Source organism: Sarcophilus harrisii, chromosome 3 (genome assembly GCF_902635505.1).
Source record: "Sarcophilus harrisii chromosome 3, mSarHar1.11, whole genome shotgun sequence".
In the NCBI taxonomy this organism is placed as follows: domain Eukaryota; kingdom Metazoa; phylum Chordata; class Mammalia; order Dasyuromorphia; family Dasyuridae; genus Sarcophilus; species Sarcophilus harrisii.
In genome coordinates, this window is record NC_045428.1 from 159,434,765 (window position 1) to 159,578,943 (window position 144,179).

Genomic DNA, 144,179 nt, shown 5'->3' on the forward strand with positions numbered 1-144,179 from the left:
ATATTATGCTTTATATCTGAAAATGTTATGCTAATTTAACATTTTCAATTATTAGTGTTGCAATAAGTAGTATGTGTTACTGCTTTTTTGTTCTTTTTGACTCAATGAGAATTATTATCTGTATTTGTTGGGGGGTGGGGTGGAGGTGTTGAAGTAAGTTTGCCTTTTAGTACATATCTACCTTAACTATTTTCAGAATTTATTTTCTATCCTCTGTCTCTTAAAGTGTGAGTCTTAACACTAGACTGAATCATAGAACACTTCTTCCAGATTGCCAGAGTATATAATGCATTCTTTCGTACTTTACTAGCTAATCTTTATGAAAAAAGATTATAGTTTTTAAAATGATGCTGATGATGAAGATCATTGCCCAAGAAACCTTGTTATTGACAAAGATTTGCATATGAATGGTGACTTTTCCAATACAGCTTTATAAAAGCCTTCCTAGTTTACTCAGAAACAGGTTTAAAAAAGCTAACATTTACATTTTTAGACTTCCACTTAAAGCATAAAATTTTACCACCCCCACAGATTTGGCCCCTTGGGACTATTGAGTGTAATTCAAATTCCACTGGAGAGAAACTGAGATTCACATGGAGTAAAAGTTGACATTTTATGCTTGTAAATGTCAGGTGAGCCTGAAGAATGGGATATCAAGACATTTACTTCTATGACACTGGAGCATACTCTGTGGCATTTTTGGAATCCCTCATAAAATCTGAGCTTCCTTTATCAGTCTTTTTAAAATAGAATCCGGAAATGCTCAGGGGAATGTGATAATTGAACGATTCCACCTTATTGCTTATTTTCATTTTACTGACATTGACACAACCTTAAAAAGGACAATGGGACTTTCATTTACCCATTAACTTTTGGGTATTGGGTAATGAAAGGGGAGAAGGTTATCTAAATATAAATTCTATACAGGTTTAATCTTCTTTGGCAGTAATGGAAATTCCATCAAGATGCTCAGTCCAATAGCTCTGCTTTCTAGTATCTACTATAATTCCAAAAACTAGAAGAGTGACAAAATTTGATAACTAACTGAATCCATAATAATATACTGTGAGGTTTATAAATGAAATCTTTCAAGGTCAAGAAATTCAGAAACTTTGAGCAACAATAGCACGTCTACCATTTCTAAGCAGTGTAATAAGTCATGAAATACCCTTGAAACCTTGAATAGTGAGATGTTACATGTTTAGTTACAAGATAGACTGGCATACCAGGATATGAGGGAAAGTAAGAAAAATTACCTTTTACAATTTTATTCTGTGTTAGTTTTCGCAGAGGATATAGTAACACATCTCTCAGTTTACTGCCTATACAACCTCAAGCTCTGTTATTTCTAATGTACTTTATTTCTGAACTTTTCTAAATAGTTACCAGAATCTTACACAGTCACTACTTTGGTGGAAAGGTAGACTATCCAACCCTGGTGAATTATTCTGCCATACTTTTTTTTTTTTTTTTAATGCAAATCTCTGTATTTCTACAACAGTTTTAATTTCTCATGAATTAACTAGTACAAAATGATACAGAAGTTATATGTGACTCCAAAATAAGAAAATTGCACAATTAGAGCTCAATGAAAATATAATAGGCTTTATCCAAATTAGCAAGCTATTCAATTTACAATTAGTTAACAATCATTTACTGAGCACTTATTGTGCTACTGAGCTAAGTAAATTTGAAAGTCTTTAATTAGAAGCTAGGTGAATCATTTAAAGTAGATAGATTGGGTTTATGCTCTGAGTTAGGGTTGGATTTGAAGACCTCTGAAATCTTTTCCAACTCAGAGGGTTCAGTTATTCTAAATTGGAAAATCAATTCATTTTCTTAAATAATCCAGCAGAGACTTAATATAAAGGGGGCTATGATTACAGGAGCAGTATTGTCACACTTCAAAAATAACACCTTATATAATGAGTTATCAAGCTCTGTTGGTGCCACATCTCTTGAATCGGTAATTAATTCAAGTTGATAAACTATTCTTTTCATACTGCACAATCCTAACACTCTCCATCATCACCATTCTCCTCCTTTCTGCCTACTATTATCATAGCCTCCTAACAGGCATTTCAGTCTCAAACTCCACTAATTTTGTGTTCACATTATAATTGAATCAAGTACAGAATCTGCAGAAGTGTAGTCTCATATGTACCAATCAGCATTTCCAAAACCAGAGTTCATTATTTTTCTTCAAGGTATACCTGGTTTTCATTGATTGACCAATTTCATTGACTGACCAATAGGTCCTAGCCCAAGTCTTATTTGGTCATTGTTTGAATTTTGATGATTCAGATAGCAATCATTTTCATTTTGGCCAGAAACTCTCTGAGATTGATGTTTTGTTTTTTGTTTTTTTGTTATTGTTGTTGTTGTTTGTTTGTTTGTTTTTTTACTAAATAAAAAGGTCATACTTTGCTTCATTTTTACTAATCTTAACATTCAGTGGGCATTGCCTCACACAAACTTAGCTTTGGGAAAGACTAGCTTAAAATGACCAAGGCTTATTGGATTTAGCATATATTTCTACCATTTTAACATATATTGAATTACTTTCCCTCTATATACTGTGCATGTGGGACCACAGAAACAATTTTCTATTGAGTGTAGATGACTCTTTGCCACTTAGTATCACTCTGCTTTAATTACAATACAGGTTGTCACTGACTTCTGACTTCTCAGCCTTCCTGGGAGAGGTGGAAGAAAGGAAAAGACAATTGGAACACAAGGTTTTGCAATGGTTAATGATGAAAAATCATCCATGCATGTTTTAAAAATAAAAAGCTTTAATAAAAAATGATGAAGGCTTTCCACTGTATCTGGGGCCATCTCCAAGTCATCTTGATCTATATTGTTTTTTCTTACATTTTTTCTACTTAATATTTTTTTAATTTCACATGATGATAGTTTTCACCATTCATTTTTTATTAGATTTTGAGTTGCAATTTTTTCTTCTTCCCTTCTTTTGCTGCTCCTCGCCAAGAGAACAAGCACTCTGATATAGATTATACATACACAATTGTGGTAAAGATATTTCTTCTTTGCTTATGTTGTGTGTTATGAAAGAAGAATTAGAACAAAAAGTAAAACTATGAGAAAGAAGAAACAAAAACAAAAGTGAAAATAATACACTACAATCTGCATTCAGACTTCATTTTTTTTTTTGTGGGAGAATTTGGGATATGAAAAATATTTTCCATCATTATAGAGAGCCACAGATAATGGGGAAAATCTAGGTGAGGTATAAGACCCTTCAGTCCAGAGGGAACCTGCTGACAAAATCTGATTTGGCTCCCCATCTCCCCCAAGGGCTCTCAGGAAGGCTGAGAAGTCAGAAGTCAGTGACAACCTGTGTTGTAATTAAAGCAGAGTGAAACCAAGTGGCAAAGAGTCATCTACACTCAATAGAAAATTGTTTCTGTGGTTCCACATGCACAGTATATAGTTAGCGTATGCACAGTGTTGCTATAGTTATATAAGAGTATTAGGGTATACAAGGCTGAGAGAATTTAGAATAAATGGACTCCATGTTTTGACCATCCACATGAGTGTCATCTCACCATTCCTCTTCTAAGATCAAGGACTTAGGCTGGTACTGAGATCCTCCAGAGATCTAGTGTGGACACAACACATCACAATTCTTTTGGAGTGGTCTTGTATCTTTTTTTTTTTTTTTCCTGAGAAGAGCTAATTCTATCCCAGCTGATCATTGCACAATGATACTGTTACAATGGAAAATGTTCTCCTGGTTCTGCTCACCTCATTCAGCATCAGTTCATATAAGTCTTTCTAGGTTTTACTGAAATCCTTCTAGTCATCATTTCTTATACATTCCATTACATTCATATATCACAACTTATTCAATCATTCCCTAATTTTTGGTCATTTCCTCAATTTCCAATTCTTTGCTACCACAAAAGGAGATTCCATAAATAATTTTATACATGTGGGTCCTTTCATCTTTTTTATGATCTTTTTGGGAAAAAATATCTAGTAGTGGTATTGCAGGATCAAAGGACATGCACACTTTCATAGCCTTTTGGACATAGATTCAAATTGATTTCCAGAATGATTGGCTGAGCAATGCATTAATGTTCCAATTTCCCCATATCTTTAACATTTATTATTTTCCTTTCCTGTCTTATTAGCCAGGTGTGAGTTGATACCTCAGAGTTGTTTTAATTCACATTTCTTTATTCAATACTAATTTAGAAAAATTTTTATGTGATTATACATAGCTTTAATTTCTTCATCTAAAAACCACCTGTTCACATTCTTTGACCATTTATCAATTGAGGAATGACTTGTGTTCTTATAAATTTGACCTAGTTTTCTGTATGCTTGAGAAATGAAGCCTTTATCAGAAACACAGGTTGTAAAAATTATTTCTCAACTTTCTTTTTTTCTTCTAATCTTGGCTGCATTGGTTCTATTTGTGCAAACCCTTTAAAATTTAATGTCATCAAAATGGGCCACTTTTGAATTTCATAGTGTTTTCTATCTCTTGTTTGGTCATAAATTCTTCTCTTCACCATAAATCTTACAGTTAAATTATTCCTTATCTCCTAATTTATTTATGGTATCATCTAATTTATATTTTGCCATGGGACTCAGGCTGGAGAGGAGAGGGTGAAATTTGGTGACTTTGCACAGTTCTCCCTTGTTTAAATCCAATATACTTGAAAGTGATGATCTCTCCTTGCTGATGTTCTGCTTCTCTTTGACAATGAAAGACAAAGAACAATTATAAACATGTCAATTTAAATCAATTCTTCCCAGTGTTTTTCTGATACTATCCCTTTATCATTTCTTACAGCATAATAGTTTAAAAGAGGGAAAGAGGGTTGGGGGAGGCAAGAATAAGTAAAGCATAATCTGGGGTTATTAGGATGGCAGGAAATACAGATTTAGTAATTCTAACCGTAAATGTGAATGGGATGAACTCCCCCATAAAGAGGAGGCAGATAGCAGACTGGATCAAAAGTCAGAACCCTACAATATGTTGTTTACAAGAAACACATTTAAAGCAGGGGGATACATATAGAGTAAAGGTAAAAGGCTGGAGCAAAATCTATTATGCTTCAGGTGAAGTCAAAAAAGCAGGGGTAGCCATCCTTATCTCAGATCAAGCAAAAGTAAAAATTGATCTAATTAAAAGAGATAAGGAAGGAAACTACATCCTGCTAAAGGGTAGCATAAACAACGAAGCAATATCAATATTAAACATATATGCACCAAGTGGTATGGCACTCAACTTCCTAAAGGAGAAGTTAAGAGAGTTGCAAGAAGAAATAGACAACAAAACTGTAATAGTAGGAGATCTCAACCTTGCACTCTCAGAATTAGACAAATCAAACCACAAAACAAATAAGAAAGAAATTAAAGAAGTAAATAGAATATTAGAAAAATTAGGTATGTTGGATCTTTGGAGAAAATTGAATGGAGATAGAAAGGAATATACTTTCTTCTCAGCAGTTCATGGAACCTATTCAAAAATTGACCATATATTAGGACATAAAGACCTCAAAATTAAATGCAAGAAAGCAGAAATAGTAAATGCTTTCTTTTCAGATCATGATGCAATAAAAACTACATTCAACAAAAAGTTAGGGGGAAATAGACCAAAAAGTAATTGGAAACTAAACAATCTCATCTTTTTTTTTTTTAATTTAATAGCCTTTTATTTACAGGATATATACATGGGTAACTTTACAGCATTAACAATTGCCAAACCTCTTGTTCCAATTTTTCACCTCTTACCCCTCCACCCCCTCCCCTAGATGGCAGGATGACCAGTAGATGTTAAATATATTAAAATATAACTTAGATACACAATAAGTATACATGACCAAAACATTATTTTGCTGTACAAAAAGAATCAGACTCTGAATTATTGTACAATTAGCTTGTGAAGGAAATGAAAAATGCATGTGTGCATAAATATAGGGATTGGGAATTTAATGTAATGGTTTTTAGTCATCTCCCGGAGTTATTTTTCTGGGCATAGCTAGTTCAGTTCATTACTGCTCCATTAGAAATGATTTGGTTGATCTCGTTGCTGAGGATGGCCTGATCCATCAGAACTGGTCATCATCTAGTATTGTTGTTGAAGTATATAATGATCTCCTGGTCCTGCTCATTTCACTCAGCATCAGTTCGTGTAAGTCTCTCCAGGCCTTTCTAAAATCATCCTGTTGGTCATTTCTTACAGAACAGTAATATTCCATAATTTTCATATACCACAATTTATTCAGCCATTCAGGTTTGGCAATTGTTAATGCTGTAAAGTTACCCATGCATATATCCTGTAAATAAAAGGCTATTAAATAAAATAAATAAATAAATAAATAAAATTAAAAAAAAAAAAAAAGAAAGTGATGACCTCTCCTTGCTGATGTTCTGCTTCTCTTTGACAATGAAAGACAAAGAACAATTATAAACATGTCCAGAACATCTGCATTATTTAAAAAATCCTCAGTGGACCTGACCACCAATAATCTTATATCTCTCTTCCTTTCACGAACAAACTCATAGAAAAAGCTGTCTATAGTTGTTTGCTTCACACTTCATCACTTCCCACTCATTTCTCAATTCTTCACTGTCTGGCTTCCCACCAAACACTCGACTGAAAATTCTCTCTCCAAAATTATCAGTGATCTTGTGATTTCTTTTAAAAAATATTTTCAGTTCCAAATTTTCTTCCCTTTTAGCCTCTCCCCACTCATTAATAAAGCAAAAATATATATATATAGTACTCACAATACATGTGAAGCCATACTCTTATTCTACATTAGCCATGTTTTAAACAAATGACAAATTTTTTAAAAGGAAAAATATTTCATTCTGCACTCTGAGCCATCAGTTCTCTATCTGGAAGCATATAGTATTTTATATCAGTCATCATTTGAATTTGTGGTGGGTGAAAGATCAGTTACTGAAGATTTCAAAATTGATCTTTTATAATATTATTGTTACTTTTTAGATTGTTCTTCTCATTCTGATCATTTCAATTTAAATCAATTCTTCCCAGTGTTTTTCTGATACTATCCCTTTATCATTTCTTACAGCATAATAGTTTTCCATCACATTCATTTTATCACAACTTGTTAAAACGTTACTCAATTGATGGGTACTCCATCAATTTCCACCTCTTTGCCACCACTATACTATGTTTGATTTTATTGAGCTAACAATTAAAACAAAACAACAAAAAAAAAAACACAGGTACTCCATTAGCTAGCATCGTAGTAACCATCAGCTCTAACACATGGAAAAGCTTTAAATGCTGTACATAAATTCACTTACCTTGGCAGTATATTTTTTTGAGGAATTTCCATATTGATAATAGGGTTGACACCTGCATTGCTAGAGCTAGCTCAATATTTGAGAAGCTCTGATGATAAGTGTGGGAGAGAAGTATTAACTTCACTACTAAATTGAAGGTTTACAGAATCATTGTGCTTACTTTATTGCATGCTTGTGTAAACTGGACAGTATACTAGTGCTTTTTGAGGAAATTGAATCCCTTCCTTAAGAAGATTCTGAAGATAACTTAGCAGGATAAGATACCAGATATTGAGATCCTTTCTTGAACTGAATTGCCAACCACTCAAATGGTACTGCAGGGATGGCAACTCCTTTGGTCACATTGTTTGAATGCCAAATGTATACTTGCCAAAAAGACTATTTTATGGAGAACTCAGAGGAAATGCTCACATAATGGTCAGAAAGAACAATACAAGGTCACTCTCAAAGACTCTTTAAAGAACTTTAGAATAAATTGTGTAACATAGGAGACACTGGCACAGGAACAGCATGGCCTGCCCTCATCAGAGAAAGGCTATGTTCTAGGAGTAAAGCAGAATTGAATTAGCTCAGAAGAAACATAAAATGTGTAGTTAGAGAATCTACCCCAGATATTTTTGCAGAATGTAACTTTTCAAAGTTTTTTATTTTCAAAATATATGCACATTCACTCTTGCAAAATCTAGTTTTCTAAATTTCCCCTTTCTCCCCCACTCCCTTCCCTAGAAGACATATAATCCAATATATGTTAAAGATGCACAATTCTTCTATACATATTTCCACAATTATCATGCTGCACAAGGAAAATCAAATCAAAAAGGGGAAAGTGAGAAAGAAAGCAAAAACAAGTAAACAACAAAAAGTGAAAATACTTTGTGAACTGTATAATTTTGTTGTTTCTGTGTATAATTTTCTCTTGGTTCTACTCACTTCACTTAGCACCAGTTCATGTAAGTATCTTCAGGCCTTTCTGAAATAATCCTGCTAATAATTTTTATAGAACAATAATATTCTATAGCATTTATGTACCATAACTTATTCTACCATCTTCCAACTGATGGGCACCCACTCAGTTTCCAGTTCCTTGCCACTACAAAAAGAGTTACTATATTTTTGCACATGTGGGTCCTTTCCTTCTTTTTATGATCTCTTTGGGATTCAGGCCCAGTAGAGACATTGCAGAATCAAAGGATATGCACAGTCTTATAGCCCTTTGGGCATGGTTCAAAATTGTTCTCCAGAATGCTTCAATCAGTTCACAAATCCACTAACTATATTTTAGTGTCTCAGTTTCCCACATCCCCTCTAGCATTCATCATTTTCCTTTCCAGCCATGGTACCATGGTACTGAGAGGTATATAGTGGTACCTTAGAGTTATCTTAATTTGCATTTCTTTAATCAATTGTGATTTAGAGTACTTTTTCATATGACTAGAAATGGTTTTCATTTCTTCAGCTGAAAATTATCTGTTCATATCCTTTGACCATTTCTCAATTAGAGAATAGCTTATATTCTTACAAAATTGAGTCAATTCTCTATATATTTTAGAAATGAGGTCTTTATCAGAACCGTTGAATGAAAAATATTTTTCCCAGTTTTTTGCTTCCCTTCTAATTTTGCCTACATTGATTTTTGCTTATACAAATCTTTTTAATTTAATATAATCAAAATTATCCATTTTGCATTTCACAATGTCTTCTTGTTCTTTTTTCACCATAAATTTTTTCCTTCTCCTCCCTTCTCCTTAGACCTGAGAGGTAAAGTATCTCGTGTTCTCCTAATTTGCTTTTATGTCTAAATCATGAACTCATTTCAACCTTATCTTGGTATAGAGTGTTGGGTGTTAATCAGTACTTAGGTTCTGCCATTCTACTTTCCAATTTTCCCAGTACTTCTTGTCAAATAGTGAATTCTTATCCCAGAAGCTGGAGTCTTTGGGTTTATCAAACACTAGATTACTATAGTCACTGATTATTATTTCTTGTATACCTAACCTATTTCATTGATCTACTATTCTATTTCTTAGCCAGTATCAAATGGTTTTGATAACCACTACTTTATAATATAGTTTTTAGGTCTGGTACAATTAAGCCACCTTTGTTTGCAGTTTTTCATTAATTCCCTTGAAATTGTTGATCTTTTTATTTTTCTAGATGAATTTTGTTATTATTTTTTCTACCACTATAGAATAATTTCTTGGCAATTTGATTGATATGGCACTGAATAAATAGATTAATTTAGGTAGAATTGTCATTTTTATTATATTCTCTCAGCCTACCTATGAGCACTTATTATTCTTTCAGTTGTTTAGGTCTAACTTTATTTGTGCAGAAATTATATTGTAATTGTCTTCATATAGTTCCTGGCTTTGTCTTGGCAAATAGACTTGAAAGTGTATACTATCTATAGTTATTTTACATGGAATTTCTCTTTGAATCCCTTGCTGCTGGACTTGGCAACATTTAGACATGCTGAAGGTGGATCTATTTTGTATCCTGCAACTTTGCTAAAGTTTTTCCTTGTTTCTAGTAGCTTTTTTAGTTGATTCTCTAGTATTCTCGAAGTATGCCATCATATCATCTCCAAAGAATGATAATTTTGTTTCCCCATTACCTACTCTAATTCTTTTATTTTATTTTCCTTCTCTTATTGCTAAAGCTAATATATTTAATACAATATTGAATAATAATGGTGATAGTGAGCAACCTTGTTTTGCTTCCCTTATCTTATTGGGAATGCTTCTAGTTTATCCCTATTCCATATATTTACTGATGGTTTTAGATAGATACTACTTATCATTTTAAGGAAAACTTTATTTATTCCTATGCTCTGTGGTGTTTTTAATAGGAGTAGGTATTCCATTTTTTTCAAATGCTTTTTCTACATCTATTAATTTAATAATGTGATTTCTGTTAGTTTCATTATTGATATAGGAAATTATGTTAATAGTTTTCCTGATATTGAGCCAGCCTTGCATTCCTGGTATAAATCCTTCTTGGTCATTTTATATTATCATGGTGATAATTTTCTCTAATATCTTTGCTAATATTTTATTTAAGATTTTTGCATTATTAATATTCAATTTACCCTAATGAATTATGGTAATTGGTCTATAATTTTCTTTCTCTGTTTAGTACCTTCCTGATTTAGGTATCAATATCATACCATAAAAGGAATTTTGTAAGACTCCTTCCCCTATTTTTTCAAATAGTTTGTGTAGTTTTATAATTAATTGTTCTTTATATGATTGGTAGAATTCATTTGTAAATCCACGTGGTTCTGGAGATATTCTGGAGAATAATAGTTTATTCAATTTCTTTTTCCCCTAAAATGGGAATATTTAAGTAATTTCTTTCCTCCTCTATTAATCTAGGTAATCTATATGTTTGTAAGTATTTATTCATTTCAGTTAGGTGACCAGATTTGTTGGCATACAGTTGGGAAAAAATATCTCCTAATTATTGCTTTAATTTCTTCTTCATTGGTGCTAAATTGACCCTTTTCATTTTAGATTGTGGTAAATTGGTTTTCTTCTTTCTTTTTTCTGATAAAATTAACTAAAAATTTACCTTTTCTGTTTGTTTTTTTTTCATAAAATAACTCTTAGTTTTGTTCATTAGTTTTTTTTTTACTTTCTATTTTATTAATTTTCCCCTTTATTTTCAGAATTTCAAATTTTGCATTTAATTAATTGTTTTTAATTTGTTCTTTTTCTAGATTTTTTTAGTTGCATGCCCAAATCACTGATCTTCTCTTTCTCTATTTATTCATGTAAGCATCTAAAGATACAAATTTTCCCCCCAAGAACTGCTTTCATTGATCCCATAAATTTTGGTATCTTGTCTTATTATTTTCATTCTCTTGGATAAAATTATTGATTGTTTCTATGGTTTGTTATTTTATCCATTAATTCATTAGGATTAGATCATTTAGTTTCCAATTTACCTTTTGGTTTATTTTTCTATAACTTCATTACATGTAATTTTTATGGCATCATGATATGAAAAGGATGCGCTTATTATTTCTTCTTTACTTCATTTGATTGTGAGGTTTTTATGCCCTAATACATGCTCAATTTTTGTGTAGGTTCCATGCATCACTGAGGGAAAAAAAAAGTATATTCCTTTCTTCCCCATTCAATTTTCTGCACAAGTCTATGACACCTAACTTTTCTAAAATTCTATTTATCTCCTTAACTTCTTTTTTGCTTATTTTGCTTATTGTGATTTATCTAGTTCTGATAGAGCAAGACTGAGATTCCCCCACTAGTATGGTTTTGTATAATGTCCAGACTAGCTCTCTGGAGGGCCTCAGGATCAGTCACAGTCAGGATCAGTTAAAGTCTTTGGTCTTTAGGAGGAAAAGTGAAGCAGGCAGACAAGCTGCCACATGGCTCATCAAAAATGGATCCTGGACTATGGAGTCTGGAGCCTGAAGTCTTCCTTCCTGAGAATACTAAAGTGGAGAGACTCTGACCCTCTCCCTCAGCCATTCAAATCTTGCCTCTTATTATCTCACCACAATATATTCAGCAAGTGCTCATTGTAAGGAGAGCCATTACATCACCATATCATCTAAGTATATATATATATAGAACCATTATCTCACATTGAGTAAATAATTAGCCTTAAGTGCTCTGCTGTCTTTGATTCAAGTATACCTTTTCAGAGTTACAGCCCTCTACAGTTTTGCTGTCTTCTTGCAAATTCTTTAACTTGTATTCTTGATTCTGTAAGAATTTGGATGCTATATTAGGATTTTTGAAGCAAATAAGTTTAAAATTGATATTACTTCATTATCTATGATACCCTTTAACAAGATGTAGTTTCCTTACTTACAGCTTTTAATTAGATCTGTTTTTGCTTTTGCTTGATCTGAGATCAGGATCATTACCCCTGCTATTTTTTTTTTTACTTAACTGAAGCATAATAGATACTATTTCAGTATCTTCATCAAAAATAATTGGAAAAAAAACCTATTTAATTCTATGCCCATCATTTTCCCTGAAAGATAATGTTCAGTTTTGTTGTATAGTTGATTCTTGGCTTCAGTCCAACCTCCTTTGCCCCCTGGAATATCATATTCTAGGCCTTTCAACCTTTTAAAGTGGAAGTTGCTTGATCCTGGATAATCCTGATAGTGGATCCTTGATTTTTGAATTTTTTTTTTCCTGGGTGCTTGCAGTATTTCACCTTGATCTGATAACTCTGGAATTTAGCTACAATATTACTTAGAGTTTTAATTTTGGGGTCTCTATCAGGAGCTGATCAATGGATTCTTTCAATAGCTATTTTACCCTCTGGTTCTAGCTATCAGAGCAGTTTTCTTTGATGATTTATTGAAAGATGTTGTCTAGATTCTTTTTTTCATTGTGGTTTTCAGAGAATCCAGCAATTCTTAGATTGTCTCTCCTGGATATATTTTTAGGTCAGTTTTTTTTTTTTTTTCAATGAGGTATTTTATAATTCTTCTACTTTTTTTCATTTTTTTTGCTTTTGTTGACTGATTTTTGATATTTCATTGAGTCATTCACTTCCATTTGCTCAATTCTAATTTTTAGTGAATTATTTTATTCAGTTAGTTGTTTATTTTTACCTCTTTTAGCATTTGTCCAATTGAAATTTTAAATAAATTGCTTAATTCATTGGATTTTTTTCCATTTCATCAATTCTCTTCTTTAAAGAGTTACTCTCTTTTTCCATTTCATTAAATCTATTTTTTAAGAACTAGTTTTCTTCAGTATATTTTTCCCCATTTCACCAATTGTATTTTTAAGAAGTTGTTTTCTTCAGACAATGTCCATGTTTCCTTTTCTAAATTCTCCTGCAAAGCTCTCATTTCCTTTTCCATTTTTCTTCTAGTTCTTTAAAGATCCTTTTTGAATTCTTCCAAGAGAGCCTTTCAGTTGGAGATAAATTCATATTCCTCTTTGAGGCTTCATCTCGAGAAATTTTGCCTTTAGTGTCCTCAGGGTTTGTGGTCTATTCTTCCCTATCTCCACAATAGCTATCTATAGTCAGAGTTCTTTTTGCTTTTTTGCTCATTCTTAAAGGTTGAGGTCTGTTCCTAGGGTAAAGGGAAGGTTGTCCAAGTTCTTCTACAGGAGCACAGGGGTTTTACACATTCCTGGGGCCAGCAGTGTTACAGACTCTCTCTCTCTGAGCTGGATGGGTATGGCCAAATCCACTTGTTATACTGTAGTTCAGGGACTTACTATTTGCCTTCTGTAGTTGCGATGAAGGTTTCACAGCTAGTGAACTGATTCGGTGGCTTCTGAACCAGGACAGATTAGGCAACACTGCTGTATTTTGGCTAAGAGTCTTCCACTAAATTCTCTACATTGGGACCTCTTTGCCCTGTGCTTCCCTGTGCTATTCTTTTATTTCTTTGTTTCTTTGTTCGTTCATTTATTTATTTATTTTAGCTTTTTATTTACAAGACATGGGTAATTTTTCAGCATTGACCCTTGCAAAACCTTCTGTTCCAACTCTTCCCCTCCTTCCCTCCACTCTCTCCCCTAGATGACAGGTAGCCCAATACATGTTAAATATGTTAAATGTATATGTTAAATACAATATATGTATATATATTTATACAGTTATCTTGCTGCACAAGAAAATTTGGATTTAGAAATGAGGTAAAAATAACCTGAGAATGAAAAGAAAATTGCAAGCAGGAAATAATAGAAAGAGTGGAAATGCTATGTTGTGGTCCACACTCATTTCCCATATTTCTTTCACTGGATATAACTGGTTCTCTTCATTACCAAACAATTGAAACTGATTTGGTTCATCTCATTTTTGAAGAGAGCAACATCCATCAGAACTGATCACCATATAGTATTGTTGTTGAAGTGTATAATGATCTCCTGGTTCTGCTCATTTCATTTAGAATCAGTTCATGTAAATGTAAGTCTCTCCAGGCCTTTCTGAAATCATCCTGCTGTTCATTTCTTACAGAACAATAATATTCCATAACATTCATATACCACAATTTATTCGAGGCTGCCATCTTTGAAAAAACAAATTATATCCATTAAGTAGCTTGAATTTTATCAATAAATGTTCTTAATTCTTATTATTTTGGTATTATTAGAACAAAATTATAAAAGACTTTAAATGTCAGGCTAAAAAGTTTGTATTTATTTTAGAGGGTGTTAATAGAGATCTATTGATATTTCATTAGCAGAAAACTATCACATGGTGTAGTATAATTCTAAAATTAGATTGAGAAGACAACACTTCAGATTCTGCTACTGATTACCTGTATGACTTTATGCAGATGTTTTCTCATCTCTAAATGAGATGAATGTCCTCATCTATTAAACAAGAGACATATAATAGTCCTCTAAGGTTTCTTTCAGCTCTTTATCAAGGATCCTATTTTATCATTATCTGTTAAGGGACAAATCAATTCTTGAGAGCCTCCACAGCTATGGATCATAGCATCTGAAGGAGTTGCAGGACAGCCTTTGCTGACACAGGTGTTGTGAACTGGGAATGAAATAAATTGGAGGCAAAGGGAAGAGGAGAGAGGTCAGACAATGCAAAGGCCTCTCAGTCAGAGAGGTCAGAGAACAGCAAAACTGCTTCTCAGTCTCCTTGTATCATCCTCTCACATAAGGAGGATATTCATTCTGCATGGCTGGGTTGGCTCTCCAGCAGAAATGTCTTTCTACTTAGTTAAAAAATTAATTCAATAAGCATTTAAATGAGTGTTATATCCCATGCACTATGGGTAGCTGGTGATAGGAGATGGAAATCCAAGGATAGAAATAAAATAATCCTTGATTTCAAAGAGATTTTATTATTTTTTGATAGAAGGAACACAAATGTAGTTAAATTAAAAGATACAAAATAGATAAAAAGAAAAGGCAATGTAAATTTGGTGTAAGGATGTATAGCATTGAGAACTAGGGCAGGGAAGACTGAAAAAGGCTTTATGGAAAAGGTTCCATTTTAGAAAAACCTTAATGGAAGGCAGGAATTCCAGTTCTACATATGGCAGTCAGCCATATGTAATGTATGTACAAGAAATATCCAGCCAACACCTAACACCCTATATCAAGATAAAGTTGAGATTAGTTCATGACTTAGACATAATGGGTGATACTATAAGCAAATTAGGAGAACAAGGGATAGTCTACCTCTCAGATCTGTGAAGAAGGAAGAAATTTCTGGCCAGTAAAGAACTAGAGAACATTATGAAATGTAAAATGAATAATTTTGAATATATTAAATTAAAAGGTTTTTGTACAAACAAAATCAATGCAGCCAGATTAGAAGGGAAGCAAAAAACTAGGAAAAAATTTTTACATCCAAGGGTTATGATGGTTATGATAAAAGCATAATTTCTAAAATAGATAGAGAAATGACTCAAATTTGTAAGAAAACAAGCCATTCTCCAATTGATAAGTGTTCAAGGGCATGAACAGAATTTTCAGATGAAGACATTAAAACCATTAGGTACCACTACCATTACACACCTCTCAAATTGACTAAGATGACAGGAAAAGAAAATAAATGTTGGAGGGCATGTGGGAAAATTAGGACACTAATAGTTTGTTGGTGAATTTGTAATCTGATCCAAGCATTCTGGACAGCAATTTCAAACTATGCCCAAAGAGCCATCAAATTGTGTGCATAATCTTTGATCCAGCACTGTCTCTACTAGGTCTGTATCTCAAAGATATCATAAAAAAGGGGATATGCAAAATGTTTTTAGCAGCCCTTTTTATAGTGGCAAAGAACTGGAAATTGAGTAATTAACTATCAGTTGGAGAATGGTTGAATAAGTTATGCTATATTAATGTTATAGAATATTATTTTTCTATAAGTAATGATTAGCAGGATGATTTCTTTTTTTTTTTTATTTTATTAAATAACTTTTTATTGACAGAACCCATGCCAGGGTAATTTTTTACAACATTATCCCTTGCACTCACTTCTGTTCCGATTTTTCCCCTCCTTCCCTCCACCCTCTCTCCAAGATGGCAAGCAGTCCTATACATGTTAAATAGATTACAGTAGATCTTGGACACAATATATGTGTGCAGAACTGAACAGTTTTCTTGTTGCTCAGGGAGAATTGGATTTAGAAGGTATAAATAACCTGGGAAGAAGAACAAAAATGCAAGCAGTTTACATTCATTTCCTAGTGTTCTTTCTTTGGGTGTAGCTGCTTCTGTCCATCCTTGATCAATTGAAACTAAGTTAGATCTTGTCTTTGTTGAAGAAATCCACACTTCAGAATACATCCTCATACAGTATCGTTTTGGGTATATAATGATTTCCTGGTTCTCTCATTGCTCAGCATCAGTTCATGTAAGTCTCCCAATCCTCTCTGTATTCTCCTGCTGGTGATTTCTTACAGAATAATAATATTCCATAACATTCATATACCACAATTTATTCAACCATTCTCCATTGAGGGCATCCATTCATTTCCAACTTTGCCACAAAACCAGGGCTCCACAAACATTTTGGCACATAGAGGGTCCCTTTCCCTTTTTAGTATCTTTTGGGGTTAAAGTAGAACACTGCTGGATCAAAGGTATGCAAGTTTGATAACGGGCATAGTTCCAAATTGCTCCAGAATGGCTGGATGTATTCACAATTCCACCAACAATGTATCAGTGTCCCTGTTTTTCCCTCCCCTCAACATTCCTTTATGTTTTACCTTCATTCTAGCCAATCGCAGGTGTGAGTGTATCTCAAGGTTGTCTTAATTTGCATTTCTCTGATCAATGTATTTGGAACCTCCATATGGTAGTAATAGTTTTTTCATCATCTGAAAATTGTCTTTCATATCCGACCATTTATCAATTAAGAATGGCGATTTCTTATAAATTAGAGTCAATTCTCTATATATTTTAAAATGGTCCTTTATCAGAACCTTTATGTAAAAAATGTTTTTCCCAGTTTATTGTTTCCCTTCTAATCCCTGCATTAGTTTTTGCTTTCAAAAACTTTCAATTTGATATAATCAAAATTTTCAATTTTTGTAGTCAATAGTATCTCTAGTTCTTCTTTGGTCTAAATTCCCCTCTTCCACAGGTCTGAGAGGTAAACTATCCTATTCTTCAATTTATTTTATCTCATTCTTTTGCCTAGATCATGCCCTTTTTGCCTTATCTTGGTGTACGTGTAAGTGTGGGTCAATCCTAGTTTCTGCCATACTAATTTCCAATTTTTCCCAGCAATTTTGTCAAATAATGCTTATCCCAAAAACTGGGGTCTTTGGGTTTGTCAAACACTAGATAATTAAAGTTTTGGCTTTTTGTCCTTTGAAACCTAACCCTATTCAATGATCAACTAGTCTATTTTTGAATACCAGATGTTTTGTAACTGCTGTTTAATATAATTTTAGACCTTAAGCTAAAACCTTCATTTGATTTTTTTCATTAATTCCCTTAAATTTTTTGCCTTTTATTTTTTCCATATGAATTTTTTTTTTTATTTTAATTAGTTTTGGGAAGTCTGATTGGTATAGTCTAAATAAATGATTAGTTTAGGTAATTTCATTTTTATTATATTTTTTCAATCCAAACATTTAATATTTTTCAGTTGGTTAGATCAGACAATTTGTGTGGAAAGTGTTTTGTAGTTTTCTCATGTTTTTTTTTCCCTTGGCAGATGATTCCTAAATATTTTATTCTATCATTATTACTTTAAATGGGATTTCTTTTGTAATTCGCTTTATTTTTTAGTATTATAAAATCGTGACTTATGTGGGTTTATTTTATAACTAGCAACTTTCTATAATTGTGGATAATTTCTAATAACTTTTATAGAATCTTTGGGGTTCTCTAAGTATACCATCATATCACCAAAAGAGTGATAATTTGGTTTCCTCATTGCCTATTCTTATTCCTTTAATATTTTCTCAGTTCTTATTGCCAAAGCTAGCATTTCTAATACAATATTAAATGTAAAGTGAAGGGCAATCTTTTTCCCCGTCTTATTCGGAATGGTTTTGATTTGTCCCCATTCTATGTTTACTGCTGGTTTAAATAGATGCTACTGATTATTTTAAAGAAAAGTCCATTTATTCCACTTAAGTTTTTTTAATAGGAATGGATGTTGGATTTTTCAAACTTTTTCTGCATCTATTGGGATGATCATTGGTTTTTGTTCCTGTGTTATTAATATGGCCAAAATTTTGCTGTGTTTTCCTAATATTAAAAATTTTCCATTAAATCCTACTTGATCATGGTGGGATTTATCCTGGGATGATTTTTCTGTAGTCTTTTGCTAATATTTTATTTAAGATTTTAGCATCAATATTCATTAGGGAAATTTTATAGTTTTCTTTCTCTGTTTTCACCTACCTGGTTTTATGTATCAGTACCATGTCTGTGTCATAGGAATTTGGTAGGATCCCTTTCTTTTTTCAAATAGTTTATAAAGCATTGGAACTAATTGTTCTTTGAATTTTTGGGGAGAATTCACATATAAATCCATTGGTCCTGGGGATTTTTTGGGGATTGATTAATACTTTTCTATTTCCTGAAATGGGATATTTAAGCAATTACTTCCTCCTCTGATAATCTGGGAAGCCTATATTTTTGGGTAGTCATTCATTTCCTTAGGTTATCAAATTTATTGGCATAAAGTTGGGCAAAGTAATCCTTATTATTTCTTTAATTTCCTCTTCATTGGTTAAGTTCTCCCTTTTCATTTTTAAGACTACTAATTTGATTTACCTCTCCCTTTTTCTTCAGATTTAAAGGGTTTATCAATTTTATTGGTTTTCATAAAACCAACTCTTAATTTTATTTATTAGTTAATGTTTTTTTAGTTTCAATTTTTTTTCCCTTTTAATTTAAATTTCAAGTTTATAATTGATTGGGGGTTTTAATTTGATTTTTTTCTAACATTAAGTTGCAAGCCCAATTCATTGACCTTCTCTTTCTCTATTTTTGTTCAAGTAAGCCTGTAAGGATATAACGTTTCCCCTTATTACCACTTTGGCTGCATCCAAAATTTTGGTTGATGTCTCCCTTGTCATTTCTTGGTAAATTATTAATTGTGTCTATAATTTTGTTTTCCCCAAATCATTCTTTAAGATGGATTATTTAGTTTCCAATTCTTTTGATTTCTTTACACCCCCTTTTTGTTGAATGTTTTTATTGCATTGTGATCTGAACAAAAGCATTTACTATTTCTGCCTTCCCATTTTTTTGAGTCTTTATGTCCTAATATATGGTCGATTTTTTTTGTAGATTCCATGAGCTGCTGAGGAAGAAAAGTATACTCCTTTCTGTCACCATTCAGTTTTCTCCAGGATCTATCATACCTAGTCTTTCAATATTCTATTTACCTCTTAAATTTCTTTCTTATTTGTTTTATGTTTGTTTATCTAGATCTGAGGGGTCAAGATTGAGGTTCCCGCTATTATAGTTTTGCCTTTTTTTTCTCTTTTAACTTCCCTTTGGAAGTTAGATGTTATACTTGGTGCATATATTTTAATCATTTGCTTCATTGTCTATTATTTTGAAGATATAGTTTCCTTCCTTATCTCTTTTAATTAGATCAATTTTGCTTTTTCGTCAGATAAGGATGCTATCCCTTTTTGACTTCACCTGACATAATAGATTCTCTCCCACCTTTCTCTGTGTATCCCTGCTTTAAATGTGTTTCTTGTAAACAACATATTGTAGGGTTCTGACTTTTTGATCAGTCTGCTATTTGCCTCCTCTTTTGGGGGAGGTTTCCCATTCAAACAGTTAAGATTACTAATTCTGTATTTCCTGCCATCCTAATATCCCCAGATTATGCTTTTCTTTTTCTTCCCTCCTTCCCACTTCCTTAGTATTAAACAGATCCCACTTGCGTCACCCAGCTCTTTCTCTTTGTTCCTTCCCTCCTCCCTTTGAATCCCTTCCCTTTCTTGTACCCTTCCCTTATTACTCTTTTCCTTTTCCTTTTCCTCTCCCTTTTAATGGGGTGGGAGATTTCTTAAAACAAATGTGTCAATTATTTCTTCTTTGAGCCAACTCTGATGAGGTAGATTGCCCTTTCTCCCCTCTCTAAGTTCCCTCAGATTTGATGGTTTCCCTTTACCTCATCATGCAGAAGTTTTTCTTTTTATCTCCCCTTTCCTTTTCTGACACTATCCCCTTTCCATTTCTACTTCCCTTTTCATGCTATATCAGTAAAATTAAATTATACATTGGATTTTTATGTATATAAAGAAATACAGTTCTAAAGGTTCCTTTACCTTTCTCCTTGTCTTGAGTCCTGGTGTTGGAGATCAAATTTTTTTTAAGTCTGTTTTTCTTTGAAACAGTGGAATTTTCTGTTTCATTAAATGTCCATTTCTTCCATGGGAAAAAATCCTCAAAGCAGCTGGGTAGTTTATTCTTGGCTGCATTCCAAGTTCTTTTGCCTTGAATACAAATTCAGGCCCCTTGATCCTTTAATGTTAGGCCGCCGATCTTGTGTGACCCTTTTTGGCACCTTGGTATTTGAATTTTTCCTGGATGCTTGAAATTTTTTCTTTAATCTGAAAATTCTGAAGTTTGGCTTAATATTCCTCGGTCTTTATTTTAGGGTCTTTTAGAAAGGTGTTGATGGATTCTTTCCCGTCTTTTAACCTTCGGTTCTATTACCCAGTTTCTTTAATAACTTAAAAAGTATTATCTTTTTTCATCATTTTTTTCATAGTCCGTGATCCTTGGTTTTCTCTCCTTGATCTATTTTCCAGGTCCGTTGTTTTTTCAAGTAAATATTTGACATTTTTTTCCAATCTTTCAGTTTTTTGGTTTTGTTTGACTGATTCTTCCTGTCTCAATGGTCAGTCATTTCTATTTTTCAGTTTTGATTTTTAGTTTTATTTTCTTCTTAGCTTTTTTACTTCTTTTTTTATATGTCCGATTGAGTTTTAAATGGGTCATTTTGCTCTTGGAATTTTCCATTTCACTAATTTTTTTTTTTTTTTAGTGGTTTTTTCTTTCCCAATTAAAATACTTTTCCCCACTTTTGGGGTTTTTTTTTCTGTTCACATTTCAGGAGTTGTTTTCTTTTTCCACTTTTCAAAATTTTTCTTTAGCAGTTATATTCTTTCACTCTCTTGCAAGCTTCTCTTTCCTTTCCCCGTTTTCTTCTAGTTCTCTTTTGGTTTTAATAGTCTCTTCTAGGAGGCCTTTTTATTGGGACCAACAATTGTCTGGAGACTGTCTGCTGTTAGTCTCTTCAGGGTTGAAAAGCTGTTCTCTTTCTGAGTAGAAACTATCAATTGTCCTTTTGATTTTCTTACTCATTTTGTTAAAGCCTGTAGCATCTGCCTTCAGGGCCAGGAAGTTACCAGCTTCCTCTGCAGAGCAGTGAGCAATGTATGGACGGGTAGCTGTCCTGCTAGCGGGCTGCAAAAATCAGCGAGGTACTGGAGTGCTCTGGGAAAGAGTTTCCCACCTGGAAGTAACTCAGGCCTGCAGGGCAGAGCTGGGAAAGTGCCCTGCAAAGAACCCCTGCTGTGTGGGATAATGACTGCCCTGGGGCTAGACGCTGAGCAGTGAGAGTTTCACTAGCCCAAGCCAAATCCCGCCCTGGGGCTGTGGGTTTTAGCAGTTGAGCAGTGAATGGATTTTCAGGGACCGGAAGTGTCTCTGCTCTGGGAAGCACAGTCCTGTTGGGGAAGTTCTATTGCCCCAGGCCGAGCCCCCCACTGTGCTGATTAGAGGCTGCCCAGGCTGTGCCCCTCTGCCATGTGGGTTTGTAACTGCCCCCGCAAAAGCCCCGAATTGCAGTTTGTGGCTGCAGGGCTGCGTTTCAGTCTCCTGAGTCACTTCCGGGTTTGAGTAGCTACAGCCAGTGTTAGGTTCTGGCGTTTTTTAGAGTACCCTCTGTTCTGGGCTTTAATTTCTCTGCCAGTTTACTGCTTTGTAATCAAGGCAGAGCAGTTAGCCTATCGCAGAGTGGTCTCTATAACTTCTCTAGCCACAGAGATCACCCCCGCCCCTGGACTGCTCAGGGCACTAGCCTCTCCATGCCTATGCTGGTCTGTTACTGGCCCCTCAGGACATACCTTTCCTGGCGAACTTCCAGATTGACTTCAGCAGGTAAGTTGTATGCTTCTGATCTTCATGAATTTAAGCAGTGAAGAGCTATTTCTGAGGGTGGATAAAATAATTGGTTATGAGGGGAATGAGAGGAGTTTAGAAAGTCGAGTGTGCCTTCTCCACCATCTTGGCTCCGCCCTAGCAGGATGATTTCTGAAAGACCTGGAGAGACTTACATGAACTAATGCTAAGTGAAGTGAATAGAACCAAGAGAATCTTGTACACATCATGAACAAAATTACTTGATGATGAACTCTGATGGATATAGCTCTTTTCAATAATGAAGTGATTCAGGCCAATTCCAACTGTCTTGTGATGGAAAGAGCCATCTGCATACAGAAAGATGACTGTGGGAACTGAATGTGGATCACAACATAGTATTTTCACCTTTTTTGTTGTTTGCTTGATTTATTTTTATCATTTTCCCCTTTTGATCTGATTTTTCTTATGTATTATGCTAAATATGGAAATATGTACAGAAGAATTGAACACGATCAACATATATTGGATTACTTGCTGTTTAGAGGAGAAGGATGGGGAGAGAAAAGAAAAATTTGGAACACAAGGTTTTGCAAGGGTAAATGTTGAAAACAATTTTTGTATGTATTTTGAAAATAAAAAGCTAATATTAAAAAAAAAAAAAACGGTAGCTCTCATTGTGAGAATGATTGTAGCCTATTCCATTTTCAAACCATTTTAATTGTTAGAAAGTAGTTCTTTATCCTAAGCTAAAGTCTATTATACTGTAATTCATCAATTAGATTAAATTTTAGTAGTCCTTATAAGAGTTGCAATGGGCCTGCAAAAAAAGAGTATTTTCTTATATGACAGCCTTTAAGTACTTGAAGGACAGATTTTCTGTTTTCCTTAAGTCTTTTGTTACAGACTAAATATTTTTAGTTTCATCAGGGGATACATTGTAAAACATAGCTTTAATTCCTCTTACTATCCTGTCTACCTTCCTATGGATGAGGTAGGTTTAGTTTATCAAATCCAGAACTGAATAATGTAATTCTATAACTATTGGGACTTTTTGTTAATAATTGCAATGTTTTTTCTAGTTAATGTCTCTGAATTGTATTGTTTAATTATGTTCCTACTCAGCACCTGTTTTCTTGGCAAAGCACAAAATAAATGAACACAAAATCCTTCTTCTGAGTAGTCTTTTGGCACAGAACTAGCAATTTTTTTGCTACCTCCTCATAGGGGTCTGTAAGCAGGTAAATAACCCTCCCTCTTTCCCCCAATTTTTGCAAAAGCTTAGTATTAAAATATTTTCTAGGGCAAAGTGATTTTCTTTACAAAAGCAAACCCTAGACTCTCTAAATGATAAATACTATAGAAATATAATAGAGCAAAAGGATTAGACAATTCTATATTTTCATAGTATTGTAGTGCCAGATAAAATGATACCTAAGATTACTATGTTGTTTTGAGGATAAGTGACCAGTGGAAGCTAGGGAGAATTCATGTTAACTTGAATTTATTTAATGTCTTTATTTATGCCTTGGGAGAAAAGGACAAATATCAGTAATACAGCAATTATTTTTGAAGCAATTCCAATTTGGAAAGGGTTGTAAATACCACAAAGAATAAGAATGTAATATTAAAAAGAAAGCAAGGGAAACTAAAAATAAACCCAGGAAATAACATAAAATTCAACCTGGATATTTCAGGCTAATATATCTAGGCAACAGTAATCCAGATCACAGTCTGTCAGCAGGGAGAAAATACATAGAAAGAAGTGAGAGTTAATGCTGAAAAAGTTCTCCCAGATTGCAAATTAGATATGAGTTTGCAATTGGATATTAGAAAGAGACTAAGATGATTGGAGCTATTGGTACCAAATCAGTGTATCCTAAGGTGATAATCCTTCTATGTCATACTAAAGGAGCTAGAGAATTCTGAATAGAGAGAATGAGCCGTGGTTATCCCAGACCTCAATACCAAAATAGCAATGTGATAAGGGAATTCAGAAAAAAACTGAGTATTGAAAGGGTACACATACACACACACACGCACATACACACACATATATTCACAGAGTCAAATTTCATAGGAGATGTAGTTATAGAACTATGTGTATATATGTGTGTGTTGTATATGTATGTATATATGCATGTGTGTATATACATATATACACACATACACTATCTATCTCTATGGAATTTAAGAAAAACTGAGTATTGAGAGGAGGTAGGAATATACATATATCTCTACATATAGCAGAATTTCATAGTCGATATAGATAGAGGACTATATATATGTATACATACATACATACATGCATATCTATATGTATGTGTGTGAATATGTAGTATTTGTGTAGATAAAGTATAATTTCATAGTAGATTTACAAAAGAACTATGTTTATATGTGTGTATCTAGAACTAAACATATATATATATATATACATATACACATGAGTGTATATTGTGTTTATACATATCTGCATACAAACTCAAGAACAAGGTTAATAAATGGAAATCATGTACCCAGGTAGAAACAGCATAGAGCTCTTGAGGGAATGTTATTCCAAGACCTCCTGAGCTTAAAAATATGTGAATCATTTAATTTAATCATTTAAATGATACAGTCATGGCAGAAATAATTTCAGTTTCCATTACAGATTCCTATCTATTGGAAGAATTAACAAAGGAAGGATATGGCTTATAATTCAAGGAAGGTAGAAGAAGAAATTGAAACTGGAAAATTATATCATATTGAGAAAAAATATATAGTGTAGGAAAATGATTTAAACTTTCTTGTTTATGTCATCAAAAACAAACAGAAAAAGAAGATGAAAATAGAGTCATATGGATCCATTCCCTTCTGGTTTTTCTTTTTTAAAGTCAGTGGGAGCTCTCTGGCTGGGAGACAGATGGCCTTTATGACTTGTATTGCAACAAAGGTCCTAAATTCCCTATCCAACTATAACAAGAATAATTCCCTTTTTAATTTTAACAACACCTGCCATCTAATGATGTTGAGTGCCAAAACTACTTCATAAATATGTAATACTTTCATTAGATATTATTTGAATTATGTTGCATTCTTGCAAATGGAGAATAAAGACATGGAGATTATGTGACTTATCAAAGATGAAAGTCAAGTCAGAGAAGACAGTTTTTTTCTTGATGCCCTCTTCTCTACAGACCAGATTGCATTTCAGGGTTGAATCAATTTTCATGGACTTTCATATGAATAACTAAGTACTTCAAAAAATTTTTCTATCTTTGTGCTTTGCATACTGTTCATAAAGATAATACAGTTCATTCTTCTGACTCCAAATTATTATAGATTTAAGCAAAAGAGGTATCACAGAGTTATATTATGCCTATAATTAAATTATAAAACCTTAACTATGTATAGGGTGGGGTGAAGAAGGAAAAGAAAGGAGACAATTTAAATGGCATAAGTCCAACATTTCATATCATCATTATCATCAGCATCTGATGAGAAAATAACCTGGTGCTTAGCACTCTGCCTTGCATATAGTAAGAATTTAATAAGTGCTTGTTGACTGTTGACTGGTTCAAAATAAATTTGATAAAAGAAATCAAGAACCTTTGCACTATAGGGTCTTATCCTTCTGCTTCAAACTGTCAATTATCTCCTACCCTCTGCCTCCTCCTCTGCATTTTCCTGACCAAGAAACTGCAACCATCTGGAAGAATCTATCTTTGATAGCCCATCTTCTGGATGGAAATTACTGGATAAGGTAAGGGAGCTGGGTTTTTTCCTCTGTGACCCTTTCCATTTAGCCTTTCATTGATTCTTATTGTGAGAAGCAGTAGAGAGCTGTCCTCTGTATCATGACTCTCCATCTTTCCTCCCCAACACAATTTGCCTTGAATATGGAAATTTTAGTTATGGATCTGCACTGAGATAACTGAAGTCCAAACCAATACTTTAATATTCTAATACTGTCCTTTCAATTTTTAACAACCTAAAGCTGAACCCGCATGGTGACAAAGCATAAATGTACTCAGAAGAAAATTCAGTCAATTCAGAAAAGTGAAAATCCATCTGTATGGATAAAACAGATTAATGGACTGAAATTTTTACTATTTAATATAGTTTTTTGGTTTTGTGAAATCTAGGAATGAGAAATATGTTGCAACCAGACAGCCAATTTGCATAACTTCAGAAAGATAGTTCCTCTTCTTCATCCCTTTCTTCATTTCCTTCAGTAAGTCATAGGGTTGTATGAGTTGGAAGAAATTTCAGAGGACATCATTTTATAGATCAGGGAAATTGAGACTCATAGGGAATAAATATCTTGCCCCAAATCATGGAACACAAACAAGTCTGAGGGAGACTTTGAACCCAGATTTTCCTGACTCCAAAGGAACTATAAAAATTATATGAATATTATCTTCTATTTCCACTTTTCTTCACCATGTAGAATAAATTTTCATTCATAGATTTACTTCATGGGTCCTTGCTGTTTTATCCTGACATAGATTATTTTTTGAAATTAAATATCATTCTAAAAGAACATGGTATCTATCTTTACATTATTGTTCATTAAGTCAACATTATGATGTATTTTTTCCATATAAATAATTCACAAAATCTTCCATGACTGAAAGCTTAAAGGGAAATTAGTGATACCTACCTACACAGTATTTACAAGAACATATAAACAATTATATCTAGAGCTGCCCACCAGGTTTTTGTACCCATCTTTTTTAGGAATGCTGATGGCAGAAATGTTCACATATGAACATGTTTCTTAATATTCACTAATTCCTCCTTATATTTTTAGAAATAAATTTAGTAGTAATTTTTATTTTTTTAAATGGACATATATTTATATTTGGGAATATACCTAGTGCCCAGTAGCTTAGCCAGATAATGTCTATAAGTCATTAAAATTGGTGATTGCTTCAGATTTTCTTGCCTTCCATCTCATTGTACAGAATTATGAACATTCCATTTGTCTCCTCCCACAAAGATACCTCCTACCAGAAAAATACAAATCATATATTAGTCATTCTTATTGAACCTATCATCATCAGTAGAAGAAACTTCACTTATATTAGATGCAAATGGGAGGGTTGATTCTAACTTTTCAACTTCTTTAATTCTTCTTTATTGTTTTTTTTTTAAATATTTATCCATGAATTTGTAGTTTTTTAGTTTACCAAACAGTCCCTGATCTTCTATTCCTCCCTCCTCTCCTTCCCTTCCTCTTTGTCTATCTGGTCCTTCCTGTCTCTGTCTGTCTGTCTCTCGTTCTCTCTCTAATATTATTATTGCAGAATAGGAAGTGCTTACCCTATTGTTCCTTAATTGACTTTCTAATCCCTGTGCCTTTATGACTGAGCCCTTCGATTTCATTCCAGGCTTGAAAGTTCATTTGCAAAATTTGCAGCTGCAGCACCCTTTGACAGATGAATCCCAAGAGTAATACTATCCCTCCCAAATTCAAATTACTGTCACAAAAGGAGACATTTCAAGAGATAAGAAGCTAATAGAATACACATACATCTTAGACATGTTTTAGTGTTTACATTGTTCCAGCATTTATCTTTCTTTTTACCCTGATCAGCAAGAAATCCATTCGGAGTTATCAAAAAAATGTAAATCTTAGCTATTAACTATTCTTATTAAATAGCCAGCATTAACTGGTTGATGATTCCCCCACAACTCATCTCAGTATTATTATAAAGTAACATCTCCATGCCTTACATTGTGCTTCTCAATTTGAGACCAATTCTCCAATACTGATATAATAAAAAATCATTGCTATTATGTACACTGAGGAGGTGGTAGAGATTATAGTTCATAGGCTTATAGATTTTGATCCAGAAAGGTCCTAAGAGGCAGACTATTATAATGGATTGGGCCTTGGACTTGGAGTTAGAAAAACAATTAGATTCAAATCCTTCTTCAGACACTTATTTGCTAGGAAATCCTAAATAAGTAATTTAACCCCCCACTTTTGCCATAGTGTCTTCAGCTATAAAACAAAGAAATTGGGCTTAATGGCCATTAAAATAAAACCCCTTCCAACTCTTGGATTTAGTTCAAGAGTCAGCAAATTATAACCCATGGACAAAATCCAAGCCAAGGCCCATTTTTACATGGTTGGTGAGCTAAGAATGACTTTTCCATTTTAAAATATAACTACTCAATTCCCTCACCTTATAGATAAGGGAGCTGAAGCCTATGGAGGTGAGATTCAAAACCCCATGGTGACACAGATAGGAAAATATTCCATTTGATAGGAGATTACTTTTTATTGAAGCTCTTGATTATCTGTACAGATTATTCCGCATTTAATCAAGTGATGAGTATATGGGCAAAGTCCTACTAGTTACACTTTCGAGGCAGTTATGTCCATAAATTTGTGTTCCAATTCTCTTGACTGAGCATGAATGTCAGGAATGTAGAATTATACTTCACTCCCCCAATCACATATGCCGCTCTGGGCATAAACTGGGACCATAGATTATCCCCATTTGGCATCTCTAGTATGGCTTGTATCTAGATTCTGGAACAGAACAAGCACAAAGCAAGATTCAAATAGCTGAAAGAACACACACACAGTCATGCGTGTGGGCACACACACGACATAGGCCCCATGTAATTGTGCTTTTATCTCCCTTTCTTAGAGAATTAGTGTCTAATATGAAGGTTGTATGTGGGAAAATTGGAAAAATGCTTTCTAATTTTCCTAGCCAGTCCCTAGAATAAAATAGCTTTTAACCTAACTTCTTGTCTTTCTGAATTGTGACCCCAGAATTCTTACCTTGATGAGCTAATTTTCAATACACTGGTTCCTAGCTAAGTGAGTTACCGTGCTGCCCTACTCTTGATAATGATAGAGACTACTCACATTTATGTAGTACTTCAAAGTTTATAAAGAACTTTCTCTACAACAATCCTGTGCAATAGGTACTTTAGGTGTCATGATTCCCATTCTGTTAAGAAACTGAAGCCCAGAGAATTAAGTTCCCCCATATCACCCAACACTAGTTGTCAGAACTGAAGTTTAATACCCTCCACACCAATTCTAAACCCAGGGCTCTTTTCAACACATAAGTTAGAGATGGATGTGAAAACAAACAAGTTATGTCTCCTAGAAACCTTAGGTCAGAGGTTCTTAATTTTAAACTTTATTTTTAAAAATTACAACTATTTCAATGTAATTAGTTTCCTTGTAATTTCATTTTATTCATTTCAAAACATTTTTCTAAGAAGAACCATAGGCATCACCAGACAGCTAAAATTTTAGGGTCCATGATACACAGAATCTAACTTTTGACTTTCTTTCACTCTGGGTTTTTCTTAGAGAGATAGGAGGGAGAAACTGTTTGCTTCGAGTTAGATCTAGAAGGAAGCTTATTGTAGTTGTTGTCATTTCAATTGCATCCAATTCTTTGTGACTCCATTTGGGATTTCCCCAGCAAAGATAGTGGAGTGATTTGCCATTTCCTCTCCAACTTATTTTATAGATAAGGAAATAGACACAAATACAATTAAGTGACTTAGCCAAGATAACACAACTAATATGTAACTGAGGCCAGATTCATGAAGATGAGTTTTCCAGATTCCAAATGCAGTGCTTTATCCACTACATCATCTACTTCAGAGGCCATGTGTTCTCAAAACTCATTTTACAGATGAGGAAATGGAGGCCCCGATATGGTAAGTTAATTGCCCAAGATAATGGAGGCAGGTCTAGGATTTAACCCAATTATACTGATTCCAAATTAATTGCTTTTCTTAGTGGACACTAGTCTAACTTGTTGCTCAAATATTTTATTTCTTTCTCCATGTCTCTAGGACACAGACATAAGGAAGTCGAAGAGTAAATCTTCCAGATGGAGAAAAGACATCTCTGGAAAAAAATGATCAACCAATCTCTTCCTATTCCTATATCAGAAGTAATGCCAGTTATGCTGCCACTACTGCTCTTTTCACTTCTAAATTCCACCTTACAATAATCTAATACATAATGGAAGTGCTCTAAACTGATTAAAATACAAAATATTAGTGTGGTTCTCACCTGCTCACAGAGTACATAGAAGGTCATAATCACTTTCTGAAGAGACAGAGTTTTGTTTTTTCTTGGCCACAGACCAGACAAAGCGCTCGCTCGCTCTCTCTCTCTCTCTTTCTCTCTCTCTTTCTCTGTATGATGATGATGATGATGGCATAAGATGTGATATACTTCTACTGAATTACCTAAGATGAAACTTTCTGAGGAGTCAGACAAATTCTATGTGTATAGATATCACCTTTGCAAACCTTTGACTCTCTGAACTTCTCACCCAACTACCTTTGAAGACAAAGAAAGGAGCAAAAAGATGACTGTTATGACAGGAGGAGGGGAGTTTAGTGACCAAGGAGAACTATCTTAAACCATCCCAAGAGAATTACACTGCTGACATATCCCATATACTATACTGAGTCTGCAGGACTGATGATAAGAAACAGCTTGACTGCTAAGCTAGGAAATTTTTAGAAAATGACTGTCATTTCTCTGTAACCAGGAAAAGAATACTACCATGACAACACAGGAATAAATGGGATTTCCAGAATAGAGGATTTTCCTCTTTCTTTCTCTGTCTCTCTGAAGGTACCCTAATTAGCTTTCCAGAGATAGTAGCTGAAAGGGTCTTGGTAGAACTCATCAGAATAGCAAATGGACTTTTTGTTAAATAGAGAGAGAGCTTATAGATCAACCATGTATCCAGAGAGAAGAGTAAAAACTCTTCTTGCCTTACCAATATCAAGATGAATTTAATGGAAAGAAATTAGTTTTTCCAAGAGTTTTGCCATTTATGAACAACCATCATTAATGATATAAGAACAAAAAATTTTAAATTGGTTCTCTTGTGAAATAAATCCCACTTTTTAAAAAGCTCCAAGCAGTATTGCTACTAAACTCATTAGCAGTCACATCTATTATATTTTTGAAATGCCAATTTAAACAACTATTTATTTAAAAAAATCTTAAAAATAGCTTTTAAGAATACAACATATCATTTTAGATGAACACAATTTAATAAGCATATTCTCTGAATAACTCATTATAGTATGCTCCCATAGTTAAACTATAAATTAAGCAGCTCCTACCAAACTTGTTGGCTTAAAGACTAAAAGAGATCTCAAAATTAATTCAGAAGTCACAGGAAGGGATTTGTATGATATCCTTCTAATTCAACAAATTACATTCAAAGTGACTTAGCAGAGAAAGTTCTGCATTTATATGTGAGACTCACTATTGAAAACTTATAATAAGCACAGGATTCTAAAGCAGAAGACAATTTCTACTCCTGGTTTTGCCACTATTAAGACAAATTGAACAAGTTACCTCATCTCTCTGGGCCTCAGTTTCCTTATTTATACAATGACTAGGTTGGGTAGATGAATCCTTAAATCACTTGCAATTTTGAAATTCTATTTTTCTGTAGCTAAATCCTCAGAATGATGTCATATATAACCAAGACTTATCAGAAAGATCAGTGGCAGGTGCTTAGCCAAACAAAAAAGGTCTGGTAAATACAATCAGAATCCCATAGATCAGCTGAGGTTGGGATGAGCACAAAGATCCAAATAACAGGATTTTGAACATAGAAGATAAGACAAATCAGCAAAACTAGAGATAGTAAATAAGGTTAAGCAATTTTGATCCTGGTTGAGAGATTATTTGTTCTCTGCTCTGTTTTTATATTTCCTTTTTTTTTTTTTTTTTTTTTTTAAGATTTAAATTTATGTTTTCTTTAATGAAAACCTTTCTAAGAATTAAACTACCATAAAGTACAATAGACTGTTTTCAGAAGGTGGTATGTTGTTCCTCTTCTACCTTACTGGAAATCTTTTTTTTTTTTTTTTTTTTTGGTTTTTATTTAATAGCCTTTTATTTACAGGATATATGCATGGGTAACTTTACAGCATTAACAATTGCCAAACCTCTTGTTCCAATTTTTTACCTCTTACCCCCCCCCACCCCCTCCCCTAGATGGCAGGATGATCAGTATATATATATATATATATATATATATATATATATATATATATATAAAATATATTAAAATATAAATATATATAATATATATTAAATATATTAAAATATAAATTAAATACATGATGATTGTTGGAGGGGATGTGGGAAAACTGGGACATTGATGCATTGTTGGTGGAGTTGTGAACGAATCCAACCATTTTGGAGAGTAGTTTGGAACTATGCTCAAAAAGTTATCAAACTGTGCATACCCTTTGATCCAGCAGTGTTACTACTGGGCTTATATCCCAAAGAGATTATAAAGAAGGAAAGGGACCTGTATGTGCACGAATGTTTGTGGCAGCCCTTTTGTAGTGGCTAAAAACTGGAAACTGAATGGATGTCCATCAGTTGGAGAATGGCTGAATAAATTGTGGTATATGAATATTATGGAATATTACTGTTCTGTAAGAAATGACCAACAGGATGATTTCAGAAAGGCCTGGAGAGACTTACACTAACTGATGCTGAGTGAAATGAGCAGGACCAGGAGATCATTATATACTTCAACAACAATACTAGATGATGACCAGTTCTGATGGACCAGGCCATCCTCAGCAACAAGATCAACCAAATCATTTCCAATGGAGCAGCAATGAACTGAACCAGCTATGCCCAGAAAAAGAACTCTGGGAGATGACTAAAAACCATTACATTGAATTCCCAATCCCTATATTTATGCACACCTGCATTTTTGATTTCCTTCACAAGCTAATTGTACAATATTTCAGAGTCTGATTCTTTTTGTACAGCAAAATAACATTTTGGTCATGTATACTTATTGTTTTTATATTTCCTGCTACATTTGTTTGGTCTGGTTTTGTGTTATTAGTTAGGCCTAGAAGGAGGACTAGAAATTTATGGAGAGAAGATGTGTGAAGTGAGGCTTTTTTTTTTCAGATCCTTGAAGAGATAGAAAGATGCTGGGATAAAGCTGCTTCTCCCAGAAGGAAGATGTATTGCTTTTTCCTATCATCATATGAATTTTTGAGAGTAGAGATTGTATTGTTTTGGTATGTGTATCCTCATAACTTTATCCATGTTGGGCACTTAATAATTGTTCTTTTCATCTACTTATTATTATCTACTAATTAGGAAATTGAGGCACAGGTAGGTTATTTGACTTGTTCATGGTCACATATGGATTTGAACCCATATAACTCCTGGTTTTTTGTTGGCTGTCCTTTCCACTATACTACATTGTCTTGTCTTTTACAATAACCAAATTTGTGTTTTACTGGGGGGGGGTGGGTAGAGTACTCAAACTCAAAGAGATCTTTGATTCCATTGTTACAGATTATAATCTATCCATGTTTGTTCAGCCTATACAACACTTATCTATAACTTCCTATGCGTTCACTGCAGGCAGTCTATCCAATTTGCTGAGGGCTTTCTTTGAGTTTTAATAAACTATACAATTAGTGGAACACACAACTTAAACATTAATTATCCTGAAATTATCTTCTCTAGTAACAAGTTGCTTGTTTGTTTTTCAGTCATAGATTTCTTATATCTCCTTTACAATTGCAAAAGATGTATCTGGTTTTGAAAGCATGGTAACAAAAAAAAGAGGTATAATTTTTATTTGAAACTATTTGTTATGACTAATTAATACAATGGTAGAACTCAAAATCTCTTCTCATGGTTCTACTCCACTCAGATGACTTGTTGAAAATTAGAATCTTCTATCTTTTAAAGCCCAGGCTTTAACAAAAGGAAACTTCCAACAATCGTTCAGTTTCAGAAAACTATCATGTTTTGAATGCATAGGTACTGAGAAGAATTAGTTTACATTCTTTTAATGTAGGTATAACAATGGAGAGGTGAGGAATACAGAAATGAAAGACACCAAATTTGATATGATACACACACACACACACATATACACATACACCATCCTCATATCTTCATGGAACTGTCTTCACAACAATGGCATTTTTGTGTACTTATTTCTTTTTAGGAATTCATGTGTAAAGAGGTTCAAAGACTTCATTTGAAAGAGTTTAGAATAATCCAGGGATCGGTGAAATATTAAAATATATTGCCAATGTACACTATTAAGAGACATTTAATCCCAGGATTATTGATGATTTTAGAATTTTGCTTTGTAACAGAATTTCTTTTTTCCCCCCTTTAAAATTTTTTTATGCTGAACATAAACTCTAAATAAGAGGAGCATTTCCATATACATAATAGTACAGATGAAGAGGATTATACACAAAATTGAACCTCCATTATGTATGGCTTGCATTTCTTTTTAAAGGTTAACAATTCAACATGTAACTTTAAAAACAGTCTTACGTATCTGTAATTCTTTCTGTTCTATGAATGTACAATGCTTTATTATCTTTTCTTTTTTGTAGAGGATGCAAAATGAGTAGACACCCATCAATTGGGGAATGACTGAATAAGTTATGGTATGTGAAAGTTCTATAAAACTATTATTGTTCTATAAAAATGATGAAACAAATTGATTTTAGAAAAACATGGAAAGATTTATATGAACTGAAGCTGAGTGAAACAAGCAGAATACAAAATACATTGTACACAGGAACAGAAAGATTGCATGATGATCAACTGTGATAAACTTGGTCCTTCTCAATAGTTCAGTGATTCAAGGCAATCCCAATAAACTTTGGATAAAAAATGTCATCCACAAATACAAAGACCTATGGAGACTGAATGTCAATCAAAACATGCTATGTTCACTTTCTTTTTTTCTTCTTCTTTTTTTTCATGCTTTTTCCCTTTTGTTCTGATTTTTCTCTCCCAAGATGATTCATATGGAAATATGTAAAAAGCAAATGTACATAGGTAACCAAAACAAAAAATGTTCTTTTATATATAACTAGGGAAAATAAAAATAAAAAATAAAAATTGTCTGCTTTTAAATCTTAATAAATAAAAGGATATATGTATTTCATGAAAATATAGCCTCAATAAACAGAACCTAAACGTTCTTTAATTAAAGGAAAATCAGATAAAGAAAAAGTAAAAGAATGAAAGGATTGACAAAGGCACCCCTAAGGAAATTGCTTTAATGCAAATGTCAATAGAAAATTTTGGAAAGCCGCCTGTGACACAGTTTTTCCCAGAGATATAAAATTGTTTTACCTTCCAGCTTTCCAGCAGAGCCTGAAAATTTAACTTCTAAAGTTAGTTTTTGGCACTGAAATGAAAATGCTGGCTGTGATATTGAGGGAACTAAATAAATACAAACTTCCTGGAGGTTTGCTTCAATGATGTGAGACTTCTATGTCTTCACTGCTAGATTTTTCTCCTGGGTGGCTTGCAAAATATAACTGGCCCACAGTTAGGGGTCAGGGTCATGGTCATGGAGAAGGAAGGGAGAACATTCATGAGATTTGCCAGGAATTGTTTATAACAGAGGAATTAGATCTGTTTCATTCTGATCCTTAAAAGTCCCTAGATTCACGGAACTGAATCATTACTTCTGAGGTCAGGGTTAGGGCTACATAGTGGTAGAAAACTATTCAGTAAACAAATAAATGTGGTTGCCAATACTAATTTGGCAGTACTCATCTTTTGTGGCTAAAGTTTTCCAAAGAGAAAAGCTAAAAAAGACCATTAGCTCTACTTGTCTTTGCTGGAGCAAAATCTTTTTTATTACATTCACTGGAATGAATATACCCATGGATTCCAAACAATTAATTCTTTTAAAATATCTAGACATTTTCCAAGAATTTCTATGAAATTTATTTTAACAAACAGCTTTGAAAATTAAAAAAGGCTAGAGATAGAATTCTTATTATTTGACAAATAATCATTTGCTAAATCAAAATTTAACTACTATTAATTGAATGTGGTTTTTTCTTTCCCTTTGAGAAATGTATAACTTCCTTAAACAATCAATTCTGAGGATCTAAGGCTCAGAGTAGCAATATAACTTCTGGTCCTAAGGAATAGGAACAGTTGAGGAATAGTATTGATAACAATCCTAAAGGATCAGGAGCTCTTACTGGCTAAGAACCAGAATTCAGAACAAGAAAACAAACAGAAACCATATCTCTCCCTAGATTACACTTTATTAAAAGTACCAAAAACTTCCAAACCCCCAGAACTAGTACTGAAAATAACAGTACAGAAAAAGGCTGAAATTAGGACAGTACCTACCCCAACTGTAATATGAAGTTCAAAGTGAAAAAGAAAATTATGCTGGAAAAATTAGTAAATAGCAACAAGAGAACTTAATAATAAAAATTTACTATGGTGACAGGAAAGATCAATACACAAACTCAGAGGAAGACTGATCTCAAAATAGCAACAAGCAAAGCCTCAAAGAGAAAATAAAATAAAGTCCAACAGAATTCCTAAAAGAGCTAAAAAAATTCAAAATCATATAAGAATAGTAGAGAAAAAAATTGGTAAAGAAATAAGAATGAGTGAGGAAGAAAAATATGAAAAAAAATTAGCAGCTTTGTAAAAGAGGAACAAAAATACTGAAAAAAATAGCCACCTTAAAAAAAGAAATGGTCAAATGGAAAAAGAAGTAGAAAAGCTCATTAAACAATATTTTAAAAATATAAATGGAATATCCACAATTATTTCTAAACATTAAGTTCTGAAAGGTGGAAACATTTCCCAGTATTTTCACTGCAATGATGTATGGTTAGTCTAAGACATTGGTATATATCCAGAATCTTTCTGAGTTGTATTAGGAACTAAGTAAAAAAGAATTTACAAGGAAAAAACTAAAATTTTGCTGTACTTTTTAAACTAATAATAATTATAGTAATAATATCACTTTCAAGAGTGATGATTAGAGAGAAAGCACAATAGTGGCCCATTATTCTTTTTAGAAACTTTAAATCTAACCATTTATTTCAATTTTATTTTTGTTTCTTTCATGAAATATGTATCCTAAGCATGACAATGAAATTGTTGCTTCCAAAGTTACAAACCTCAAGTGATAAGTCCACTGACCTTCAATATCAATAATATGGTAACTGAAGGTAATTATATCATAGGATTTTTTATGATCTCATCATTAATAGACCTAAAAACACTTAAGATTATAGATTTAGAATGAAAAAAGAAAAACAAAAGGTCATTTATCCAAATTTCCCATGTTAACAGAAGAGGAAACCGAAGTGAAGTGATTTACAAAAGTTCTCACAGGCAGTGTGTGTCAAAGCCATGATTTGAATCCAGTAGCTCTGATTTCAAATTCATTGTTTATTCTGTTCACAAAATAAAAATACTTAAAGCACTCATTATATTCCAGAAACTATTAGAGAGACATTTAATGACTAATAAATAATGATTCTCTCAAAAAAAAAAAAAAACCCTCACCATTTAGTAAAGAAAATAAGACATGTACATAAAATTACTGTTATTCACATGTCATGGATTTATAAGAACATAGGAATAAATGTATTATCTAGAGTAAAATAAAGTTGGGTATTAGTCTGGTGGGAAACAGAGAAAGGGCAAATAGGGTAGTCCATTGGGTAGAATAGTACAATGTTACAATGTAAAAGTAAATATTATGAACCTAGAAACTGGAAGTCACAATGTAATAAAACAAACAAGAACAAAACAAAAACCACCACTTTTCTCTCTGGGAGAATGAGAAAGAGAGGTGGAAAAACATGCAGCTGTGATAAAGCAGGACACTAAAACCATCCATAAGCTGACTCCATCTTATTGTTCTAGATAACTTATGTACTACTCTTTCATACTCTTATGTTCATCTAAACGAATATTTTGACATTTTTAACTGTATATGATACTTTCCTGATACCTATTTTATTTATTCTTTTTAGATTTCTTTAACTATTTATTTGCTTTTCTTTCTGTCTCTGTCTCTCTCTTTGTTTATCTCTGTCTCTCTATTGCTGTTTTTGTTTGCCTGTCTGTCTCTTTCTCTTTCTCTTCTCCCACTTCATCTTATCTTTTCACATAGCATCCTTGCTCTTTCCAGCTATTTGTCCACAATTGCCACTTGGACGTCCTCATGAGATAGTAGATTTAGAATTAAAAAGAACTTTAATATATCAACCTCAATTTGTTGTTTTATTTCTAAAATTTTCCTTTATTCCCAACTTTCATAAACATCATCCAAGACTGAAAATCTTGGATCCCTTAAGAAAAATTTCCCCCTCTATCTCATAGCCACATATAGCTAAATGCCAAAGCATATTGTTTCTACCGTGACAGTCTACTAATGCCAGTCAAATATCTTCTTTGTCACTATGCTTCCCTCTTCATTCACACTGCCACTACCCATATTTTTTCCTCAAATTAAACTAATTGATTGCAAATTTGACAGCTGACCTTTTTCTAATACAAGTCAAACCATGCTACACAACTTAAATACTTAATAGTCTTATGTTGACTATGAATAAAAATAGAAACTCTCATTTAAGGCCTCCCATAATTTGAAGCCAACTTACTTCTACAGCTTTATTTCAATGTACTCCTTTTTATGTATTCTGAGCACAAGGAAAACTGTATTATTATTGTTTCCAATTTCATCCTCTCTTCCCTTGACTCTATATTTATATAAAATACCCCCTAATTCTTCAGTTTGGTATTTGACACCTTTGATGATTTTTCTTCAACTTATCTTCTCAGATTTATTCCTGTTATTCTTTCTCATACAAAGCACTGAGATGCTTTGGTCAAACTGGACTATTCTTTCTTTTCCATATGTGTCATCCCATTTCTTGTTGCCATGTCAGCAACAGGCTGTTCACCATTCCTAGAATACCTTTCTTCTTTACCACTGCTTCTTGGAATCTCTGGCATTTTTCCAGGCTCAACTCAAGTGTCACTCACTTCCTACACAAGGACTTTCCTCATGCTGCCAGTTAATGATTGCCTCAACCACCAGACATTTTTGGCATTTACTTTGACTCTATTTTTATACTGCTACATATGCATTTATTCCTCTTTTCCCCAATAGGAAAGTTATAATCTTTTTGAGGGAAGTGAATGATTTCTTTTCTTTTCCTTTTTGGTATCTCTAGTAGACTTGCATACTACCCAACACATAACAGGTATTTAATACATGGTTCTTGAACTAATCCCAATTGAATGAAATATCATACCCCCCATTAGATTGTAAGGTAAAGGAAAAATAGCAGTCATTCATCTTAATATCTTCAATACTTAGTATCTTAAATACAATATTGATTGAGTTTTTATTGAATTTATCTGGTAGGAAATTGAAAGACTTTGAATGTTTCTGTACTCTGCCAATGGGGTGCTCAGAGGTATGAATTAAGGATTAATTTGACAGTAGTTTTTAGCATGGATATACATATATATATATATATATATATATATATATATATATATATATATCCTTCAGTAAGGAGACTGAAAAGGATGATACTGATTAAGAAATTATTTCAGGTGATAGGTAACATGCAGACAAACTGTAATGTAAATGCTATCTTCCCCAAATTTCATATTATAGGCTGTCATTTCTTATTCTTTGCTTTTCTTCTGATACAGGTATCTCAGAAACCTCTACAATTGAACTCTCCTTAACTACTCTTTCAGCCTTTTCTCTTTGACTAAAGATAGGATAAGTGGTGATACAAGTGAGGGACAGAGAAAGGAATGATTGTGTGTGTATGTTTGTGTGTCCACATGTGCATGAAAACTGGTAATATCAAAGCAGAAAGTTGAATATTACACAGGTCCTTTAATTTATTGCTATTGGTAATATTCATTAAGAGACAGCTATATTGCTCAGTAGATAGAATAGATAGAGTGGATTTAGGATCAGGAAGACCTGAGTTCAAATTCAGCCTCAGACATTTACTAGCTGTGTAACCTGGAGTCACAACTTCTATTTGCTTAATCCACTAGAAGAGGAAATGATAATCCACTTGAATATCTTTGCCAAGAAAACCCTAAATAGGGTCCTAAAGCATTTGTAAGTGACTTTCATTCATTGGCTTATTTTGGCACATGAATTCATGATAAGCTTTTTTAATCGTTATTCTTCCTTGGCATGGATTTGAGAATTTAGCACTTAATTTACTTTTCATGAAATTGAAAAGCTTTTGTATTAGCAAACAAAATGAAAATACAATAAAAGATAAATATCAATTAAAGTAAATAATATTTTTATCAATTATCTCTGATAAAAGTCTTACATCCTTTATGTGTTACATATATATATATGCATATACAAATAGTAGACATATATAAGAACAAAAGCCATTCCACAATAGAAAAAATGATAAAAGAATATGAATTAACCATTTTCAAAATAACTGAAAACTGTTAATAACTATAGAAGAATGCTCAAAATTACTAAAGAAAAAAAGGATACAAATCAAATTACTTTTTAATGCTCATCTCAAACCTAGCATATTGGCAAAAATTGCAAAAGATGGTAAAACTCCATGCTGGAAGGGATTTTGAAGTCCTGGATGTATAATAAGCTGTCAACTGCTCCACCCATTCTGGAAAGCAATTTGTAACTATGCTAAGAAAATTACTAAAATGTTTGTATCCTTTGACTCAGAGATCTCACTTCCATGCCCATGCTCCAAAGAGACCAATGACAAAAAGAAAGTCTCAATATTCACAAAATGTTTCTGGAAGCAATTTTGTTATGATAATTATATTGTAAAAAGTTTTATGAACTCTTGTGAAATCAAGTAAGCAGAAATAGAAAAAAAAACTTTATATATAATGACTTTAATATTATAAATGTCATGAAATGGCCCTCAAACAAGAAATATTTAAAAATCATCTCCCTTTATTTCTTCATAGAGGTAGGGAACAAAGACTATACCTTACTTTTTCTACAGTATTAAACTTTTCTTCCATGTGGGTTAACTTTTATTATTTTCCTCCTTTAAAAAAAAAATTCCCTTTTATTTGTGAGAGAACTCTGACAGTAGAAAGATGATTAAAATGGGAACCATAGGTTATATAAACACAAAGCATTTCAATGAAAATTATTTTGTACTTATCAAATTCAAATGAAATTTTGATATTACTGGAAAAAATCCCACTAGAAATAATATCTAATTAATACGTTTTAACATATGTCTTGATGCAATCCATATATACATATATATCACATATATGTATAATAAGTATTACATCATGAATAATATTCCTGTAAGTAACATTTGTGTCCAATTCCCCCTTTGACTTTTAAGCCATAATTAGTTTTATTCAAGAAGGAAGATAATAGATTTGGAGAGAGGCAGAATTATTGTAGGTTTAACTTTTTTTCTTAATTTTATATAAATTTTAATATATTTTATATAATTATTCTCATAATTATATAATACATTATAATATTGGTGTTATGCTTTTAATAGATAATATCTTTCCATGTGGATATCAAATATTTAGTTTGATAATATATTGCAGCATATAGGAAAATCACAAATATGAAACTGAAATGATTTTCTATAATCCATAAAGGGTATATAAATATTATGATGACTTTTTTCATTTAAGAAAGTTTATAATTCAGCAGAAGGGAAGAAACAAAGGGACAACTGGAGAAAAACAAAAATAACAACATGAAAAAGTTAAAAACATCAAAAGATGAAGCAAAAAATAGGCTATAATCAAAAAAAGATGAATGGTTAATGATAATAAAATTGAAAAAAAAAAAAAAGACAGATTCCACAGAACAAAAACAAATAATACAAAATACATGTGGAAAATTGATTTTCAGAATCAAACATTATTGGCATTCAAGAGGATTAAAAAAAATAAAAAAGCTATTTCATCCTATATGTGAAAAATAATTTTGATATCTCATTAGATCTCTGTCAGTCATTCAATATCCATTTATGAATATTATTATCAATAATAATAATGCTAATTAGCATTTAAATAGCCCTTTCTTTGTGTTAGGCATTGTGTTAAGTGCTTTACAAATATTACCTCATTTTTTGTCATCCTCACAACAACTCTTGGAGATAGGTACTGTTATCATCCCCATTTTATAATTGAGGTAACCAAAGCAAATGAAGATTGTGTAAAATAATAATAATAGTAGCTAAATAGTAGCTAACACACATAGAGTGATTGCTATGTTACAGGCAGTGTCGTAAGAATTTGTAATTATTATCTCATTTGATCCTTATGATAACTCTTTAACTTGGATGCTATTATTATTCCTATTTTATTGGTGAGGAAACTGAGGCAAATAAAAGTTTAAAAACTAGCCCAAAGTCACACAACTAACAAGTTTCTAAGAAGACTCAGGTCTTCTTGGTTCCAGGACTAGCTCTATCTACTGTAACACATGTCTATTTAATTTAAAAAAAATTACTATGTGCCAAAAATTATGCTAAGAAGTGGGAATAAAAATATAAGCAAAAATAAAATAAAATTATATGAGTGCCTCTTTTTTAATGTAGTCTGACACCAGTCCACATCTTTTCATTTTTTTTTTTGTTTCTTTTCTTCCATCCCTCCTCCATATAAGATCTGTCCAATATGAAATTGTTCATCCTGTTTTTTGTTCAATCTTGTTCTAGGATTTTTTTTTTTTTTTTACAGTTTGTTGGTACCAGTGAAAGGCTTAGACTGTCCATTTCTGATGACTTCTTAACAAATCATTACATTGGTAATGAATTATCCTTCATACACCTAGAACCTTTTGACATATCTTTTTGCTCCTTAGATAACATATTTTTGTTGTTGTTTATAAATTTTTGAAAAAATATAAGCTATAAAAGCTTTTTATAAAATATATAAATATGTAACTGATCTGTTTGGAGAGGTCACTGTTATTTGGATCTTTTTATTAATAAATTGAATTATTTTTTCTGTCTCATTCAAGATATCAGCATTATATTTTTTTTTTACCATCTATTTAATTATTTGGTAGCACTTTGGAGTTTATTAAATGTAGATTTTCACTGTTTTCAGGTTCTTCAGCAATTTGCTCTTTGGAATAAATTTCAATTTCCACTCTCATCTTTTAGGAATGAAAGTTTATTTCCTTATATTTTATACAACTGCTTTGCATTGACCCCAATTATGTTGTTTCATAATTTGGAGCTACTACTTGCAATAAGTAGTATGAAGTCCTTGCCTTTGTCATAACATCTGTTTCTGTTTTTTTTTTCCCAATGTAGCATTAATACATTATAAAATCTGTCATATTTTCAGTCCATTTCATGTACACTCATGTCCCACCTTAGTGGTCAACACAATTTTAACCAAAGTATTTCTGTCTGGTGAATTATTTGCATTCCTCATTTGTTCCAAAGTATGTTGCCTTCTTCTGGTGCCAGAAGATCAAGAAGCATCATTCACTTTATTGTGCTCCTACTCTGATACCCTTTTAACTTATTTCCAAAGGGTTTTCTCTATCATAATGTAAAGACCTCTTTATCCTGAAAGCTCACTCCATGCCTGATGACATTTCACATTCTTTTCTAGATACCTTACTTCTGGCTTGTCACTTCCTCTAAGAACTTTCAATTTAAAGAGGAGGCCTATAACTGACTGATAATATACCTGGGACAACCACAACTACTCATCACAAATCTCTTTATTAGCACTTTATTAATTCTTTATGTCTTTTCATTTAAAGGTGGTGAGTATTGTTTGGAATGTAATTAGAAATCACCAAAAGTGCAGAAACACTGTTAAAGAGTATAGGATCAAAACCATTCTGGAGAGCAATTTGAAACTATGCATAACCTTTGATCCAGCAATATCTCTATAGGGTCTGTATCCCAAAGAGATCATAAAAAAATAAAAAAGACCCACATGTGTAAAAACCTTTGTATCAGCCCTTTTTGTAGTGGCAAGATACTGGAAACTGAATGGATGCCCATCAGTTGAGGAATAGATGAATATGGTACATGAATGTTATGGAATATTGTTCTATAAGAAACAATCAGGAGGATGATTTCAGAAAGTTTGGGGAGACTTACATAAATTGATGCAAAGTGAAATTAGAACCAAGAGAACATTGTACACAGCATCAACAAGATTATGTAATGATAACTCTGATAGATATGACTCTTCAACAATGAAGTGATTCAGGCCAGTTCCAGTAGACTTGTGATGAAGCATCTGAATCCAGAAAGAGACCTGTGGGGATTGAATGTGGATCACAACACAGTATTTTAAACCTTTTTGTTATTTGTTTTCTTTTTTTCTTTTTCACTTTTTTTCCTTTCTGATCTGATTTTTCTTGTGCAGCATGATAAATGTGGAGATTTGTATAAAAAATTGCCTATGTTTAACATATATTGAATTACTTGCTGTCTAGGGAAAGGGCTGAGGGGAAGAGAGGGAGAAAAGAATTAGAACACAAAGTTTTTTAAGGGTGAATGTTGAAAACTATTTTTGCATATATTTTGAAAATAAAAAGGTATTTTTTAAAAACAGAGTATGGAATCAACTCCCACTATGAAAGAAACCAAGAAAATCTTTTTTTTCATAGCTTAATTTCCTTTCTCAGTTCAAAATCCCAAATTTAAAGGATTAAAAAAATTTACTATGACCATTTAATTTTCTGACATTATCAAATAAAAGGGGCCGAGATAAACATTTGTATTAAATGTAGAAGGTTGTGATAGAACTTAAAGCTAAAAGCATCTCAGAAAAAGAGAAGGGGAAAGCTGCCAAATGAGTTTTCTCTTACCACCTGTCAACTTCTTTTCAGTCTTGTCTCAGCTATATTCCACTCCTTTGAAACATTTGTCTTTTTTTCATTTCACTCTCCAATATTTACTAACTACTCTGCAGGATTTATTAAATGATTGCTATGTTTCGGGCATTACCAAATACTGTCTTAATCCCTGGAGATATAAAGGTAAGCAAAAACTTTGTAGTAGCCTTCTTCAAGGTCACACTCCAGACATCAAGTAAACACCCCATGCCCTAATATGATGAAAAATAGTCTCAGAGAAGGCAATAGCAGTAGTGGGAAGTGGTAGGGAATCCGAGGGAAAAATCTCCCTCAGAAGGCAAGATTAAAGCTGAATCTTGAAGGAAGTCATGAAGTGAAGAAGAGGATGGAGAGCATTACAAATATAAGATGTAGCCAATGAAAAGATAGAATTGTAAGATGGGATGTTGTGTTTAGAGGAGCAATCACTCAATCAATAAACATTAGACACAATGTGCAAGGAACTGTTTTCATCAATGGGAATTCAAAAAAAAAGGTAAAAGACATTTCCTGCTATGAAGGACCTCAAAATCTAAGGGGAGAGATAGTCTGAAAATAATTATATATAAACCAACTATATACAGAACAAGTTGGAAATGATCAAGCAAGGCTTCCCATGGAAGATGCTGTTTTAGCTGGGGCTTAAAGAAAACCAGAGAAATAAAGAGGCAGAGATGAAGAAAGAAAGCATTCCAGGCAAGAGGCACATTTGGTTAAAATTCTAGAAATGCTAGAAACCAGGAGGCTTTCAAAGAAAATCAGTGTCAGTGGATCACAGAGTATGTAAGAGAGTGTAAGGTATAAGGTTAGAAAGGCAGAAGGAGGTTATAAATGCTTAACTGAGAGATTTTCTATTTGATTCTGAAGACTATAGCCAGCCACTGAAGTTTGTTGGGAAATGACAGATCTAAGCAGATACAAGCAAGGTTGTAAATCTGGGCAACTAAGAAGATGGTGGTGAATTTAAAAAAAAAATGTATGGAAGAGAATGTTTAAGAGAAAGATAATGAGTGTCATCTTAGATATGCTGATTTTGAGAAGTTACTAATATATTTTTGATGAAAAATTGAAGGTCAGGAGAGAGGTAAGATCTGATTTTTAAAAATTAGTGAATCATATGCATAGAGATGACAATTGAATTCATGGAGATTGAAGAGATCACAGAGTGATAGTATGTTCAAAGAAAAAAGAAGGTCCAGGACAATATTTGAGGATCATCCATTGATAGTTTTTTATTGTTATTATTTTATTTATTGTTTATGAAGTTTTATTATTTCTACTCTAGCCATCACAATAATGGCACTATGGCAGAGGGAGGCAGCATTACTCCAGCCTCCTATATCAGATTAGAAACTGAAAGAGACCTTCTTTCTTGCTCCCCAACCTACTGGTCTCTTTATCTGTTATGGCAACCTTCTGACACCCATTATGCCCTGCCCCTGTCCAAATGGTCCTGGCTCCTGCTTAGGCTTGATGTGAGCTATCAGATGATACAAGAGGTTTTTGCCATCACATTAGACACGGACTTATCCCTGAGCCCCTAAAGTAGATCGGAGCACAGTGAGAAAGTGAGCTGCATGTAGAAGAGAGAGAAGTCTGTTTAATTTGATGTTTATTTTTATGGCCATTTCCAAACCAATCAGCAAACAATGCCTCAGTTTCTAAAGAAAAAAAACCCCCAATAACAAAAATAATCCCGTTTTCTTTCAGCTATATTTCTGCCACCAATAACAGATCTTTGATTTTCTATGGTAGGCACATGCATAAACCTACAAGGGATTGCTATGGATAATGCAATTTAGTTAGGGCCCCTTTTACTTACCTTTCTTCCTTCTTCTCAGCTTGTTGTGACATCCTCCAAGCAGTCCAAGCAGACATTTGATACAAGGTGGGCTATACTTTTGGGTGGTAAAATAAGTGTCCTTTTAGCCCATTTTAATTCAGGATGTTAAATATATCTCACTTAATTCAGATAATACAAGTCAATCTACCCAACCCAGAGAATCATGTACTGCTGGATTCTGCTGGGTAAGAATTAAACAATGTGAGATGAAATGAGACCTAAGTAAGAGGCATGTTTTGATCATATAAAACACTGACCAAGCATTTACAAGGCTGTACTCACCAATGCAAGAAGGATCAGAATAAAGCAAATCATAAACTCTCCAAATGGCTTTCCTCCTGCTGTTTGCATATAAATTTGACACTGTGGGGTTTCTATCTTGGTGGAACTAAAAATCTTAATCAGCTTTAAAGGATACTGGTTCTTTAATGGATGATTGTTACACATCAAAATTAAATGAACAATATGCTGTAAAATTCTCCTTTTTACTAAGTGGGGTACAATGATTATAAATACCCAGTTGTAAGCTCCAGATGATGAACAGATAATACCTGGGTTTCCTATAAGAGACACCAAGTTTTTGATTAAAATTAGGATAAATCAGGGCTCATAATTTCGTGCTTTCCTAAGAAGTCAATCATTAAAATCAAGAAGTTATATTAATGATACCAGTTTAAATTCTGACCTCTCTCAGTGAACTTATCTTTTTGTACTCTTACTCCTAACTTTATCTCTTTTCCTTGCCTACCTCTAAACATACAGCCATGGACTGACCCAGTACTCCCTCATATGAACATTTTTTTTATTAAAGCTTTTTATTTTCCAAAACATATGCATGGACAATTCTTCAACATTAGCCCTTGCTAAACCCTGTGTTTCAATCCACCCCCCACTTCTCCCATGCCCTCCCCTAGTTAGCAAGTAGTCCAATATGTGTTAAACATGGTAGAAATATATGGATTTTGAAGAGAATATCTATGTTATGAGAGTTAAACCTGAGAGGGACTTAAGAGTCCAAAGCCTTTGTCCCTATTTTACAAGTATAGTAACAGATACCTAAAGAGATGAAGTATTCTTGGTCAAAGTCACTCATTAATATAGTAGTAAATAGTAAGCCTGGAATCCTTCCCCCAAAATCTTCTGACTTCAAATTGTATTTTTTTCTAATAGTATATTTCATCTGCCTCTTAAAAGAAAGATGTCAGGATTATCCATTTGTAGTTATCTATCTTTATCTCCAGGTTCAGTAATATAGCTAGTACTAACTAGCTTATATAACTTATATAAGACCACTTATATAACCATGGTCTCCTAATAAAATTTATTCCTGTTCCAGAGCTTAATACACTCCCTTCCTAACAACTTGTAGATGCTTTCACCCTCTTCTGTAACCCAGCCTATGTTCCTTGTTGATGATAGGAGCCTCCTGAAATGGCTAACCATGTAAGACTTGTCAGAAAACATTCACTGTAAAAAAGGGAAACTGAGTAGATAATGGTTGGGATGTCATTGATCAGATGGTTTATAATAGCTGCTTCTTAAAAAGAGTGCAGTTGCTTATGACATCATCGCAAGCACGTATCCAAAGTTCTGGTAGTTTTTAAGGTGATTAACTTAGTCTCTCTGCCAAAAGTTTGAGGTTCTGAAAATAGTTCAGTAGTATCTATTAGAGGCAAGGGTTTCAGAGGCAATACTTACTAAACTTTACTTCAGGCAACCTCTGAGGTATTGTGTTGATTGTAATTCCATTTAAATTGTGTGGACTGCTTCATAATCTCATAGGTGGGTTACAGGATAATGCCCAAGTTGGAGATATGCTATCTTCAGAAGACAAAAAAGGATGATGATATTCTGGGTCTCTTAGTGGTAAGTGTAAGATCTCTCATCCTTTTGTGGATATGTCAAAATGCCCCTTCTCTGGACTGAATACCCAAAAGTTGTATGACATCCTTGTTCTTATGAAGTTTGAACTTCTGAATGGACTCCATTCTCTCACTTGACTCTTACTAGGATTATTAACTCAACCACGAGCCCATTTGACAATTCCTTCAGAGCCTTAGACTGTATCTTCATTTGGACCAACCAGGATAAGGGAAGACTGCCAATCCCAGAGGCACCATCAAAGAGAACAACAACCCTTCCAACCAATAATGGAACTTCCAACCAATTGGGGAACTGTTCAAATAGTCCTGAGGAAAAAAACAGAAAAAATAGGCCATATTCTATGAAAAATAAAAAAAAGTAAACTTGTTATGGTTCTCAGTTCTCAGAGGAATGGAGAAAGGACTGGATAAATCAATAAGATACTTTACTGGACAATAGAGATAAAGATTCGTTACAATGATTTGTTACAATAATAAAGTCTCAGACCTCTAGAGGAATGGGTGGGTCCTTTGAATTGTGTCCCTAACGTCATTTGTCAAACACCATATACCACTGACTTTGTGGTCCAGGCAGACTTAGCTGTTTAATGAGAAAATAACCTGCCAGAGGACCCATATCCCAGAGGTCTTGAATGAAGGTAAAAACTATTTTCTTGTTTATGGATATCAGATAGATTTCAATCAAAGCACCTAGAAGAGCTCAAGGAGATAGAAGGGATCATACATAGCAACCAGGCTGACCATAATGAGTAGGAATCAGGATGCCATCTGGTGGTAGGGCTAATCCCAGTGATTAGCAGTATTAGCCAAACAGAGCAGAAGGACAGTTTTTATGATACATCTGTTATTAGGGATGGCAATAACAGTCTATCAAGGAGACAAAAGATAGTCACTGTCAGGCCTAAGGTAATGTGGTCTTATCTAAAACCAGAAAGAGAAATGGGACACTATAGGAAGTCAGGATTTTTCAAAATTACAGTCATTTCATCCCTAAGATCAATAAAATAATAAAATTTTTCTTAGTTCCTGTAATAGATATAGACAATTGAAGCATCTGGTTCCTTGATGACAGAGAGGTTAGCCCAGGAGGCCATGTCAAATTTCTAATCTAGCTTTGTGTCTTTGAAGGGAATTTGGTGAGGGTAGGCAACCTGAGATGGTATTGATTCCCCGGTAGGTAGGGTTATCCTGAGTAAAGGTAGGCCAGGGGCCTTTTTCAGAATGAGCTTTTCCTCTGGGGTTAACTTCTCCTCCACTTCACTCTTGTCATCTTCCTCTGTGTCCACAGACTCAAAACAGGGGCATCTGACTCCCTAACTGAAAGAACTTCTTCCTTCCCCTCCCATGGGCCTCATCTTTATCTTCTGCATGTGGGGTCTTTTCCTGTTTTTTTGTTTTTTTTTTTTTTTTTTTTTGTCCTGATAATTTTCTGAACAAGAATACTTGGGAAAGATTTACTTGGGGGAGATGGAGCCAAGAAGGGGGCAGGAACACACATTTCTTTCTGACCTCTTCCCACAACCCTCAGACTAATTAGCAAATCCAGCTTCTGAATTAGTTCTGGACTGCAGAACCCATTAATATTGGGAGTGTAACAAATTACCAGCAGAAGATAATTTCAAAGATCTTCAGAAAAGGTCTGTTTCAATTGGGCATGGGCAGGACAAGTGCAAACAGGCTGAGCACAGAGCCAGTGCAGGCAGCATAGACCCAGAGCAGTGTGGGAGCTACATGCTTGAAAATCTTAGGGGAAGAATCTACAGCAGTGTTGGCTACTTTGCCCCGTTACAAGCCAGTAGATCAGCAGAGAAGTTATAAAACACCTAACACAAAGACAAAAGGTAGGGGGGTGGAGCCAAGATGGTGGAGAAGGCACATGCGACTTTCTAAACTCTTCTCTTACCCTCTGTATCAATATTATATTGAGCCTCAAAAATAGTCTTGACTGCTACAATTCATAAAGATTAGAAGTATAACAACTCACAAGCAGAAGAAAATCTGCAGTCTCACCAAAAAGGGTTTGTCCCGGGGCCGGGGGGAGGGAGGGGGTGGAGATCAGCGCAGACTGGGAGAGAAATTAGTTTCCGAGGAGAGCCTCAAATCGGAAGTGAGAGCACAGATCGCAGCACAAGCTCGCAGCCCCAACCCACAGTATGGAGCTTTTCCTTGGGGCAGTTGCGAACCTGCATGGCAGGAAGGCACATCCCAGATTAGCCTCTAATCTGGGCAGTGGGGGCTCAGTTTGGGGCTATAGAGCTTTTGCAGGGCCGATTTGTATCAGGCAGAGACTTCAGCTGCTAATACCCACAGCCCCACAAGGGGCTCTGGCCTGGGGCAGTGACACTTTCACCACTTAGTCTCTAGCCTTAGGGCAGTCTATAAACCACACTGCCCAACTGTGCACTTCTATAGCTCAGCCAGTGCCGAATCCACCTCCAGTTGGGGGAAGGGAAAACTCTCTCTCAGAGCACTCCCATACCTCAGAGCCAGAAGATGTTTTACATCTCTCCCTGCTCTGCAGAGGAAGCTGGTAACCCCCTTGCCTAGGAGGCATACCCTAAAGGCTTTAAAACATGAATAAAAAATGAAAAGAACGATTGACAGCTTCTGTGCAGAAAAAGAGCAGGTCAACAAACCTGAAGAGACTAATAGCAAATAGGCACCAGACCCTAACCCTAACCCTAACCCTAACCCCCAAAGGGGAATCTCACCTGTCCCCTTTTACATGATGCTCTCATAGAAGAGACCATTAAAAATCTCAAAAGAGAGTTAGAAGAAAAATGGGGAAAGGAAAGAGAAGCTTTAAGAGAGCAACAACTTCCTGAAATATGAATTGGGAAAGATAAAAAATTCCCAGGAAATGCAGGGAAACAAAGTTTGTGAAGTAAAAAAATCTCTGGAAAGTAAGATTTGTGAACTGGAAAAGACAAAGAACTCACAAGAAAGTAGGATCTGTGAATTGGAAAAAGAAAATAATTCACTAAAAAAAAAAAAAAAAAAAAATTAGTGAAATAGAAAAAAATTCCATAGAGCAAAACAATTCATTTAAAAACTCAATTGAACATATACAGAAAGAAGTAAAGGAAGCTAATGAAGAAAATAATTCTTTAAAAATCAGAACTGAACAAATAGAAACTAATGATTCATTGAGACAGCAAGAATCAGTCAAGCAAAACCAAAAAAATGACAAACTGGAAAAAACCATGAATTATCTACTTGCAAAAACGACAGACTTAGAAAATAGATCTAGGAGAGATAATCTGAGGATTACTGGACTTTCTGAAAATTATGATGAAAAAAAGAGCCTAGATACTATTTTACAGGAAATCATCAAAGAGAACTGCCCAGATGTAATAGAATCAGAAGGTAAAATAGGCATTGAAAGAATTCATCAAACACTTTCTGAAAGAGACCCTAAAATAAAAACCCCAAGGAAGTATTAGGCCAAATTTCAGAACTATCAGATTAAGGAAAAATTTTACAAGCAGCCAAAAACAATTTAAATACCGAGGTGCCACAATAAGGATCACCCAAGATCTGGCTGCCTCTACATTAAAGGATCGAAGGGCTGAATCGATATTCTGAAAGGCAAAAGAACTTGGAATGCAGCCAAGAATAAACTACCCAGCTAGTATGAGCATATTCTTCCAGGGAAGAAGATGGATTTAATGAAACAAATGAATTCCATTTGTTTCTAAGGAAAACCAGAACTAAACAAAAATTTGATCTCCAAACTATAGACTCAAGAGATGCAGAAAAGGTAAAAAGAACTCTTGAGAATTATATTTCTGTTGTGGATATACAAAAAGAATACATGTATAATTTGATTTTACTGATATAACACAAAAAAGGGAAGTAGATATGGAAAAGGGATGATGGCAGAATAAGGTGGGAAGGAGAGATAAAAATAGGGAAACCACATCCCACGAAGGGGCAAAGGAAACTTATCATATCTGAGGGAATTTAGAAAGGGGGAGGAACATTGTGTGAATCTTACTCTCATCAGAGTTGGCTCAAAGAGAAAATAATTGACATTTGTTTTAGAGAAAATTTCCTCGCCTCATTAAAAAAGGGGAGAGGAAAAGGAAAAGAAAAAGAGTAATAAGGGAAGGAAGGGAAAAGATTCAAAGGGGAGGGAGGGATTCTAAAGAGGGTAAAGCGTTGTGATACAAGAGGCACAGTTTAAAAAGGGAAAGAGGGTTGGGGAGGCAAGAAAAGTAAAGCATAATCTGGGGTTATTAGGATGACAGGAAACAGTAATTAGTAATTTAACCGTAAATGTGGAATGGATGAACTCTACCATAAAGAGGAGTCAGATAGCAGACTGATCAAAAAGTCAGAACCCTACAATATAGTTGTTTACAAGAAACACATTTAAAGCAGGGAGATACAACAGAGTTAAAGGTAAAAGGCTGGAGGAAAATCATTATGCTTCTAGGGTGAAATCAAAAAGTTAGGGTAGCCATCCTTATCTCAGATCACAAAAAGCAAAAATTGATCTAATTAAAAGAGATAAGGAAGGAAAGTACATCCTGCTAAAGGGTAGCATAAACAACGAAGCAATAGCAATATTAAACATATATGCAACAAGTGGTATGGCATCCAACTTCCCAAAGGAGAAGTTAAGACAGTTGCAAGAAGAAATAGACAACAAAACTGGAATAGTGGGAGATACCTTGCACTCTCAGAATTAGACAAATCAAACCACAAAACAAATAAGAAAGAAATTAAAGAGGTAAATAGAATATTAGAAAAATTAGGTATGTTAGATCTTTGGAGAAAATTGAATGGAGACAGCAAGGAATATGCTTTCTTCTCAGCAGTTCATGGAACCTATTCAAAAACTGACGATATATTAGGACATAAAGACCTCAAAATTAAATGCAAGAAGGCAGAAATAGTAAATGCTTTCTTTTTAGATCACAATGCAATAAAAACTACATTCAACAAAAAGTTAGGGGGAAATAGACCAAAAAGTAATTGGAAACTAAACAATCTCATCTTAAAGAATGATTGGGTGAAACAGCAAAGTATAACTACAATTTAATTTCACTCAAGATAATGACAATGATGAGACGTCATACCAAAATTTGTGGGATGCAGCCACAGTGGTAATAAGAGGAAATTTTATATCCTTAGAGGCTTACTTGAAAAAAACAGAGAAAGAAAAGAGTAATGAATTGGGCTTGTAACTAAAAGACCAAATTAAAACCCCCCAATCAAATACTAAATTTGAAATTCTAAAATTAAAAGGAGAAATTAAAAAATATTGAAAGTAAAAAAAAAACTATTGAACTAATTAATAAAACTAAGAGTTGGTTCTATGAAAAAGCCAATAAAATAGATAAGCCTTTGGTAAATCTGATTAGAAAAAGGAGGGAGGAAATGAAATTAGTAGTCTTAAAAATGAAAAGGGAGAACTTTCCACCAATGAAGAGGAAATTAGAGAAATAATGAGTTATTTTGCCCAACTTTATACCAATAAATTTGATAATCTAAGTGAAATGGATGACTACCTCCAAAAAAATAGACTTCCCAGACTATAGGGGACTATAGACTATATAGAGGGGGAAGTAAATTGCTTGAATAGTCCCATTTCAGAAAAAGAAATAGAACAGGCAATTAAACAACTCCCTAAGAAAAAATCCCCAGGACCAGATGGATTTACATGTGAATTCTACCAAACATTTAAAGAACAATTGGCCCCAATGCTATATAAATTATTTGAAAAAAAGGGAATGAAGGACTCCTACCAAATTCCTTTTATGACACAGACATGGTACTGATACCTAAACCAGGTAGGTTGAAAACAAAGAAAATTATAGACCAATCTCCCTAATGAAATATGATGCTAAAATCTTAAATAAGATATGAGCAAAAAGACTACAGAAAATCATCTGCAGGATAATACACTATGATCAAGTAGGATTTATACGAGGAATGCAGGGCTGGTTCAATATTAGGAAAACTATCAATATAATTAGCCATATTAATAACCAAATTAACAAAACCATATGATCATCTCAATAGATGCAGAAAAGCATTTGACAAAATCCAACATCGATTCCTATTAAAAACACTTGAGAGTATAGGAATAAATGGACTTTTCCTTAAAATAATCAGCAGCATCTATTTAAAACCATCAGTAAGCATCATATGTAATGGGGACAAACTGCAACCATTCCCAATAAGATCTGGAGTGAAACAAGGTTGCCCACTATCACCGTTACTATTTAATATTGTATTAGAAACGCTAGCTTTGGCAATAAGAGCTGAGAAAGAGATTAAAGGAATAAGAATAGGCAATGAGGAAACCAAATTATCACTCTTTGCTGATGATATGATTCTACTAAACCCCAGAGATTCTACTAAAAAGTCATTAGAAATAATCCACAACTTTAGCAAAGTTGCTGGTTATAAAACAAAACCACATAAGTCATCAGCATTCTTATATATCACTAACAAAATCCAACAGTCAGAGTTACAAAGAGAAATTCCATTTAAAGTAACTACTGATAATATAAAATATTTAGGAATCTATCTGCCAAGGGAAAATCAGAAACTTTATGAGCAAAATTACAGACCACTTTTCACACAAATTAAGTCTGATCTAACCAATTGGAAAAATATGAAAGGCTCTTGGATAGGGCAAGCAAATATAATAAAGATGACAATATTACCTAAACTAATCTATTTATTTAGCACTATATCAATCAGACTCTCAAAAAACTATTTAAATGACCTAGAAAAAATAACAACAAAATTCATATGGAAAAACAAAAGGTCAAGAATTTCAAGGGAATTAATGAAAAAAAAATCAAATGAAGGTGGCTTAGCTGTACCAGATCTAAAATTATATTATAGAGCAGCAGTTACCAAAACCATTTGGTATGGCTAAGGAATCGATTAGTTGATCAGTGGAATAGGTTAGGTTCAAGGGACAAAACAGTCAACAACTATAGCAACCTAGTCTTTGATAAACCCAAAGACCCCAGCTTTTGGGATAAGAACTTACTGTTTGACAAAAATTGCTGGGAAAATTGGAAACTAATATGGCAGAAACTAGGCATTGATGCACACTTCACACCATACACCAAGATAAGGTTAAAATGGGTTCATGACCTAGGCATAAAGAATGAAATTATTAATAAATTAGAGGAACACAGGATAGTTTACCTCTCAGACCTGTGGAAGGGGAAGGACTTTGACCAAAGAAGAACTAGAGATCATTACTGATCACAAAATAGAAAATTTCGACTATACCAAACTGAAAAGTTTTTGTACAAACAAAACTAATGCAGACAAGGTTCTGATAAAGGCCTCATTTCCAAAATATATAGAGAATTAACTCTAATTTATAAAAAATCAAGCCATTCTCCAACTGAAAAATGGTCAAAGGATGTGAACAGACAATTCTCAGATGAAGAAATTGAAACTATTTCTAGGCATATGAAAAGATGCTCCAAGTCATTATTAATCAGAGAAATGCAAATTAAGACAACTCTAAGATACCACTACACACCTGTCAGGTTGGCTAAGATGACAGGAAAAAATAATGATGATTGTTGGAGGGGATGCCGGAAAACTGGGACATTGATACATTGTTGCTGGAGTTGTGAACGAATCCAACCATTCTGGAGAGCAGTTTGGAACTATGCCCAAAAAGTTATCAAACTGTGCATACCCTTTGATCCAGCAGTGTTACTACTGGGCTTATATCCCAAAGAGATCATAAAGAAGGGAAAGGGACCTGTATGTGCATGAATGTTTGTGGCAGCCCTCTTTGTAGTAGCTAGAAACTGGAAACTGAGTGGATACCCATCAGTTGGAGAATGGCTGAATAAATTGTGATATATGAATATTATGGAATATTATTGCTCTGTAAGAAATGACCAACAGGAAGATTTCAGAAAGGCCTGGAGAAATTTACATGAACTGATGCTGAGTGAAACAAGCAGGGCCAAGAGATCATTATATACTTCAACAACAATACTATATGATGACCAATTCTGATGGACTTGGCCATCCTCAGCAATGTGATCAACCAAATCATTTCCAATGGAGCAGTAATGAACTGAACCAGCTATACTCAGCAAAAGAACTCTGCGAGATGACTAAGAACCATTACATTGAATTCCCAATCCCCATATTTTTGCCCCCCTGCATTTTTGATTCCCTTCACAGGCTAATTGTACAATATTTCAGAGTCTGATTCTTTTTGTACAGCAAAATAATGGTTTGGTCATGTATCCTTATTGTGTATCTAATTTATATTTTAATATATTTAACACTACTGGTCATCTTGCCATCTGGGGGAGAGGGTGGAGGAAAGAGGGGAAAAATTGGAACAAGAGGTTTGGCAATTGTCAATGCTGTAAAGTTACCCATACATATAACCTGTAAATAAAAGGCTATTAAATAATTAAACAAACAAACAAACACAAAAGGTAAATAGCAAACTCTGAAACACCAGAATTTTGTGCGACCTGACCATGGCTACCCAGCACCAGAAGCCATTGCTTTTAGAGGAAGCTCATACAGTCTCCCTTGCTCTAAAAGCAGATGTCAAGTTTAAAAAAAATAATTAAAAAAGCAAAAAGATAATTTTATGGTGAAAGAAAAGAACAGATTTCAAACCTTGAAAAGACTAAAAGCAGATCGGCTCCATATGAAGCCCCAAAGAATGGTATAAATTGATCCCCATCACACAAGGCTATCCTAGAAGAAATTTACAAAGATCTTAAAAGAAAACTTAAAGAAAAATGGGGAGAGGAAATGAGAATTTTACAAGAGGGTTTGGAAAAGGAAATACAAAAATTATCTGAAGAAAATTCCTTACAAAATAACCTTAATGAAATGGAAAAGGCATATAACTCCTTAAAAATAGATTTGACAAAATGAAAAAAGAAAACAACTGCCTGAAAAACAGAATTTGTGAAATAGAAAAAGAAAATAACTACTTAAAAAACAGAATTTGTGAAATGGGAAAAAAATCCATAGAACAAATCAACTCATTTAAAAATTCACTTGGACAAATACAAAAAAGAATTTTAAAAAGTAAATGAAGAAAATAATTCTTTAAAAATCAGAACTGAACAAATGGAAATGAATGACTCAATGAGACATCAAGAATCAGTTAAGCAAAATTTAAAAAAAATGAAAACAATAGAAGAAAATGTAAAATGCCTACTTGGGAAAACAACTTACCTGGAAAAAAGATGTAGGAGAGACAATCTAAGGAGTATTGGACCTACTGAAAATCATGATGGAAAAAAAGAGCCTAGACATTATTTTTCAGGAAATCATCAAAGAGAACAACTTCTCTGGGGTCTTGGAATCAAAGAGTAAAATATCCATTGAAAGAATTCACCAAACACTCCCTGAAAGAGACCCTAAACTTAAACCTCCAAGGAATGTCATGGCTAAATTTCAGAACTATTGGACCAAGGGAAAAAATATTGCAAACATCTAGAAAGTAGCAATTCAAATATCAAGGAGCCAAACTAAGGATAATCCAGGAATTAGCAGTTTCCACCTTAAAGGTTCGAAAGACCTAGAATCTGAAATTCCAAAAAGTAAAGGAGCTTAGAATATAGCCAAGAATAAACCATCCCGCTAAACAGAGCATTGTCTTTTAGGGACAAAGATGGACATTCAACAAAACAAAACCAAAACAAATTCCATTTCTTTCTGATGAAAAGACCAGAGCAGAATAAAAAATTTGACTTCAAAATATAGACTCAAGAGAAGCATAAAAAGATAAAAGAAAAGAATTCTTTAGAATTTATCTTTATAATGGGTATATCTGGAGAGTGCATATATAATTTGACTTTACTGTTATAATATAAAAAAGAAACTAGACGTGGAAAGAGGATTGTATTGGAAAAGGGGGAAAGTGGAAGTAAAATTAGGGAAATTATATCTCACAAAGAGGCAAAGAAAACCTATTTTAATTGAGGGAAAGAAGGGAAAGGGATGAACATTGTGTGAATCTTACTCTCATCAGATTTGGCTCAAAGAGAGAATATTAGACATATTTGGTTTCACAGAGAAACTTCTCTCACCTTATAGGAAAGTGGGAGAAGAAAGGCGTAGGTTAAATAGAAGGGAAAACAGAAATAGTAGGGGAAAGGTAAAAGAAAGGGGAAGGGACTCTCAAGAGGAAGGGCTGCTTGAGGCAAGTGGTGCTCATAAGTAAAATACTGGGGAGGAGGGAAAGAGGAAAAGGAAAGAGAAAAGTATAATTTGGGGTAAATAACAGTGGTAAATACAGAATTAGTAGTTTTAACAGTAAATGTGAATAGGGTGAACTCTTCATAAAACAGAAGTGAATAGCAGACTGGACTAAAGCCAGAATCCTACAGTATGTTGTTTACAATAAACACGTTTAAAGCAGAGTGATACATACACAGTAAAAGTAAAAGGCTGGAGCAGAATTTATTATGCTTCAGGTGAAGTTAAAAAAGGAATAGCCATCCTGATCTCAGATCAAGCAAAAACAAAAATTGATATAATTTAAAGAGATAAGGAAGGAAATTTTATCTTCCTAAAGGATACCATAGATAATGAAACAGTATCAATACTAAACATATATGCATCAAGTCATATAGCATCTAAATTCCTAAAGGAAAAGTGAAGAAAACTGCAAGAAGAAAAAGGCAAGAATAGCCATCTTGATCTCATTGTCATAAATCAGGGTGAAATCAATAACTTCCTTATGACCCTAATTATATCAATATGAATTAAGGTCATCATATGAAGGTTGAAGTAGTCTGTTTTAAGGAAGGATCTGGTGGAAAATATTTCTTTTCACATAATAATTGGTGGTGATGGATTTTTTAGCCCAGTCAGTGACAGGGAATACTATTGGGATTATACTAGTTTTCCTCAATGGCAACAAAGGATATATTGTTTGCTACTAGTAGTCTTCCACTGTTTTTCATATAGGCAGAGGCACATCAGTGAATTGGGGTCTGATCCAACTTATCTACGTATCAGTAACTACTGGACAGAAGGAAACCAGCCATGATTATTGGTTCCAGTAGAGGGAATGGGAGTATCAGTCCTACAATTCTTGAAACTAAAAGGATCCAGAATGACCTAGGATTCAACAAACTGATATCTCTTAATTGTAGACTATGACTTCAATAATGATCAGAAGAACCCAGGGCATTGTATCCTGGGTCTCCTTTAGGATTATACTCATTCTTGGGCAATCCAATGGACTAGATCAGATGAATTTATGACTATATAGTCCTCTTAAGTCAAGAGATTTAAACTTGAGGAGAGAACCCTGTAACTTTCCTCCCATTTTGGAGAAGTTTTGTCACTGGGTGGACAGGGGTATCTCTGCTCTCAGTACTCAGGAAGTCTCTATAGCTCACATTGTCAGGTAAGTACAATTTCAGGATTTCCCCTTCCAATCCCCCAAGTATAGCTACAGTACTATGGTTCCCTGACACATCACTCTCCTCCCCTAATTCCTCAGCTTTACCATTTGGTATTTTAGGTTTTTCTCTGGAGTTCTGGAGATGTAGGACCCTGCAGTATATACAGACAGAGCTATTTCTGTCTCCCAATACTCTGGAAGTATAGATGAGGAAATCGAATCCCAGAGATGAGACTTATCTATGACCACATAGTTGGTATATCTATTATGTGCATGCTGGTGCTTCAGTTCCCTTTTCCATATGGGAATACTTAAATACATTCTAACTCAACTTTCTCAAATAGCAAGTAAGATTAATGGCTACATTGTGGGAAGCCTTTTACATCCTTTACTTGCTGCTATGCAACATTTATTTTTTATTGCAATATGAAACAATTCCAATTCCCTAAGGTTGAACAATTTAAACAGTTGATAGTCATTCACAGTGAAATGCAAAAGGCAGTTAAAGTAATTTCTACCAAAGGTGGTAAAATTATTTGATTTGTGATTTTATTTTTGTAGCTTTTTGGTAATGATGCAAAAGAAATAAACATACACAATGAACAAAAAAGACCATAAGGTTAAATGCAGATAATTTTAAAAGAACTAAATCAATTCTTAGTAGTTCATTGGATAAGATTGCAGTCCTTCCAATAAGAATTGTAGTTGAACTCATTTGGATCAGAAAGTCTGTGAACCTGCTGAAGATATTAGCTCCAAGAAAAACACTCAACTTTGGAAACGAGCTAACACTTTGGTAAATCTGCCAAGATTTTCAATTCAACTGCCAGAGTTTTGATGTTCAGAAGAACACAGCGGAATTGCTAACATGCATACTGCATAAATGACTATTCATTAACTGAATGCTTGAGCTTAGATGTGACTGCTTTCTTTGGCTGACTAATATATCAAGCATGGTACTTGTTCTGTACTCAGAAAAACTTTCCCCATTACCATAGTAACCTCTTACATGTTGGCGGAAGCTGATGTCATTCAAGGTATTATTCATTCCTAGTGAATTGATGCTCGGAGTGCTAACAAGTCCCAGGGAGATAAAAAAGAACTAAGTATACATTCTGGTTAAACATGACTTAACCCTTCCACCCCTGGGAGTCCCCAGATACATACTTTCCCTGTCTCTGTAGCACTGCTGAGATAAAGGTTACAATGTCATATTGACTTTGCATGCTCAGTTGTAAACTGAACTCACTAGCTATGTTTACCTTTAAGCTATTTTGTAGTTTACCCTTGGGTAAATTGTACCGTGGGTTTACTCATTAAAAGAAAAGTTTAAATGTTACTTTTCTAATTAGAAAATTATACTTTTTATTCTTTTATTTATGTATAAAATCATAGTTGTATCAACATGTAAGGCTAGTATAATTTTAAATACATAAAATGTAATGTGTACATTGTGATATGTATTCAGATAGAGGATGAGCTCCCTGAGAATACAGTCTATTTTACTTCTATCTCTCTGTCTCTTTCTGTTCCTATCTCTGTTTCTCTATGTGTCTCTCTTTCTGGGTCTGTCTCTCTGTCTCTCTCTTCCTGTCTCTTTCTCTCTCTCTCTTTTTCTCTGTCTGACTGTCTATGTCTCTGTGTTTCTGTCTCTGTCTCTTTGTTTATGTCTATTTCCCTCTGTGTCTCTGTGTGTCTGTCTTTCTCTCTGCCTCTGTCTCTGTCTCTGTCTCTGTCTGTTCTCTCTTTCCCTTTCCCCTGGATTATCATCATAGCCTTCTAATACCTCAAGTCTTTCTCCACTATAATTTGTCATCTATATAGATGATGAAATGATTTTTCATAAAGGATAGGTCTGGTCCTATCACCCTCTCTCCCTCAAAGCAATGAATTCCAAATGCTCTGCATTTACTTCCAAGATCAAACACAAAGTCCCCATTTTAGCACTTTAAAAGACTTTTACAACCTGGCTACTTTTTACTTCTCAGTCTTAAAATTAGCTTTTATTTTAATTTATGAATAAAACAAGCATTTACATACGATACTAAAACAAAAGAGAGAATTGCACATGAAACTACAAATGTACTATATATAAAACTTGTTATTTCTTTCAAATATACAACAAATTATCATGTTTTTTTTCTTTTTTCTTCTGTCTCATCCCCCCAACTTTGTGACACCTATCATTGGACACAGATAGATACATACAAATATGTATATGTAAAATCATTCTACATATACTTCTATTTATCATTTCTTTCTTGGGATGCTTGAACTATCTTTCTTCATATATACTTTATAGTTCATTTGGATATTTATTACAGACTGAATAACTTATTTCCTCAAAATCATTTAAAAATAATATTGCCATTTCTGTGTGCAATGTTCTCTTTTATCTTCTTATATTTTACTCTCCTCCATCCATTTCCAATGAAACTAACCTTATTATTATTCCCCAAACATAGCATCCCATTTTCCTACTCTTTACCATTTTAATATTTATCCTCAAGGCATGGAATAAGCTCTCTACTTATCTTTGCCTCCAGGCTTCCATGCTTTCTTTCAAGTCACAGCTCTAATCCCACCATCTTTAGAAACTCTTTTCCTACACTCTTCCATACATCCCCTCTGCAGTGCCTTCCCTCTGAGAAATTAGAGTTCCATCTAACTTTCTATATCTTGTATGATATTGAAATGTGAGTTTTTTGAGGTTAAGGATAATTTTTTTTTTTACTTTTATTTGTATCTATAGAGCTTTAGCACAGTGCTCAACATATACTATGAGATTTATAAATACTTATTAAAAACTGACAATTGCCTCAATTCATACAACTATTTCATGAAAAAGATGAGATTGAAACCCACATCTCCAGACTGCCAGTGCAATATTTTTTCCAAATAGCATAATCATCTTTCCCATCACATCTGCTTTTCCTGGAAGATTAAAAATGATTATGATTGCTCCAGCATCCTCCTTTCAACTTAGGATATAGAGAAGGATGCTGCCAGAGGGAAGAGCAAATCATACGATTCTTCTGAGTGGAAGAAAATATTGTTTAGGTATTTTCTGAAGCCCAAAAAGAAGCTGCTCTCTGTAGCCTTGGAATGGTTGGCCATTAAATGTCCCCAATTAGCTTGATTCATGTTCTTAGAAATATGGACCATGGGGAAACATCCTAGGAGAAGGAGAGAAATGAGTTAGCACAATCCACAACATAGCTATTGATTTGGGGTTTTGACAGCTTTACTGCCAAACAATTCATCAGTTAAGTCCTTTATGGTTAGGTACCTTCTCAGGCTTATTTTATATTACTTCCCTTCATGAACTCCATATTCCAAACTCTTCTATTTTATATTCCCCAAACTCAACCTTCCACTTCTTGTCTCCATGTCTTTATACTGTGCCCTACATGAGGTATAAGCTTTCCAGTCCCTTATGCCTTAGGTGCCTTTATGACTTAGAAGTGTCTTCAAGGCCATGATGTCTTTGAGGTGCCACTTCTTATATAAAGTCTTCCTTCATCAATGTAGTCATTAGTGCATTCTCCCCTATCGGATTACAATAGATACTTCTCTCTTTATAACTTGTTTCCTTGAAATAAGCTCCTTGAGGGAAAGCACTGTTATATTTAATCTTTTTATTGTTAAAGTATGGCACTTTGATACAATATATACTTAATGAACTCTTGTCTGAATAGATTGAAAGGAAGAAAATTTAATTCACTTGTCTTAAAAAGAATAGAGATTCTCAACAAATTCAGTGCACTGACAAGTATATATTTGATAACTGTCTACTAAAATTTTGCCCTTCAGAGAAACTAAAGAAAAAGTCTTTATTTTTATGCCCCAGTATGTGAGAAAATTGGCTTTGCAAGATGTTATTGTTGCAAATTCTGAACTTCATTTTCATATATAACAAACATCATTCTGTTTGGGACAGCACTGAATCATCATTAGGGCTTGCTACAAAACCTGCTGTGTGAATTCACAATCAATCTCAAGAAGAGGGGTGAGGGAAGGAAAAAAAAAATTTATTTCTTTGTTCTTATCTAAGTTATTTCAAGGGATTATTTTGTCATATTAGAAAAAAATCAAAATAAAAAAATATAATTTGGAGTATTGCTCTTTGAAGGCAACATTACTGATTTATCTAAGTTAAGAGTTAAAACAATGATAGCCTAAGTGAGAGAAGTGTGAAGTGTAGCTAATTTCTCAGAAATTAAGATCTGTCAAAATATGCACAATTCCCATAAGATATTTAGCATTCTGTAAAATGAAATTTAGTCAAGCAATTGCATGTTTCTTACATCTGTTACATTCTATTATGTAATAAAGAATAAAGATGGCACTTAGTCTTTTGTGATTATCTTATTGAATAAAGGAGAGCCCTTTACATTCATCTATTGATGATTCAAAGGTTCAAATATTTGAAGTTCCCAAACAGTGTGTATTTATTTTTACTGAATACTGGCAAAGGGGTTGCTGCAGAGATCCTCTTAAAGATAAGGGGAGTGAATTGAATAGTGTGAAGCTTTTGTGTTGATTCCATGTATTTGACCCAGGGGCAGGCTAGGTAAAGGACTTGGAAGGAACCTAGGAGAGGACTGACACAAGACAAAGGGAGGCAGCACTTCTGGGATGGTCAAAGAGCACCAAACATGAGTTATTTGCTGTAATTTTGTATGAAAGGTGATCTAAAAATAGATATAGAAAAATATCTGAGGACAAGAGTATTTTCAGATGGATTTTGGAATTCCCAAAGAAGATCTAACAGAAAATATCTTCTTCCCATCCCCTCCTCATCCAGATTCCTAATATTAACCTTAGAAACTTAAAAGTTAATTATTCACTTATAGAAAAGCAAACATAAAACTTTTAAATATTGATCTTCTGGGAAGGTTAAACTTCATGCTTGGCTTAGTGTGAAATGCTTGAATCATATTAATATCTATTTAAAAGTACTAGATGGCTCAGTGGATAGAGGATTGGGCCTAGAGTCAGGAAAAGTTGAGTTCAGATACACCTTCTGATACTTATTATCTATGTGCCTCTCAGGAAATCACTTAACCTAGCTTTGTCCAAATCCACTGGAGAATGAAATAGCAAATCAATCCAGTATCTTTGCCAAGAAAAACTCATGGATAGTCTTGGCATGATATGGTCCAGGGTTCATACAAGACTAAAAACCAATAACAGATACTTTGACTGGAGTTCAGGGTGTGAAGGGGTAATTTTGAAGAGAAAGAGCAAATCAGGGATGTAATTGAGGACTTTGGATAAATAGAGAGTAACATGAATGTCTGAAAGCATTAGCTATCTGGAAAATGAAAGAGGGAGGTCAGAGAAAAGTAGTTCAAAGGATGGGGTAATAGCAAAAATGAATGACTGCCTTCTAATTTCATAAAGAATCCAAGCAATAGTTAGTTTGATGAGGTATGGATCGTGGTAGGAATATGGGTTGGTCTCCTAGTTCTCCAAAACACCAAGTTATGGCGGGTTCGCAGCAAGAAACGCTACACAAAAGGCTATGATAAGAAAAGGCACTTTATTAAAGAGAGAAAGACACTAAGATGTTCTCTTAGTGGGCAATATCAGAGAATTGCAAGGAGACATTTTCTCAAGCTTACTTATATATAGAAACAAAACAATTTGGGTTTTTGCATTCCAAAGGAACATACTTGGGATGGGTTTGCATCCAAAAGGTGCATAGGTTTTACATCTGAAAGGGACATACTTGGGCTGGGTTTGCATCCAAAAGGTGAGCATCTGAAAGGAACATTTTAATGCAGATGCTCTCCAGGGCCAGGCTGTATTGTCCTTATCAAGTTGACCACTAAAAACTACTAATACATTAACTATTGATACATTCATCAATGGCTGACCCTTTTCAAGGTAAAAAAAAAACCGCATTTGGGTAACTACAATTCATTGGTCTCTCCACTGCAGACTAGTCAAGGTCAACATCAATTATTCAATCAATCAATGAGTATTTATTAAGCATTTACAATGGTCCAAGAACTATTCTAAGAAATGAATATATAAATACAACAGTGAAATAGTCTCTGCCCTCAATAAGTTTATAGTGTACAGGAGAATATAGATAGCCAAACACACACAGGCACACAAGCACACCTTCATGCATATCTACATGTGATTCACATATATGATTTGTGATATATGATATGTGAAATAATTGATTGTTATCAATTGAAACAGTTAAGTAATGTAGCTTCATCCCTAGGTACAATGGGTACAAGAAATTAATGTTTAATTAACCTAAAAGAAACACTGGGACCTGTATGATGGCTTTAAATGGTGAACAAAATAATTTGTATTTCATGGGAAAAGTAATAGGGACCTGAAACTTCTTGAGCAGGGTAGATACATGGTCATCTATTTTTCAAAGTATTAATATATGATACTCTCTAAGACAAAATCAAAATGGAAACACAACCTAAATATAAAGAATGCTATTACAAGAAAATTTGAAGAATGTGAAATACAGTGCTTATCAGACGTAAGGATAGGTAATAAAATTTATGAATAAATAAGAAATAAGAATAAATAAATAAATTTATATTTTAATAAAATATAAATGTAAGATATAAAATGGGTAATTTAGAATTAAATTGATTAAAAAGGGTTGTACAAATAAAACAAATGTAACCAAGATCAAAAGATAGCAGAAAATTGGGGGAGGTAGTAGGGAATTTTATAGTCTCAAACCTCAAATATATGAAAAACTTTGTAAAAATTTATATGAATATGAGTCATTCTCCCCTTGATAAGTAATCAAAGGATTTGAACAGATGGTTTTCCAATAAGGAAATAAAAACAATTTATAGTCATGGGATTGAAGAAATTAAAATTAAAACAAGCTTAAAATACCATTTAATGTCTATCAGATTATTTAATGTTTGAGGGGATGTGGGCAAATTGGAATACTCATTCATTGTTGATGGAATTGTGAACTGATCTAAGTATTTAGTAGAGCAACCTAAATTATGCCCAAAGAATTATTAAACTGCCTCAACTTTTTACTGGGTTAAAGGTCTAAGTGACTACTACTACTAAGTCTATTTCAAAAGGTGAGTAAGGGAAAAGGAAAATGACCTAAATGTTCTAAAATATTTATTGCTGTTGTGGCAATGAACTGAAAATTGTGGGAATGTCTGTCAATTAGGGAATGGCTGAACAATTTGTGGCATATCATTGTAACTGATTACTACTGTACTACAAAAAATGATGAGTTTGATGATCTTAAAATAAATGAATAAACTTGCACTAAATAATGAAGAATGAAATGAGCAGAACCAAGAGAACATTGTATACAATAATAGTAATTTGTTTTAAGAACAAATTTGAGGGAATGTCATTTTGCCTATTATAAATACCCAAATTAAATATAAACACATGAAGAAAGGTGTTATTGCATTCAGAGAAAGATCTAGTAAATAGAAATGTATATAGAATGATTTTATACATATACACATATTTGTGTCTAATGGTAGTTATTTCTATGGTGGAGAAAGGGAAAAGAAAAAGTTTACATGATAACTTTATTATATATTTATAGGGAATACCAAGTTATATATAACAGATTTGCAGTTTCATTTACAATCTTTCTTTTTTATTATTTTAGGTCATGGAAATGTTTATTATATTCCACAAATTAAAAATGAAAGTAAAAAAAATAATAATTAAAAGAATTATCTATCTGGCAGTTATATAAAAGATGAAATGGAGGAAAAAGTAACTAAAGACTGGATGAACAATTGGGAATCTGATGAGTGATGCATATATAGATCTGGAAAATATATTCAAAGGGATTATGCTTGAATGCAAGGGAGCTGATGAAATTATCAAAAGAGATTATAAAGGGAGAAGAAGACCTCAGAAAAAACCTAGAGATGCACTCATAAATAGATAAGGGACATGGATGAATAAGAATCCAAAACTGAATTTGAACCTAGAGTTTCTGAAGAACATAAGAGAGGAGGACAGACTTATTATTTTTCCTAGTTCAATAATTATTCCTACTTTGGAAAAAAATAATAACAATTAAACCAATATTTTTGGTAAATAATGAAAAAATTCTGATTTAGCTGAATGTTCTAATAAAAATTGATTTTGTTGAAACACAATAGACAATATGTAAGGTACTTCATATCAATATAAAATAAATGACCACCATCCACTTCTCCCAGTTCAGAAAATTGTATATGCTCTTTATGATCATGATGAAAAGACAACTTTTCCTCCACCTGATGCCTAGATTATTTCTTTAAAATCATTGGGGAATGACCGAACAAGTTGTGGTGTATGGCTGTGATGGAATACTACCATACTATAAGAAATTATGAACTCATTGATCTTAGATAGGCATAGAATGATGTACACAAATTGATGAAAATGAAATGAACTCAAGAGAACATTGCATACAGTAACAACAATGTTGTTTTAAGAATAACTTTAGTCAATTAAGTCATTTTAACTCTTATAAACACATAAATTAAAATATGAACAGAGATGTTATCTGCATCCAGAGAAAGAACTCAGAAGTATTTCTAGAATAATATATATAATATGTGTATATACAAATTGTGTAATATATATGTAGATATGTGTAGATACATACACACACACACACACACACACACACACATATACATATATATATATATATATATATATATATATATATATACACACACACAAATGTGTGTATCTAATGCTTGCCATCTCTGAAGTGGGTGGAGGGAAGAAAAAAGGGGAAAAAAAGGAATTTACATGATAATGACTAGCAAGTTGTATATGATAGATTTGCAGTATCATGTGCAATCATCTTTTTTATTGCTGAAATGCTTATTTTGTTCCCTGAATTGAGAATAAAATAAAATTTTAAAAATTAAATAAAATCAATCTGATTGAAAGAACTAGTTGCCATCAGAGTATCTGTGAGTATAGCAATTGTCCTATGGCAATTTATAAAGAAGCTCTTGTTTTCTTAGGATTTTTGCCTCTGATGTTTTTATCTTTCATTCATCAAAGAGATGATAGTCATGGCTTCCAAGTGATTTGGTTTTAAGTGAGGGAAGGCTATGCAAAGTGACATGAAATAAAGGTCATCTGGTGCAAAACCCTCATTTGGGAAAGTGCAAAAAAGACAGTTGAGTAATGCCATGTTGGAGAAAAACAGAGACCCCCGGCCCCTGGAAATGAATGCAAAATTTACTGGGATGAAATGGTCGTCACATTGGGGCAGAAGAGGAGAAGAAACTTACTCGAGTTAGCCATCTGAAAGCACCTTAGTTTAATGGTTTTTGTTATCTGCTCCCTAACTGGTAAGAAGTTCTATTGTTTTTGTGCTATAAAGGGGAGTAAATGCTCTCTAAAAATGCTTCTAAATTGCACGGTCTGAGTTATTTTCATCATATTATCATACTTCTTCAATTTTAACTCTTTTATGATTGTTCAGTCACATTTCATCTTAGTACTTGTAACACTACTTTCTTATCTACTCTAAGTAGAATTTAAAATAAGGTTAAAAGAATGATACTGTACTATATACTGTTTGCTGCATGGGTAGCAAGCAGAAGGAGATAAGCTTACCTAGGCAAGAAGAGATATAAGATTGTAGAAAAAATGCTGATTACCAGATCAAAGTAAACAGTTTATATTCATGGTGAACTCAAAGAGAACAATAACCATTCCTGAGAATTCAAACCTTAAAATTTGTGTAATGCTGATTACTTTTCCTGACTTGCACATCAAGTTACAGATTCATTTGAAAGATTTAAACTTCTCCAAACCAAAAGCCCAAATCAATTCCCAGTCTAGGGTCGTTTTAGTTTAGAGCATGCAAAAATCTTGTGCTAACTTCAATGAGATTTTTATGCCAGATACTCATTTGTGCTAGCTCTGAAAGATTGATTATTTCTGACAGATCTTTGGTCTATTAACATTTCTTTTATCTCTGGTTTCTAATATAAATAAAATCCCATATTTCTTTAATATTTCACTTTTGTCTATTCCCTTTTCCTCCATCCAAAGTGATAGGCCACAGGGATGGTAGTATATGCTAGGTCATGGAGACCTCAGATGCTAAAACATTCTAGAATTAGAAAGTAGCAAAGATAAGATATTGAAGTACAGAAAGTCAAGAACAGGGCTGAAAAGGAAATAATTAAAGTCAGAAAATAAATCATCTCAGCTCCAATGCTATATAACCTTTTACTCTCATCTGACTCTTTTAAAATTTATAAGCCTTAGATGATTTGATTTGTGCTGGCCTGTAACTCATTAAAACCTAATAAAAATTATTCTCTCCACTAACCACTCATTGTTTGGAGCAGGGGGAGATGGTACAAAAAAAAGGTGGTGTTAATTCAGAAATCAGTGAGATCAGCTAAGTACATGTCATTCCCCAATTGATAAATGGTCAAAGGATAAGAACAATTTTTAGATGATGAAATTAAAACTAGCTATAATCATATGAAAAAATTCTCTAAATCACAATTGATTAGATAAATGCAAATTAAAACAACTCTGAGGTACCATCTCATACCTCACAGGCTGGCTAAGATGACCCCAAAAGATAATGATAAATGTTGGAGGGAATATGGGAAAACTGGTACACTAATGCATTGTTGATGGAGTTGTGAAATGATCCAACCATTCTGGAGAGCAATTTGGAACTATGCCCAAAAGGCTGTAAAATTGTGTATCCCCTTTGACTCAGCCATGCCACTACTGGGTTTGCATCCCAAGGAAATCATAAAGGAGGGGAAAAAATCCATATGTGCAAAAATTTTTGTATTAGCTCTTTTTGTGATGGCAAAAAATTGGAAAATGAGCAGGTGCCATCAGTTGGGGAATAGCTGTATAAGCTGTGGCATATGAAGGTAATGGAAAATTATTGTTCTACAAAAAATGATGAATAAGATGATTTAAAAACCAGGAACAAATTGTACACAGTCACAACAAGATTGTATGATGATCAACTATGAAAGACTTGATTCTTCTTAATGGTTCAGTGACTCAAGGCAATCCCAATAAACTTTGGATAGAAAATGTCATCTGCATCCAGAAAGAGAACTATGGAGACTGAATGTAAATCAAAACATTATGTTCACTTTTTTCTGTTTTTTTTTTTCCTCTCGTGATTTTTCCCTTTTGTTCTGATTTTTATCTTCCAACATGATTCATTAAAAAAATGTGTATTTAAAAAGTTGATATACATGTATAAATCTGAAAAAATGAAACTCAATGAAAAAAAAATTGTACTTTACAGAAGAACAAATATCCATATAACTAAATGCAAGTGTTTTGTTTACAGGGAGACACTAGTATTTAAGAGCATTATAAACTATTGCATAATTTGACAATTACAAATTCTTTTGTATTATATATCATAATTTCAAATATATCTTATATATCACGCCAAACAGATTGTAAATGTCTTAAGTGATCTTTGTGAAGAGAATATTTCTTTTTCAGTTTTTGTTGTTCAGTTGTTTTAGTCATGTCCAATTCTTCATGACCTCATCTGGAGTTTTCTTGGCAAAGAAACTGGAGTGATATACTATTCCCTTTTCCAGTTCATTTCACAGATGAGAAAACTGAAGTAAGAAGAGTTAAGTGACTAGCCCAGGGTGTCACACAGCTAGTAAATGTCTGAGACCAAATTTCAACTCAGGTCTTTCTGACTCCAGGCTCAGTACTTTATCTGTTGTACCCTCTTTCTGTCCTCAAATTCTTGGTATGATTTTTAATCAGAATTATTTTATGAACCAATAAGTTGGCATCTTGTTATTTATTTTACTACTACTAGAGAACCACTTAAAGCAATAAAGCTTAATTTTATCCATAGTCACTGCTGCAGTATTGTATTAGTACAATACTTTCATTTTGAGGATGATTAGGGAAAAGTTGAAAATTTTAAGAAAACCATATTTAATTACAGGATCATAACTATAGAGCTGAAGGCTCCTCAGAGGCCAGCTAGTTCAAACTCTTCATTTTATATAAAATAAAACAAGCAAATGAAGTGGAATTATCTGGCTACGGTTACATAAGTATCATAGACTTGAACTGAGATTCTTTGATTCCAGTACCAGTCCTTTTTCTGACACCTCTAATTCAATTTGTTGAAAAGAAATCATAAATTTTGTGTAATAGAAACTTGATTTGATATCTAAATTCAGCTATCTATATTTATTATATATATGAATATAGAGAGACAAAGACAAAAAAGGAAACAGAGACAAAGACAGATAAATAGAGACAGAGACAGAGGCAAAGAGGCACAGAAAAATGTGATTTAATTCTAAACATTTCAAGAATTGCTAATGTAATCCATATTTTGGAGTTCTACCAAAGGTTTGGACATAAGACAAAAGAAGTGGAACTATCATCTGGTAGATGTTCTTTTTAGCATTCCTTAAAATCTGAGTGAGGATTGATTAGATTTTGGTTTTCCTAATTTTTCAATAGTGTCAAACTTTTTGTCACCCCAAATGGGGTTTTCTTGGCAAAACTATTACAATGATTTGCCATTTCCTTCTAAAAGTCATTTTTATAGCTGAGAAGACTGAGGCAACTGGTTCAAGTGACTTGCCCAGTATCACACAACTTGTAAGTGCCTGATTTGAATTCAGGTCTTTCTGATTCCAAGACCAGCATGGGCAAACTACCATAATGCCCCTTCCCCTAACTTTGAGAAGAGAATTAATGGATAGGCAATGTAGAAGTCAAGTGAGTGATATAGAAAGAAGAAAATAGAGAGAAAAAGAGAGCAATAATTTTGATGAGCAGATGGAAAGTCATAAGTGACTATAGGGAATCAGGAGCCATGGACATGAGAAAGATTCTAGCACAAATTACGTTTCAGCTATGTTCAAAAAGTTATCAAACTGTGCATACCCTTTGATCCAGCAGTGTTACTATTGGGCTTATATCCCAAAGAGATCATAAAGAAGGGAAAGGGATCTGTATGAGCATGAATGTTTGTGGCAGCCCTCTTTGTAGTGGCCAGAAACTGGAAACTGAGTGGATCCCCATCAATTGGAGAATAGCTGAATAAATTGTAGTATATGAATATTATGGAATATTATTGTTTGGTAAGAAATAACCAACAGAATGATTTCAGAAAGGCCTGGAGAGATTTACACGAACTGATGCTGAGTAAAACGAGCAGGGCCAGGAGATCATTATATACTTCAACAACAATACTATATGATGACCATTTCTGATGGACCTGGCCATCCTCAGCAATGAGATGAACCAAATCATTTCCAATGGAGCAGTAATGAACTGAACCAGCTACGCCCAGCGAAAGAACTCTAGGAGATGATTAAGAACCATTACATCGAATTCCCAATCCCTATATTTTTGCCCACCTGCATTTTTTATTTCCTTCACAGGCTAATTGTACAATATTTCAGAGTCCAACCCTTTTTGTACAGCAAAATAACAGTTTGGTCATGTATACTTATTGTGTATCTAATTTGTACTTTAATATATTTAACATCTACTGGTTATCCTGCCATCTGGGGAAGGGGGTGGAGGGAAGGAGGGGAAAAAATCGGACCAAGAGATTTGGCAATTGTTAATTCTGTAAAGTTACCCATACATATTATCTGTAAATAAAAGTCCAATAAAATAAAATAAAAAGATTCTCCAGGAAGACTGATAAAAAAACAAAAACAAAAACAAAAACAAAACAAATTATGTTTCAGGTGAATTTGCAGTTGATCTAGTTTGAGCTATAAGATAGAAAATGGTGAGCTTTTTTCTCCTCCTCTTTCCATTTTTTTTAATGGAAGGGAACTGTAAAACTCAAATTAGATAATGGATGTAAAACATTTTAAAAAATTTAAACCACTTTATAAATATCAGTTTCTACTAGTATTATTAAAACTCTAGCCACCAGACCTCCAGTATGGTGATGATTTCTTCCCTGAGCTTTCTTCTATACTCCACTAAATACAAGCAATGTGTTTCGAATAATACAGGGGTGTGCTGGTAAATGTTTAATAACCAGCCTTGGGGGAGGGGGATGCTTGTATGCATATTTTAAAATTTAATTCTCATTATTACCATTTTTCTAAGTCCAGACAATAAACAAACCAATAAATCAAACAATGATGAGTTAGCAATTACCAATTTATTTTTTTGCATCATTGTTAGTAAATTTATTTAACTTTCTTTCAAGTTTCTCTAATAGTATTTTCCCCAATTATCTGTTAAGATAATTATTAGTATTCATTTTTACCTTTATTCATTTTGAGTCCTGAATTTTTTTCTATTCCCTCTTTCTAAAATGGTAGGCAATTTGATATAGATTATACTTGTGCTAGCATGTAAAACATATTTCCATATTAGTTGCAGTTGTGAAAACAGAAGAAAGAAAAGGGAAACACACACACACACACACACACAAAGAATTAAGTAGTAAAAAATAAAATAAGTTTAAAAATATGCTTTAATTTGCATACAGTCACCAGTTCTTTATCTGATATGGATAGCCTTTTCCATTGTGAGTACTTTACACTTGTCTTGAATCATTCTGTGACTCAAAAGAGCTGAATCATCCATACTTGAACATCACACAATGTTGCTGATAAAATGTGTACAATGTTTTCCCGGTTCTGCTCATTTTACTTTGTACCAATTCACACAAGTCTTTCCCAGTTTTGCAGAAATCTGCTTGTTTCTAATTTCTTATTGTACAATAATACTTTATTACAGTTATTTGTAGAGGGTCACAGACAGTGGGGAAACTCTGGGTGAGGTATAAGACTTTTCAGCCCAGAGGGAACCTGCCAACAATATCTGGTTCATCTCCCCATCTCCCCTACGGGCTCTCCATCTTCCCGAGAAATCAGGGTTGGTGACAACCTATGTTGTGATTGAAGAAGAGTAATACCAGGTGGCAAATTATATACAATAGCAAGTTGTTTATATGGTCCCATGTGTGCAGTATATACTTGGTGCTGGCCAAGTGTTGTTGTAACATAAGGGTATGAGGGTATAAAAAGGGAAAATACCTTGTAATAAATGGACTCCATTTTTCCACCATCCTTGGGAGTCCTGTCTCATCACTTCTCCACTAGGACAGTATATTTTAATCACTCCAGCATGGGGCCTCTAGAAAACAATGCTACATTTTGTCGCCCCAACTTGGAGGCTCTAGAAAGCAGGACACAACAGTCATTTACCAAGCTTGTAAATGCATTTAACAAACATTTACCAGCCATTCCCTAACTAATGGATATTCCCTCAATTTCCAATATTTTTCCATAAAAAAAGGCTGATATATCTATATCTATATCTATATATTTATATAGATATAGATATAGATATATATACATACACACACACACACACACATACACATACACACACACACACACAGGTTCTTTTACCTTTTTAATGATCTCTTTGGGATCCAGACATAGTGGAGGTATTAGTGGATCAAAGGACATGCACAGATTGGTTGTGCTTTGGGCATAATTACAAATTGCTTTCCAGGATGGTTGGATCAGCTCACAACTTGCCCAACAATTCACTGTAATAGATTTTTCATACCATTTCATGTGAAATAATTTACCTTTCTTCTTCTGTACACAGTATATATTTCTCATCACTTAATTATTTTTTATGTCATTCCCTTAAATTTTTCTTATACTTCTATCCTCTATTTATGTACATTCCTTCTAGCTATACTATTAGTGGTACAGTTTTTAAGAATTACAAATATCATCTTTCCATGTTGGTATGTAAATAGTTTAGCTCCATCGAATCTTTGATGTTTTCTTTTCTCTTTTTAACTTTTTGACTTCTCTTGGGTCTTAATAAGGGAGATCAAATCTTTTGACAAATTCTGGTTTTCTTCTTATGAAAGCTTGAAATCCTTCTAGTTTATTGACTGAGCATTTTCCCCTTTGAAATATTATATTTAATTTTGCTGAATAGATGATTCTTGGTGGTAGTCCTAGATCCTTTACCTTCTGGGATATCATACTTCATAACCTCTGATCCTTTAATGGTTTAGCTACTAAATCCTGTGTAATCCCAATTATAGTTCCTTAATATTTGAATTGTTTCTTTCTGGCCACTTGTAATATTTTTCCTTGACCTGATAATTCTATGGCTTGGGAGTTTTTATTTTGGTAACTTTATTTTTCTGAGGTGATCAGTGTATTCTTTCAGTGACTATTTTGCCCTCTGGTTCCAATTTTCCTTGATAATTTCTTGAAAGATGCTGTCCAGGACATCCTTTTGATTGTGGCTTTCAGATAGTCCAATGATTCTGACTTTGTTTCTCCTGAATCTGTTTTCCAGGTCTGTTGCTTTTCCCATGAATTGTTTTTCTTCTATTTTTAAAACTAATTTGATTCTTGGTGTTTTATAGAGTCATTAACTTCCACTTGTCCAATTCTAAGTTTTAAGGAGTTGTTTTCCTCAATTAGCTTTTATACTTATTCTATTCATCCAACTTTACTGTTTTCTTTTTCCAAACTGTTGTTCTTAATTTTCTTCTATCACTCCTGCTTCTCTTTCAAATTTTTCCTCTCCCTCTCTTACATGGTTTTTAAGCTTTTTAAACTCTTCTATAAGTTCTTTATGGACTGGAAACCACTTCCCATTTTTCTTTGTGGTTTTGCTCATAGATGTTTTGACATTGTTGTCCTCTTCTGAGATTATGTCTTGATTTCCATTGTCATCAAAATAACTTTCTATTATCAGATTCTTTTTTATTGTTTTTTGTTCATCACTTTTGTTTTCTAATTTTTTTTAAATTTGAGCTCCACTCTCTATGGTGAAGGGTACACTATCTCAGGATTCTCGTTTCAAGGACTGCAAGCACTGGCTGTTTGCCTGATGTAGCACTGATGTTGTCCTGAGACCCTCAGGGGACTATAATGTCTTGTGTTGCACTAATAGGGTAGAGTCAGGGGGTAGTGATGTTACTGGAAGCCAGTAAGGGTTTGGATATATGGGAAATTTTTCAAGGAAGTTCTGCATCCCTCAGAAAAATGGAAATTCAAATTTTCACAGTCAAATAGTTATTTGAGTCATAGACATGTAAAGATTAGATAAAAACTATAACTGAGGCCTACTTTACCTGAATTTTTTGTTTAGTAGTGTTTGCTTTATTAATTATTTTTTGAACTCCATATCTTACTTTCTTATGGAAACTTGATTAAAGAATATCTTAGGCCAAACTGAATTACACACACACACACACACACACACACACACACACATACACATATATATATACTGTAATTCATAAGCAGATCATTTTCCCAAATGAAATATTTTAAGCAACTAAATAACAGACTTTCCAAATTTTTTCTTCTTCCACTTGATGAGTTCCTTTGGGGACTTCCATGAAGTACCCAGACCAAGAATGTTCACTCCTTCATACCTCTTCCCACTTTTCTATTATGCCCTCCCCCTCCATCTACTTTTTTTTAATAAATATTTTTATATCTTCATTAAAATGTAGGCAAATAAAAAGTATTTGTGGATTCCACTTGTAATTCCATTGAACAAAACATCTGCCACAAAGTAAGCACTGAATAAATACTTGAATAGAACAGACTGTGTAGAGCAGAAGATTGTATAGAGCAGAAGATTAAGACTATAAGTTTTTGTGAATCATCTCCCCAGAAAAAGTAAACTTAGAAATCAAAGCTATGGAGCTCCAGAGTTGTGTTAAAAAAAAAAAAAGTCCTAAGGAAGTCTATCAAAGACAGGATGAGCCTTACTTAATTCTGTCTTGAAGGAGACCTCCACTCTCTTAGAAATTCCCTGTTCTTCCAAGATATTCTGATAAGACTAACCTCAGAAAAATGTATTGTCCTACTGGAACAAACCTAATATTTACAATTTCCTTGGCCCTAAAATTAATACATTCCAACCCCAAGGTTAACATATTCACTCCAAATCACTTAAAACCCTGTCCCTATTATTCAGTCTCACTAACAAGGAAAGTGAATAAGCAATTTCATTTGACAGGCTTTTTTTGTAACTTGAAAATAAATATCTATCTATGCTAATGCTGGGCAAAACCCTATATGTTTCTATATCCCTTTGTTCAGTTTGCTGCTATCACCTGGCACATGCCCATCAGATGAAGTTAATTCACTTAATAAAATGTTTTGTCTTTTTGTCTTGTTTTTTGATTATTGAGCTCTAGTCCAATATACCAACATGGGAAGAATTACTCAGCAGAAGTATCTTAGGACTACTGGACTGAAGAATTCCTCAACATTTGTTATGATTCAATATTTAGCAAATTCTCTAATAATATTCTTGTGGACCCTCTGGAAGGAGGTGAAATACATAATAAGAAAATTGAGCAAATTTTGAACTAGCTGAATAATCACTTCCAGAGAGTAAGAACGTATGGATTGTTATTAATCTGATGTTGGCATCAAGCAAAACACTACAGGAATATGTCCTTGGCCCTGTTTTAATCAACATTTTTGTCCACACCTTGATTGAAGGCATATGTGTTATTTATCCAATTTGTAGATGATAGAAAGATGAGAAGGAAAACTAACACACTGGATTATAGAATTGGGATCCCCAAAGTTGTCAGCTGACTAGAAGAATGGGTGAATTGAATAACAGAGGATCCTGTGATTTTAGATAACTGAGTCTAGAGGCTTTAAGTAACAAATGTAGGTCTAAGCCTGTGATTTTCTTGGTATTGGAAATTCTTGGTGAGTAAACTCCCACAATTGATACAGGTCCACAAACTCTTTTCTAAAGAGATGTTTAGAAGAATTTACATGACTTGCCCACACATAACCAATATGTTTTAGAAGCAAGATTTGAATAACGTTCTAATTTCTGAGGTCTATATCTAACATCTTAGGCTTCCTCTAAAGGAAAAATATAATACAGGTGAACTTTAAATCATATACATCATTTCAGAGAATGAACTACACAGTACAAATGGGGGAGACATGACAAGAAAATATAATTCATATAAAAAAAGCCTTAAAAATGTGAGTGGACAATGTGAAGTAATAGCCAAAAGGATTAATGTAATCTTAGTCTGTATAAGTAAAAAATATTTTGTTTGTAGCAATTGGAATAGTAGGTTAATTACAGTTATCTGCCTTGGTCACCTTAACTCCTAATATTTTGTTATTTCTGGGTACCACAATCTAGGATGCATGCAGAGATGGTTTAATGCTTGATATAAGGGGGAAAAAAACAATTCCTAAAAATTAGAGTTGACTAAAAATAAAATTGGCTGCTTTACTAGATAATGAGTTCTCCATTAATGGTGGTCTTTAAAAAAGAAGTTTCATAGCCATTTATTAGAGAGATTATAGTAGTATGTAATGGACTAAACCTGTGTGATAATTTTCAAGTGGGAACCATGATACACATACTTTATAAATCACACGTCAGTTAGATAACTTGTATTTTCTATACATATTAAGTGCTTTTCCTTATGTGATTTTGATTTCACATTATTAACTTTTTATGAACAACTTTTTTCTATCTATTAGTCTCGATTGAAATCCTACCAATTTGTCAACATCCAGCTCAAATACCACTTCCTCAGTGAATCTGTTATATTTAGCATAATTATAGGGCAGTATCAGAAAGCAGAGGAGACATAATTGATGCCATAGGAGTAAAGAATGGAAATATAAAGAGAATGGATTTTCCCCCACTACTTTCTCCTCACAAAAAAGGAAATCTCATGTGGTAGACAGAACAATGGGGGATACATTCTGAAGGCTGAATGTTTCTGTAGCAATTTCCCCTCATCATTTCTTTTTGCCTATTTTCCCTGGTGATTAGATAGGCCTCTCCCATGAGTTTGCCAGGATATTTACTTTCCAGATGGACACATATGTTCTTAGTAGGTTGAAAAGTCAATAATTTCAAAATCACAATGGAAGATCTTGAGCCAAGACAATTTGATATGAGTGTAGTGTACATTCAGAGATCAAAGAGTTAGATAGAGTAAAGATTTTCAAAGTGTGGTAGAGACCTAGTCTATCAAAATGATTTTCATAGTAACATTGATGTTTTAATTTTCAATGTAATAAATATAAGCATATATAATCTGCATAGTCAAATTTTCCATTCTGAGACTAAATAGTTCAAGAATAGCTTGAATATAGAATATATACCAAAAAGTATAACATGAGAATCCTCTTGAAAGGTAGTGTGGTTCCAGGTGGTGAATGACCTTGTATGTCAGAGAAAGAAGTTATAACTTTATTGGCTAGGTCAAAGAAGCCTGTGTTTTGTTGTTGGTGGTGGTTTGTTTTGCTTTTTAAGCAGAAGTGACATTACCAGTTCCATGCTTAAAAAAAAAAAATCTAGCAAGTGAGAATGATAAGAGGGAGGGAAAACTATCGTAGGATGTTCTTCTTGTTCAGTCATTGTCAATTATGTCCAACTTTTCAGGATTCCATTTGGGGTTTTCATGGCAAAGATACCAGAGTGGCTTGTCTTTTTATTTTTCCAGTTCATTTTAAGATAAAGAAGCTAAGATAAACAAGGTTAAGTAACTTGCCTGGAGTCACATGGCTACTAAGTATCTGAGACTAGATTTGAACTCAATAAGATGAATCTTACTGACTCCAGGCCTGACTGACACTTAATCCACTTTATCCACTAGCTGCTTTGCAGTAATACTAGTAGGTAGTAATGGAAGACCTGATCTAAGGGAATTATGAAATTCAACGGACATGGAAACTAAATGGATGTGAGAGATGAAAGATAGCCCCCAAATTATCAACCTATGTGACATGATAAAAACTTTATAAACTGTGGATTATGACCCCATGTTGGGGGGGGGGGTGTCACATAAGTGAATGTGGGAGTCATACAATTATGACATATTATCAGTAAATGTTTGATCTATATACTTATTTCACATACTTATATAAACAGTCTTATAAATTTTCTCAGGAGAAAAGGGGTTGTGATAATAAAAAAGTTTAAGAAGCCCTGATGTAAATGGGTGTTACCATGGATATAAGTAATCACATGAAAAGCAGATCTTGGTTTAGGAGGCTGAAGTTAACATGTTGTATATAAAACTCTTATGGAACAATCAAATGGAGACCCCCTGTAGGTAATTGAAAATGACATTTTAGACTAGGGAGATAGCAAGAGTAGATATAGATTCAGAAATCATCTAGAAAAAAAGTGTCAAATATAGCTTGAAGGCAAGTATACTCTAGAGTGCCAGGGAACCAGATTAAAATGTAGTTTGAAAATATTTAATAAAGCAGCAATTCAACTGAATATAGATTTTTTTAAAGTCAATATGCCTAGTTAAGGAAGCTTATATATGGTTTTGTGGATCCATTTCTATTTGAGCTTGATATCATTGTACTATATGTTTATGACAAAAATAAAAACAAAATGGTAACTGCTCCCTAAAAGAGTAACATTCATTATGAAAAAAAAAAAAACACAAAGAACTATTTCACTCTGGATGAGAAATTATAGATAGGTAGTACTCTCTCTGCTATTTAGGAAATATTCACATTGATGAAATAAAGGGAGCCAATCAAGTATGGAAATATTTGTGGTGATGATATCTCCTTATTACACTCTAAGCTCCCTGTGGTCTTGCCTTACTCATCAATCAATCAATTAACAAGCAATTAAGTGATTGCTGCATACCAATTGGTTTCCTCATCCAACTTGGAGTAAATCAACTTTAAGGTCTCCATAAACTCTGAAACTCCAAGATTGTATTATTTTAGTGTCAAGGAAGGATCCTGTTAAAGTTGTATAAATAAAAGCTGTGTAAATTAAAAACTACCAGTAAGAGAATGGGAATAGTTTTTATCCTATTAGTAGCAACACATCATGTACTTTTAATAAATAATCATTTCAGATCCATTAAATCCTAAGGTTATCCAAATATACACTGTTCTTTTCCTAGCTTCAAGAGCTGGCAAATACAAGGGCCAGCCTTAAGAGAATAAGCTTTTCAGAATTCATCAGTGTGAAACCTAAGACTGTCAAAACAATTCATGTTACTTGATATAGGCAATCTTCTTTATTCACTTGCCAGAAAAGATAAAGTTAAAAGTGTAGCATATTCAGAGAATCTATGAGTAGATGACTCAGAATAGTGCAGTATGTGTAAGAGAACTCATAAATAACAATGAGTATGAGATGGAAGTTGACAGAAATTTTATCCAAGGTGTCACCACTTGATCACCTTCAAGTAAACGGTCAGACTAAAAAGATGGTATAGCTGACTAAGAATTGCTTGAAGCAGATTATTGAAGGAAGTTAGCCAATTAAACTTAGCAGGATTATATCCATTCAACATATCATGAAAAGGTAGGAATTCTTCTGGCTTGCAAATAGGGTGACACCTAAACACTTTGATTATTGTTATTATTTCATTAATATAAAATATTAATAACAGTAATAATAAATAAGATGAGAAGAGAGCAAGTTAAAATACATTTGAAAAGTAATAATAGCTCACATTTATATAGCGTTTTAAGATTTGCAAAATGTTTTACTTATGTTTTCTTATTCAATTCTTACAATAGCTCTACAAGGCATCCCCCATTACAGTCAATCAATAAACATTTATTAAGTATGTTCTACATTCCTGGCACTTCACTAAGCACTAGGTATTAATGTTAAAAAAGGGGGGGGGGGAGGGGCAGTCCCTGACATCATGGAATTTATAATCTAATGAAGGAGACAAGATGTACACATACACAAAGCAATGCACATATAGGATACATAAGAAATAATTAACAAAGGGAAGGCAATAGAATAATAGTGTTTGAAAAAGGTTTCCTTTAAAAACTAGATGAGATTTTATTTGACACTTAAATGAAACCAAATTAGTAAGTATAGTTGAGGGAGTGGGAAAGAACATTCCACAGATATGAGACAACCAGAGGAAATGCCTAGACCTAAGAGGAGACAATTAAGTTGTTGTCATTGGATCATAGATTACCATAAATATAAGAAGACTGGAAAGATAGGTGGCAGCTAGATTGTAAAGGGTTTTAATGCCAAATAGAGCACTATGTATTTGATCGTGGAAATGATAGGAAGTCACTGGAATTTATTGAGTAATTGAGGTGACATGGTCAGACTATACTTTTGGAAAATTCCTTTGATGACTGAATAGAAGATGGATTGGGGTAGAGAGAGACATGAGGCAGTCAGATTCACTAGTAAATTATTGCAATAGTCTAGGTATGAGATATTTAGGGCACGTTCTAGAGTGATGGCAGTGTTACCAAAAAGCAAAAGACACCAAGAGATGTTGGAAAGGTGAAATTGACAAGCCTTGGAAACAGATTAAATTATGGTGGTGGGAGGTATGTGAAATTTAGTGAGGAATTGAGGATAGCTCCTATGCTGCAAGTCTGAGACACTTCGATAATAGTGTTGTCCTCTATAGTAACAGGGAAGATAGAAATAGGAGCCGGTTTAGGGAAAAAAGATAATGAATGAACTCAGTTTTAGACATGTTGATTTTAAGATATTAATTCACAAGTCTAAAAGGCAGTTGGAAATGTGAGATTAGAAGTTAGCAGAGAGGTTGGGACAGAATAGGAAGATTTCACTATCATAAGCAAACACATAGTAACTAAACTCATGGAAGCTAAGAATGTCATTAAATGAAGTAGCATAGTTTATGAATGGAAGGGAGTTCTGAACAGAAATCTGAGGGACATCTATGATTAGAAAGTGTGATCTGTATAAGGATCCAGCAAAGGATACTGAGAAGGAGTGTTCAAATAGGTAAGATAAAAAGCAGGAGAAAATTATGTCATGAAAACCTAGAGAAAAGAAAATATCAAAGATACTCTGTTGATCACAAGATTAATCAGCAATGCCCAAGGCTGTAGGAAGGTCAAGGAAAATAAGGATTGAGGAAAGATCATTGGAACTGGTAATTAAGAATATTTTTTAAGAGAATGGAGTTGGTGGAATTGGTTGAAATTTTGTTGGAAATTAGATTGTGAGGGATTATGGAGGCACCTGTTGTAGCTGGCTTTTTAAAAGAGCTTAGCTAAAAGGAAAAGAAAACATATATAATGATGATAGATGGAAGGATTACGTGAGATTTTTTCAGGATTGAGGAGATATGAACATGGTTGTAGGCAATGTAGAAGGAGAAAGTAGACAAGGGAAAATTGAAAATAAGTGATAAGTGGTAGAAGGGATGGTCCGTTGGAGGAGAAAGGATGGAATGACTTTACGTGAATAGGTAAGGAACAAGGCTCCTTTATTATGTGAGACAGAGATAAAAGAGCAAATAGTGGGTAGCAAAGGCATCTGAGTGGTAAGAGATAATTAAGAGAGTTGAAAGAGGAGCTAATAGAAAATGACCTCATTTTTTCTCATAAAATATGAGGCAAAAATCAAGGGGGCGCAATGGGAGATTTGAGAAAGGATGAAAATGTTTAAAAGAGCCATTATGGAGATCTGGATTAGTGAATCTATAAGAAAGACAAAATAGAATTGCTTAACAGGTATGAGGCCCAGTTGAGAATGTAGGATATACATTTTTAGTGGACCCAATCAGAATGATTGCATGATTTTCTCTACCTTCATTCAGTAGCATATGTGTAAGATTAAAGACAGTAAGTGATAAGAATGATATAAGGTTAAGATTTGGCAGGGCATAATCAGTCTTATGATAAAGAATATAGGAAATCAAGAAAAGAGAACAGTATAGAATTGAATAAGTTCATCAAGGGGTCAGCAAGAGCAAGAGATAACTGACACCTAATTTGAGTGTTACATTGACAATTATAAAATGTTTCCTACCTGTGTAACTTTAGCCAAGTAAATATCTGGGCTCTGGTTTCCTAATCTGTAAAATAAAAGAGAGTTTCTAAATCTAGATTATGAAACACAAGAAAAATCAAAGGAAAGCCCATCAGTAAATTAGACCAATTCTTCATGAAAAATCTATGGAATCATATTAGCTAGAAACACATAAAATGAGCATGTGTGAATAGGTTGCTATTTGCAATAGCTTATGAAGTACTGATATTTATACCAATTGGATGTTTAAATAATCATAATTATATATATTCCCTTCTCTATCCATTCATTCTCCTTGGTCACTAAAACCCACAGTTTTAACTGCTATCTTCATGAGGAAATACTTTGCAAAAGAATCCCACTCTCTCCTCCTTCCAAATGAGTAAGATACTGCATCATCAAAATCATGGAATACTATTTTTCACACTTGGATTTTGTGTTCCTGCAATAACGATTTAGAGTAGAGTCAGTTTTAGACAATTTATAGAAATAGATGACTCTTTTGTTAAAGACCAGTCCAACTCTTACCCTTTTAAAACCTATATATTCTGATTCTGAATTCAAATAAAAATAAAAGTTACTTATTAGCTCAAGAGGAATTAAGATGTTTAAGAAAAGGGACAATGTCAATGTAACTTTATGTGGGGTGGAAATCATTGACAGAAATTTCTCTTTCAGTGTTTTGGGTATCCCTACACCATTACAGATGGTATGCCTCCTCATCTTGTGTTTTCTGCCCACACCAATCATGCAATACCACATAATGTGCACATAACTTCAATTACAGTAGAATTCAGGCTTGTTAAGGAAGACAAAAAATATTTTTATTATTGCTTTTGTATCCTCAGAGAATAGCATAGTGATGGGAATATAATAGATGTTTAACAATAATAAATATTTATTGAATAGGATTATTCCTGCATAAACAAAAGTTAACAAAGCTGACCATCATGAAGTACACAATATTGGTCTTTAGTGGACATCCTTCCTTTCTGTTCCCTTCATTCACTTCACTACATCTTCTCACCCTCACATTGTGGAGAAATAATTTAAAAAGTGCATTTACAGTCAAGGTGGGAAATGGAACTAAAATAAGTTAATACAATTAGATATCAGTGAACTATATATATTATATGAAGTAACAAGATCCCAGAAACTGAGAAGACAGCAATGCTCTTTCCCTGCTGTGTTAAGGACACACCTAAAAGAAAGTATAGTGACCTTGAAAAGGCATATCAGGCAGTTAGCCAACAGCTGTGCCTGTACATCAGCCAATTCCCTCTTGGTATTTTGCCATCCTAAACTCCTGTGCCAAACATAAACTTGGACCCTTGAGAATTGACTTGATAGAACACACGGGAGAAAAATACCCACAGATGTGTTCTGTTGAGGCAAAATTTCACAGAAAAGCATAAAGAAAGAAAAACACCTGGGAATATGGCTGTGCTTATTTGACAGTTTTGAGTTTTTTCCCCAAGTTTTTTCTTACTCCCTTTCTCCTTCAGGATTCTCAGAGCATTATATCAATGTACTTGTCCTTTGCCTTTCACATTATTGACTCATATCATTGTCTTTTGTGCAGGTCTTACCATTCCATTACTCTCTCCCCACCTTAAACCATAAGCTCTTTAAAGGCACACCCACACATAAAAAGACAGAATTTTGAAGTTTAAAAAAGCATTCTTTTCTTTATCTCACTCTCTCAACACACACACACACACATATTTACACACTCTCATTTGATACTTAATAACCTCACAGTATACATGTTATTGTCTTCATTTTACTAAATCCCCAAATAAAGAAATGAAAGCTGAAAAAAAGACTTTGACTTTACTAGATCACACAGCTAAAAAATATAAAGGTCAAGATTTGAAGTCAGATTTTTCTGACTTCAAGTGCAGTACTCTTTCTATTCTATTACCTGTCTGCCTCACATAATAAGAGTTTGTTGAAATGTTTATATTTATTTTACATACAAGAAAAATAAGGCTAGTCTACCACAAAGTGTGATTCATTGTAACTTCTTACCTTCTGTTCATGGCAAATTACATCACCCAGAAGCAAAGGTTTCTCTGTTTTCCCTTCTTCCTGTCATTTTCTTATAGTTCATGATGCTGCTGATTCTTCTCTATACTACTACCAGGTAGGAGGAAATAAGGATCCATAGAAAATGAAAAGATCCAGATCTGTTCCAGATCTGTTACTACAAATGGTATGATTTTGGCAAGTGTCCTAAACTCTCTGGGCCTCAATTTCCTTATCTGTAAAATTGTCTGTCAGAGGTTGGACTAGATGGTCATTAATGTCACTTTAATCCTAACTCATTGTTAGACTTTGTGCAAGTCATCTAATCTTTTAGAAGTCAGTTTTGGTTCCCACACAACTCACACAGAATACTTTAAAATAAGAGTTAAGACAGCTCACAAATTCTGTATTTTGAATCCTTATGATTTCAGCAGCAAAACAAAGAAGGATACATTCCATAAGTCCTACAATATCTGTCTATATTCATAAAACACTTAGTATTTGAGAAAATGTGCTGTCAGAGAGATTGTTATTATTTTTTTCCTAACTCAGCTCCTTTCATCTTGTTAACATATGCTTAATGTTAACTGGCCTCTTCATTTTTTTAAGCTATTAATGCTTCAAACATTGTGAGGTCAGTATGCTATCACAGGGGCTGGCCTAACAATTGCTTTGTGCCTCTAGCTTTCTTAGATGATTTGCATGACCATTAATCATTATTCTGTACATAGGGCTGGGAATTGAAAAGGAAAGTGGGAGAAGAAAAATAATTAGACATTATTTAATACACATGGGAAATATGGCAAAGAAAAAGAAACAAAATCACTGGAATGTATAGAAGGAATGAGAAAAATAGCATAACTAAGATTTTCAATATGATTCTTATGTTCACTAATTTCAAAATGGTATCCCAAAATCATAGTCACTTTCATGACTATCTCACAAGTCTATACATAGAATTCACACCACATATGTGCTATCAATAGCCATCATATGAAATCTAATTTTTTTCTAAATCATTATGGTTCTATGTCTTACTTGTTGATAAGCACTACTTATACAAATAACATTATAGTTTCCATAGTAACTAATATACGTCAGTGGGTATAAGTCAGAGGAAAATAGTACATGAGGGGGACAACACTGATAGTTTAAAAAAAGGTGTTTTACCAAATATTCCAAGATATTATGATGACCATCAGTGTTTATATCCTGCAGTTTCTCAAGGCCACAGTCATCTATCCATTGCCATTTTTGTTCACCCACAATTTTAATCCTTAAGAAATTATAGAATTTCTTGATTCAAAGTAACATAACATCACCAGGAAAATACTGACATTAAAAAAGATGAATCTGCATGAAGGAGCCCTACAAGGTTTCCCAAATGCAATCTGGTTCATTCTATTTGTCTGTTAAATGCTAGCTGAATGTCCATCTTCAGGTTGAGTAGTAATACTGAAGTCCAGATAATTATGTTAAGCATCATTCAGGGAATGGTATTCAAGATTTCTTAAAGGGAAAAAAAAAACACATCAATCTTACATTACTACCCCCAAAACAATTGAGAGAATGTCAGCTCTCAAAACTTTTATGCCTTCTTTCTTAATGCTATGAAATCTTTTTGTTTGTTTTGTTTTGTTTTGGGAGGCAATCAGGGCAATCAGTGCTAAATGATATCTGAAGTCGGATTAAATTTAGATCCTCCTGACTTTATTTAGGGCCAGCTTTCTATATACTACATTACTAGCTGCCCTCTTATAAATTTTTATGACAATATTCTACATACACAATATATGCATGATGATGAGAAAAACATAGACATGCTTTCACAAGCAATTTTCTGTACTAGAAAACTTTTTCAGTCATATAATTCATTAAAATGTGTAAAGAATAAAAAATCCTCCTGTTTGTTTATTTTTAGTATAATAAGAAAGCATTTGACAAAGCAGAGCAAAATGAAACCTCAGAACCATTACCCATGTATTTCTTATTAGTATACAGAATTGCTTGATAAATATAACCATAGAGAAACTTGTTTTTATTGACACTATGGTTACCAATGTTAAGAAAAGCTAATTTTGAACTATTTCCCCAAACTTTTATAATTAAAAATTTACTTATGCAAAAAAAAATCATTAACAAAGTTAAATTTTTAGTCCAGTGAAATAAGCTGCAGTAAGATGTTTCAATAAATTTGTTTTTGATGAAATGTATTAAACCATTATTTAAATCTTGTCCATATAAAACGTGATAACCTAAAGAGTTCATTAGCTAATAATGGATTTGTTCTGCTCAAAAAAAAAAAAAAAAAAAGAAGAAGAAGAAGAAGAAGAAAGCAAAACAGCATGCCATTCTGAAATCTGTAGCTTGTTTTTATTTAGGAAAAAAATGTCCTGATAAATTGAACTTTCTATGATATACCTCTGGTATCACAGCTGTGCGTCCTACCCCAAGAATGTTAAGATCTCTAAAATGGCAGGACTTCCACCATGATCCGAGAAAGACATTTGCTTTGGCAAACATAGATACCTATTTTTTTCCTTTGATATTAATTAAGATCATAGAGCTAATGTGTCAAGGAACCTCAGAGGACATCTAGTCCAAACTTTTCATCCAACAGATGAAGAAAATGAGTCTCAGGAACCATAAATGACTTGCCTAGTCCACAACAGAAAGTTAAAATAGGCTAACAGATGGTCTGGTAGAACTCATTGAAACCTCTATAGAAGATATAAATGCATAATATCAGATATGTATATTTCTCTGCCCTAAATATCCCCTCAATACTTGTATTTGTGCCTGAAATAGTTTTGAAAGACTGCTAAATGTTTTAGTAGTTCTAGATGTTTAAAAAAATAGTCTAATAAATGAAAGAAAGATGATATTCAAGAACAAAGAGAAGAAAACAGAACATAATGGAATGAATAGGAATTCCAGGCTTTCAAAGTTAAATTTAGGTGAAGACTGCTGATCTTAATCTAGAAGTTTAGTTTTAGTGAACATCTGAGATTTCATCAGGCATACTATTCAGTGAAAATGCCCCCGACAAATGGAAATAATTGCAACATCTTTTTAGAGTTGTGTGGATGAAAGGGTGTTCAAGTGACTTGCCCATGGTACATGCAGACAAGTATGTGACCAGCAGAATTTGAATCTATGAAACTTGGAATTTCAGAATTTTTTGGAAGTGGTAGAGAAAGACTAGATATTTCATTTTATTGTCATAAGAAAGTCGCAGTAAAAAATTTTCTACTAATACAAGTTAATTAAAAAAATCAATTTATAGTCCTATAAATTAGCTCAAGGATGCTAAGAAAATGTAACTTACTCAGTTACATAGATAGTATGTCAAAGGCTGGTCTTGAATTCAGGTTTTCTTTATTTTACTGTCCATTCTCCATCTACTGCACCGTGCTGCCTGTTCAAATGTCACATGAAGATAGGAATATGTGAATAATGTAGTAGAGGATTTAAAATGTGCAGAATATGGGAAAAAATTTTTTTCTCTGGTGAGAAATGACTTTTTGAATTAAATGTGTTAAAAATTTCTAAATAGTAAAATTGCATTTGTAAGTAAGTAAATCTACATTTATTTCTAAAAGTCTAGTTAATATAGAATACAGTTCCAATTACATGGGGAATGGATATCCCAGGCCTTTCAATATCTATTAAAAATGAGCAGACTACTTCATTAACATTCCTAGGTTGTCTCTTCATTTAAGAAAGGAATCTAAAAAAGGGGGGCATTTGGATGTAAGTCTACTTAAAATACAGAATTCATTTAATGCTATCAACTGGTTCAATAAAAACACATTTATCATCCCAAAGTTTTAATAATTTTGTTTCTAAAGTGTTAAAAAATCAAAAGCTAATGGAACATACTTGCTTTCAGGTCTTTGTTTTAGGTGATTTTCTTTTATAATTGTAATCATGGGGTTGCAAAGAATGGATAATACATTTCTATGCTAGTAAAAGAATTAATATTTAGAATTGGATATCTTTGTATGTAGTGTGCGATTGCTAATGGCAAATCAGCTTTCAAATCTTACTTTAAGTTAAGAATTGACTTTTGAGAATAGAGCCAATATTAACATGTTTAATAACAAAGTGTCGATATGATTGGATATAATTTTTTTTTTATAAATTCAAAGGTAGTTGTGTTTCAAGGATCCATGATTTTATAATTGTAGATACTCATTTCAACACTTCACCAGCACTGCTCCTCTTTCCTTAAGTAGTTAGGTTAATAAATTATTATGGTTGAAGAAATTTATTACCTGTAGACAACTCATTTTTTTTATTGTGTCTGAATTTAGCAAAGCTGATGTTTAGAGAAAAGATGTAAAGTCTGCTACCAAGACTATACCCAAAATCTTTCTAGCTTGGTAGAGTGTGTCAGAGGTTTCACTTGAAAATGTAGTCTTCTAGAAGCTACTGTTACTTTCATGTGATAAACACCAAATATATTCATAAACACTTATGATTAGCATAAGAATTTGAAGAAGAAAAGGAATAATCACACTTTGTATCCAAAATTAACACTCTAATTGATTCTGCAGTAGCAATTTATATAATAAGGTAGGTCTTAATTGTAAAAGATTCTAATTTTGTTGAAGGGTTTTATTGGAAATAATAATATCTGAAGAAAGTAGATAGATTCATAATGATTTTAGGCATTATAGGATAATAAAATATAAAAAAGGAAACATTTCCTATGCTGAATCTGAATTTCTCTGAAACTAGAGTTATAATACATAAACTTGTCACATAATATACACATTCCCCCTGCAAAGTAGCTGTAAAGATAAATCAATTACCTGAATTGATCTTGTGTCACATATACTAAAAATCTAGAGGCACTCTATTTCAGTTCACCCTAAAAAAAATGAATGACATTCAAGAAAAATCACAATCATAAAGAGTTTAATCCTTTTATATAATCTCAATACTATCTTTACAAATCATTCCTACTATATGTTGTGAGAGCTTTTGCATAGCCTAAGAAAATATCCTAAATTTCTGTGTTCATTATCTTCATAGTTATTATTTGATGTTTTCAGAAAGGCCCATACCAAAGACGGACATAAATTGTTCATATAACAGTTGGGTGTTTGGAAAATAGCATTTGTTATAAAAAGTACAAATGGCATATTAAAGGGACAGGTAAATGAAATCTCAAAAGTTGCCCCCATATTGTAGTACATAAGAGTATCCTTCTCCTTTCAAGTTACACACATACACACACACCCAAAAAAACCCTAAAACCCCCCAAATAAAATACAGTTGCAGAGAAAAAGTCAATTGTAATTTGATATAATAGAAGCATAACTCAATTAGGTAGCAGACAACTTGTATTTGAATTTTGGTTCTGCCGATGAGTTATACCTAGGTCACTTAACTTCTCTTTCCTCCTCTTTATATGATAATATCTGAGGTCTCTTTCAGCTTGGAAATTTCAAGATAATTCTACATTCATAATGATTCTTGCCTTTTCCAAATTACCTACTGGATTTACAATGAAATATGCATTTTGATGTAAATTAGGCGAGTATCTCTGAGGATTTTAGAAAGCCTTAAAGGGGAAAGAATAAGAAAGTGAAGGAAGTATTTATGGCTGTGTATCTTTAAAATGTTTTTTCATCATCTCATATGGTGACAATTGCAATATACCCAGTGTTTCCCCTTTGTTCTATTCCATCAGTCAGTGGGGAATCAACCAGCTCTTTGTCATGCTGATTAGCAACCAGACTGTTGCAGTGTGTATTCCCCCCCCCCCCTTTTTTTTTTCCTTCTAACAGTTCAAGGAAGGGAAAGTTTGAAGAAGGGGCCACATTCTTAGGTTTGCTGCAAAGGGTGAGGCGGATGTAACTGAAAGGCAGAATTGTGTGAGGAAGAATAAGAGAGAGAGGGGCAGAATTCGAGAAGTGTGAGAAAAGAATGAAAGAGAATCAAGGAGAGAATTAAAAAGAGTGTTTTTATAATGAAAGAGTGAAATAAAGGAAAAGTAAGGAAGGTTGGAGAGAAGCTATTAAGTGAAAACAGGGGTGGCTTTAAAACATTAGGAAGACATTCGTGACAGAAGGGGAGAAACCTGCGCTCAGTGGCTTTTAGGAGAAAACGTGTGTGTGTGTGTGTGTGTGTGTGTGTGTGTGTGTGTGTGTAAAAGAAAAAGAAGTGAAGCTTTCAGTGCCCACCCACACCTCCTTGTGGGTGTAAAGTGTCTGTGTTGTCGCTACTGCTGCTTGTCTGAGAAAGGAGAAAGCAGCTGTTAGATTTGACTAAGCAGCTGTAATTAGAGTCTCTCTCACGAAGCTGTCTCTCCTCTCCTCCCATCCCCCGCGCACTACTTGGCAGAATCCCCGAACCAAGGGGGACTTCAGGGCCGGATCCCTTTGCCTCCAAGTGCCGGATCAGCATGAATTGAGGAATAAACTGATTGGAGCTGGGAAGGCTGCATGCTTCGGGAGGACGCGGGAGCTTCCGAGGATCCCATCCCTACCCAGGTACTGCCTACTGGCGGCGTCCTCACAGGGTTGGGTGGGCTGCTAGTCCCCAGCCAGGCTGTCAGGGTTGAGGATTAACTTCCCGAAGCTCCTTTGCCTGTGAGGGTCGAGGATTAAGAGGGTAAAGGATGCTCCTTTCTATTTCGGACTGGCGGAGAAATAGGTTTAGGAGCTTGTCACTAGGAATCCCTATTACGCTCAGGGCGGAGAGCGGTGGCTTGCGTGGACTTGCTTCCAAAGGTACTGGGGGTGTGGGTTTCTTTAGGGGCTCAATTAAGACACCTCTCCCTGAACTTCAGAGACAGAGAGGCGTATTTTGCATTGGAGTTGGAATGGAGTGAGAACGAAGACTAAGAGAAACAGGCTGCTTGTAGTGAGGGGGAAGCCTCTCGTTGCTAAGGTTACTACTTAGATGCTAGTGAGAAGCTGAAGGGTCACCTGCCTAGGCAGACACTCTTGCCATGCCTCTGCTTTATCCTCTTGTTCTTGAGGTTAAAGAACACGGGTTTATTTAAAGAACAAAACTAGAGAAGTGAGAGAAATTCTTCTTGTTTTGTTTCTCGATAGGACAAGCACCGTTTTCCCTTCACATTACTATCTTCTTTCACCCCTCAACTCCAACCCCCAATAAGTACTCCCTTTGAAAATGTCAGTTTCATTGTTTAAGAGACAGAGGAAGCATTGCTTCTAAATGCTGGAGTAAAGTAAATCTCTAGAGATTTGAGGGGTGAAAAACAATACGTTTATTCCCAACCTTCCTTGGATGTGTAACTAATCATATAGGTCTACCGAGGCCCCGCTGTGCTTAATTGATACCACTTATACCTCTCTGTGATAACCGAGAGAATTTTGATCAGTTTCTGCTTGATTGTCCCCATGTTCCCCAGGAAAGTGGTAGGGACTCCATTCATTTGTTTCTGCATTTAAAAAGCAGGATGAATTGACTGTATGTGTGTATGTGTGTATCTTTCCACCTGGCAAGAACATATGACCAGGAGGAATATTGCCTCTTGGGGAGAAAGGTTGATGAAAACTTAGCTTCTCTGGTTATATTTGGCTGCAGCAGTGTGCCTGAATGGGAAGCCGAAAAGATTGAGAGATTCTATTTATTTCTCCAAGCTCTAGTTTTTCCCCAGGGTCTTTGTGGTTTGCTTTTACTGAAGTTCAAGCCCAAGCTGGGGATTGGAAGTTGGGAGTTGGGGGTGGAATAAACAAACGAGATTCCTAGGTCAAAGGAAATCAAATATCAGTGCTGCTGCTCATGGAATGGCAGCAGTAAGGCATGGAGTCTTAATCTCTCTCTCTCTCTCTCTCTCTCTCTCTCTCTCTCTCTCTCTCTCTCTCTCTTTCTCTTTCTCTCTCTCTTCTTCTCTCTTCTCTTTCCCCTCTCCCCCCCATTATGGACTACATTGACAGTCTAATGAAAATTGTGGATCTTTCCCCAAATAATGTTTTTTAATATATAAAATACATAGGGTTACAAAGAAAATTAATGATTGAAATTCAGTTATTGAAATATTAGAAGTTCCACGGTTACATCCCGCTCTGAAATCTTAATACTTTCCCCCTCAAGGTTAAAGGTCAAGTTTAGATATAATTGGAGATCTTCATTCTTCCAAAGATATAATCATAAAAAAAGCAGAATTTCTTCAAGTTTTTTTTTTCTTTCAAGTTTTTATGCTATCTTGAAGTCGCTTGTATTTGCATCAAATGGCCAAATTAGAAAGTAGTTTTATAAAATAGTTGCTCACACTTACATGATATATAATGAAAACAACTGGGCTTGACTACTTACTTTTTAGGAACACATACTATATTGTGAAAAATTATGGTTTATTTAACAGGCATTGATGTAGGTTTGTCTTTGGAATCTGCAAGTAGCACACTGATTTATAGCTGATATTTACATACACAGGGCAGTATATTAACCTGTATTTTAAAAATATATTGGAGAATATGATGTTTCTTTAAAAAGATAACCTTAATAATCTATTTAGGAATATATAGTTCTGTTATAGTTTTCTTGAAGTTATGGAGAGCATATTTTAAACCTGCATTCTATTGGTTAAATGAAAATATGACAGTCATAGGATTTGAAAATAAAAATAAATACCTAAGTAATCTTAAACTGACAATTTATATTTTACTTGAACTGTTTCTTTGGCCTGAAGATTCAAGAAAGGAATTAATAGATTCTGTACTAAGTCATTAATAAGTTTTTTCAGTATCACACACTTTGGCACTATTTTTATGAGCAAATGTATAAAGGCATTTGATATTTTTTTCTTAAAAGTCTTACTGATTCACTTAAAAACAAATGATACTTATAGTTTTCAATAATGCCCCTTAGCAAATCCTCAGTAGAATTACCCTTTGTAACAGATTAAAAGTAAGCAATATAATCAATGTATTTCCTCTTTCTGAAAATGTATTCTTCATTCCACACTCATTGCCCATCATCTCTTTACCCTTAGGTAAAAGGAATACTTGATCATCTAGACCTCTGAAGTCAAGATTAGTCATTGCATTGCTCTGAGTTCTGAAGACTTTCAACAATGTTTTCCAATAAAATGATCTTGAATGAGGATGTTTTTGACTACAAACTAGAAGCTATCAGAAATATTTGACTTAGAACTTTCTCTAGAGAATTATTATTAACAATTTCTATTTTGAGGAGTTTCATTGATTTGGAAAATTAACAGTGTGGAAACTCCCTCTATAGATGCAAGTTGGCAAGGCATTTGTAACCTATATTCTGAGAATTGTTTCTTTGACTCTTTGAGAGTTATCACATTGCTAGAATTTTTCAGAGGCAGATGTGTCAACTAATTGACTTGTTTCCAAATCTTCCAAACTCCAAGACTTTTCTGCTTCATGGCAGCAATGTAAAACAATGTGAAAATACAAGGGTAGTATACTGGAAGGAGCATAGAATTTGGAGACAAAAGACCTGAGCTCAAATGCCAGTTTTGCTACTTAATATCTATAAGATCATGGGTAAGTTTCTTTCTCATCGCTGAGCCTCAGTTTCTTCATCCAAAAAATGGAGAAAATACTTTACTACACAGAGTTGTATTGGATTACATATAATATGCATGTAAAATATTTGCCAGACTTAAAGTACTACATAAAAGTCAATTGCTATTATTTTCATTATTAAATTTTTTAAAGGATGGTTTGATTCATATCCCTGAATCTTAATGTATATGAACATACACATATATGTACACACATGCATATGTATCGTGTGTATGGTTACTCCACTGACTCATAGGGTTGATTCTACATTTCTCTAATTTCTTCTTTATATCTTTTGAAATATTAAAAAATGTTAATTGGACATAATTTTCCTTTTTATCTTTTTTTTTATGATGGCAGTTTGCTAGATTATTAAAGGGCTAATTAATTCTTCTTGGCCACTTGATTTTATCAGCCAGCAAACCAATAACTATTTAATTAGCACCAATGATATTCGTGCTACATTATGCTTAGGTACAGACTATTCTAAGAGATATGTAAATTGCCATAAGAAATTCTCCCTTGTTCTCCCTACCTTTTGCAATTTCTCCTTTCTTGAATTTTTCAACATAACCTGTTACTATCTAAAATGTCCATTTTGTTCTAGTACCATGCCAACCTTGACTCCTTTTTCCTGGTTTTTTTCCCCTCTCATCTGAGATTTGTCTGCAGTTGTGCCATTTTTAGTGCCAAGGAGAAAGAGAACTAAGAAGGGGTGGGTAGAAGGGGAATTCCTGTGATTGCTTCTTTCTCTCCTTAGTGCTAGTTTTCTTGGGAACTCCTACTCCATTACTTTACAATCTTCTCTTCTGTCCATGCCCTACTCAGCTTGTCATTCTAAAACCTGCTTTCAACTTTTTGGTCCTGTGACAAAAGACATGAAATAATTGTCATATTTTTCCTTTCAGATTAAATTACTTAAATCCTTTGTGTGCCCCCAAACTATTATATCTATCTTTGTCTTTCTTTCCCTGGTGATTCAAGTGAAATATAGAAGTAAGTATAGGAAACAGGTTTTTAAATCAATTTCTGTTGTTACTAACAGTAAGACTCCTTAGGAACCCTCAAAAGTGCTGTATACTTGTTTTTCTGCCTTTTTCCACAAAGATATCCCACTGACTTTAAGCCTTATGCTTTCCAACTTCACTTATGATCTTCCTCTTAGGTCCCTGGATTTGTTACTTCATAAGTGGACTTAAATTTTTAAACTTGGAAAGATTGACTGATTACCCCCTTGAGATCTCATTTTGTACCACATCTTTTCCCCTTGGGTTTGTTTATCTCCATTGGGTCTATTAATTACTCTGTGGTTTCAGACATATGTGATTCCTCTTTCCTCAAGAGGCCAAAGACATAATACAACAGATGTTGGCAGCAGAAAGAGAAATAGGCAAGTTAGTCCCTGGAGCTCAGGAAGAAAATAAAGGTCCTGACTGGAAAATCAGTTTGAGATGTAGAAATGAAAAATGCACTAGGCTGTGGGTGTTGTGTTTATGTAAGTTTACACTAATGAAAGGCATGCACTTCCTCCCTTTGCCCCCATCAGCTTTTGATTCTTTTACCCTTTGGAGACCTCTTCCAAAGGCTTAGACTTTCCCACTCCTTATTTATCCCCATCCTTTAAAGTTCAAGTCTCTAGGGGTTACAATTAGTGATTTGAAACTTTTCAATAGGTGGTTATGGAGAACTATCATCAGTCCTTGGACCCCTAGTTTAAATTCATTGCATTCATTGTCTTTAAGAAGTTTCCATCCAGAATATATTTGAAGATCTTCTGCAAGGGAGACTTTGCTGTCTCATGAGACAGTTTATTCTAGTCTTGTATACCACTATTTAAAAAATAAATGCCTGTTTGAATCGGTTAAATTTTGCCTCACTCCAATTTCTCTATCAGTCTTCTAAAGCCAAGTAGAATGTTTATTCCTTCTTTCATGTTAATAACTTAAAGTTATATAATATTCTAAAATTTATAATTTTTTTTTACCACAAATGGTTATGCTAGTCAATGCCATTATATATAATTGACTTTGTTTTATGGATTAAAGACATAAGGTTAAAAGAGATTAAGTATTTTGTCCATGATCAAATAATTAAAAAGTTATCAAAAGGAAGGTATGGGCTCATGTATCTTAGAATTTGCAAAGATAATAGAATTACATATTATTATTTAAAATCTATATGGGATATTGCTCTAAAGCTATTAAGAAGCTCTCAAGAATTAGTTGAGGCAAGTACAAATTATTTCAGTGAGAAATAAAAGAGGCCATTAGGCAAAGAAACTGATGTGGATACACAAGTAACTCAGTGACTTACTGCTAGATTTTTTTTTAATTTAAAAAAGTTAAAATAAAGAGCAGACACTTAGCTAAGGATACATGCAAATAAATGCTATAACCTTGAAAGAAAATTGTCAAGAATGCTAAATTTCAGAACAAACTTTGCTTAATGATGAATGGCAGGTACAAAAAAGGGAACTTTGTTCTCTAGTGAGACAAAGAAGAAAATCAAAGAAAGAGTGCTTCTTGAAATGAACAGGATAGTTTCCAAAAAACTGAAGTTGAGGAATACCCAAAGTTTAATAGTTAGGCACATAGTGGACAGGATTAGGCCATTATAACACTAAAAAGGAGGTATACAGAAGTGGTGTAAGAAATGCATGAACAAAGAAAGAAATTAGTGAACTACAAAGGTGGAGGATCAGTTATAAGACAGAAGTTAAGAATGGAATGCCTGTTTGTTCCATTGGTATCATGATATCAAGAGATTATCACGTTGAATGAACATAGAAAAGTGATGGTTAATCTTATCAATAAAAGGAATTTCAATATTGATAAGATCATTGATCTCATTGGATATTGCTTTGGAGTATACCAAATCAGTATACTAATTTTTACTTGTATGGCATGTTCTGGACTACACCAACACAACACATGCACATGGGCATGCATCAATATATGTGTGTATGTACATATTTAGTCCATATTCTCATTATTAATATTTTTAAGTTATAAATTGGCAGATATTCTAAGTTTCTTACTAAGATTGTGGAAGATATGCTGTTCAAAATCCAATCAATTAGGAATTCCTTATAGATGTTAAAGTCCTTCCGATATTTATTTTAAGGGTTAATTTCAGAGTTAATTAGTGCTGAGTGCATCAAATCTCAGAATATTAGAAGTGCTCCTTAGTAAGTGTGATGATTATAACTGATGATTATAAAAGAGATTAACTTAACTATATGGCAAGGACTAAATGACTGGATGAGTAAGTGGGGACCCTAGATAGGATTTATGCAAGAAAAAAATCTACTGGAAAGCAGAGGATTCCTAATGACCCCCAAGTTTCTCTAGGCTAGAATTATCCAAGCAAAGGTTAGATAATTGCTTGTAAAAGATTTGTTGGGTTTTGTTGTTGTTGTTGCTGCTTATTTGTTTTTTGTTTTGTTTTGTGGAGGGGCAAGATTCTTCTTGAGGTTTGGGTGTAATCCTTAACATCCTTTCCAATTATGAGATTCTATGATTCTGTGGTTCTGTCATATATTCCTGATGATCACTCATTTTATTATTATTATTGATCATTTAAAAAATGGAAACATTCTAAATAACTCATTAAATACTTTAAAAATATTTAAATATTCCCATTTAATTCAGCCTTTTACAACACAGTTGTATTAGAAAAATCATTCTAGGAGTCATTAAATCTGCTTAAGCAAGGGGAAAGAAGGAAATTGAAAAGGGGGGGGGATTCTTCAAGAGAAACTTAAGAGAGTACCCCCTTTTGAGAGTATATGAAAGAAAGAACTTCAAGAAGAAGAAATTTCCCAAGTTAGTCCCAATTCTGATCTTCAGATTAGATTCTATTCTAAGTGGCTATAAACATAAATTTTACTTGTATTCACTTTTTTATATTAGAGATACATGCATTGTTCTGAATTTAAATATTGTACTGTTACACAAGTGTCTAGTCTTATGCATTGGTTACTTAATAAATTAGAAGGTCTCTGTTTCATCTCTTTTCTAGCTTTTGTAGAAATAGTTATCAACTATTTAAGGACAAAGCTATAACACAGAAGGTTGAGACATATACCTGCAGTACCCATTGATATATCTTGGTTTGTAAAGTATGGAATGACTTTGTATCATTTGGCTGTATCTGTTTTCTTTTAAAGTCTTTGTGAAACTAGGCATCTTGTCTTCAGTTGTGACATTATACCATGTGAAGGTCATAGAATTTTGTTCTAAAAGAAGCCTTAATGTTCATCTATCCCAAGCCTCACTTGCCTGTCCTTCCCCTGCCCTGATTTTATACATGAGACAATTTAGACTTCATAATAATGAAGCATGGATATTGCAGTAACTGGGCAATTGATGAGTACAAAATGAAGCACTTCAAGGAAAGAATTATATGTAATTAGCACAACTAGGAACTACAAAGGGAGAGAGAGTCTTCAGGAGAAGTTCAAAGGATAAAATGAGGAATCAACCACTAGTGGAAACCAGGGTTCCTAGAAAATCTCAGTTCTTCATTGAGGACTTTAAGAGCCAAGATCTATTCAAGTATAAATGTCTGCTATAAAAAGAGTTTCAATTTATATGCTTTCTCTTGTGGGAAGATCAAGTGTTTGGAAGCTGCTCCATTCTAAGCTATTGTGCAGAAAAAGGGAATCAAATGGTATTCATTTGTAAATGTGGCTAAGATTGCTTTTGTTTACTGAACAATAATGTCCTCTGAAATTTTTTAATTATTTAAATGCATTCCTGCCTGGTTACAATGGTGAACATTAAAATATATCTAAACCCAAAGTAATTTCAGACCTTGATAATGAAAATGAGATAAGACTGGCGAATTATAATTCAGCTTCTCATAATTTGAAGTTGAATCCTTGAGATCAATGAGATGAAGTCCATAGCATATAATTAATTTATATTTTTTCTTTAAAAGCTATCTTTTTACTTAGAACAAAATTATTCTCTATCCTTTGTACATGTTAAATAAGATATTGAAGAAGTCTGAAAAATATCACTCAAAAATGAAAGTTCTTCAACATCTCATTTTTTCTATCCTCAATTCTTCTTTCTTTTACTGTTCTATTCAAGGATGATCAGTATGATCAAACATGAAAAGTACAAGACAAATTTTATTTTTCTTTTCTCTTTTCAAACTCACATGTTGTATAGCTTATGCGATCTATATATAAACTTAAACCAATTTCCACTTGTAATAATAATTGTTTCCCCAGAATATAGCAAGCCATATGTTTTCATCTTGGTTCTTGAAGATCTCTTAAAAGGTTGGGGTGTCTTTCCCATGCTTTTGGCTGGTCTGGCATCATTCTAGTACTTCCTCCTCAATATCAATCATTACTAACATTTTCATTACAACTATAGCCAATGAATATCTTCTTTACATAATCGATATCATTGGTCAGTGCTCTAGCATTATTTAATCAATCAGTGTAAATTAGCCTTCACAAAAATGTGTATTTATTGAGAAGATACAGCAGGAAAAGAAGCTATAAATGATTTTACCTACTATACTTGAGCAACTCTTCTCTTAGCACCACAGTCCTCAGTTCCTTGAGAAAATGGGCTCAGATTTAAAGCAGTTCATACTAGCATTTGCCTCACCAAATTCCCTTCCAAATGTGACATAGCCAATAGATAAGTTGCTAAGGTAATCTTTGATCAACTGCTATGTTAAGTCATATAGGTTTCTCCCCTCTGGTATTGGCTGACAGAAAAGTTTGGTATGAATTCTTACCCTTGAACCTCTGACAGTTAACTCTTTGAGTAGATGACTGGTATTTCATCATACTCAGATGGCAGAAAACTCTGTTATAACCTTTGACCCTTCAAAATGCATACTATTCCTTTTGTTAGAGTGAAAAAAATCAATGTAATAGAAATAAAATCAACAGTAGGACTGAGGATCCAGTTGAGGAGATAAAGATATGATGCCTGTCTTCCCAACCAGAAGCTTACACCATAGCTTTCCTAGATCCCCCTCAGGAAAGAAACCAATTTGGCACTCTTTTGTCTCAGCATCAATCCAAAGGTCCTTTCTTAATCATGCAGTAAATTAACAGTTGCAGAATGTTTGAGTATGTGTTGATGTATAGAGCCAGACATTTCCTATCATCATTCACTTCTAAAAAGCAGGCTCAACCAAGTCCCTCATTTACACATATTCTCAGGAATAAGGCCTCATTGGTCATTCTCTTATTATATTTACATATTGCTTAAAGGTATATTTATGATTGCATATGTACACACATGTATATATTATATATCACCTTAGAAGATGATTGTGGGGACCTAAGGAGAGAATAAATTCACAAAATGTTTTGCAACCATAAACCTGTCTAAATTTAAAATATGGATAGAGAGTATGACATTGTCATAAGAAAATTGAAAATGAGATTTTTTACAGTTCAACCCTAATGGATTAAATGAAAATCTGAATAATAAAATTAATACAATCAAAATTAATACAATCAGTAAGCAAATCATACTGTGTAAAACTATTAGTATAGTGTAGAGTTTTAATGTAGCTATTTCCCAGGCAAATTCTACATAAATCACACAGTACAATATATAAATACATTATTTTATCTAAATATTAACAGGAATAATATTTTTAAGTTAGTGCAGCCCTAGCAAGAATCACTTGCTTATTCTCCAAAGGAAAGTGATGAAGCAGGTTAATTTATTTCATAGACTACATCTCTCCTAAGGAGAAGCTTGATTGCTTCCTGGTTTTTATGAGCAGATACACTTGGGTCATTTAGAATTATAAAAGTTCATATTTGGAAAGTATTTTCAAGGTCAACTTAACCTGAATTTTTATTATTATTAGACCTATTGGCAAGAATACTGCTATTAGACCTATTGGCAAGAATACTGCTATAGTATACATTTTTGTAAGGCTACAAATTAGCATCTGTCAGCTACAAATTAGATCTTCACATTATGTTCATTGGAGGTGTGTTTGGTAATATTATTTTGAAGCAATAATTTCATTTTGAGTACTTAATCATGTAGCATTTCTTGTCCCCAGTAGAGGACGCACATAAATAAAAATGATATAAAAACTGTTCAAGATTCTGAGTAATGCTTATTAACCAAAACATATTCAATTCTGTATATAATATATGAGATAAGTCATTCTATGTTATACATAACTCTATTTGAATTTGTATATGTATATATATATATACATATATATATCTATATTTTAAATGTTATGTACATTTGTATGTATGGATAAAAATTTTTCTTATAAACTATTAATTGACATATATTCTAAACTCTTTCAGGTACCTAGTTGTTGTTTTTTTTTTCCTTTAATGAAATAATACATTTACATTTGGAAGGGATTTTAGAGGATATCAAGCTTAATCTCCTCATTTTATATATGAGAAAACAGGCAAAGAGGATAAATGACTTGCCCAGAATCTCAGAACTAGTAAATATTTGGCATACATTTTGAATTCCAGTCTTCTTGACTCCAAGTCTAGTACCCTATCCACTACACTATGGTATAACTTTCACAGTTTAAAAAAAAAAATGTATTGAAGATCAATTCTGATAGACATGGCTCCCTTCAACAATGAGATAATCCAAACCAGTTCCAATTGTTCAGTAATGAAGAGAGTCATCTATACCCAGAGAGTGAGTGTGGACAATAGCACAGCATTTTCACTCTATCTGTTATTGTTTGCTTGCATTTTTGTTTTCCTTCTCAGGTTTTTTCTTTCTTTCTATATCCAATTTTTCTTGTGCAGCAAGACAACTGTATAAATATGTATACATATATTGGATTTAACATATACTTTAACATATTTAACATGTATTAGACTACCTGCCATCTAGAGGAGGGGGTTGGGGGAAGGAGGAGTAAATTTGGAACACAAGATTTTGCAAGAGTCAATGTTGAAAAATTACCCATGCATATGTTTTGTAAATAAAAAGCTATAATAAAAAAGAATGTATTATTATATTGCTATATAATTTCATATATAGTAAAATTAAGGAAGAAGAAAATGTTTTAAGTAGGATGGAAGTTGAACAGGTGTTATAATGTTATACCACATAACCACGTTTTAAAGGAATTAATGATAATATGCCATATACACCAATAATTGGGTTTCCTAAATGAACATGTGCCTTGAGTATATTGTTTGGTCAGGTTGTATATTAAACAATTCCAATCACAGAAAGGTTTTAATGCATTTTTGGAAGCTTAAGTTTATTAATATTCATGACATGTTAGTTATTCTGATAAGACATGAAGATTTCAGAGACTGACTTTCTCTAGCATACCAAATATTAATTACCCTGTTCATATTACCTTGTATGATCTTTTTTCCTCCTCTGAGTAATCAGTCACAAACCACAATCTACACACACACACACACACACACGCACCCCAACTTCTTCTAGTCTCCTTTGATTCCTCCTTGTATTTTTTAAAAATATATATATCATTAAACATACACATTTTTGTATATATCTATACACATATATATCTCCCTTTCCTCCAGGTAACTATTAACCTTTTTATGGGCACAAAGTCGTTTACTTTTTTATTTGAGCTTTTAGTCTTTAATGAAATGCTTCACATATGACAGATTCATAAATTCTAATTATTTGAATGATTTTTTGACATCTCTGATGTCATGGGAGCAGCTGGATTTTCACTGAGAACTGAGATTATATGATTAATTTTCTAGGAATGCATAAGTATAAAGTAGATAAATAAACCAGGATCTATAAGTATACAAGTAATGTCAGGTGAAGCCTTTGCCTATGTAAAGAGTGGGCTTTTCATTTATTTAGAGATCAACTATTTAGAGATCAAGAGTTGATCTCTAGCTGATATCATTAATAGATGGAAATATTTTAAGAAATAAAACATTTTGACATCTGATCAAATTTAAAAACTTAGTACCTATGTGACTTTGAATGAGTCATTTAACATCTCTGAACCTCAATTTCCTCAACTATGAAAAGAGAGTGTTGAACTAGTTGGCCACTGAATATCCTTCCATATCTAAATCTGTGATCCTAGATGGGTATGATGATGGGATTATTCCTAGATGGGATTATTTTGTTAACAATTTAGAATCAGTCATTGCATTGATAGGGCAGCTAAGTGTCAGATTGGATGGGGCACATAGCCTCAAGTCAAAAAGACATCTTCAGGAATTCAAATCCAGCCTCAGACACTAACAGCTATGTGACCCTGGGAAAGTCATTAAACCTTATTGTTCCTCAGTTGACCTTCAGAAGAAAATAAAAATCACTTCAGTATCTCTGCCAAAAAAGTCCAAATGGGGTCAGGAAAAGCCCAATACAACAGCAGCATTAAATTGATGAATGCATAGAAACAAGCCCTGCTCCTCTGTGACTAAGATTGCCAATACATAATCTCTTCTTCAGTCTGATTCACAGAGAAACAGTTTAATATTTTAGATAAAAATGTCATAGGTCAAAAAACTAAGCATGTGGTACTTGCACATATTTAACAAACAAATTTGGGATCTTAAGGTATTCCTCTAAGAATAATAAAGCACTATCCAATACACTAGTTCTCTTTCTAATTTAGATTCTTAGTTTTAAGCAGCTCTATAATATGTGCTTTAAGAGTCCCCAAATGGAAATCATTCTATCAGATACCAATTCTTTTTTTAAAAAATCCATTAATATGTCTCTTATCTTTTATTATTTGGCACAGCGAGTCATTAACTTTACATTTATTTCAGCCCTTTAAAATTATTACAAATTAAGTTTTCTTTTGAAGAAGATACTTAGAATTAAGGAGTTTGGTCTATTATAATGAAAAACTGCATGCAATAGAATAGTAATAAAATATTTCTTACATAGTTTTCTAGTTCAATAATTTTATTTTGCATTGTGTAAAGAGAGCTAACACTTTCCCAAGCTGAATTTTGATATGTTAGCTACTAATGTAGGGATTTGAATGAAGCAAAGGGTTAATTCATGCACTCAGATGGGGGAGGTGGTTGATATTGTGCTAATATTGATTGCTGAATGTAGCATAGAGAAGGACACCTAAGGGGCACAATGATTGGAATATACATTCTAAAGTCAGGAAGATCTGAGTTCAGATCCATACTCAGACGTTTAATTAGCTTTGTGACCTTGGGTATGTCACTTAATCCTGTTTGCCTCAGTTTCTTTATGTATAAAATGAGTTGGAGAAGGAAATAAGCCATTTCAGTATCTTTGTCAGGAAAACTCTAAATGAGGTCATGAAGAATTGAATGCAACTGAAACAAACAAAAGACAATATGATATATATAAAATACATATACATATTTACACACATACATATCTCTACATACGTGCATACATACATAAACAAAAAATAGTATTAATAAGGGGAATCCTAACACTAAAATATCTGCTAGAAGTTTCATTCAGCTAAAACCTAACCATCTGAATTCTTGAGTTTGTTGCTGATAATTTCATATTTTGAAAGGTAAATGAAAGAAGGAGGGGACTTTTGATTCTAAACTTTATTCAGTTAAAAGAGGAAACAATTGACAGGTCTTTAATATTATAGTCACTTATTAGATCATGCTTTAGAGGAAATAACACTGGATTTGGAATTAGAAAACATGGGTTTGTGTATTGATTCTGCTATTTGCTATCTGTAAACTTTGGAAATTTGCTCTCTTTGGACTTCATTAAGATGAAAGTTAACATCTAAAGTCACTTTTATTTTAAATATCAGGAACCTTATGAACTTTAAATGACATCAATATGCAAACTATAGGGTTTCAAGAGATATAAAATAATAATAATATATTTTATAACTGCCTTATTATAACTATGACATGCTTATTATAATAACAGTATAAGCAAGTAACTACTTATTATTTAAGCATGTAAAGAGGAAGTGTATATTCAAGGTATGGAAAACAGTTTGTACATGTAAGGGAAATTTTGTGCATCAAATCAGGGGATGGTTAGTAGACTTTTAGCTTAAGTATTCATAAAAATGAAATTTTGAAATATTACTATAATGATAAATTAGAGCCCAATTGTTATAAAATTTAAATTCCAGGATGAGGAATTTGTATTTTTATGCTTTGGGCACTTATGAAAGATATGGGCAAGAGAGAAGTGTGCTCTAGGAACATTATTTTGAAGTGGTGTAGAGGATGAATAGGAAAGGGGAGCTACTGGAAACAGGAAAATCAATTAGAAGGATTTTTCATTTGACCAGGTAAAAGATGAAGATCTAAAGTATGTGATCAATATTATGAACAGAGAGAAGTGGAATTATGTAAACTGTATTGCTATGAAATAGACAAGATGGGTAAACTGCCAGATATATAAATATTTCTGGGAGAAGATAAGACCTCAGATGAACCTAGGGTTGATTAGGAGGAATCAGTGCCAACAGAAATAAGAAAGCCTGGAGGAAGAATAGGTTTTAATGGGGGAAGATAATGAATTTTATTTTTGACATATTGTGTTTGAGATGCCTGTAGGACTCTAGAAGGATGCACTCACTAGATTAGTATTGATTTAGAACTGGAGCTCAGGGAGGTGATGAATATTGGTTATATAGATTTGGGAATCATCTGCATAGAGGTGATAACTGAGCTTATGGGTGAAAATGCGATCTCCTAGAGAAGATGAACAAGATGAAATTGGCAAATGGTTATCCAAAAAAGAAGAGTGAGAATAAACAGTGAGGTAGGAGGAAAGAGCAATACTTAGAATACAAATGAGGAAAGAGTAATTGGGGAATTGTCAATGGTGATTAAAAAATAAAAACAAAACAGTACAAACGATTTTGGAAGTGATAAAGGAGGATGAAGAATCAAATGAGATTAAATACTTAAGATATTATTCAGAAAATTGTGAGAGCAGTTTTAGATGCAAGGGTTTGCAAAGTGTGTGGAAGGTTGGGAAATAGAGGTAGTTGGCTCTGTAAGTAAATGGAAGACAAAAAATGACAGAGAATTCTCTTTTGTAAGGTAAGCTGTACCAAAGTAGCTTAAGGTCATGGGAAGGTTATAATTTTTTTTCTTTTAAAGGAATAATTAGAGTTGAGAGGGTTTGTGGGAAACAAGGAGAAAGCTAATAGGTAGACAATGAAAATGATATAGGGATGAGGGAATTGTTGATGGGGCAAGCTCCAATAAGATTAAATGGGATTACAAACACAGTAGAATAATTCTTGGTATGAATAATAACAGCAAGATAAAGGAGATGGATAAAGTTATAGAGGAATTATATGCTATAAATAGAGGAAATGAGGGAACCTATAGTGGACAAATACAGATTTTCAGAGCAATATAGGAATTGGGTACATTTAATGAGAGACAGAACTGAAAATAATATTAGAGCTATTGAGTTTTGAATAGTACATAGATGAATTAGATCACTACATCAAAAAAAAAAAAAGATTTTCCAGATAAAAATATAAAGAAAAAATTTATGAAGAACTGACTGGTTACAAGAAAGTTAGGAAGCAGTTCAAGCTTTTTAAGTATAACTAAGATCCTGAACTGGGTTTTTATGTTAAATTGAAAAGGAGGACATGGGTCCAAGAAATATAATGAATATAGACTTGATAGATAGTATTTGAAATATGATTTAATGTATGGTATGAGGGAGAGGAGAAAAGAGTCATTTGTGACTTTAGTCACAAGCCTAAATAACTAGATTGATGTTAAACCTACCAACAAAGAGAAAAGATAGTAAAATGAGAAGTTTTTGGTTGAAAAATGTAGAATTTCATTTTGAACATGTTATGCTTGAAGTGATGGCACAGCATCCAGATGGAGATGTCTATCAAGATTTTGGAATATGGCTCAGGACAGAGAGAAAGAGTCATTGCAGGAAAGTAGACAGAAATCTTAAGATATAATAGTTATACTTTGGATCGTGAATGAAATCACTAAGAAAGAATGTGAAGTGAGAATTTTCTATTTTCTTTTAAACTTATATGTACACATTTTTTCCCTTTTTATAGCATATTCAACTATGTAGCAGCAACTCCACCTTATTCATTGCAGTATCATTGAGGTATACCCAGTAAATAGTTTAGCTTTCTGTACACAGTAGGATTTTAATAAGTATTTGTTGAATTTTAATATCTACTTAGTCTAAAGCATTTTATAGTTCTCAAACATGTGCAACAGAGGTGTTTATTATTTATCTTTTTACTTCTAAATTATAGCATCCACCCCACACAAGTTTCACAAATTTCACAACTGTCCCCCAAACTAAAGATTGCTATACTGAAAGATAAAGGAGGAGGGAAAAATATAAAAAAACCAAAAATAATAAATAAAATGGTAAAAACCAAAGTGGGAAATGTGAAATCTTTAACGGCTGACCCAAAGATTAGTGTGCTGCATAAATGTGACTTATTGAAGATTCAAAATAATTCTGGCCAGAGAAAACAGTAAAATAAGATGAAGTCTGTATTATAGAAATTTGGAACTAGAAGGAACCCTAGATGGCATTTCATTCAAGTCAGACAGAATTAGGATTCGAACTGAGTTACCATGGTCTCCAATCTTTAATTTTTTTTCCCAACTTATCTTATTAGAAGCACTTAACTATCCTTGATAAGATGACTACCTTCTATGTTGCTGGGACTTAACCTTGTTCTTATTTTTGTGATGCACTTTATAACTATTGGAAACCTATTTTGTGCAGAAAAAAAGTGATTATAAACTTAGCTCATGTGATCAAAGCAAATATGCTTTAAAAATTCTTTTCAAAAACAATAGAGCTTCAGTTAAAAATTCATCATGAAAATAGAACACCACACCTATTTTCAAGTATTATTCTCAAGAAGTAAATAATACCATAAATAACTTTAGTTGTCAATATGATCTACTCACTGGACATAAAAAGAATAAATTTTATCCAGGAATGCAAAATATAATTGAATCTCATGTAGAAGACAGATATGGGTCATAGGTCAACACATTTTAACAAAACAATAATAATGAAATTAACAATCTTTATGAAGTATAAGATAATTAAATCAATAGCAATAACTAATTAAACATGAAAATAAAAATGTGATATTGTGACATTTAAGCTATGGATTAAATAAGCTAAGCTTTAAAGAAAATGTTATTCAAAATCTATACTGGAATATCTTTAAATCTTTTTATAGATTATGCATTTTTCTCTTTTTTTTTAAAAAAAGTACTTAACTTTCTGATTTCAGGCAGAGGTTAGAAGATAAATCTTAAATTAAAAAATATTAAATCTAACTACCTATAAAGTTAATGAAAGATTAAACAGATGAAAGATTAAACTGATTAAAACAGAGTATTTTTATCTACTTATCAAATCCACCAATTACTTATTAAACACTTAATATATGCAAAGTACTCTACGAAGTGCTATAGATACAACCACATCAAAATATTCCCTGCCCTCAAGGAGTTTATATTCTGCTGGAGTATGCCTGTGTGTTTTGGAGTGTTGGTAGAACAGGAAAGGGGAAAAGAGACAACATCTATACAGCTAAAAGCATTAAAGATATTTTGAGAAGAGAAATATCTTAGGGGATTGAGAAAAAACTTCCTATAGGAACTGGCCTGAAAGTAAGAATTCTAAGAAATGGAGATGATAAGTACATTCTTAACATAGGAGACAGACTCTGCAATGCTTGGAAATAAGAAATGGAAAGACTATTTAAAAGAACTTCAATTACACTTGTTTTCTTGAAATGTAAAGTATATAAAGTAGTGTAATATGCAAAATTCTGCAAAGATAAAGCTAGGAATTTCATGGCTTCTTAACCTAACAGCTGTGAACTTTTTTGAAAAAATAATCTATTTTGATACCATATTTCAACACAATTAATTTATCATGTGCATTTAAAACCATTATTCTTTGAAGGCTTTACCAGATTGCTAAAAGACTTCATGATGCAAAAAAGAGCTAAGAATGCCTGAGTTAGATTATGAAAGTCTCTTAATGAGAAACAGGAGTTTGTAGTTTTTTCAATATGTGGGCTAAAGCTAATGAAGAATTTTAAGCAGAGCAATGTTTAAGAAATTTATTAGGGATAAATAAAATAACTTCTATTTTGAATATGTTGATTTTGAGGTATCCATGGGACAGCCAGTCAGAGCCTAACAAACCATTATTGATGCAGGATTAGAGCTCAGAAGAGAGTGTATGTATACATAAATCAATGTTGAAGTCATCTATACATGGAGATGAGAATGCAAACCCGGAGTTTATGACATCACTAAGGAAGGGTATAGAGTAAGAATTAAAAACCATAGAGAGCAGAACCTTAGGTGGGTGGGTGGAACATTTGGTTGGGGGGCATAAATAATCATTTTGTCTTGTAGAAATGTCAAGAAATATAAAGAATGAGCAAAGACTATTTATTTAGCATCTACGAGATTGTGGAACTTTGGGACAGTAGGTTTAGGTCTTATACATAAATTTGTACATAAATATTACATACCCAAATAATATGTACATATTAACACCTATGTACAAATTTCATATATATTCATGTATTTTATAGAAATATTACATAACAAATTTATGCTCTATCACAAGAAAATTCAGTCACTTGCATAGACATTCATTTTATTCTTGAATGTGACAGTTATGTCCTATTTCTTTTTTTTTTTTTTTTTTTTTTTTTTATTTAATAGCCTTTTATTTACAGGATATATACATGGGTAACTTTACAGCATTAACAATTGCCAAACCTCTTGTTCCAATTTTTCACCTCTTACCCCCCCACCCCCTCCCCTAGATGGCAGGATGACCAGTAGATGTTAAATATATTAAAATATAAATTAGATACACAATAAGTATACATGACCAAAACGTTATTTTGCTGTACAAAAAGAATCAGTATGTCCTATTTCTTACACTTACTGTGTGAACTTGATCTTTTTGGCCTCAGGTAATTCATCAGTAAAATGAAAGGATTGAATCCACATCAACTAGAAGGTATCTTTCATCTTTGATTCCATGATCCTAAGATCTGAAAACATGTAATTCTTATGTTAGAGAGTCTTCAGAAAGTTCTTTAATGAGATTTCATCACTTGTATGATTTATAAGTTCCCTCCCCCTCCACACACCTCAAAACCTGTGAAAACATGTGCTTGTTTTTTGTGTTTGTTTTTGTTTTGTTTTGTTTTGTTTTGGGAGGACCCATCTCTTCCTTTTCAATTTAACATTAAAACCCAGTTCAGGATCTTAGTTATACTTAAAAAGCTTGAACTGCTTCCTAACTTTCTTGTTACCAGTCAGTCCTTCATAAATTTTTTCTTTATATTTTTATCTGGAAAATCTTTTTTTTTTTTTTTTTTGATGTAGTGATCTAATTCATCTATGTACTATTCAAAACTCTTCAATAGCTCTAATATTATTTTCAGTTCTGTCTCTCATTAAATGTACCCAATTCCTATATTGCTCTGAAAATCTGTATTTGTCCACTATAGGTTCCCTCATTTCCTCTATTTATAGGATATAATTCCTCTATATCTTTATCCATCTCCTTTATCTTGCTGTTATTATTCACACCAAGAATTATTCTACTTGTGTTTGTAATCCCATTTAATCTAGTATTGGCAACTAGTATTGTCTGAGGTCAGATTTGAACTCAGGGAGAAGAATCTTGCTGACTCCATACTCAACACGCTGTTCATTGAGTCATTCATCCTTGGTATACCCAATATATTGAGGCCAGCTTTCTACTTGGTACTTGCAAACCTAGAATTCACAGAATTACAGGAGAAATTCTTTTAAAAGGAGGAAAATAAAGCAGACCTCCCCCAGAATGAACAGCCATTAATTCTATAAACATCCAACAAACATCCTTTATAATCCTAAATGTTATGGCTACTTTGATAGATGTTCCCCCTTTCCTTTTCCTCCTCACAAATCCTGCCTTTGCTATTTTTGGCTTCTCAGAGTAGGGCCAGGAAGAGAATTAAGTCTGCCAACATGTCTTTCTTATTACTGTCCAACTGGTAGCCACTTACCTTAATTATAAACATAATCCCTGGAAGGAAATAAACAGTATATTAGCTCGTGTGTATAACACGATATCAACAACAATAACACTGCTTTATCCCTGAGGCATTACTGAAATAGCTGCTGTTCCTTATTGTGATTCTTCAAATGAAGATTAAATTATGATAAGTGTAATCAAACTAAAAGCAGACTTATACATAAGTTATTATAGTTCCAAAGTGCTGTACAAACATTATTTCATTTGACTCTTACACTAACCTTGTGAAGAAGGTGGTACAAATATCACTGTATTTTATGGAGCAATGAACTGAGGCACAAGATTTAACTACTTGCTCAAGGTTACAAAGAAAAGAATCAGAATTCAACGTCAAATTTTCTCAGTCCAAATTCTTTGCATGTTACATTAAACCATGTCCACAGTTTTTGCTATATAATGCATTTAAGAAATGTATTTATATTAATATAATATGTAAAAAGTTTCAGAGGCAAAATGGGAGAGTAGGTAGAGAGACAGGCTTATAGGCAGGAAGGTCTGGATTTATATCCCACTTTGAAATCCCATCTGTGGCATATAACAGCTTCGTGACCTTTTGGAACTCACTTAACCTCTGAGTGTTTCAGCTAATTAAGACTATAATTTCCAGACAGAAACTGACTGGCACTGATAGAAATTTTCTCATCACAAAGATGCCTACAAAAATAAATAAATAAATAAAATGTCAGGCCAAGGTCTCCCACTGCATTCAGGGCCACCTCCAGTCAATCTGATCTATATTTAGCAACTGGACCCAGATGACTCTGGAGGGGAAAATGAGGCAGGTTACTATGCATAGCCTTATTAAATCTAATTCATTTACATAGTATGGTATCACCTCCTGATGTCATGATCCTCTTCAAGAACTAAGGACAAACAACAGCAAATATCTCTATAGATACATATAGTGTTTGTTGTTGTTCAGTTGTTTTTCTGTCATGTCCAATATACCATGACTATGTTTGGCCTTTTCTTAGAAAAAAAGGGGAGTGGTTTGTCCTTTTTTTATCCAGCTCTATTTTACTGATAAACAAACTGAGGTAAACAATGTAAATGACTTGTCTAGGGTCACACAACTAGCACATGTCTGAGGTCACATTTGAACTGCAAGATGAGTATTCCTAAATTCAGGCCCAGCACTTGTCCACTATGCCACCCAACTGCCTCTACTTACTGATTACTACCTACTATTCAGAGAACAGATTACTTGTGTTCAGTGCTTAGTCTACTTAAAAGTCTATAATAGTCTATAATTATATAATAAAATTGTGATATTTTATGGATAGTATAAATATCTGACCAAATGAGTTAACATAGGTAAAATCTTCTGTAAAACTTAAAACAATATATAAAATGCTAGCTTCTTATAACAACAACAATAATATGATGATGATGATAATGAAGAAGAAAATCATCATATTTGATATCCAGAAATATATCCAGGGAAGAGACGAACATTCTTTTTGATGGTCCTTCCAAGGATGAGGACTTGTAAATAGAAGTATTTACATTTTAAAGTCTCTTTTCAAAAACCGCTGTAGTTGTCTGGTCACTAAGAACAAGTAATCTTATTGCCCATATGGATTAGTTAAGCTTTCTGCTTTGAATAAAATTAGTGGAGTTGGATGATGCTTACAGGTCAATCAGCTTTTGTCAAGATTATGGGAACACACGAGGGCTAATATGCCATCCACTTACCCCAGGGAATATTATAAAAGAGGGATCATAAGATTTAGGTCCATTCTTGGCTTAGATCCTGGATAAGCCAGCTTTCTAGTGTGGTAATTGTGTTATAACCTTAATATGCCTATAGACATATTGGGTCCATGCATAGGGCTCAGTACCTTTACCACATGACACAGTGTATCAGAATAATACTGAAAATCAGCAGATAACAATTATTGGTAGCTGTATTGCTTGGACAACTTAGCTTGGATTAAAGACTAGGCAACCAATTGAATATCTAAATGTTGGATAGAAGATTATCCCTACCAGAAATTCTTTTTCATCCTAGATCATTTTAGAGGATAGTCCAGAAATGATCCTGTGGATTAAAAAAATCAATTAAGAGAAATGAACACAATATATATTCACTTCTCTAAAGTGGAAGCTGCTAGATTCAGGGTAACCTTGATTGTGGCTCCTCAATATTTGAATTATTTCTTTCTGGCTGCTTGCAGTATTTCACTCCTTGCTCTTATAATTCTGGAATTTAGCTATAATATTCCTTAGAATTTTCATTTTGGGATCCTTGGGGATGACTGGTGGATTCCTTCAAAGGCTATTTTACCCTCTGATTCTAGGATATTAAGGTAGTTTTCTTTGATGATTTCTTGAAAGATGTTTTCCAGGCTCTTTTTTGCATTGTGATTTTCAGATAGTCAAAAAATTCTTATATTATTTTTCCTAGATCTATTTTACTAGGTCAGCTATTTTTCTAATGAGGTATTTTATATTTTCTTCTTTCATGTTTTTGTTTTATTTTGTTTGATTGATTCTTGATATCTCATTGAGTCACTCACTTCCATTTGCTCAATTCTGATTTTTAATGAATTATTTTCTTTTAATTGCTTTTTTACTTCCCTTTGCATTTGGCCAATTGTACTTTTAAAAAAGTGTGGTGTATGGACTAGCTCTCTGGAGGATCTTGGGACCATCCTTGATCTTAGAGGAGGAGTGCAGGAGGCAGAAGAGCCACTAGGAGGATGGTTAAAGATGCAATGTCTCATTTCCAGTCCTCTCAGCTCTTATATACTTTAGTACAATTACATGACTACTGCACATTGGGTAGATGTGAACTAGAGAATCATTACATCACCATACTAAGTACTAAATATATGCAAACTAGAGAACCATTATCTTATCAGTTTCACTGAGTTAACACCTTATTGTAAGTATCATTGTTTCAAATATACTTCTCCAGAGTTCCAGCCCTTTACAAAGAAGTTATTTTGTTCATTGGATTTTTTTTTTCCATTTCATGGATTCTAATTTTTAGGGAGTTGTTCTCTTTTTCAATTTCACTAATTCTGTTTTTCAAAGAATTAGTTTCTTTTTCCATTTTGCCAAAGCTATTTTAAGGAGTTTTTCTTCAGACAACTATGTTTCCTTTTCTAAACTCTCCTGCAAAGTTCTCATTTTCTTTTCCTATTTTTCTTCTAACTCTCTTTTAAGATTTTTTGAATTTTTCCAAGAATCTTTTGAGTTGGTGACCAACTCATATTATCCTTTGATGCTTCATCTGGAGTTGTTTTGCCTTTAGTGTCCTCAAGATTTGAGGTCTGTTCTTCCCTATCTACATAACAACTAGCTATGGTCAGAGCTTCTTGCTTTTTTGCTCATTTTTAAAGGTTGAGGTCTACTCCTATGGCAAAGAGGAGATTGTCCCAAGCTTCCACTACAGGATGACAGGAGTTTTACATTGAACTGGAGCAGTGCTGCTAGTTTCCTTCCTTTGCTAGGTGAATGTGGCTAAGTCCAACTTGTTATGCTGAGGTTCAGGAGCTCAATATTTATCTTCTGTAGTCTGCTGGTTCTGAACAAGGAAAGATACTGTTGTATTTTGACTAGGAGCCTCTCACTACATTTTCCACCCGAGGTCTCTTTGCCCTGAGCCTCCCTGCATTGAATCTATGCTGCACACCTCTCCTCTCCCTGCCCCATCCCTTCTCTCCCCTCAACCCCCCCACCTTCCCACCTAAATTGAGGCAGACTTTTCCTCAAGTCCTTCCAAGATATCTTCTGCTGGAAATTTGTTATCCTCCAAATATTTGTGAGTTCTGTCACTGCAAAATCTTTATCTAGACTCTTGATCTAGTTTTGATTCTAAAGGAAGACAGGAAGAGCTTAGGCAAACTCCTGTCTACCAATCCTGGCTCCACTCCAATATATTCACTTTTTCATTCTTTTCAGGCATACTTTACATGACTACATATACAACTATGGAAGAAACAGGCATTTTCTTCTATAGTTCTTTTTTTGATATTTCCTCTTATGAGACCATTTTAACTTCAACATTTGGACTTTAGATGTGTTAAGAATGTTAAGTTTAATGTCTTTCTATGAGTACAATTCATGAATACTAAGATCTGAATGATATAAATAGGGATGACCAATATCAACATTTCCATTTTACTCCTGGAAAAGACAATGTACTGTCTACACTTAGCTCAAAACAGATAGTTGTGACAATGATTTCCATGCATTCTCTTATCCCCCATGTTAGCAGGTTTCAATTAATTTAGGGCTTTTTCTCTTTCACAGCTTAACCATAAAGACCTGGCATTGTCAGGGAAGGTGCTAAGGAATTGTTGACTTTATTTGTCTATAAAATTGAGCATGGCAAGATTTCCTAACTTCCATCTCCTTTCCTTTTTTGCTTCCTTCTTTACTCTTTTTCTTTCTGTGATTTTTAAGTATCATCAATTATACTCTTTCAAATATTGAAGGCCTATAAAAGGAAACTTAAAAATGTTTGTTACTCTCAGGGAGTGTATATAATCAAATTGAAAAGATAAGAAAGCCACATAAAGTACTTAAATAATAAAGTAGTATGTGATGGTATAAAAAAGAACATAAAAGAAATAAATTAAAAGAACAATGGAGACAGTAAATATTCTAGCAACAGTGAAAAGGGCATCTTTATCAGCTGGGGTAGTTGGGAAAAGATTCATGAAAGACATAAGATGTAAGCAAGTCTTACAGAATATTTAGATTCTATTTAAAATGCTATTTAAATTATTGTGCATCAGCATAAATTAACAGCATATAGACTCTATATGCTGGTTCTCAAACTTTTGTTTTCAGTGTCTTTATCCTATTAAAAATTATTGAGGATCTCTCCAAAGAGTTTTTGTTTATCTGGATTACATTTATAGACATTTACCATATTGAAAATAAAAACTATTTTTGAATTTGTAGACCCTCTAAAAGGGTTTCAGAGATCCCCAGGATTCTCTAGACCATACTTTGAGAACCACTGATATAGAGCAAATAGATGAACTTTATCCTAGAGTTCAATTTTCTCTAATTAGCTAAAAGAACATTTCCAATGTAAGTGTCTGTCAGAGAACATACTTTGCATTTGATTTCCTCTATTCTAAACATAAGGAGATGCAATATAAATGTAACAGTTGCCAGCATGCTGTTTAATCTCTTCACCTTTTATGCAGCTGTTTTGTAAATAGCACCATTCAAACCAATGACTGTCCTTTAATGTCTAATAATCTGCTGCTGAGCCTTGCATTTGGGACCTTAAGTAGTTTTACTTGTAAATGTAATTATATTTAGTGACCTGTTTCATAAATGTTTTTTCTTTACTATGTTCTTCCTGTGTGTAGTCAGATGAATCTAGATATACAAAAGAAGAAAAAAATGAAATGAAGAAGCTGTGCTCTTTAAAAAACAGTGGCATTATCATATGTGTTTTGTATTTGATTTATGGTAGATATTCCACATGATTCAGTTTTGTTAATATAAAGGAGAATAAATATAATTTAAATTACCTAAATTCCTTAAAAACATAGAATAAATCTTTTTGTTATATAATTGTCTCCAAACTTTACCATAGACTTTCCCCCCCCCAGAGAGTACTAAGTTCAACACTGTATATACAAAAATGTTCAATATAGTTATTAATGAGAGCCTATATGAAAAACCAATGATTGGAAGAAGACAAATTGCATTAAATAAGGAATTACATAAGTTTGCATGGTCAAAGGTAATAAAATGGAAGTCAGTACACTTGGCTTTAATTAGAACCTGTATTATCCCCAAATTTCTTTACTATTGAGAAAACCAAGACTCTTATTAAGCCCTTGCTTCTTAATTTGTGCTGGAAAGTTTAGTATCTCTAAAGGATTAGATTACCCTGGATATTTTATTGCTAGCAAACAATGATATGTCTGGACTTTCTTGTCTAAGTCAGTGTCCATTTTCAGTTCTTTGTCAGTTGCCAGAGGAAGATAAGGAGACCCTATCTGATAACTGTTAATAAGGAGTACATGGTGAGAACTGTCCAGCAAAACTAGAAGCATGGGGTTAAAATAAGATTACTAAACTGGGGTTTGTAAACATGGATTAGTATCTAGGATGATGAAAATATAGTAAATAGAACCAATGTCAGTCATACAAATGGGAAACATCCTATAGCAAGATGTAGGACCATGTCTTCTCTATACACAATCCTAACCTTTTCTCACTCAAATTTTGTACTTGATACCATCTACTGGATATATTGATTTGGATATACTGTTAGCAGATCAAAAACCAAACTACTTTTAAACCAGATGCTATTGATGACAATTATTCTTGTTAATGGAGCTACCATTCTCTGAAATAATTCAAACTTGAAACTTCTTTGAATATGGCTGGTTCTGCATGTATGTATGTGTAAACATTATCTATCTATCATCTATCTATGTATCTATCTATCTATCATCTATGTATCTATCTATCTATCTATTTATCTGCATATATCTGTCTGTCTGTTTGTCTATCTGTCTAATAATGGAGGAATTAGGACCCCAAGAGTTAAAGTCAAAGCCCTTGGCTTGGCTTTTTTTTTTTCCACTCAAATTTATTTACATATTATCCTGGAAAAGACCTTGTGAAGTTCTAAACCAGAATTTAATAATTGTCTGGAGTAATGAACTTTGATTCAGCCTTAAACAGAGATTAAAAAAAAAATCAGAATAAGCCAACTCTGAGTCCTCCCCTCCTCCCCCTCAATCAACTTCTTAGATGAGTGGCTTGAATATTGCTCTACTTTTCTTTATTTTTTGTCATAGTAATCTCTTGACTTTATTTATCACTTCTTGATTAAAAAGCACTTTTACATAAATGATCTTATTAATTTTAGCATGCTTATGAGGCAGTCAGAGCAGAAATTATTCAATTTATCACCAATATACAGATGAAAAATGTGAGGCTTCTGACAGCAAGGTGACTTGACCAAGGAAAGTCACAAAGTTAGTAAATGACAGATGTAGGACCCAAACCCCCAAACTTCTGGCTCTGGAGTACAACTCTCCCCTTCCTCCCCCCCCCCCCAACTATCCTACCCTCTCTCTCATTGTTTCTATCAGGTGCCACATTTTTGTTACAAGGTATTTTCTTAAAAGCTCTAATGGTCATGGCATTGATATCCAAATCATGATAGCCCAGGACAAGAGGGTTCAGCTACCTTTTCTTCACAGTGTAATTTAGGAAATAAATAATAACAGCAGCAGATTTAGAGTCAGAGAACCTGGATATGCAGCTTATCTTTGCCATTTGCTAACTGTATAACCTTAGGCAAGGTTTTTTGAGACTGTTTTCTCATCTGGGAAATGGGAAGAAAATAATACATGCAAGGCCTCCACCTCACAGGATTTTTTAGATTCAGATAAGCTCATGTGCATTACATACTTCTTTTTTTTCTCAATAGTGTCATGTAAAAGTAGTTTTCAATCAATCTACATTTCTTATGGTTTCTGTTGGGTTTTGATGCCTAATGCAAATGTTTGGGTTTCATCCCTAAAAACTATGTTGGCTACATTCTGCTAATGTATAGTTCTTAGGAAATATTTTCTTAATAGATATAGACAGGTGACTCTTTATTCATAGTGTCAGTAAAGAAATGAAACTCAGAATCTAGTTGTGTGTATAGATAACATCTATAAACAACCATAAAAAAAATAGAATGCTATCTAAGAGGGAAAAAAAATGAGCCCAATAGTGATGATAAACAATATTCAATGGAGATCAGAAATAAGTGATCCATAGAATATTGCAAAATTCAGCATCTTCACATCATCAAAGGATATTCTTAATCTGGCAGTGTGAGTTGGTCATGCATATTCCCTACATTGTGCCTTTTATACACGATCTTTGGTCACACTATATAAGTACCCTTTATACATGTATGTTCCTTGTGTGTGTTCCCTCTCATTGGCTATAGGGTGACTTTCTGGAAGTTGTATGCATAAGGGGGAATATTCACTTGTGACTTTATTTGTTGTCCTCTTTGATTAAATAATTTTTGTTCTAACCTAGTTGTTTTCTGATTGACTTTTAAATGTAAACACATTGATGAGGACATGTAAATGATACTTTTGAATGGGGTAATAGCCCACAGAGAACCTCAAACTTAAGATGGCTTTTTTAGGAGACACATTTTCAATAGGGTAGTCTCAAGGCCCTTCACTATCCTAGTTGATTTCTTCTATTCATTCTCCATCTTATCAATCTTCTTAAACCACGGTATTCAGAACTGGGACTGTATATTACAAGGTGTGATAAAAGCCTAGTATAATGATAATTAACACCTCCTTGTTTCTTGAAGCTATTTCCCTCCTAATTATGTCCCATATTTGCATTAGTATTTTGGCTTCCATGTTATTGTTCAATCACACTGACTTTACAATGCACTGGGACCCTCAGATCCTTTACAAATACTTACTTCAAGGTTAATCTAAGATTAATACCTGGAAGTATTTTATTATGTGGACATACAACCAATAAATTCAGAGCTGGAAGGCATCATAGAATTATAGTCTAATTCCTTTAATTAAAGGAAGAGTACATTGAAATCAAAAAGAGGTTGAGTGACTTTTCCAAGGTGACACAGGCAAGCAGTAAAGTAGAGATTTGAAATTGAGAACTCTATTTAGCACTCTTGACCATATTATGTTGCTTTAAGTCACTATTTTAACTCACTTAAAACTCTAAAGCATCATAGCACCACTTCTGTTCTCATAGGAAATCAAAATAAACCTTGGATTATAGAATTTGATATCTTGGATTTTTCTCTCCTGGGTCCCAGAAAAGAAGTACATTTGCAGTAACAATACAGAGAGCAAATATTCTGGAATGGATTTCAGAAAGTATGTTTTCATTATGTGCTAGGATTTCTGAACTAGGAATGTTTCAAATTCTTTAAGGAATAAGGATAAAAGGCAATATAAACAGATTATATAGTCTAAGAGATCTGGAAAGATAGAAGACCAGTACCAAGTCAAAAAAAATGTATTTATGTTATAAATATGCCAATACTTAAAAGAGTAATTTCATCCATATTGGTACTTGTTCCATAGATCACTATAATGTCATGTTGCAAATTATAAAATCTTTTACAGGAGTCTTTAAATATTGCTGTGCTAGGAAAAACACACACACACATATTGTTTGGTGATCAGTCTGATGTTGAAGATCTCTAAATAGCTAGTGTGGTTTTTGAAAAATAGAAACTTTTTCTGGGGGAGAGTGGGACTAGGTCCATACATGCACTTGAAAATTATCAAAATAGTCACACTGCCAGTACTTTCCCTCTACTCACATGTATTGACCCTGAGAGCTCCCTACATTTCCATGACAAGCTAATCTATTGAAGTGATTTGCAGTCCACTTAAAAGTTACAATGACTTCTTTCTGCAAGAAAGTTATAAAGTAGTTATTTGTAACTACTTTATATAGAAGAAGAAATACAGAAAATAGAAAGAAAAGCTTTGGGAATGTTAGCATATTAGCTAAAACAGCTTCTATCCTTGTGTCCTTTTTAGATGTCTACTATATTAAGTGGAAATGCTTCCATACATTCTCTCCCTTTTGTTTGCTTCACTCTGGAGTACTATGAATGGGATATATCACTATAAGATGCCCCAAAGAACAATTTTATAAGACAAACACATCTATAAGAATGTGTAAGAAACTGCTACATCTTTTACTGAAAACATTTGAAATAGTTTCTTACCTCTTAATTTTTTTTCTCTTCGATTCATCTCTACTGCTTCTAAAAAACAGGATTAAAAATAACAGTGTCCTTACCAGGAATTGTGCCATAATTGTAGGCCTTCAGCCTTATTGGTTTAGCAAAGAGGACTTTGGGACAGGAGTTATATTAGTAATTCATTAAATCATTCTTTATAATTTAAGATGAATGTGTACTTGAGGTCCCTGTATTTTCTAATAATTATTTATAGTTTATAACTTGATAAAAGATACTATTGCAGGAAAATGTTAGTAAGTTGAATATTTCGTATTCTGCTCATCAGTTTCCTCTCTCTTCTTTGTTCTTCAAGTGAAAGAGACATGGGAACGTATCTTTTATAATTTGTTTCTAAATCTCAGGGGCAGAAGAGACAATTATCTTTTTTTTTATTGAGAATTTTCTGTTTATTTTATAAATTGTCAGAGAAATATAAGATGATATTTTATTGTCATTATATTTTAGTAGCAATTAGATCTCATATGGATCATCATTAGAAAACAAGTATTTTGGGAAGAACTTTTACTCCATTTGTCACTGCTTGAATGTCAGTCATGACAAATAAGCTTATTAACTTATTAAGTACTACCTAATGAGTAAACCATCATATTACCCAAACACTTATGATAAGTCTTTCAGTGAATTCTATATATAAAAATATTAAGTGAACCAGAGTTAATGACTTTTTACTCATTTGTATAATTTTTTTTTCCTTCTGTTATAGTTAGTTAAGTAACATTCTTTCTCTCTTTTCTTTCTTTCTTTCTCAAACTGGTGACAGACATTGGTGCTGATCTTCCAAATCTCTGTATGTCTGTGTGTCTGTGTATATTGGGGAAAGAGGGGATTGTGGGTGTTATTTTTTGACTATAGTGACACCAGCTGGTGAATGCAGAATTAATTAGAGATTGTTTTCCTAAAAAAGCACACACATGGATAAAGGACTACTAATGATTTTGGCAGCTGTCCCTGCCCTTTAAGATTACCCGGAATTGAACTGATAATTTCTTTTCCTTCTTAGAAGCATATGTCGCAATTCTTTGGGATTTAGAGACTTGCTGCTGTGTTACAGGTCCCACAGATGGTTAGCACTTTGGACTTCGCATGTTTTTGCTGGACCTATCTATTGTTGAATTGATTAACTCTTCTGGAGTTATTAAATTTAAATCCACAAAATACTGAATTAAAATGCATTCTTTGTCCAAAATAAAAACAAAGCAAAAACAAAGAAGTATAAGCAAGTAATCTAGGAAATATCTATGAATTTAAGTTGAATTTTTAAAAGAATATTTTTGTCACCACACATAAAAAATAACCATTCCCAAATATTATATTTACAGATAAGTTGTGTTAAGAAGATATTTTCCCAGTATTTCAAGTTCCTAATATTTTTAAATGATGATTGTATAGAATGTTTGGCTTTTTATTTTTAAAGAATAGATTCTAGATTCTTCTCTGAAGTAAAATTCTTACATATATAATCTTGAAAAGTAAATTGAGTTGAGTTTGATAACCAACAAAACTCTGGCTGAAAGTTTATACATTTACATATATTTATGGAAGACACTTGGGAGGTTGACATTTTGGTCAAATTATGTTGTACATTGTTTATTCCTTACTTCCCATCTCTGAACAAATTAATTCTCTGTAATTAGAGGTGCCAGATCTATTAGTCATTCATGTATTCCTAATAGGGAGCTAGCATGAAGTGATGGAAAGAGCACTTGATTTAAACCCACAACTTGGGTTTAAATCCCATTTCTCTTACCTACTAGTTGTGTGAATTCAGGCAAGAACTTTACTTTTTAAGCCTTTAGTTTTTGTATCTTCAAATCCAGGAGGTAGGAATTTATGACCATTTTTTTTTTTTTTGTTCTTTCTATGCTTACATTCTTTAAGCTATAATAATCTTGTCCTGTTTCATTTATTTTCTAGTGTCTAGCACATAATAAAGTAGGCTCATCAAGAAATTATTGGCATTCAAGACATATACCAAAAATTCTTACTGGGATTTAATTTCATCATTAGAACAATGCATGGTTTTTGGCTATATAGCCAAAAACCACGCAATGTTCTAATTTGAAATAATAAATGAGAACTTAGCTTTAGAATTCTAATATGATGTGAGAATTAGCCATTGAAATGTTATCCAAAATCAATTCTAAGGGTGATAAGATAGGTAGAGAAAAATGAAAAGAAGATGTGTCCAATCAAACAAGATTGACTTTGTTATAATGTATATAATGTATTTAACAGATCATATAGGAGAGCTATATTGTCAATAATAGGCATCACACTGATCAACTATGAAAGGCTTGGCTCTTCTCAGTAGTTCAGTAATCCAAAGCAATTCCAATAGACTTTGCCATCTGCAACTAGAAAAAGAACTAAAGAGACAATGTAATGAACACATGCTATATTTACTTTTTTTGCTTTTTTTTAACCTCTCCTATGTTTTTTTTTCCTTTTGCTCTGATTTTTGTCTCCCAATATAATTCATTAAATAATGTGTATTAAAAATTAAAAAAAAAATTAGGCATCACACTAAGAGAGTATAGAAGCAGTTAATAAGGGTCATAGGATCACACAATCACAGACCTAAATTGTGTTTAATAATTATGTTTATAAGACATATTGTAGCATAGTGAGTAGAAAGATCTGAGTTCCAGTCTATTTCAACACATTCTGTATGTGTGATTGTGGACAATCTCTAAGTGCTCTGGGCAAGCCTTTAAGATCATCACACAGAAAATGATTTGAATCTATATTGATAGAAAGAATTCCCTGATGCAGGAGTTCCCTATATCAGTAAAATCTCAGGTTTAGCCTTTTCCTTTCACAAGTGGAATTTGAAAAGGCTTCATACTGTAATGAATGCCAGCAGTTAGATTTATGGCATTTTTCCCATCTAATCTAAATATATATTTTTTCATCTAGTCTGCATCCAAAAAAGATTCCAGATGAAAGAAATAAACAAAAAACTTACCAAATAGTTCTAAACCTTGGAATTTGGGATTATTCAAAGAAAATGTACACCTTTCGACCTTTTGTAATCTAGTAGTCATTCCAATTCAGTTCAGTTACACAAAATGGGCATATAAGGATATAAAGATAAACAAATTATATTGCCTCAATCTATGAAGAATTTATAATTTAAAGAGTGGGGAGAAGATCTATATCTATAGGAAGGAGGAAAGAAACTGATTCAGTCATCTCTCTGCATTAAAAAATAATGAGATAAACTTGTGTTGATAACTTTATCAGGTGAGAACATTTTTTTGAAATAAATAATCAATCAAAAGCACTAAATTGATCTACAAACTAGTTGCCTTGTTGCTCATCTTCAATATATTAAGTAATTAAGTTTCTAGCATTTATAAGAATTTATTAGATTCTACTGGTGAGCCAAGTGAGAGTAGTTTCAGCTATTATCTTCCCCTACTCCCAAACACTTTGGAAAAAAGCAGAAAAACTTAAATATCCTCACTGTCCTGGATCATTGAAGGTCCTTTTGGACTTCAGGTAGTTAGAGGATTTAGAATTCTCATCAGTATGCCTAGAAGAGCAATGATTCATAGAATTGTCTGCTAAGGGGGTCAAGGAAAACTAAAATTGAAAAAAGGCAGCTCCACAACTCCAAATAAAACTATAACATCCTAAGGAGAACTATATGCATACCTCATAAAGGGGATAAAAGGACTTATGACAATCAGAAGCTGTTACCATTTTCTATATGTTATAGCCCATCTTCCCCTAAACTTCTTATGTATTGTAAAAAGTATGTTCTGGTTTTTTGTATCAACTTCTTCTTTTAATACTTCAATAACTATTCATTTCTAATAAATAATTAGGCCTGGTTGACTAATTGATATTAGTTGATAATCCATGCAGAAGACAAACATGTTGGGACTCATGAATTATAATTTTAGAAAAAATATAACTCAGTGCTTTGGTATCCTGTAATATCCTGAAGGGAAAACATAAGCTGCACTCTGGGCTCCGGCTTGTCAGTAAGAATGGGAATTTGGAATAGTAGCCTTGCATTTTTGCTGCATATATGATGAGTCCTCAGTTGTTGTCCCCTGAATTTCCTCTGCTAAAAGGCAGACAGGAGGGAGATGATGGGTCAGAGTCTGGAATTTACTCAAAACTAAATATCTGGCTAAGGAATGTGAAGCAATAAAACCTCTTATTTGTTGCTACTTGTTTTTTGTAAAACCCCATCCCAACTTATTATGTTTCTGTAAAGGCTCTTATTTGTCTCTTTCCATAAATTATGATCTTTCTTATCTCTCTTTTACAATTTATAGCCTTGTAGGCTATTAGATTGCAGATTGAAACCCCAAATTTTCTGTGTGAAAAATCCTCCCAAAGTTTCTCTAATTGCTAGACTCCTTTAGAGACAGCAATTAGAGAAACTTTGGCTATGGCATAAATAAACTCTTTGTGACTATAAAAGAGTCTCTTTGGATTCTTTCAAATTATGAACCGTGACTCTCAAACACTTCATATATAAATGCATGCCATCAATTTTACATAATGGATACATAGGAAAAGTCAACAAAGTAAAATAAATTGTTAATTCTAGAAAGAGAGATCAGTGAAGGATTCATGAAACATAGTCTCTCTTACTAGAGAATTCAGTCCTGAACTGAACCTTAGAGCTCTAAGCGAGAAAGGGCAGAACCAGAGGAACAAATATTTAAGGAAGAATTCTTTGACAATGGTTATACTGGAAAACAATTTTTAGGATATAGGAAAAAAGCAACAAGGTAAACAAAGATGGATCAGTCACAGATAGAATATAGTATCTATATATATATAGCATCATAGCAGCTAGGTATGGAACATTTCAGAAACAATATGATTGTCAACTCTTAAAAGCAAAGATAGCAGGAAAAGATTAAAGAGACAAAAATGGAAAAAAATACACTGGATGTTGTAATCTGGTAGATTTTTTTTGGTGTTCTCTGGCAATATATCCTCAATTTTTATATTGCTATGTGAAAAATAGTTTTAATTATGTTTTAAACAAAGTTTACATTTCTAGTATTTTGCATATGATTTAATTTTTGGCTTGGAATCATATAGACATTGTGGATGATTGTCCATTAGCATTGAAGCTTCTCACAGGTCTCTTCTTGTTTGCTTTTTGGTTGTTATTACAAAGGCAGATTTTGTTTGGCCAGATGGGATGAGTGCTATTAGAAAGTGTTAGTACTCTACTTGTTATAATTATTGTGTAAACTAATATTTGTTCTGACTCCAAGGGATTAGGGGAGGAAATGAAACATCTTATGATTTATACTTTGTGTAAAGTATTAAAAAGTATAGGTATAATAAAATATAAAGAATCTAAGAATGGTAGATATTATTTCAGGTGCATTGACAGAAGATAGAACTTTCAATAAATGTTGTAGAGGGCCAGAACTCTGAAAAGGTGTACTTGAATCAAAGACAGCAGGATGTTTATAGTTAAGCACCTACTCAGTGTGAGGTAATGGTTACATAATCAATATGCAGTAATGCTGTAATTGTAATAGGGTATTTAAGGGCTGAGAAGGACTAGAAATGATACATTCCATTTCTGACCATCGTCTTGGTGGCTTTCCTGCCTCCTGCACTCCTTAATTCCAGAAAGCTAGCCTGAACATTACATATTGGCACCCAAACATGGACATAAGGACTTACACTCAGCAGTTTGACTGATGGAATTGTATGTTCCGTAGAGAAGTCCCTGTCACTTGGAAGTAAGTAAGTGAGTAAACTAGTCACTTTCGTTTTTCAACTGTAATGGGGCAAATACTAATAAAAGAGCCTTCCCTATCCCAAGGGAAGTGTGTAGCAAGAATAGTTAGGTTAATAAAGGAGCAAGGTTTGTTGGTAGCTTGGGAGCAGATCACTGGAATCTTAGATACATTAGAATACACATCTCCTTGGTTCTCTAAAGAAGAAAAATTAGAACTAGATTAGTGGAAACTAGTGGAAGAGCAACTATTTGAATATTACAAAGATAATGGGCCTGATTCAATTCCTGAGGAAACATTCTATATGTACAACATAATACAATTGGCTACAAGGAATTACATAAGTTCTAAAATAAGGAAACAGGAGAAAGAGCAGGAAGGGGATGGTACTGACAAAGCAGCTGAAAAGTATGAAGAATTGGACAAGAAAGGAGTTAAGTACAGTGCTGATAAAATTAAGGAGTGTGGTGCTTCTCAATCGGCATCACCCATGCAGCAGCTTTGTCTACCCCCTATGACAGGATTATAAAAGACATTAATTGAAGCTAAAGATGAAGAACATGATACATCTGATTTGAAAATAGAACCATACCCTGTGATTGAAGAGTTTGACTCTTCAGGTCAAGAAAAAAAATACACTCCCATTTAATCCAGAAATTTTCAAAGATCTGAAAAAGGCTTGCACTCTTTATGGGTCTACATCATCTTATGTTAAGATGGTATTAGAGAATTTGGCTTTTGAAGTTTTAACCCCTGGTGATTGGAAATCTATAATAAGGACATGTTTAGAACCTGGACAAAACTTGTTGTGTCTTTCTGAGTACAGTGAACTCTGTAAAATACAAGCTCAATGAAATAAGCAACCTGGAGTTAATATACCAGTTGCCCCCAATCAACTAGCAGGCTTAGGTCTTTATGCAGACACTTTAGCACAGATTAATTACCCTATAGCAGAATATGAGCAAATTGCTACTGCTATCAAAGCATAGGGTACTCTCCCAGGAAGACACGATAGAGAGGAAGCCTTCACAAAAACAGCACAAGGTCCAAATGAATCCTTTGCTGATTTTGTGGGACTTCTGCAGTCTTACGAACTATTGGTGAAAAAGCAGTAACATATATTATGATAAGATAATTTATGATAATTTGCTAAAGAAAATGCTAATGAGGTCTGTAGAAGAATTATACTAGGATTACACAAAATGCTCCTTTAGATGAGATCATAAGATGCTATGCCACCGTGGGCACAGATACCTTTTATACCCAGGCTATGCAGACTTTTCAAGATCTGAACATGGGAAGACAGGGTCCCTTTTGGCAAGGGACTTTCAGAGAGACTCGTCAATGGTTTCAGTATGGTAAAGTAGAGCATCTAAAAGTTCAATGTTGTCATAGAAAACAGGGTGAGAGAAAAAGACCCAAAACCCTCTGTCCAAAATGCAACAATGGGTTCCATTGGTTATCAGAATGTAGATTGCTTCAGGGAAATGAGAGACAAGGGTTGACTCCAGAGCCTCAGGCAAAAAACACTTGGTACATGATGGCAGCCAATGTTACCCAGAGAGTCTTTAGATGTTCAGTACTCTGGCATAATCAATTAGTAGAAAAGCAACTTGATGGGGGAAAGAGATTACAATTGGGGAGAATAGAGTTGTATGCATCTGGGACTACTGAAATATCCCCTGGAGAGGTGAAATCTGTCCCTGTCTGGCCTATGGATTGTTTGCCTCCAGGCACAGTAGACTTGACCATTTCATCTCCTGGGAGTACTTACAAAACAGTATCAATCCATACACTGATTTGGGAAACTGGAGAATGTGTAGCTAATATCCTAGTCATTACTATAGCTAGAAATGTATGACTTATCACCCAGGAGAAGAAGTCACATCAGGTTTACTGATACATACTCCTAATAGACAAATTGGTGATATTTGTCCAGTTTTTGACTCCTAGCAATAGAATCCAGGAATATTCTAGACAGCAGCTGTTACAGCTGACCTTCCTATGCTCACTATCTGTGTAAATGGCATACTATTGAAAGGGTTGGTAGACACAGGTGTAGATCATATAGTCATTAGAGGTGACAATTGACCCAGTCATTGGCCAAAGATTAAGGTAGATAACTATATGTCTGGCACAGGAGAATCAATAGCAGCTGAAGTTAGTGCTACCCCTTTGAGATGGATAATTGACAGTGAAACAGGAGGTTTTACTCCTTTTGTAGTAGAAAAATTCCCCATCAATCTATGGAGAAGATATATCTTACAACAGTTAGGATTACAAATGAGTACTTCAGCTTTTTAGGCAGGGCTGCTGTTGAAGGCCCTGTTGCCCTTAACAAGTGAAAAAAATCAGGTCTTATTAGGTATAGTACAAGATTATTAGATATAGTACAAGAGCAACTTGATCAAGGATACTTACAACCTTCTCTAAGTCCTTGGAATTCTCCTGTATTTGTTGTAAAAAAAAAAAAAAAAAAAAAAGAAAAAGAAAAAGAAAAGAAAGAAATCTGGAAAATAGAGGATGTTGACTGATTTAAGAAAAGTAAATAAACAGATGGAAACTATGAAAACTTTTCAGCCTGGACTTCCATCTCTTACTCAATTGCCTAGAGAATGGCCTCTTTGGGTTAATTATATTAAGGAGTCTTTCTATTCTATCCCTCTAGATAAGGAGGATATGAAAAGATTTACCATTTCAGTGCCCAGAGTTAACTTAGCTGAGCCTTATAAAAGATATGAATGAACAGTTTTGCCACAGGGAATGAAAAATAGCCCCACTATGTGTCAAATGTATGTGACTGCTGCTCTTACTCCAGTAAGAAAAGCATTTCCAAAAGTTATGATATCTTGGGGTATATACCTGAAGAGCCGTATTCACCTTGTCAATTGGAGAGAGATGAAGAAGACCCTTGAAACAAGGAAACTATCCAAGAAACATCAGATGGTTCCATCTCTGATTACTTGTGCCAATGAACATAAAAACATTGTTTATGAGACTGATGCAGGACTTCAAAACCAGTAGGAATCATTGGATTCCCTAACACATGAAGTAATGGACAATAGATTGGATTTGGATTATCTCTTGGCTGCTGAAGGAGGGTATTGTTATTGTTGTTTATATAGCCTCCTTCTAGGACTTAAGGACATGTATATTCATATGGTTTGCTATAGCAAACATGTTGATTCATGTTTTTTGTTACATCACTACTAGTCTGTGTATATTACAATGTACTTGTGTAATACCTCCTGTGCTGTGGATTTAAGTATAGCTGTTTCAGTTTCAGCCCAGAGGAAACCTGCTAACAATATCTGGTTTTGACTCCCCATTTCCCTTTGGTGTTCTTACTTCCCTTCCTGAGAAGTCAGGGAGGGCCTGACCACCTGTGTTCTAAAACAAAAGCAAGTGGAAGATGTAGAGGGCCAGAATTCTGAAAAGGTGTACTTGAATCAAGGACAGCAGGGTGCTTATAGTTAAGCAGCTACTCAGTGTGAGGTAATGGTTCTCTAGTTTACACATAATAAGTATACTCAAATAATATTGCATAATAAGTATACTGCAATAGAGTTTAAGGCAGTGGTCCTCAAAGTGTAGTCCAAAAGAATTGTTGGGTTCTCTGAAACCCTTTCAGAGGGTCTACAAATTCAATTTTTTTTTTATTTCTAATATAGCAAATAGCTATAAATAACCCATGTGAACAAAAACTCTTTGAACAGATCCTCAATAGTTTTTTTTTTTTTTTTAACAACATGAAGATAGTGAGAACAAAAATTTGAGAACCACTGGTAGGGCTGAGAAGGACTGGAAACAAGACATTCCATTTTTGACCATCCTCCTGGTGGCTCTCCTGCCTCCTGCACTCCTTAATTCCAGAAAGCTAGCCCAGACATTACAAAATATGGTTTTATGTGTTATCCTCTAGACCTTTTTACAGAACTCCTTGGGTTCCAAGGAAAATACCAATCCTATGTTTTGTTTCATTTTCATGAAAAAGGGAAGATTTCTTCTTCAAAATCCTGCAGTTTCTGAAATAACAGAGTTATGTTGTGGATATAATATCTACCATCTACAAAACAATAAACTCCTAGCTTTGAAACAGACTGTAGAGTCACTTGTGTGATCTGGGCAGCACTCAGCATACTCCTGGGCCAATCGATAATTTGTAGTGGCAAACAAGCCTGAGAGAAATATGGAATATCATCTACAGAGGACTGCAGGTACTTCCTTTTCATTCACCACACACAGCAGGTAACCTCTTGGGTTTAAGTGAAGACTTTGCAGAATTAACTCTCAGCTCTGATCCAAGATGAAAAGGTAAAGATGTCTGGAGGCTACCTCAAGAAACTGCTCTCCCCATAAGCACTTTTCATCCCTTCTAGGTCTGAGTCATGACATCTAAAAGGAGAGGAATCTGTTGAATATAAACATAGCTGTTGTTAACAGTTTGTAGTTGTTTCATTTCCCTCAGCTTCCAGGAGAGGAAAGTGATAGAATACAAGAGGGGGAATCATAATATTTGGGTTCTTAATTTGCTTTCTAGCCCCTAAACTCTCCATGCTGTGTATTATCCTGCTCAAATTCTGGGCAAATCACCACTCGTTGAACTTCAGTTTCCTCATTTGAAAAGTAGAGTAATTGTATTACTTGATTGTTATGATAGGGTAAGGGACTGGAGCTGTGATTTCACTTATGAAAGAAACTGTTCAATAAATAAAATCCAAAAATTGGTCCCTTTTATGTAATATAGGTCTAAATCAGGGGTCCTCAAACTTTTAAAATAGGGGGCCAGTTAATTGTCCCTCAGACTGTTGGAGGGCCGGACTATAATAAAAACTAAAATTTTGTTTTGTGGACCTTTAAATAAAGAAACTTCATAGCCCTGGGTGAGGGGGATAAACGTCCTCAGCTGCTGCATCTGGCCCACGGGCCGTAATTTGAGGACCCCTGGGAATCTAAATAGTTACCTAGTGCTCTAATTGATTAAGAGGCTTTCCTACTAGTATCACATAGCCAGTGTGTGAAAGAGGTGGGAGCTGAAACTGTGACATGAAAAAGTTGAGAAATATAGTTTCTGGGTAACTAATCATTTCATTAATCATGATAGCAATAATTAATAAAAGGGGTCAGCAACACTCTCAAATACCAAAGACTCCTTATGAAACCCACTAAATGTTTATAAACCCTTGAAAAGATGGGTATTCCTGAATGTGGTAATTGATTGGTTTATAAGTAATAAGGTAATGGATATTATCATTATTATTCTTATTCTAATCTTATTCTTATTCTTCATCCTATTCTAATAGGGGGTTGGGAGATATGACTTTTTATGTCATTTACTTCCAGACTACCTACAACCTTGAATAATTTAATCAAAAAATTTATCCCCATCCATGGGCTTCCCCAATTTGGTGAAGTCTGAATAAGATTGGAGAGAAAGTTAATCCAGTCTCATTATCAGAAATGTCCTTCAGATACTGGTTTGGCTTACTAGAGAATGAGGATCTAGGAAGCAGGAAAAAATAAACCAACACAACAACTGGTTCTTCCCAATATTAACAACTATTTATTTAATAATCATTTCTCACAAAACCTAGATTTTCTTAGTCAATAATAGCTCTCTTCCCACTACTTCACACGCATCTAAAGCCTTTAATTTGGGGGGCAATTTGGTGTTGTACTGCAGAAAGCACAAGTCCTCAAGTCAGGGGGAACCTGTACAATTGAGTAAGGGACTGAAGCTGTGATTTCATTGATGAAAAAACTGCCCAATGGAAAAAAATACATCTGTCAACATAAGTTGGTGCTTTTTCTGTAATTTATAATTCTAAATAGTTCCCTAGTGCTCTGAATGATGAAGAGGCTTTCCTGAGGTCACAAAGTCAGTACATGAAAGAGGTAGGGGCTTGTGACATGAAACTGTAACATGAAAAGTTTGAGAGACATAGACCAAATCTCAGATACTTACAGGGCTATATGATCATAGATAAGTCACTTAATCTTTATGTTTAAAAAGAAAATAGAAAACTTTTTGTTCTCAGAACTCCTGTATACTTCTAAAATTATTGACAACTTCAAAGAACTTGTTATATGAGTTACATCAATATTTACTATGATAGAAATTAAAACAGATAAAATTAAAAAATATTTAATTCATTTAAAATAATAACACACCCATTACATAATTGCATATAAAATATTTTATTAAAATAACTCTGTTTCCAAAGCAAAAAGAAATTGTATGGAGTGGCATTGTTTTGTCCTATCCCCCCAAACCTCTTTAATGTCTTGACAGTTGGATTTTCATATCTATTCTTGCAGGCAATCTGTTACAATATAGTTTTGGTGATGTACATAAAGAAAATCCAGCTTCACATGGATTTGTAGCTTAAAAAGGGAGGAATATTTTAATAGGCAAATTACATATTAGTATTATCATGAAAACAGTTTTGACTTTGCTGAAGGAATTTCAAGGACTTCTAAGAATCCATAGATTACATTTTAAGAGCCATTACATTAGAACAAAACTACATTTGTACTTGATTATTGAGAGCATTTATTTGTAAGATATAGGTAAAATACTTTTAAAAATTATGAACCATAAATATCATGTCACTCCCATACTTAAACAACTTCCAAATTAAATTTCACATCATATTGTCTAAATTCTTCTATTTAAATTTCTTATCTCAATCCACTGTAATACTGATTTAACCTACTTACTGACTTCATTTCTTATTATTTATCATTGACAATAGTAACCCTTTGCTCTAGTTTCTTCTATTTCCCCAAGAATATGCCATGTTCACACCTATGTCTTCTCTCACTAATGTTTGATTTTCCTAGAAATCCTTTCCTATTCTGTCTTAATAGTCCCTCAATCCTGTTTTCCTGCTCCCCAAAGCACTTAAAAATAATATCAAACACATTGCACACATCTATAATATTTGATTGATTGGTTTCTTTGCCCTTACACAGAATACCTCAATGAGGACATCAAGGCAATCTCTGTCATTTCAAAATGAAATAAATTTCCATGGGAGAAATTTTGTTAAATATTTTCGACTGGTTACCTCATCCCACCCCATATTTTTCCTTTAATTTTCAGCCAGGAACAATATCAAAAGAAGCAATTTGTAAGATCCAGAATTGGCAGAATCTACTTTGTGGGTTAAGTGAGTAAAGTCATTTATTATACTCTATAGTGATTGATTGCTACTCAGTCTTAGCAGGACCACAGACAGAGCAAAAACAATTGTTGCCCTAGAGCAACCTCTGTCTGTGACCAAATGCAGAATAACTACAGGTTTATGTTTTGTACTTGGAGTTCAGGGCCTTGGTTCTGTAAACCCATATTTGGACTTTTATATCTTCTTGAGTTTATATTCTTTGATGTTCTATGGGCTCCAGACAATGAAATACATACCTAAGATAAAGTACAGAGATGGCAGAAGAAATATAGAACCTATAATGTTATAGCTATATATTTCTTTGTGAGTCTGTCACAGAATCAGAATATAACTATATAGATGTTAGTAGGGAGTTAATGATCTGTTATGCAGCTTGAGGTTATCTATGCCCTTTCATTTCTTTTTCTTTTCTCTCCCCTTTTCCATTTTCTTCTCATCAACACATTCTTTAAAGGATGATTAGGAAAATTAATTTTAAAGAAATTTTCTTCAAAAATCAGCATCCCATCCTTTGAGTAAATGATAGATAGAAATAGGGTATGTGCTTATAAATATTTAATAACAGCCTCTCAAATATGTATAAGATACTTTCATGCTTAATTTTCATTATTTGTAATTTCAATTATCACTTTCTTAAGTCTAGAAAATCAACAGTACAACAAATCAAACCCATATGTGTGTTTTGCTCATTTCTGAGGTCTAAATGATCATGGAATTTTTAACCATCAGCTCTCTATCCAATTTGAGCTGATTCCAGGATAATTTGTGACATACAGGAAATCAAAAAACACATCTGTAAGTTGATATATATCCCTATAGATAACATAACTGATGATCTGTCAAAATATTAAATGAAATGCTATATTTGGGAAGGAATGTTATGGTGATCATGTGCAGATGATGTTTCTTACATGAAAAATGGGTTTATTAATGGCATTCTTAGTAAGAAGGCTCCACTCTAGTATTCTGTTACTGTATTTAATTAACCAGTAAACCATTAAAGATCCATAGAGTTCAGCTTTGGAAGTGAGTGATAATCAATTTTTGGTTTTGCTCTGGCCACAGCTAAGAAAAGGTAGTTGCAAACCTCAGAAAGATCATTCAAAAGAAGAGATCAATATTTCATTTTGTCTTTTGCCACTGTTAATTTAGTAAGGGGAAATGCACATATGTTCACAACTTGCTGTTTTTCTGTTCAAACTCTGGGTTTATTTATTTTTCAGGTGAGACTAACTGTTTGTGAGCCAGAGAAAATAATCTTAGATGTTTAAATTTAAGATGGCACAAAATCATCTGTATTAAAAATAAGACATGTTGGCTGCATGCTCTGAAATTTGTGATCTGTCTTTTCACGTTAGAAAAAAGATCAAACCAGTAGCTTACAGGCATAAAGACACTAATAGCAACAGACTTTCTTTAGTAGAATAGCTATGATTGGGGGAGTAGTGATCACTTTCTTTTCTTTAAGCTTCACTAAAGCTCCATTTTGTCAAAAATTTTAAAACCCACTATAAGAGTTTTATACTGAATTGCAACTAAAAATACAAGTGGATGTAGTAAGCAGAGACTTGTTAGTTATGGTAACCAGATATATAATCTTTAATGATATAGTTACCAAAATGGATAGTGGAGGAGTAGAGGATTCACTTTTTGTTATTTGTCCTTTGTTGTTGAAGAGGATGGTGACATCATGGAGGTGATACCATGACATGCATATGAATTGGATTTAAATGAGGGAGGGCTGTGCAAGATCATCTTCCTTACTTTCTCCTCAAGAGCCTGTGAGTCCAATGGCCAGATATAGATGATTGGATGATGGTCCTGGATATAGTGGGACATACTGGCCTTTTCAAGCTAAGGTTTTCAGCAGGTCTCTGTTTGCCCAAGGCTACATTCATTTAGTAATTTAAGGCTAGTACACTTAATAAACCACCTGAAGGATTCATTTATGACTGGTTTACCTTTAGTACCCTAGTAATAAACCAATCAGCAAGCATTTATCAAGAACCTGCCATGTAATATTTATTACATTCTAGGGGTGGAAATACAGAAAATGAAACAAGCCCTATTCGCAAGGAACTTACCCTTCTTTTGGAAGGTGCAACTTGTACATAAGAGAACATAGAAAATAATTATATAACAAATGAATAAATTCAAGTAGTTAAATACAAAATAGTTTGGGAGAGAGGACCTTAGCAGTGTGTGTCTTCATGTGTGTATATGTGTTGGGGTGGGAGTTCAGGAAATGCGTCATGTAGAAAGTGTTGTTTGATGTTCATCTTTAAGGAAGAGAGGGATTGTCTGAGGCAGACAGTAAGAGCAAGTGCCTCTAGGCATGAGGGAATGCCCAGTACCAAATCCCTAAATGAGAGATAGAATCAAGCCGATGAAAAACAGAACTAGCTAGTTCTGTTCTAACTGAGCTAGAACATAAAGTTCAGGAAATGTGAATACTATATAATGAGTATATAAGATATACTGAAAGGGGCTTCAAAATCCATACAGGAGTTTATGTTTTCACCTACAGATTAATAATAGGTCACTGGGTTTAATTAACAAGTATATAACACTTAAACTTAGATCTATGTTTAAGTAAAATCACTTTGGCAGCTCTTTAGAGGATGGAATGGATTGGTAAGGGACTTGAGTTAGGGAACCAATTAAGAAGACATTGCAATGACCTGGGCACAAGATGATTGGGGTCTGAAGTAAAAGACTGGCTATGTGAGTAAAAAGAAGTGGTCATATATGGGACATAATATGAAGGCAAAGACCACAACCGATTGGATGTATGGGATGAGGGAGGATGAGGAGTTGAGGATAACACCCAATATGAAACTGAGAAGTTTTGTAATGAAAGAATTGTAATACCTTCAAAGAAGTTTCAAAGAAAAGAACATTTTTTGAGGGGGAGGAATGAATTATATTTTGGACATGTGGAGTTGGATAAATCTATGGTAGATGCAGTTCAAAATCTTCTAAAGATAATAAAACTAAAGAGAGAGGTTACAGGTTAAAGAGATCTTTAATCTTCTAACTAAATTCATGAGGTAGAGAAAAGAGAGAGAGAGAGAGAAAGAGAGAGAGAGAGAGAGAGAGAGAGAGAGAAAGAGAGAGAGAGACAGAGAAAGAGACAGAGAGAAAGATGGAGAGACACACAGAGAGAAAGAGAGACAGAAACAGAGAGATAGAGACAGAGACATGTTAAGATCGTATATTTTAAGATCAGCACGAGACAGGAATTCAGGTTAGGGGAAAATCGTCAGTCTTTATTCTCAGTGAAGAAGGATCGGAGGTGGAAGAGAATCGGCGATAGCAATGTGTGCAGCTGAGTCAAGAAGCTAGCTAGACCAGCAGCCACACAACCAGCAGCTTGGAGTCTCGAACTCAGCCCAATCTCTCCCAGCTTGTCTTCTTCCCTCTCTGCCTCCACCCACCAAAATCGTCATTTCCTATACAACACATCAGGACTTGCAAGGAGAGTGGGCAGGGACCATTCTTAATCCAATCATGTATATTAATAGAGTATAGCCCAATTACTATCTAGCCTCATGTACTTGGGACCTCAGTGCATCAGCTCAAACCTCAGCCCATTACATTTCCGCTTTCTTTTATTTTAGAACACCGGTGGTCATGCCATCCCTGACTCCTCAGGGAGGTCAGAGCCTCCAAGGGGAGGTGATCACAGCCTCCCTAACTTCTCAGGGAAGGAGGTGAAAGCACCGAAAAGGAGGGGATCACAGCCTCCCTGACTTCTCAGGAAAGGCGGTGAAAGCACTAAAAGGAGATGATCACGCCCTCCCTGACATCTCAGGAAGGGAGATGAAAAGCACCAAAGGGAAATGGAGGTTGCTAGCGGGTTTCTGGGCTGAAGGGTCTTATTATGCACAAACCCATCAGCATGGGAGGTATTACACAAGCACATAGCAATAACGCAGAGGCTATTAGGGATGACCCTCCCCTCAGTCAGTGCAGGCTCGATGTACACAACCAGCAGCTTGGAGTCTCGAACTCAGCCCAATCTCTCCCAGCTTGTCTTCTTCCCTCTCTGCCTCCACCCACCAAAATCGTCATTTCCTATACAACACATCAGGACTTGCAAGGAGAGTGGGCAGGGACCATTCTTAATCCAATCATGTATATTAATAGAGTATAGCCCAATTACTATCTAGCCTCATGTACTTGGGACCTCAGTGCATCAGCTCAAACCTCAGCCCATTACAGAGACAGACAGATAGACACAGACAGGGACAGAGAGACAGACACACAGAAATCCAGAGGAAAGGGAGACAGAGAGACTCTTGGTGAAATGTAATGTTCTGGTTAGCTCTCCTCCAAATGGGCCTTAGTTTCAGCAAAATAATCACCACAAGAATAGTCAGGAATAAAGTCCAAAGCCTTTATTATCTCCTTCACAGTCTGTCTCCTTCACCTGGGGCCAGGCTAGCTTTCTGGGGGACCTTCAGATGGGCCTTGGTCTTAGTGGAGGAATGTAGGAGTCAAGAGAGTCACCAGGATGGTGGGAGTTGGAATGTCCCTCTTCCAGTCCTTGTTGGCTCTTATATAGCTTATTGTAATTACATCATTACAGCATACTGATTATGTGTGAACTTAGAGAACCATTACATCACCATACTAAGTACTAAGTATATATGCAAGCTAGATAACCATTATCTCATCAATTCCTCTGAATTAACACCTTATTTTAAGTATACTTCTCCAGAGTTATTGCTCTCTACAGGGAAAGACACATAGAGAGATACAGAAAGACAGATAAAAAGTAATGAGATTTCAAATTAGACCTTAGGGAAAGGGAACAGCTAATAGACATGATATGGATGATGAGCTAATAAGGAGACTAATAAGGAATAGACTAATGAAGAACCCAAGGAAGGTAATATGATGAAACTTCAAAGTGGAGGGTATTCAGAAAGAGAATAAGGTCAATTGTGTCAAATATAACAGTGGTCAAGAAGGTTGACGACTTGGAAAAGAACATTGAATTTAACATTTAAGAGACTGTAAATTTGAAGAGAAAAGTTTCATTTGAGTGGCAAGTTCAAAAGCTAGGTTTCAAAGTGATTAAATAACGTATTAGTGGAAATAAATAGTAGATAATGTGTGTAAACATTTTCCCTAGGAGTTTGAAAAAGACTGAAGAGATGTAGTACCATAGGTTGGCTGGTGATAGGATCTGGAAAAGTTATTATAATTGTTTTTAGTTTTAAGGATAGTAGAGACTTGGCTATGTTCAAAAACAATGGGAAGGACCTAGCAGAAGTTGATCTTGACAGGGTGATAATTGAGGTTACATTCTGGTAGAGAATATAGAAGAAGGTAGCATCAATGTCCTATGTAGAGGAGTTAGCCTTGACAAGAAGAATCATTACATTATCAGAGATTCAAGGGAAGAAGGAGAGAGGAAGAGGTGATTCCAAAGAGTTGTGATAATAAAAGAAGGGGCTAATTTACTAAATTGCTATTTATGTTTAATATTTTATTAAATATTACTTATTTAATTTAATTATTTAATTAATTTAATAAATTAGTATGTTATTATAAATAATATATAAATTATAAAATAAAATAATAAAGTAATAAATAATTAGATTAATTAATAAATTTTAATAAAAAATGTAATAAAAATAAAATTTTTCTAGAAAATAAAAAGACATAGTTGTAGTTGACCTAATTCTTTCCTGTATTGAAACTGCTAATGTAATATAGAAATGGTTTGAAGAAAGGGTGGCTGTCTGTTTTATCTAGTATTTCTGTTTGAATTTGTCTCATATAATCACAGAATTTTAGAATCATAAAGTTGGTTGGGTTTTCTCCTTCATTCTTGAAAAGTACCAAAATGATGTCACTATCTTAGAGTTGAGTTGCAGTGTGTCTACCTGTGGCTGATCTGGATCTTGGAATGCTCTGCTATAAGTTGGACATGAATGGTTACTATAAACATTTGGGGTGGCTTCTTTAACTTTTACATCTTGAATTCCTTCTGAGCTAATTCAGTTCTGTTTTGCTCACAGAGCACAGCACCTTCTTTGATGAGGGCACACTATGCTGGACAGTCCTGTGTCAGTGTCTCCCATTATATAATCAATTGACTCAACATATTCAAGAAATGGCTTTCCAGCCTCTGCTAGAAAATTTTAAAGTAGGGGAACCCTCAACTTTGCAAAGAAGCCTATTGTTTTCTTGGACAAATCTAATACTTAAGAAAGTTTTCCTGATGGTATGACTAAATATGGCTTTTTGCAACTTCTAAAATTTACCTTTTATCTTTTTAAATTTATTTTATTCTGAACATAAGAAATAAGCAATTTCATAACTGATCTAACTGAAGATATATTATGTACAACTTGCTATTACTTTTATCATCTAACTTTCTTTTTATTTTTCCTTTCTCCCCCATCCCCACATAGCTAACATCAGGTGCAAACATTTCCATGAACCACACCCACCCCACCAAAAGTATAAAACCATTCTACATATACTTCTATTTATCAGTTCTTTTCTCTGGATGTAGGTAGTATCTTCCTTCATATATCCTTTGCAGATTTGAATATTTATAAGTCAATAAATTGTTCTTAAGCAATAAGTGTTATTACCATATGCAATGCTTTCTTGATTCTGCTCATTTTACTCTTTGTTATTTATGTTTTTTAAATATGATCAAGTTCATCATTTTTTATAGCACACTATTATTCCATCATGATCATATGCCATAACTTTTTTAGCCATTCTCCAATTGACAGTTATCTTACAACTTCAAAATTTTGTCATCCTGGTCTTTTACTTAAGAGCTAAGCAGAACAATTTTTAAATTTTTAAAAAATTTATTATGATTTTAAAATATGATCAAGTTCATCATTTTTATAGCACACTATTATTCCATCATGATCATATGCCATAACTTTTTTAGCCATTCTCCAATTGACAGTTATCTTACAACTTCAAAATTTTGTCATCCTGGTCTTTTACTTAAGAGCTAAGCAGAACAAATCAAATCCAATTTCCTGATGAGAACATTTCAGATATTATCAAATATTTTGTCCACTTGAGTATTCTTTTCTTCAAGCTAAACATCCACAGTTCCTTAACCAATAATTCAAGTTATTTTACCATCCTGGTTGTCTCACTCTGATTACTTTTCAGTTGTTATTGTCTTACTTAAACTATACCACCCAGAACTGAATTTAATATTCCAGAAGATAGTAGAATAAGGAAGCACCATCACTTTCTTAATTCTCTCTTTCTCCCTCTCTACTTGCAGTGTAATAACCCATTAGCTTGTTTTTTTTTTTTTTTTTTTCAATTGTCTTCTAGTCCTCTAAAACCCTTGGAAATTTTCAGACTTCATTCTAACTGTATCTTCTCCTATCCTCTGTTGGTATGGTTGATTTTTTTTAAACTCTATTTAAGAATTTATATTTATGCCTATTTAATTTCATCTTATTAGATTTAACCCAATTTTATAGCTTACCAAGATTTTTAAACTCTGATTTGTCAATCACTGCTAAAAATCCCTTCACTTTTGTATCATCTGTTTACTTGATGAACTTGCGACCCATCCAAATCATTAATGAAAAAGATTAAATAAGACGGGGAAGAGCCTAGATGGTTGGATCATTCCACTGAAGAACTTCTGCCACATTATAGTGAACCTTTAATGGCTATTCTCTGAGTGTAGTCATTCAACCATTTCCAAATATATATAACCATATTATAATATATTCCATATTTTTCAATATTTTCCATAATAATTATATGAAACCACACATTAAATGTTTTTTTTAAAAGTACAAGTAAATTATGGATACAATATTTCTAAGATTTTCTAGTCTTACAGTGACAGAAGATAATCTCACTTAAAGCCTCACTTTGAGGCTGTACTTCTATATTCAGCAATTG

The 144,179-nt window shown here is 33.7% G+C and overlaps 1 long non-coding RNA gene across 2 annotated transcripts; it reads right to left on the minus strand.

Moving 5' to 3' along the window:
* Positions 1–46,633: 46,633 nt before the first annotated feature.
* On the minus strand, positions 46,634–87,575 carry LOC116422279. 2 transcript variants are annotated; one of them, XR_004232850.1, is made up of 4 exons: positions 87,012–87,575; positions 84,981–85,026; positions 48,585–49,075; positions 46,634–46,941 (listed from the first exon to the last, which is right to left on the minus strand). It is a non-coding gene; the product is annotated as an uncharacterized LOC116422279 (long non-coding RNA). The 2 variants fall into 2 exon arrangements; XR_004232851.1 differs by lacking the exon at positions 46,634–46,941 and adding an exon at positions 47,213–47,446.
* Positions 87,576–144,179: the final 56,604 nt, after the last annotated feature.